The following is a 144,179-nucleotide window of genomic DNA, read 5'->3' as shown; positions in this document are numbered from 1 at the left end:
GAATGCAGTATGGACTCTCAGGGCTGAAACAGTCTACACAAATGTCTTTAGCTGCAGAGGATTTTCACAGGAGAATAACAGAATGAGCTTATGCTGAAGACTAATAAAACTTGTACATTCAATCTTCATTTGTGTTTGCATGCAAATGTGCTTCAGTTTTTTGTTTGGAAAAGATTGGTGTAGTAATTTGGAAAGTGCTGGATCTACGACTATTCAGACATTATTGATAGCTCTTAAGTGCTGCTGCTTTTCAAACCATCATGACTCACAGATGCTGGGTGAATAGCACATGCAAGCCAGGCATGTGATTTTTCTCTGTATATGAGAGAGAGAAAGATGTGTTATACACAAGGTGCAGACGTTATTTCTCATTATATGGTTTAAGTGGATTAATTTATTAGGGAACAAATCCTGTGTCGTCCCCCACCATACTCAGCCAGATCAGCCCTATAGGCTGGCTATGCTTGGCTGCCTTGGGCAGCTACGACTAAATTGGAGCAGCCCTGAGGGTGTTTTCTGTTGCGCCAGTGGCTAAAGCAGCACCAGGATCAGGGCACCGCAAAGTTGGCATAAAGACACCTTTACCCCATTGCCCACATCCCCGGGTCCTACACCAAGTACAGTTTAGCTGAACTAAACCCAAAATATTTCTTCTTTGTCTCTGCTATAGCCTTTGGTACACCTGCACTCTAACTCAGTGGAAACATGTGGCCATTCTGGAGCTCCGTTGCTCTGTTCCTGTGCCCAACTCTTCTTGTCATTTCCCAGAGTTAAGCCAAAAACTGCTTTGAGCATAAGAAGCAGTGAAGGCAGATAAGTCTTTTAGGGTCAAGCACTGTGTGTAAGGCCAAGAACCACCAGCTGTATCTCATCCCACCCCGCTGAATGGTAGGGTGGGTTGTTCTCTGAAATTCCTAAAATCAGTTTGGATCCAGGAATCACTGATGGGGGGGGGGGGGGGAAATCACTGCAGATTGTAATGCTTGGTTGATTATATTTTGGTTGCCCTGACTTCAAAGAGGCTCTAATCTAACTGTCCCAATTACAGTCTGAAGGGCTCAAAAAGTAAGAGAACTGTTTAAATATCTTTAGTTTTATTAGCCACCTAGCTGCTCTGTCCCTGAAGTCCTCCATCCCACTCCATCTTCCATCTGCCAATGGCAGTCTCTCTGTTGAGTTCAGTGGGAGCTGGGTTGGGCCCTTGGTGACGATTGTGATTCCAGTTGCTTATTCAAGGAAGAGAGAACTTGAATGACTGAAGGAGATCCCTAATGAGACTGAAATTAGTAGTTGTATATTTTAACAGTTTGAATAGTGCTCCTAAGATCGAGTGATACGATGAAAAGCCTGGAGAGTGTTGGAATCAAGAACTCTCAAACTAGAAACTGTTTTGCAATCTTTAGGAGTCACTAGGGAATTTGGGTGGGTCCTACACATCTTTATCTTTTTCAGCATTTTGATGAGCCACAAAAACTCAAATATTCTTTCCTCTCTGACTGCACAACCCTATTTGTCAACTAACACCCTATCCTGGAACACATACAGATATCATTAAACAATTACAAACCACACTCGATGGGGACCACATCCGGAAAGAATTACTTCCTGAACCCCCTCTTCTGGCCTTCAAACAACCCCCCCAACCTCACCAAGTTCAGAATCAGAAGCAAGTTTCCCACAGACCAGGACCAACCAACTCAAAGCGACACCAGACCCAACCATAACAACAGATGCAAAACCTGCAGACATATCTCTACTGCTACAATGATCAATACCCCCCACCACAACACACCTTTCAAGTTCCATGGGTCCTACCATGCCTATCACAACATGTGGTGTACCTCCCCCAGTGCACCAAATGCCCCCATAACAACTATGTGGGTGAAACCAGACAACCATCACACTCTTGAGTGAACTCACACAAAAAATGATAAAAGACAAAAACACACTATCACCCATGGGTGAACACTTTTCACAAAATGATCACTTCATATCTGCAACTTCTCTGCGATCTTGCACCTTCAAAAGACAAGTCTGGAAGCATAAATTCAGAACTTTGCTAGGCACTAAAAATCATGATCTTAATAAAGACACTACTAGATATATTACAATCTGTAACTTACTAACCCCCACATTTTTGTCCTATGACTACAGAGGTGTTAACAGGCCATTTCACCTTGAATGGTCCCTTAGATGTGTGTTAACTACTTATGCTAAACAATCTGTTTCACCTTGTATTTAGCTGTGATACTCTGAGTACCTTTCCCAGACCTGAAAAAGAGCTCTGTGTAGCTCAAAAACTTGTCTCTTTCACCAACAGCCAAAGTCTGGCAAAGGGCCTTTTGGAATTCATGTGAATGAAGACTATTAGTGATTTAAAACATCAGTGTTTAAAAAGAAAAAAGTCTGTCAATAATGTCTACGTTCAGTAGCAATTAACTGGATCCTTTCAGCCTCTGTGGCCCAATTATTCTGCTGCACAGGAGTAGGGTTCTGATTCAGATTCAAAGTATTATTATTAATGATAGTTTGAGGTAAATCTCATCAAATTTTATACTGCAAATGGGGACACACAGCCAGTTAAAATAACAGAGCTTGTGTCAGCAAAATTCTCAGTAACAACAGGAAAATTTCCTCTCCCAGAAGCAGAATACTCTGAGCCTTTTTGAACACCCCTTACACTCTTTTAATTAATATAAGTGAGGTTTCTGTCTGCCAATGCCAATCCCAGTTTTTATGGCTAGCTTTGTATGCGTTAGAAAGACTAAGTTCATTTTTCAAAAGCCTCCTTTCTGGCACCTGCAAAATTTGCATCTTCATTCTTGCACTTGCAAAATGGATTGTAAGTGCAAACTTGGTTATGTGCTGTTCTGACCTGTTAAACTGCAGGTGCAAAAATTCAGATGCATATTTTGAAGGGGCAAATTGCACCAACAAAAGGAAGGTCACCCTTTTGAAAGTCCTGCCCTAAATGTATCTGCTTTTTTCATCCTCTCCTTATATAGAGCCCAGTTTCTGTTTCAACAGTGCCTGGCTCCCAGGTCAGGTTGAGTAGATGAGCAGTTCAGAAGCGCTCAGAGAAGAGGATTTTTATTGGTGACACCCCAATTCAGACACACCAGGGGTTCTCAAACTGGGGGTCGGGACCCCTCAGGGGGTTGTGAGGTTATTGCATGGGGTGTCGTGAGGTTATTGCATGGGAGGTCGTGAGCTGCCAGCCTCCACCCCAAACCCCGCTTTGCATCCAGCATTTATAATGTTGTTAAATTTATAAAAAAGTGTTTTTAATTTATAAGGGGGGGTTGCACTCAGAGGCTTGCTGTGTGAAAGGGGTCACCAGTACAAAAGTTTGAAAACCACTGAGACACACAGTACAGGAATATTCAGGAAAACAGGAGGCACTTCTACTCGCTGCCATCAAGTGTATGGGCTTTCAGCTACAGAGAAAATTTGTGAGTTGTTGTCACATGGGAGCATGAAGCAGTAGATAATGTATGTAGCAACTTCTGTCATGCACCCTCATGACAGACTTCAAGTCAAAACAGAGAGAAGCTTGCTTTACATTACCAATTTATGTTGGTATAACTACGTCACACAGTGTGTGGAAAATCCACACACCCCTGAGCAAACATAGTTATACAGACCTAACCCCCCCCCCGGGGTCAACAGCATTATGTCGATGGGAGGGCTTCTCCCGTTGACATAGCTACCGCCTCTCGGGGAGGTGGAGTACCTACGCAGACAAGAGAAGCTCTTCCGTCAGCATAGGTAACATCTTCACTAACCACTACAGTGGCGCCACTGCAGCGCTGTACATCTAGACAAACCCTAAGACAAGGTGCAGCTTTTCCTCAAAGAAACAACCATGACTCCTTACTCAGTCTGCCCTCCTCCTAGAATGATCCTGCAGAATTTATCCTGTAGCTCTGATAATCTAATCTCCTGACCGCTGACTGTATATGAATTCAGTACTTTTCAGTGATTAAACCGGAGGCAAAGTTTTCTGACTGGATAGGGCCCTGCTTAATGTTACAAATTGCTTTCCCTCTCAGTTTTGGTTCTCAGGTATCATTCAGAACACCAGCTAAGAAGAATGTAAATAATCTGATCAAAACCTGATAACAAAAGTGGAGCTAAATTAGTATATAAGGCACCAAGCAAGGTTTGGGACTCAGGATGGCAAACTGACAAAAAGACAACCAGTACAAACCTGTGTAACAGATATTTGAGATTAGAGGTGATATTTACTGTCAGGCCTGCTCTGTGCTAAGGAAAAATATAATGATATACACAGCTCTTAAAAAATGAAAATCTGAAGAGGGCAGCTTTCCCCATACGCTGAATGTGCTGGCATGAAAAATGAAAGGGCAAGTGAATGTGGGTGAAACCCAAATGTTTAAGGTGTGTTTAAGGGACTAGAAAGGCTTAAGAAATAAATATCTGCTTTACTTTGAACCACTGACCTTCAGGGTAAAAGCTAATCAACCAAAGTCTTAACAAACAAACAGCTTCAAACTAAAGTCCTGCTAATGTAGGCAGCCAGTGGGAGGATTTGAATGGCAGGATGATAATAGCAGACTGCTAATAGCAGACTGCTGAGGAGAGTCAGCTCAAAGGACAGCCTAGGGAAGGTGGCAAAAATTAAAAGGTGGAATGAGAGAAAAAAAGAAAGGGCCTGATTCTTATTTACACTAAGGCCCCTTTGTACTGTTCTGACAGTGTAAACAGGTCTTAAACTGACAGTAAATACATTCTTGCTCAATTTAAGGCTGCATTACACTGCCTCCAGCAGTAGAAAGAGGCCTTAGTGTAAATGGGAAGTGGACCCAAAATGTACACAAGCAAATAACATTTAAAATTTAAAAAAATGTAGCTGAATCTTTCGAATACCCTACAGTGGGAGATGATGACAGACAGCAAGAAATCTTCTGGTATTGGGCTGAAATCCCTTGATGAAAGCACAGAGGAAAATGAGACAAAGAGCCTGTTTCTGAACTCAGATTGACATCAGTCAGGGATAGTGCCATGGGAGAGAGTTCATAATCCAGCCTAAAGATTTACTAAAGGGCTACACTACATAAAATTAAATGTGTAAATAATTTGGTGAAGAATTGTGTCCTTTTTAACCTGCTGAGCAGTTGGGGTTTTTTTGTTTGTTTTTGGTCCAGGGGAGGTTTCCCCTTGTATAGATGGCATGTGCGTGTTTAAGAGGCATCTACAATTTCATGACCAGAACTTTCAGCCCATAATTTCTGCGTATGAGAACAGCTGGGATGTGAGCCATGGCACCATCAGCTCTACTCAACATGTCTGAACTCAACACAAAGCCCAGACCCAAACACCTGAAAATCTTTGGGAAGTTTGGATCTGGATTCAGATCCAGGTTGTGTGCCTTGGCCCAGCTCTAATTTCCACAGGTACCAATGGTTTGCAGAACCAGTGCAGTTTCTCTCTGCCAACATAATTCATTGATAGTTATGAGTGTTCCTCTGAAAGGTTTGATAGGTTGTGAAGGAGGCAGCCACTGATGTGCTGACCCAGTAACTTGTAAAACTATATTATGCTGCATAACAAAGGAGTTAATCCCTGCTTTAAATGCAAAACTCAACTCACCCTCAACTCTTGGAAATGTTGATCAACTCCAAATATACAACAATATCTTAATATTTTACATTATGCAATCAGCTATTGTGTCTTGTTCTCACAGGAGGGTAGTGAAGCACTGGAATGGGTTACCTAGGGAGGTGGCAGAATCTCCATCCTTAGAGGTTTTTAAGGCCCGGCTTGACAAAGTCCTGGCTGGGATGAGTTAGTTGGGGTTGGGTCCTGCTTTGAGCAGGGGGTTGGACTAGATGACCTCCAGAGGTCTCTTCCAACCCTAATCTTCTATGATTCTATAATTCTATGAATAACAACATCATATTTATATCCAATTCATGAACATGAGCTATGCACCTTCCAATACTTTCTATTGAACTAGTATGAATTGCAACCCTTCTCATGTAAACAATGGCACATATAGGCCTATTTCGTCATATGTACATTTGCAAAGTACTTACAACCAAGAAGGCCAATTGACTGATTGACTGATGGATTAAAATGTAATATACAGATTTCAAAAGACTGAAGCCAGATCTATTTTTTGAAAAAGGTATGTTCACAATTTCAGCAATTTCAGAAACAAATAAAATGAGCTCTTAATGATTGTGGTCTATTATAAATAACCTGCGTGAAAGTAGCTTTTAATATCCATTCAACTTTTTTTTTCAAATCAGCTTTAGACCTTCAAGAGGTTTCAAAAGAAGCCTAAAACAATAAAACAGTTTGATTAAATTTTGCTGGATGTTTGATATAAAACATCAGACATTAAAGGATACAAAACCAGCAACAAGTGCAAATAATTTAAATCAAATTACAGAGCCCCTTGAAAATAATGAAATTAAAACCTTTTCTTCATATTGGTATTCATCTGCTCTTCATTGCTGTTTGCAGCAGCAATTTGTTTTTATCTTCTTCACTTTGAAGAACAAACTTTCTCCAAGATAAAAGCTTTTGATTTTAATCAGTAACTGAAATGTCATTCTATCGGGATGCAGATTCTTAAGGCCAATCAGAAAGGAAAACGCCATTGGTCTAAACCAGCATGACAATCATGTAAATATATGGCCTTTGATTATAAAGTTCTGTGATACAACATCAGATATCAGACTACTTTATGCCCCATTATAATGATCCTCACTAACACTCCCTCATGCCTTATAATGCTCAAAGCAAAGAGATGTTCTATAGTTATTGTATACAAGCTCTTATGGCTTCACCTCTACAGATCTGATCTTTAGAATCTTTGTGGATGAACAAACTAAATGGATACTTGGTTTCTAATCCAGTGAGCTGTTCAAGAACAGGTTTCCCCCCTAATCAGCCAATTTTGGCTGTGATTCATGAAAGCCTCCTTAATAGGATGTAAGCAAGTGTATAAGTGCCGTCTTGAATAGAAATGGACTTCATTTAAGATCATGCTTAGCTGTTTTTCTTTCCTGAATCAGGGCCAGAATCAGGGGTAACTCCAATACAGTTAACCTGGTGTGAAATCAGAATGTACCTACCCTATGCAAATATTTAGTATTATTTGTGTATTATTCTATATTATTGATGTAGTGCAATTGGTGTGCATGTTGCTAGACCCTGACAAGAAGAATGGTCTCTGTGCAAAAAAGTTCCCACCCACTCTGTTACTTATCTTTTCCCTCCCACTCTGCTATTCTCCCTCTCTCTCTCTTGCTTCATCGCTATTCTCCTGCTCGCTTTACATCACCTCTGTGCTTTTATTTTACTTGTACAGTGTCACAGGACCAACACCCCACATCTGCGGTGCCTCCTTTGAAATGACTGAGCATTTTGGGAAGCACTACTTTATAGTGGGTGGAGTTCCATGAGCTTTAGATGGGAGGGGACTGCTTGGCAACTACTCAAATGCACCTTTAAACAATGGGCCTGCCAAAGCCAGAAAATTGCAGAGCACTGAGAAAATTGTTGAGTAGAATGCAAACTGTGGAATCCACCATTTCATTGCACCTGCAATTTTCTGATGGCAATGCTTATTACTGACAGCCTTTGAGTGAGGGAATGCTTTCAAAAGTGAGAGCTAAACCTGAGACCACCAGTTCTGTTAAACAGCATGATTCACAAAGAAAAGGTGTATCCAAATCCTTTACCATTAGTGTTCAAAAAGTTAACTCCCATTCTAAAAGAAAACTTTCAGTCACAACACCTAAACTAGGATGAGAAAAAGTCAGCAGCTCTGCTCCGATCGGGATGAGCAGCACAGCAGTTAGGTGGAAAGAAATATCCCTATTTGGGACAATATGAGAATGAATTGTTGTGAAAGTTATTCTGATTTTCTTCACACTACACATAAGCAAACCAACACTGCACCCCTTATTGCAGGCAATTCTTCATTTCAAACAATGCAGCAGAGTTAAAAAAATATCAGGATGATTTGACTGCCTATTTTAATAAAAATCTTTAAAAGATTTTTTTCTGTGCGCTGCTGTTGCTGCTTCTTCATTAAAGGAAGAGGAAAGCCGCTTGAGATTGTCCAATGCCTAGCGTTCATGAGGAACCTGCATAAACAAATCATTTGCTGGACAAAAAACCAAACTGTCACTACTCACCATTCCTTAAGTTTGGTGAAATATCCAATCAGTCTCAGTGGGGGGTTTTCAGGAAGAAGAATTAAAAAAAACAAAACAAAACAAAACGCACCATACACATTCCCATAATGAAGGGTCTAAAAAATGCCCTACTCATTGATGCAAAATTACAGTTATTGTTTATCCTCCTTCTACTTGATACAGCTTTATACAAAACGCACCACGAAAAATACAACCAAACAACCGACACATTAGTTAAGAGACCTTCCATTTTACTTTGACAGTTCCCGATAATGGAATTTAATTGTGAAAAAAGCTGAATAATTTTAGCTGAATGTCATTTGGTTCATTCAAACTGGGAATCAGGGACATTTTTAACAAAGGTTTTCAAACTTCTTTTGAAATCAGGAAGCTGCTGTGCACAGATAAGGGGAGAGGTTTGAGGATTCTCTATCAGAAATTTCAAGGTTTTTTCCATCTGCTTTTTCACATTAACTGGTAATTATCCAGAAAGGCACATAATAGTGCAGAAATGACAGAAGCTGACAAAGGTTTTCCTAAGATATGTAAATTGTCAGTGATAGGCAAGGTGCAACAGAAAGGCTTTCTACAGCACAATTATTTATGCCAGTTTCATTTGCTTTTAGGTAGCAATGATGGCATGCTACACGGCAGCTTCTTATCATGTGCGCTGCACATTAGCTTCAGTACCAGGCACTAAGAAAATATGGCAAAAAATGTAGCTTTAAGGTTGGTGGCCTCCTCTGACTTGGGTTTTTTTATTTCTGAGATCTCTCATTTTTTTTTAAGAATTCGCAACTTAATTTCTCATACTGCAATAATAAATAAATAACGTTATATTGAAAACTCTGTCACACATTTATTACATTTTGCATATGAATATACATTCCTGATAGATGGATTATTTTAGGTCTGATGGCTTTAAAGAAGCACTCGGCTGTTTGTGCATGATCTTCATTAGCCATTTTCACTGACTGCATATTTTCTGCAAATAGGAGGGTCCATGAGAGATGCTAGGATGACAAACTATCTACTCTAGTTGAAGAGCAAAGCCACCATTGTAAAATTCTCAGCTACTCTTCTAGTATTCTGTTTGTTAAACACATGATGAAACACTTGGGATGAGCTGCTATTCTATCTCCTCTTAAAAATGTAACACACTTAAGGCCAGATTCTGATACCCTTTCCTCATGTTTAGAAGCACCTTTCTCCACAAATATTCTCATTGGTACTATTCAGTGCAATATAATCAGAATCTAACCCTCAGTAAGTATGCTAACAATATAAGGCGATGTATAGCTCTTGAGCGGTACTTTGTACATGGGTTACGTAATGCCTCATCTGCCTGTATCAAGCTGAGTAGAGGGGGAGAGCATGAAGGCTGGACAAATACCGCCCTCCCCTGCCCCCACTTTTAAAATGAGGTTTTGAGTTTGTTGGGTTCTCTTGGAATTTATTTATTTATATGAATAACACACAGCAGACAGGCAGCATCCTTTCCCTGGTGCCCTACAACTAAGGCCTTGCTTTAGGTGGAAAACATATAAATCACATACCCATTGTGCAATGGTGTGCATGGAGAAAAATTCCTTCCTGATCCCTGCAGCAACCAGCTCATACCCAGAAGCATGAGATTTAATTGCCTTTTACTGAGCATTCACTTACAAATATTATTAGAGTTTATAATGTGTGTAACAGATGAGGAGCTATTATGTATTTATCTATGAATACCAGTGTATAATCATAGAACCATAGAATCATCGAATCATAGGACTGGAAGGGACCTTGAGAGATCATCTAGTCCAATCCCCTGCACGCATGGCCAGGACTAAGTATTTTCTAGACCAGGGATCGGCAACCTTTGGCACGTGGCCCGCCAGGGTAAGCACCGTGGTGGGCCAGGGCCGGCCAGTTTGTTTACCTGCCGTGTCTGCAGGTTCGGCCGATCGCAGCTCCCACTGGCCACGGTTCACCATTCCAGGAAAATGGGGGCTGCGGGAAGCGGCGGCCAGCACATCCCTCGGCCCGCGCCGCTTCCTGCAGCCCCCATTGGCCTGAAGCAGTGAACCTCGGCCAGTGGGAGCCGCGATCAGCCGAACCTGCAGACGCGGCAGGTAAACAAACCGGCCCGGCCCACCAGGGTGCTTACCCAGGCAGGCCGCATGCCAAAGATTGCCGATCCCTGATCTAGGCTGTCCCTGACAGGTGTTTGTCAAACCTGCTCTTAAAAATGGTATGAATATTGTAAGGGTCCAGGTCAGCGAGGTAAATTTACCATAAAATTATGGTGGGTTATTAATATTTCCTGTATGACTGTATTGATCTAACTTAGCGGGGGCTGTGGGAAGAGTTAACAGGAAAGCAACACAACAGGATCCCCAGCACACAGCTGAAAGACACTAGGGCTAGCTGTTAGCTTAAAGGATCCTGCCTCCTTTCACCAAAATGAGGAGGCTGGGGATCAAAAGAACACTAAAGAGTTAAAAAGCCTTCTAAGGAGAAGAAGAGGGGCACTTGCCGGAGAAGATGTCTAGGGAGACAGGCTGACAGACTCAGAGAGAGGCTCTGAGTAAGAGCCTATAGGGAGCTACTACTATCAGCATCCCCATGGCAAAAATGGCTAAACACCCAGTAAGCTAGACATGTACGCGGTCTGTTTTATTGTTTTAGGATCTGTTTTCCTATTAAATGCTTTTGTTCTAAATAAATAATACATTGCTTTGAAGGAGGCTGTCGGGTCACTGATTATCACTGTCAGTGCCTCAGAGAGAATAGAACTGAAGGGATATAAGTCAGACTTGTTGAGATAAATTGGTACGCAGGGCACTGTAACCTAAGGCCTGGTCTAACTGTAAGAGAATCATGTGATTCCACCCTGAGAAACAACTAACAGTTAGAGGAGAGATTAAAGGTGCAGTTCACCTGGCAACTGTGTCATACAGTCCAGCCCTGTCTAAAAAAGCAGGAGGTCCCTATGCTTGTGTGACAGTGTACCCCATAAGGCTTTATGTGGGGGGGTGCTTATAAATGTATGTATGACATAACTGGAATATGTTTTGTGCTGCCTGTGCCATGTAACATATCTCCATAAAGGTTATGGTCTACTATATCTATTCATCCTATTTGTACATATATATAATTTTCTACTTGAGGTTAAGAATATGGGCTGTATACTTGCTTGGTTTCTAAGTAAGCTTTGTGAGGCATTTGGTCAGTTTCTTTAGGAAGGAATTTGCAAGGTTAAGTACCTAATCAGGAAGCACTTGGGGAACAATGCATCTTGGAATGCTCCAATCCACATAAGAAGTCTTCCTGGAGACATACAAGATACCATGTGGGCAATGGCTTCGGCCTGTAAAGACTGAGTCATGCAGGGACATGTGACTTGCCCAGGTGACTCCAGAACTCCATCTTGGAGCTGGACTTTGCATAGGAGTGAGGAGGGGGGGTCTCCATCCACAAGAGAAAGTCTATTTAAACCTGTGGGAGACCCCTCCATTTTGTCTTCAGCTGGCTAAAGAAGGAGCCTCTCCACCCCCCAGAATACTGGAAGGAAACTGGAACAAAGGACAGTAACTACAGGGGGTGTGAGTGATTGCTGGACCCAGGCTAAAAGGAGATTAGCCTGTAAAAGGGAGCATTCTGGTGAGGATCTTATCTGTATTCAGTGTTTGATTAGACATAGATTTGCGCATTTTATTTTATTTTGCTTGGTGACTTACTTTGTTCTGTCTGTTACTACTTGGAACCACTTAAATCCTACTTTCTGTATTTAATAAAATCACTTTTTTCCTTATTAATTAAATCAGAGTATGTATTAATACCTGGGGGAGTAAACAACTGTGCATATCTCTCTATCAGTGTTATAGAGGGTGAACAATTTATGAGTTTACCCTGTATTAACTTTATACAGGGTAAAATGGATTTATTTGGGTTTAGACCCCATTGGGAGTTGGGCATCTGAGTGCTAAAGACAAGCACACTTCTGTGAGCTTTTTTCAGGTAAACTTGCAGCTTTGGGGCAAGTAATTCAGACCCTGGGTCTGTGTTGGAGCAGACGGGAGTGTCTGGCTCAGCAAGACAGGGTGCTGGAGTCCTGAGCTTGCAGGGAAAACAGGAATAGAGGTAGTCTTGGTACATTAGGTGGCAGCTCCCAAGGGGGTTTCTGTGATCCAACCCGTCACAGCTTGTATCACCTTTTGATTATTAAGTTTCACCTTCCTCTTCTCAAGTTTTACCTTCCTTTTCTCTTCCGCTTGCTGCTGACCTGAGCGTCATAGCCCATTAGTAAGGTCCTGAGCCATTTATCTTCCTTCTGGTGCTACCTGTGCCACTTCCAATACTTCCTCTGAATTCTCACCCTCGCCCCTTGCACTCCTGGCACAGACTGTGAACACTCTAGTTTTAGTGACTATGGTTCTTGTGCGGCTAAAACCTTAGGCGACCAGGATGAGGTTAAAGTAAGTGATTGTCTGTCAAAGTAAGTGATATCCCTGCAGACATATCATATCCTGAGCTACAGAGAGTCCCCCTCATTCCCGTTGCCTGTTAAACTAATGACGCTATGCAGCCACATCAAAACCACACACATACTTGTCTATTTTTCTAGCAAAGAGCAATTTCTATCATAAAATAAGTGTCTAACCAATTAATAGAGTGAAGTGTAGGCGCTCACCTACGAAGCAGCAAGACCCAGACATAAGCACAAACTTTCTGCAAAATTCCCTGCAAGCGTTCACAGTTGAATATATCAATCTTACAGTAGCAGGCCCCCTTCTCAGCACATACTCCTGAGATCTAATTGCTTCAACAGTGACCTGAAGAGACCAACTTTAGGGCTCAAAGAATACATCGTTTTCCATGTCCATTCAGCTTAACCTCTAATCAAAAGGTTAGCCAGGTCTTCAGTTAGAGGCAGATACAATAGTGTTTTCTGTGATATGCACAACTATACAGTAAAAAAAGGGTGAGACCATGAATATGTGTCCAAAAAGCCCCCAAATAGCCATGAGATGGTGGCAACTTTTGGTCACTATTGGCATAGGCTGGCTTCAAAAATGCTAAAGTTCTGGAAATACTAAACAAATCAAATTGACCACATATCAACGGAAGCAATCTGAGGAGCAAATGGCAGCACAGAACTTGAATGAACCTCTGAATTGCTCGCAACAAATCCTTACAACAAATACTGGGTTTTTGCGGGAAGAATTGATGTTAAACCTCGGACTAATTTTCTTTTAGTAACCATGTGGTATTTACTTAACTTCTTATATCCTTCTGCATTCAGAGAGATGTGTAGCTTGGCATATTATGAACTAACAGCTAAAATGTTACCTAATATCCTCACACTGGTCAACAAGGGCAACTAGACACATGTGCCTTGTTTTGCAAACTGACTGGACCTGTCGGTCAGGGTCTTTCTCGGTAAAATCTGCCAACCAGAAGATTTCACTGGAACTGTCAAGAAATCCATCATCACTTGCCTCCCTAGCAAAGGCACAAAAGAGTCTAATAGCTCTGCAGTCCCTGGAAAGTCTCTAAAATAACACAGTGCCGTTCCTAGCCATCGCAAGGTAGAATTTCAAGGCCAGATTCTCAGCTGGTATAAAGTGGCAGAGCTCCTTTGAAGTCAATGGAAATATGCTGGTTTACACCAACTGAGGATCTGGGTCCACACACATTATTCTTTAACTAGGTTCCAGGAGCAACAACTAGAGCTGCATAATTAACCTCCCAGCCACAAAATTCAAGGACTGCACATTATGTTTTCAGTAAAAAAAGGACTAGCTGATTAAAAATCTTGTTATCATTCTGGAGCCTTTTGAGGCAGTTACTTGGCAGGTCAGTTCAGGAAGGGTGCTCTGGAGCCAGATTCTAACCCATATGCAGTATTTATTCTCTCCCTTTGACTTAGCTGCCACCACCTCTTGGCTGGATCTCACTGGCTATCTTTAAACACTGTTTGTGATTAACCCTTCCACTGCTGGCAGTGGCAGGCTATTGTAGTACAATGGCTAAAGAAAAAAGGCCAGAGTCATCTTTTCTCAAAGGCCTGTTAAAATTCAGGCAATTGCTTAAAATGAAAAAATTCTCGCCTTCCTGTGTGAGGGAAATGCGAGATTATCGATATAACTTGCCAGAAAATAAATAAATAGGTAAATCGGAGAAGGAAAATCAAAGAGATAAAGCAATAATAAAATACTTTGTACTTCTCAAGTGCTGTCCACCACTGGAGCTCAAGGCATTTTACAACCAATGAAATAGACCTCACCACATCACTGTGATGTAGGTAAGTTTGACTGGCCACATTTTACAAGTGGGGAATTGGCACACAGAGAAGTTATATGACTTGCCCAATGTCAAGCAGCAACTGAGATAGGAATCAAACCCATGTCTCTCAATTCCCACTCTGATCTATAGGCTTTGCATTCTCTGTGATAGTTCAGTAAGCAGGAAAACAAAAAAAGATGCAGCTGACTCTCAAAGCCCTCTATATTTGCCTTTCACCTACATTCTCTGACTGTTCTGCTGAAAATATCCAAGTGGCACCTTATCTTCAGGATTAAGACAGTAGTAAAAGCACTCAGAGAAAATTATTTCAGCCCATAATAAAGTGAAAGTACAGAAGAGCCAACTTTGTCCATAACTCTGCCCAAAATGTCAGCAAGCTACCACTTTTAAGACTGCTATTTTTGCACAAAGAGCAGCACTTTTGGGGGGCAAGTCTGTTGGCATAATGAAATTCCTCAGCGTTATTTCAATGGACACATGAGTTCAGTTGGACTTAAAGCATCCCCCTTCTGAAATTGGTGCTCTGAGGCTGAGGTTTGCTCAATATGGAAGTCATTGAGAGTCTTTCCACTGACTTCAATGGCTTTGGGACTTGGGTCAGGCTCTCACACTGTATAGCACTTCATGTTGTTTTAGGCCCTATCCTGTGTTCGGTCCAAAGAACTTGATGTCCAAAAAGGGGATTTTAAATTTCTTTTGAATGTCTCTTCTTTAAAATAAAACATCAATCACAACAACAACAAAATATTAATTGTTAAATGGTGTTACAATATTATCACCTGGCACTGAAGACAAGCAGCTAACACATTATACACAAAGGGGAACAATTTAAATTTGCAATGAAATGCAAACATACGCAGATATTTAATTTTGTTGCAAATATCCCACCCACCCACCCCCAGCTGAAATTGTGCAACTGCAAAAAATACATGGAACATTTTTCTGTTTCTGTTGTAAACAGGAGGTTGCTGGAACAGAACTATCCCCAGTTCTTCAAACTATTCTATTCCAACCAAATCCGAACATCAAAAATCAACCTAAAAAAGGCTGAGGCATCAAAGAATACAGTAGCATTATAGTGAAGATCTGTTTTCTAAATCCTGACCTTGCAATATCCTACAGCAAGTCATCATTTCTTTGTGCACATTCTGACTTTTGTTGCTGCTGCTGTTCTGTGGCTCTAAACGTTTCATTCAGTCCTAGTGAAACATTGCAGCTGACATTTTGTCATGTAATGGACCCTACTATTTTACAGGGATAAAAACCAGTGAATCAGCGCTGAGGCATCTTCAGCATAATTGGAGGAGGCATTGATTTGACAACTTTTTTTAATTTTAGAAAGAAATTATACAGAAGTGGTAAATCAATCTTTTATGACTTAGTAGGCAGAACTGTAAGAAGTTTAAAACATCAAATTCCTAAAAAAGGTTTTGTCCTGTAAACCCAGACTATCAAAGTGACTGGGAAATATAAGTGTTACAGCTTTTGCTGGGAACTCAGTAGGTAAAAACATTTTTAGAGAGATTATATTTTCTCTCTCTATATGGAGAGAAATGAAGTCACAAGAGCTAATATTGCACTTGTGTTCCATCTGCTGTAAATCCTGGGCTATAGTTGAACACACACACACACACACACACACACGCAGAACATCAAACGACTGTTCACATAAAAGTGAAATTCCTTTGCAGAATAGTGTATGCGTAGTTTAGCATCTAATCAGCATTAGATTTGCTTCTTACCTGCAGCGTGGCAAATGACGTCAAAGACATGTCTGTTTCTCTTCTGTTCTATGCAGTCAAACAAGGTGTCAGCAAGGGAAAAGGAAAAAGAATTTTCAATTACACGGCCCCTTTAGATCTGGCACAATAATATATCAAGCATTTTCCTTGAGTGCTTAGGAAATAAATGTGCAGAATTTTTGTTGACAAAATTGGCAGCTCTGTACTTAAACACTCATAGCTACCAAAATGTCTGTTTTGTCTCCTAACGGGCTGGATTTTGTTTGAATTTGCTTAATGCTCTCAGTTGCTATTTATGTGAAATGTGCTCGTTCTCTTTCCCCCCCCTCCCCTGCCCAGCTGATATTTAACATTTTAAATTTATTTTGCAGTCACCTCCTTTTTTAGCTTACATGCTTTTTGTAGTCAGACGTTTGTGTAAGATCATAGACTCTGAAATCTATGCTTGTTTTAATAATGCTACATATATCACATATGGAAAAACATTGAAACAGTAAAGCCCTAAACAGACTAACCTCTAAAATTAATAGAGGAAGTAGTGAGATTACAAATGCACTAATATGAAATTACAATAAATCGGGTAGCAGCCTAGTCCTGCTTGAACTAAAGTGAATGAGCACTTTGCCTTCAGTGGCAACAGGATAAAACAGCAATAATAATATTTAACACATACATACATTCATAGATTTCAACATGCTTTACAAATGTGAGTAAGTATCATTATCCCCATTTTATAGATGGGGAAAGTGATGCACAGAGGGGTTAAGTGACTTTAATCAGGTCACATGGTGAGTCAGTGACAGAGTCAGGAATGGAATCCAGCCTTGTGCTCTTTCCACTGAATCAGGCCACAGGGATTTCCCACTCTGTTTACAGAAGCCTGCTCACACCTGTATCCAGCCCTCAGCTGAATCATTGACCGGAAATCTCAGTGAGCACATGCTGCACCACTCACTGGCAACAAGAAATCAAGATTTAATGCACTCTCCACTGCTGTGAATCACCAGCCAGCTGTTTCGCCCTGCAGTGCTGAAGAGGCAGCCTCAACTGATTATAATTTGTTTGTGTTTTGTACTGGGGTTTCCTGCCATTGCAAACCTTCTGCATTGGACTGAGGGTGACATATTCTTCCCAGCCTGTTCGGATGTATAATTTAAGTGTAGGTCCCACTGGCACCAAATAAACATATTTACATCCTGACAATGCAGCCACATGCAAGAAGGGAGCGTCCACCGATGCAAAGGAAGGAAAAGTAGCACTGCTAACATGTACTTTAACTATGGAAGACATAAGGATATCTTTTGTGATACTGTGAGAAGCTTTACTGTAAAATATTACCTAGCTAGATGTCAGCACAGAGGCAGTAAAACTAGACAGCCATTTATTTATTATTATTTACATTAGAGTAGCAACTAAAGACTCCAACAAAGATTGGGCTCTGAGCGTGCTAGTCACTATGCAAAGATATACGTAGTAAGAGCCCATACCGAAGAGAACTTGCAATATAAATAGACAAGATGGACAGAGAGTTGGAGGGGAAACTATTATACCCTTTATCAAAGTGTTGCCAGCTTCCATTTCAAACCAAGGGAAATCATTTGTAATATGTTCTGCACATGATAAAATAACCCATGTTGGCAGCACTTTAATGAATAAAATAAGTTTTTTAGAAGCACAGACTTGCTGGCTCTTGCCAGCACTCAGGTTTTAAATCTGTTTGGCAGGACTTTGCTTATTAAGGCTCCCCACAGGTAGGTGGCAGTGGGCAGAGGTTCAGGTAATCTAGCCCAGTGATTCTCAACCAGGGGTATGTGTATCCCTTGCGGTACATCAACTCATCTAGATATTTGCCTAGTTTTACAACAGGCTACCTAAAAAGCACTAGCGAAGTCAGTACACACTAACATTTCATTGAGTCAATGACTTGTTTATACTGTTCTATATACCGTAACAGCGGTTCTCAAACTGTGGGTGAGTTCATTTTAACAGGGTTGCCAGGGCCAGTGTTGGTGCCCAGAGCAGAAAACTGAAGCCCGAGCCGTGTGGGGCTAAAGCGAAGCCCAAGTTTTTAAGTGAGGTGAAACTTGGGCTACACATGACAAATCAGACTCCTGAAAGGAGTACAGTAGTCTGGAAAAGTTGAGAGCCACTGATCTAGCCTGCCTCCGTTAGAGTTTGGAGCTAGGCCTCTTGGGGCTAGTCAGGGTTAATAAGTGATTTTGAATCTACAAGAGGAGAGATGTGCTGGTTGACAATTAAGGGGATCATCCAGAAAGTCTCACGAAACCTGGAGGCAATGCTGACTATTTGTATAGCCTGCAAGTTGTCTGTAATAAAGTATTTCTCCTTGTTGAAACCTCACGTGACTCTGTGGAGTCCTTACTCCTGCCAGCACCACAACACAACACAACACAACACCAGACAGCCTCAGAGGCCTTTCTCCTTTCTGTCGATACCTGGCCATTTCCCTGCACCTTCCTGGTCGCTCCCACTATATTTGTCATGCAGAAGGTCCTGACTAGAGTGGGGTTGTCAGCCACCTCTAGAGAACCATTCCTCTTCTCAGGACCCTGCAAGGAGACCTCCATGGGGCTAGTGATCCAAGACTAGGAAAGGAGATGGGATAGGGCCTCCAGGACTGTGTTCAGGAATTCATATTTTCTCACCCTAAGCAGGGCAAACAAGATTTTTGCATGCCCCCTCCCAAGTGAAAAACCTTTTAAAAGGGAGATTCTAGGAGCATGGCTGGCCAAAAAAGGCTTTGCAGCATACTTCATAGGGTAGCATCAGGCTCTCAAAAGAAATGAGGCAAGATCACATTATCAAAACATTCAACTCACTTTAATGCAGCCAGAGCCCTCACCTAGCTACACCTGCCTTCCCTAGAGCTGGCAATAGGCAGCACCTCCCACCAAAACAACACTTACTTTCAATCCTCCCTCAAACTACACCCACCTGCAACCCCACTAATGGGGGAAAGGAAGCCTATGACAGTGTGTATAAAGGATGGCTTCAATCAGAAATGAGGAAGGCCTAACCTTATGAACTGGAGAGACACTGTATGAGATTAATAGCAGCAAGAATAAACCAAACTAAAAAAAAAAAGTATGAAAATTAGAACTGAGGTAAGAAATTAGATGCTGGGCATGTCAGCAAAGCTGTTTTTGGAAGCTGCTGAGTTCTTAATCAGACATCCAGACTGTCTCTACACCATATTTCTACAGTTACTTTTACAATGTATCCGTCATATAGCTGCTTTGTCCAATTTAGGATGAAATATTTCCAGAAACCTTCTGTTTTCTTGAGTTTATTTAGTAAAGTTGTGTTTAACTTGCTGCGAAAAACTATGTCTTTCCGGCCTGGAGAGAATTTTTTAGGCAATCCACTCCTGATTGGTTTAAAGACATTGCCTTCTCCTCATACGGTCATACTTTATAGCAGCAAGGCCAGCAAGATTTTTCCTAACATGGAAAATTAGTTATAGGTGACAAAAAATTTTTGAAATACACTGAATATATGTAATGAAATGAATGTTTTTTTCTTTGGTAACAGTTAGAGCTGAGCAACTCCCTGAAAAATGTTCAGAGACTGTCCCCTGGAATAAAACCTTGAATTCACTTTAGCTGGGTTTGTATTCACTTCCCAGGGACATTCTGACCCAGGTGTTTACTGACAGGAACATTCCTGGGCAGAACTGGATTAAGGCATAGGCACTATTTAGGTCCTTGCCCTGGGCCCTGGCTTTTGGAGTCATGTGGTTACATCAGTGATTTAAGATATCATATTTTTTAAAAGTTTCTAGCTCTCAATTGTGAAGAAAAGCTTGAAAATGTGACCTGAGTGTAACTGATGGAGGAATATCTGCCTGAATCTGCAGACAGCCTGAAACAGTAGCTCTAAGAGGTGTGAACTGCCTCAGTAAATCTCAATGAAGTGTTAATGCCTAGACCCACTGCTCTGGGGAACCTCACCAACCTCTTCCCCGCAGCAGCGGACTGTGTATATGGCAGGAGGAGAAAAGTCCAGTAATCTTGATCCACCCATTCACTCCAGCGAGCAGATATACCCTGGCTGCTGAGGTCAGTACTGGGGACACTCTGCTACCAGATAAGGAGCAGAGGGGACCTCTTCCTAATGCCCCAGCTGCTGTCTCTGTTTCTGTGGGAGGTTTTCTGCCACTCCACATATGGGACGGGGCGATGGGGCGGGGCAGGTCAGGTACCGTGTAATGATGTGCCTAGAAGACTGAATGTTAAGTGACTATTAGAGAATGTTCCCCGGCAGTAAAATTTACCCATCACTGGGGTTAACCACACCAGAAACCAGATTCTAGAAGTGATACTCATTCCCTTAAGGAACAGAAAAAAATACCTCATGATCCATGTACCCAGTCATAACTAAACAACACATCTTGAATTTGAATTTAAATAATTGTAACAAACTGCTTGAGAACCATCTACAGATGGAGAATTATTCACCAAAATCATTCAGCAAATAATTGTGAATAATGAATGCATCCAAGAAAATTGTAAGCTGAAAAGGAGGTGAGGTAAAATTCATTGGATAAATTATTCACTTCAAATTATTCATTCAGCTCTAGTAATAATGAACTAAAATATAGGCTTCAAGAAGAATATAACTGGGCGTGAGAGATTTTAGGTGACAGAAGGAGAGAAGGGTAAGAAAAACCATAGCAGAGGTAAAAGTGCCACAGAGGCACTGGAGAATTTGTCTCTGTTTATAACATGTGTCCAGAAGCTGGACAAACTTCCTCTCTTTAGTTAAATAAGTATTCAGAGATTCATAGACTTTAAGGTTAGAAGGGACCATTATGATCGTCTAGTCCAGAGGTGGGCAAACTATGGCCCGTGGGCCACATCCAGCCCACGGGACTGTCATGCCTGGCCCTTGAGCTCCTGGCAGGGGAGGCTAGCCCCCGGCCCCTCCCCCTCTGTTCTCCTCCCCCGCAGCCACGCCGCCGTGCAGGCAGCGCTCTGGGCGGCGGGGTTGTGTGCTCCTGCCGAGCAGCGGGGCAGCGTGTCTGGCTCCGGTTGGGAGGCGCAGCTGCCAGACATGCTGCTCCGAGTGGTATGGGTTGGATAAGTGTGGGAGTCCCGGGGGGGCTTGTCAGGGGGTGGGGGCGTGGATAGGGTTCAGGGGACGGGGAATGGGGGGGGTTGGATAGGGGTGGGGTCCCGGGGGGCCTGTCGAGGGGTGGGTGTGTGCAGGGCCGGCGCAACCCATTAGGTGACCTAGGCAGCCGCCTAGGGCGCTAACATTTGGGGGGCGGCGACCACGGCGGCAGGATCTTCGGCCGCCCCAGTCGTTGGCAGTATTTCAGGGGCGGGACCTTCCGCCGCCTCTGTTGGGGGCGGCATTTCAGGGATGGGACCTTCCGCCGCCTAGGGCGGCAAAAAAGCTGGCGGCACTCCCGGGTGTGTGGCTAGGGGTCAGAGCAGTCAGGGGACTGGGAGCAGGGGGGATAGGGGGTAGGGTCCCGAGGGCGGTTAGGGGTGGGGAGTCCCAGGAGGGGGGGGTTAGGGGACAAGGAGCAGGGGGGGTTGGATGGGTGGGAGGTTCTGAAGGGGGCAGTCAAGGGGTGGGAAGTGGGAGGGGTTGGATGGGGGCGAGGGATAGGCTGTTTGGGGAGGCACAGCCTTCCCTGCCTGGCCCTCCATACAATTTTGCAATGCCAATGTGGCCCTCGGGCCAAAAAGTTTGCCCACCCCTGGTCTAGTCTGACCTCCTGCACAACGCAGGCCACAGAATCTCACCCACCCACTCCTGTATCAAACCCCTAACCTATGTCTGAGCTACTGAAGTCCTCAAATCGGGGTTTAAAGACTTCAAGGTGCAGAGAATCCACCAGCAAGTGACCCGCGTGCCCCACGCTGCAGAGGAAGGCGAAAAACCCCAAGGGCCTCTGCCAATCTGCCCTGGAGGAAAATTCCTTCCCGACCCCAAATATGGCAATCAGCTAAACCCTGAGCATGTGGGTAAGACTCACCAGTCAGACACCCAGGAAAGAATTCTCTGTAGTAACTCAGATCCCACCCCATCTAACATCCCATCACAGGCCATTGGGCATATTTACCGCTAATAGTCAAAGACCAATTAATTTCCAAAACTAGGCTATCCCATCATACCATCCCTTCCATAAACTTATCAAGCTTAGTCTTGAAGCCAGATATGTCTTTTGCCTCCACTCAGGGCCGGCTCTAGGCACCAGCAAAACAAGCTGGTGCTTGGGGCGGCACATTTTTAGGGGCGGCATGGCCGGCGCCAGAATGCCGCCCCTAAAAATGTGCCCCGGCCGCCCTAGCTCACCTCCGCTGCTGCTGCCGCTCGCGCGCCGCTACTCGCCCTCCCTCCCAGGCTCTCAAGCCTGGGAGGGAGGGGGAGATCCCGAGCGGCCGCAGCTGTTTCGTGCGCCGCTGCTCCCCCTCCCTCCCAGGCTTGAGAGCCTGGGAGGGAGGGGGAGACTCCGAGTGGCCGCGGCGCGGGCGCCGCTTCTCCCCCTCCCTCCCTCCTAGGCTTGAGAGCCTGGGGGGAGGAGGCAGGGCTGGGGATTTGGGGAAGGGGCGGAGTTGAGGCGGGGCCGGGGGTGGGGTAATTAAAAAACGGGGCGGGGGGGCGGCCAAAATTGTTTTTGCTTTGGGCGGCAAAAATCCTAGAGCCGGCCCTGCCTCCACTGCTCCCCTTGGAAGGTTGTTCCAGAACTTCACTCCTCTAATGGTTAGAAACCTTCATCTAATTTCAAGTCTAAACTTCCTGATGGCCAGTTTATATCCATTTGTTCTTGTGTCCACATTGGTACTGAGCTTAAATAATTCCTCTCCCTCCCTGTATGTATTCCTCTGATATACTTATAGAGAGCAATCATATCTCCCCGCAGCCTTCTTTTGGTTAGTCTAAACAAGCCAAGCTCTTTGAGTCTCCTTTCATAAGACAGGTTTTCCATTCCTCGGATCATCCTAGTAGCCCTTCTGTGTACCTGTTCCAGTTTGAATTCATCCTTCTTAAACATGGGAGACCAGAACTGCACACAGTATTCCAGATGAGGTCTCACCAGTGCCTTGTATAATGGTACTAACACCTCCTTATCTCTACTGGAAATACCTCTGTTAGACACTGCAGCATTTTTCTCTAGCAGTTGGCTGCCACCCTAATCTCTATTGCATCAATGAAAATTACCTAAAAAGTCGAATAGACGTCCTTTAGTTCATGAGTCCTCCTTCAACATGGGAGCGCTTTTATTAACTCTTTATGTCCCACATTCTGCAACTATTCAGAGGCCATGCAGCTTATAGTACTCAGATAAAGTTGCCTTTGTAGCTCCATAACTAAAGTTGTGTTTTGTTTGCCATATAGTGCAGTGAATAAACTAGCACAGGCAGATGGCTCTATTAAAGTTCAGCAGAGCAGGACATGAAGTCTACATCCCTAAATTCATGCAGTTGCTGCTGTCATGGATGGATCTCACACAGCAATAGAGTCCTAACTAGTTGGATTTGAATGGCAGAAAATCCTGTAAGATGTTCTTTTTAAAATTTTCTTATCCTGAGAGATTTTAACATTCTAGTTTAATGTTCCTTTAAAATCTCCAAGCCAGATCTCAGTTCTGTATAAACTGGTGCAATTCCATTGACTGCAATGGAGCTACACTGAAGATTCAGTCCTTTTTATTATTATTAATTGATAACATTCCCAGCCTTTTGAGATGTCATTAAAATCTTAACAAACAGGATTGCAGGGAATCTTATGATCTAGCAGGTTATGTATTTTATTATATGCCTGAGTACTGCACTAAAAAGCTTAGGGGGATCCCTACCCCACCTCCTACAGGAAAAATCACTCACTGGGAAACTGAAAATCTTAAAGGTGGTGGACGCTTGGGGGAAAAGTTCCAAATCTGTCAGGTTAAAGAGCTTTGGTAAGCAAGAGAGGAGAAGAGAGCTAAGTAGGTAAAATGTTCTCAAATGTCACCGTTTCAGTGAGGTAATCGAAACCTTTCAGATTCTGTGTTAACTGACCTCTACAAATTGCTCCCCACAAACTTGAAGGTCTGAATATACAGAAATGGATTGTATGTTTCATCCAGATTATTTTGGTTTTTCCTGCAGCCTCTTGCTACACTTTCAGATTGCAGTCATATTAACTTATACTAAACTTGTCTTTAATTAAATGAACTTTCCTTGTTTGTAGCTGGAAGGTACTTATGCATGATCAAAACTCCATTCTAATAATGTTCAGACTCACCACTACTTAATTAACATCACCGTTCAAAATGAAGAATCAAACAGGAGAGTGCAAAGAAATTTAGAGACGAAAGCTCCCCCTGGTGGCAGAACACCTGTGTGCCATAAACAGCCTTTGTAGTGTATATTATCAGCCATGAATTTATAGGTGTAGCCCAAACGACACATATAATTTATACCCTATGAGTTTTTACATGTTATATGAGACACACTCCGAACAGAAATGATATCAAGTATTTTGCACAATTTATGGCAAAAGCAATTATAATTAACATTATATTAAATATTAAGTGAAGATCATAAAATGTTGATTGGTACTGATTAGTTGTATTATCCATAATTAGAAATCACTGCATCCTTCACCAGGTACTGTAGTGCTTTGCTTATGATTTCTGTTCTAAATTAAATGAATGATTCAGGTTTTGCTTCCGCATTTAATTTAAGCCACAACCAGAAAAGCAGGGCACAAGTCACACAGCTGCTGTAAATGTTTATAGGCCGACAATCCTAAACTAGCTTCTCCATGGGCTAAATTGTGACTTGGACTGTGCTCCCATGTGAGAGAATAAGAGGGAGTAAGAACTCCTCTTATATAGCTACACAAGCTACCAAAACCTTGGGTCTAGGACATAGGAATAAGTGGGGCTACTTGCCTATTTACTCTATCTCCAGAGCAAGTGGCTGGCAAGGAATGAGGAGTGGGCAGGGAATGGGTGGAGAGCCTTGGCTACAGCTCTCTCTGGTCACAGTAACTGAGCCAGTGTGTGGTAGGTACTGAGTACCAATTTACTGTTGGTATAAACTCAAAGTAAATGCCTACCCACGAGGGCTTTCGATTAATTGCAGTTAACTCACGTGATTAACTCAAAAAAAATTAATAGCACTGTTAAACAATAATAGAACACCATTTATTTAAATATTTTGGATGTTTTCTACATTTTCATATATACTGACTTCAATTACAACACAGAATACAAAGTGTATATTAATTTCTGATTACAAATATTTGCACTGTAAAAATGATAAACAAAAGAAATAATAGTTTTCAATTCACCTCATACAAGTACTGTAGTACAATCTCTTTGTCGTGAAAGTGCAACTTACAAATATAGGGGTTTTTTTGTTACGTAACTGTGCACAAAAACAAAACAATGTAAAACTTTAGAGCCTACAAGTCCACTCAGTCCAACTTCTTGTTCAGCCAATCGCTAAGACAAATAAGTTTCTTTAAATTTACAGGAGATAATGCTGGTCGCTTCTTATTTACAATGTCACCAGAAAGTGAGAACAGGCATTCTCAAGGCACTTTTCTAGCCGGCATTGCAAGGTATTTATGTGCCAGATATGCTAAACATTCGTATGCCCATTCATACTTCGGCCACCATTCCAGAGGACATGCTTCCATGCTGATGACTCTTGTTAAAAAAGTAATGCGTTAATTAAATTTGTGACTGAACTTCTTGGGGGAGAATTGTATATCCCCTGCTCTGTTTTACCCACATGCTGCCATATATTTCATGTTATAGCAGTCTCGGATGATGACCCAGCACATATTCATTTTAAGAACATTTTCACTGCAGATTTGACAAAACGCAAAGAAGGTACCAATGTGAGATTTCCAAAGATAGCTACAGCACTCAACCCAGGGTTTAAGAATCTGAAGTGCCTTCCAAAATCTGAGAGGGATGAGGTGTGGAGCATGCTTTCAGAAGTCTTTAAAGAGCAACACTCCAATGCAGAAACTACAGAACTCAACCCATCAAAAAAGAAAATCAACCTTCTGCTGGTGGCATCTGACTCAGATGATGAAAATGAACATGCGTCGGTCCGCACTGCTTTGAATCGTTATCGAGCAGAACCCATCAGCAGCATGGATGCATATATTCTGGAATGGTGGTTGACGCATGAAGGGACATATGAATCTTTAGCGCATCTGGCACGTAAATATCTTGTAACGCCGGCTACAACATTGTCATGAGAACACCTGTTCTCACTTTCAGGTGACATTGTGAACAAGAAGCGGGCAGCATTCTCTCCTGCAAATGTAAACAAACTTGTTTGTCTGAGCGATTGGCTGAACAAGAAGTAGGACTGAGTGGACTTGTAGGCTCTACATTTTACATTGTTTTATTTTTGAATATAGTTTTTTTGTACATAATTCTACATTTGTAAGTTCAACTTTCATGATAAAGAGATTGCACTACAATGCTTGTATTAGGTTAATTGAAAAATACTATTTATTTTCTTTATTACAGTGCAAATACTTATAATCAAAAATAAATATAAGCACTGTACACTGTAGTCTGTGTTGTAAGTGAAATCAATATATTTGAAACTGTAGAAAACATCCAACATATTTAAATAAATGGTGTTCTATTATTGTTTAACAGTGCGATTAATTGCAATTAATTTTTTTAATCTCTTGACAGCCGTACTACCCACCCATCACACACACACACACACACACACACACACACACACACACACACACACACACACACACACACTCCAGTTCCAGGGCAGGGAGGAAGCAGGGGAAGAATTGTGACTCAGGTATATCTTCAACTGTGTCCCACTGCTTCTCTTGGGGTGGTGCAGTTTATGCACCATGCTTTGCTAAGGGCTGTCTCTAAAGTCACAATATAACCCCATAATGATAATTTGCTAATAACTGGCCCTGATATTTAATGTTGTCCTTTGCAGCAATAACTCTTCCTTAAGCAGGTATTTGATTTCCAATAGGATGGAAGGTAGAAAACCTGACAGGAATGTCATAATTAAAAAAGGGGAGGGAATGTTTTATATTCAAAAAGTCACTACAGTGCAGTTTGTGCCTTTACTGTTTTTCTGTGAATGTCCCTGGATGTGGTCCTTGTGATTTGCATGGGATGTAGACCCTGGATTTTTCATAGTACGCAGACTCCTGAGCTCTGTGTTAGGCAGTTGAGAGTTTGCACTGTGTTCTAATTGACAAGCCCATGAGAGGAGATTGTGGGGAGCCAGGGAAGGTTAAGGGATATGTCTAAGTGGAAGCTAAAGATCAAATGGCACTGTTTGAAAACTGCAGGGATAACCCCAGAGGCCTGGCCAACATTTCCCCTGGTAATGAAAAAGGTTCTAATGTCCAAGTCTGTGTGTAAGCTATTGTTCAACATATAATGGCTGCGCCATTTGCTTCCACAGTCACTGAACTACCAGTATTGTGTTCTTTTCTTTGTACAGTACTTTGAGATACCTGGAAAATGAAAGTTGCTATATAAAACCCAAATCTATTCTGTTCTGACAATCAGGAGCAAGCCAGCTGTGCCCAGTTGAACTCTGCCACTTTCCTTGATAGTTCTCTAAGCTCAGGAATCCCAGAGGGAACTTTGCAAGATCTGTTTAGAGCCTGCTGCCAACAGTCATAGAAAGGAAAAATACACAGTAACAATTTTTCTTTTCTGAGGGCATACTTAGGAGTCGTCATATAGAAGAAAGTCCTGTCAGTCTTTCTGCAATTAGAATTCACTGTTGTCTTTTGTACCTATCAGTAGGTCGTACCTAACAGCGCAGAAGAGTTGTTGCAGGTGCTAGGCCAGATGCTTAGTTGGTATTAATCGGTGTAAGCATGGAAATCTGCTCGCTGAGGATCTGGCCTCAAATGCACAGTATGCAGTGTTACATATAACACTATATCTAGTGGTCAAACTGGGGGAAAGTACTAATGGCATGCTCCAGTTTTAACTTCCCCCTGCAATTGTCAGAGTGAGACAGAACCAGGTTGCTGGTAATAACTCATCAGCTTTCTCTCTCTCTCTCTCTCTCTCTCTCTCTCTCTCTTTCTTTTACAGTTTTTACATTTTTGTATTCAAGTGAGCTCATCTTGATGTCTACATTTTGGGCAAGGTTGTGGCTTTCAAGCCCTGCAGACAGTGTACAATCTTTTTGGGGCTGCTTACTGACCAGATTGCTCTCCTCCCCCACCCCCAGTGCGTGGTCTTTGCAGGATTGCAAGAGGGGTCTAGGTTTCAGAGTGGTAGCCGTGTTAGTCTGTATCAGCAAAAAGAACGAGGAGTAGTTGTGGCACCTTAGAGACTAACAAATTTATTTGGGCATAAGCTTTCGTGGGCTAGAACCCACTTCATCAGATGCATGGAGTGGAAAATACAGGAGCAGGTATAAATACATGAAAGGATGGGGGTTGCCTTACCAAGGTGTGAGGTCAGTCTAATGAGACAAATCAATTAACAGTAGGGTACCAAGGGAGGAAAAGGAACTTTATGTTTAGTTTATGGTCTCTGTCCTCTCCTTAGCCCTCCCACTCCCTTTATGTGGCTTATACCATGGGTGGGTAGCAGAGGCAAGTGGTATCTGTTCTCCCCAGCACAGAGACTGCTATCAATGAGGTCCTTGTGCAGCCATGCAAAGTGGTGAGCTTCTTGCTTGTCCCTGTGCAGCTGAGCAAGGGTGTCTTATGATTTCGTTCTGAAGTAACACACAGTTCCAATGGCTGTCCAAGAGACTGAAATGAGAGACATACATTTACCTCATTGAAATGTTTAAGCAATTATTCCATTATAAGCACAGGAAATAGCACAAATACTGTAAATACTTCCAATAACGGTAAAAACACACCCAGGCAGATTTTTAAAGACATACACACACTGTAAATATTGAGGAAAGGCTACCATTAAGAGCAAGGCATTCTGAGCATCACCCTTGTTTGTCATTTCCAGCTCCAATGCTTCCATGGGAAATCAGGTTGCCTGAATATGGGCTGCCTATCTAGAAAACTAAAGTACATCCCCCCCTAGAAGCGCATGCCTTCGGCAGCCAACACTCCCAGTGCGTCACTACAGGATTGCATTGTGAGGGGCATTGTGACTCAGATACAACTGGCCACCCTCAGTCAATCCAGCCCTGCCGCATCCGGAGGAGGGAACAGAGTACCAGTTAGAGGACTGCTCAAAAAGAAACAGAGCAAGGAATACTCTACTGTCAGCAAGCAGCACTTGTCAGCCCACTCTAGCTCTGAGTTGGAAGCTAGGAAGAAGAGAAACACATTGGCAGAGAGGCCCCAAACGGAGTGGCAGGGGGAGAGAAAGGCAAGAAAGCAACCCCATTATTCCGCAAGGGTGGGCTGTTAAGTATGTACTTAACTTTAATCACATGCTTAAGTCCTGAGACTTAATTTGTTACATTTACACCCACTTTCTGTCCCCTTTCCATTGCCAGAGCAGTGTGAAGGGCCTTAGTGTAAAGAATCAAGCCCTCTGGCTTTATGCAGTCCAAGAACATTTCTTTATTTGCCTGGGGAATACATTATACTGTCAAACTAAGAGGCCTGGGGCCACAGTTAGAACCTGATAGAAATGGCTACAACTCCATTCACTGAGCTGCAGTGGCACACATTAAAGTTGTCAAATGAGGATAGTCCATCATCTGCTGTGAAACTGGAGAACGTCCTGATAACCATATTATTGTTATCAAAGAGAGAGAAGCATCCACACTCCAAAATGGCTGCTGTGAATGGGTTTCTACAGCCACTTTTAAACACTGAATATTTATAAATAGCCTATTTAAAGGGTTGTTTAATCTTAAATTGGCACTTTTAAGTAAAAGAGACTCAGAAAATGAATCTTAAGCTATTTCTCCATCTATCTTTTCCATTTTAAGTCACTAAAGGTGAATAAAAAGTGTTTCATGCCCTAAGATCCTGAAACCTCTAGTGTCAACTGAAGCCAGCACTTCTAGTCTTGTCTTCAACCCTAGCTGTGGGCATTTCCTGCCTTTGAAGTGTTTGTGGCACGGACTGAGGGCCCCTACAGAGCAAAACCAGTGGCTTTAAATATACCTGTGTTCTTGAATCTTACTTACAAAAAAAGCCACTGGCTTCCGTGCTCTGAGAATGGCTACAGCCTGAGTCATGGATACTTCACAAGTGGGGGACCAGAGACTTAGACTGAATCTGAAATTGAAAATGTCCATTGGCTGTGTGCCTTGTGCAGCTGCGGTGATGGATTGGGGTGAGCTGAGGTAAGGCCTATAGACTGGAAAAACTGCTTTTATGGGGAATGAATTAAATCCCCCACTGTAACTCTGAGGAGAGGGTGAGAATTTTGTTCCTCTGTTGCCATGTATTTCACCAGCATAAAGTCTGGTAACTCTGGCTTTGGGCCGGTGAAGGGAATTACACCCTGACAAACTCCTGGACAGTGGCGGAGATGGACAATATCTGTACTGTTCTTAGCCTTTCTGAGATAGCTATCTGAGGGGCTATACCATATATCTTCTTTGACACAGACAGAGCTAGGCTTCCTGTCCATTTATTTATCTCATCAGACTACCCAACTGCCAGATGATCCTGCTGAGAAATTAGTAGGAAAAGAAAAAAGAATGGAAATAGTTACATAATGCCTCCCTGGGAAAAGTAAGTTCCCATCGCATGAAGTATTAAGAGGCAGCTGCAATCTACATATTACATAACTGCTCTAGGATCTGTGCTTCAAAACTCCATAATCCCACTGCACCTAAAAGTACCAAAAGCTAATGAATGGATTTTTGTTAGAAGGATTTTTAAACTCCACTGGCCTGCGGTGTTGCCTCTCTATTTTCTCATGCTTTCTTCTCTCTCAAACCTAGCTATTTTTTGATCTCAGAATCATCTGAGCTAAGGCTTTCCCCTCTCGTTCAAATTAAACCTCTGAAAAAGCTTCTTACAAATTCTTAGTGTGTCACTTATTGAACATAAAACCCAGGCTCTGGTTTTCACATAAGAGTTAGACAATAATACTTTAAGACCATTATCTACATGAGTGACTGATACAGGTGCTGGTGATCCTAACTCCCAACTGGACAGGATATTCAAAGATGTAATTTGAGCTCTCCAATGTGTTTGTCCACCCAGATCACCTGTACTGCGGATGATACTGTACTGAATACTGCAAAGCCCATGGCTGGGTTGCCAGAATATGTGTCGTGACTGTTAGAGATGAGTGGGAAGTTAAGTTACTGTAGCTTGCAGTACTCTTCCGATATAAAATAGGGAGATGGTTTGAGGAGGATGTTCAGTATCTTACATCACAATGCGGAAGGTGAGATGAATGCTGGCGGGCTCAAATCACCCTCACGAGTAAAGGGAAATGCTGCTTGCCCTGCCTTCCCCGGGGAGGCCCAGAAGGCATTCAGTGGGGAGAGCAGTGTTAATCTGTTTGGGGCCGTAAGAGTGAAGGACTCAGCCTGGATGCACTGAATCACTGCCACTCCTTAGTGTCCTGGCCATATCCCTTCCAATCAGCATTGGCACAGTAGCCACTGGAGTTAGCGGATAGTGACCCACATCAAGTGACAGGGTTATTAACCTTTGTAACCCTGACCAATGCCAGGGGACTTTGGCCAGCAAAAAGCCAATGAAGTCTCTTTCTAGTAACCCTGTTACACAGGTGCCATATTGTGTCCTTGTTACAAGCACTACCTATTTTTTAAGCACTCTGAGTACCTGGAGCCTGCACAGACCCCAAGAGAGGGGACAATGGGAAGTTATGGCTGATTTCTGCCACCTCAAAATCCCCCCAGTATATTTTCCACCACTGGGGACCCTACCAGAAGCTGGGATAAACCAGTGAATCAAGCCCAATGTTTGCCTGAGGTGAGATGTAGCTTTTAAACTGAGAGAGGACAGCATGACGACTGCAGGATTGTCTCCTGGTATTAATTTTATAGATTAATGTATTGCTCATGAAAGTGAGAGATTAGAACTGTTCATTTACTTTTGTCTCTAGGTTTCCTTAACACTTTCCTTTGTCATCATCATTTTTTTCTGTAAAAGCATTAAGCAAATCATGTTGGTGTGAAAGCAGGAGAGCCACGTTAGGGAAATTGCTACGAAGCGGAAGCATTTACATCAATGCTCTTCAGCAGGTATCTTCTGTCAGGTCATATGACACAAGAAAAAAGCTCTGAAGCTGAACAAGACTTAAGCCTCCTCCTAGAGAAAACTTTTAAAAAGCAAACAAAGTCTACTGTGAGCTGTATCCGTTTTAATAGCCAATATATTTATACTTATGTATTTATTTCAGGACATGTTGCAAGAATTGTGCAATATATTTGATTCATTATTGATAGGATTTTAGACATAATTATTTGATTCACTAGGTATTGACCTTGATTCTGAAAATGATGTACTTGATTTGATAGCTTGTCGAGATTAATAAGAAATTATCTGATATATTTTAGTCAGTGCATGTATCCACCTTTATAAGTAATGGGTCTAATTCTGTGGTTGATTTGTCTGATTCGTTAAGTTTTCCTACCTTTTTTTTGGTGGGAATAAATTCAATTGATGTCTTTATTTCAGTATGAACTGAATCTTATTCACTGTGCATTGCAGTCACTTTAGCGTGTAACAGATGAGATTTCACCAGTAATAAATGTTTTAGAACTTAGAGCATTAATTTCATTGTGTAACATTTCTACAGCATTTCTGATCAATTAATTCGATTAATGGTTTCTCATACAGAATAATTTTTACACAGAAGAAATGTATGGAAGATTTTTTTTTTAAATCAGAAATGGAAAAAACAATTGCACTCTGTGCCTTTAAAAAATATATTTCTGAGGACAGGTAATACATTTTGTCTGGGGAATATCCCCATCCTATGGAAGGTTCATTCTGTCAACGTTTGTTGCATTTTTAATTAAAGCCATGCAGAGAAATATTGGAAGATGAAAAGAAAAAATATCATTAACCCTCTGTTTCTCACACAATTGGCTTTTATTTTACTTTATTTTCATGGTTTTCCCCCCCCCTATCTTTTATGCAGCCATCATTAATCTAATCAAGGTCAGATAAGATTTTTTTTTCTTCTTGCCAGTCCCTAAAGCTCAGACAGCTTCAATCTGCTCTCTCATAATCAAATGTGTAGTGCCTACCATTTGGGTTCATTAGGATGCATTCTTTGCTGCTCTGATAATAATTGCTACTACATCATCAGTGCATCGGCAGTAAAAGCATTTTTTTCATATTGTTTTTCCTTTAAAACAACAAACGTACATATTCACATAATTCAAACCACCGTTTTCCTTTGGTTTCACTCTATTGTTCATGTTACAATAATGTCAATATTTCAAGCCCCATAAGATAAGAGCATCATGTATATTCATTACAACTCCCAAACTAAACACTTTACAGTATCTTGAATATATCTCAAAGGGAAGTAATTCTTTGGACAGGAGCAGAGAATATTTTTGGGGAAAGAGATTGGGAGAAGAAGAGAAGATCCACAGATCATCAACTGCTGATTTAGGAATGTGCATAGACAGGCAGTGAGAATTCAGGAATGAGCTCCATGCTATTGATAGTAGGGCTATGTGGCTCAGGAGAAAAAGTGAGGAATGAACTATGGAACAAATAATTTCTCTAAGCACTGTTTTTCATCAACTCAGATTTTTTTTAATAGAAGGAAAAAAATCTGCTTCTCAAATGTCAAGCACTTGAAAGACTAAAAATAGATCACTGGAATAAATAAATTAACCCAGAAGACAGGATTGATGCTCCACAGGCACCAGGGATTAAATAAATTCAGTAAGTTCAAAGTAATATTCTAGATAAGAGTTCTTTGTGCTGCAGCAGGTACTGCTTATTGATTATAGGATTGAGGTGCTGTGCACTCTTGTAAAATGTACTCTAGACAATGTGTCTTAATCTGGGAATAATATACTGCCTGGTGCGGGATGCATGGTGCTAGTTTATATTTACTTTTTTATTTTAGTTTTGTTTGTGCCTTAATTTTCTGAACTGTGTCTGTCCCCTTGTCCACCTGCTACATGGCTGCTTCCCGTTGCCTCATCAGCACTTCATGAGGCAGCGTTTCCTCTCTGTGACTGACAAGATGTACTTCAAAATATGTTGATTCAGCAGGACAAGGGGCAGGCTGCCAAATGGGAACAAGTGGGATGCGAGCCATGTAAATCTTAACTAGTTGACTTAGCCTCAATAGACAGATAATGCCTGACAGATAATACCTCTATTTTCCTTTGAGTTTGATAATGGGAGGGAGGAAGGATTGGCATCTTTCTATCAAAACGATACATATGCATTCCTGCTGATGTAATAATTAAAGAGATACTGGTTTCTTACTAAATTCTATTCTATGTGGGTTCTTATATTCCCCTTATCACTGTAGTATGTGAACACCAGCATATTAAGCCCTGTGATGACACTTCTGTCACATGTGGTTTGTTCTTTCTCCCATTCTGTCCCCAGGGTACAATTGTGTCAGAGCATCAGAGCGTTTAAAGCCAAAAGGCACCACTAGATCAACACGTTTGACCTCCTTTATATCACAGGCCACCGATGCCACCCAGCACCCTCACACTAAACTCAACAACCAAAAGGAGACCGAAGTATTCCAGGCCACAGGAGATTAGACTATGCCGTGCCACAAGCAGAGATTGGGAGGGACCGAGGTGCACCCATGCCCTAGGCCCCCACCATGGCAGGGAAATGATTGAATGAGGTACACCCAGATAATCCTGGCAACTGACCTGCACCCACATGCTGCAGAGGAAGGGGAAAAATCCCCAAGGGTTGCACAGTGTAGGGTATTGTTTTGGTAGGAGTTCTCTCTTTTTAAATGTGAATACAGCTCTGTGCTTGTATTAGAGAAGGCTACAATGAAGAAGTGTGCCTTGCACGTAGAGGAGAAGGTGGTGAGATTTGTGACGGTTTTTCGTTCCTTTGGGAGATGGCTCCACAGTCTTGGGCCGGCCCTAGGGGGCTCTGGCGTCTGCACAGACAAGCTTTGCCCTTGTGGTAATAAGTTCCAACGTGCCTGGTGTGGAGTTGTTGACTATGGGCCTCATTCCCCAGCTTTGGGTGCTCTTTTAGATATCCTGGTCTCAGGCTTTGTAGTGCCTTGAAGACAAGGACCAAGATCTTGCACTTGACAGTGTTCTATGGGAAACCAATGGTGAACAGGTCTGATGTACTTGTGGTAGCTGTGTTGCTGAGAAGATGTACTGCAGTGTTCTGTGTTAGTTGGAGTTTCCTATGGGTTGATGACTTCGTGCCCAGATGTATTGTATCGCGGTAGTCCAGCCGAAAGGTGATGAAGGCACAAATGCCAGGCCAAGTCATTGTCCTCCAGGATGGGGGGAAGTCTCCTAGCCAACCAGAGATGGTAGCAAGAGCATGGTAGCCAGGAGCACTCCTAAATAGACTGGACTATGCTTCCTTAATTTCCATTATTATTCCATTCTTATTACAGGGCATAAGACTGTGACGGGTTGGATCACAGAAACCCCCTGAGAGCTGCCACCCGATGTGCCCAGACTACTTCTACCCCTGCTTTCCTTGCCAACTCAGGACTCCAGCACCCTGTCTTGCTGAGCCAGACACTCCCATCTTCTCCAACAAAGTCCCAGGGTCTGAATTACTTGCCCCAAAGCTGCAGGCTTCACTGAAAGCAGGTAACAGAAGTGTTCCTGTCTTTAACATTCAGATGCTCAACTCCCAATGGGGTCTAAACCCAAATAAATCCGTTTTACCCTGTATAAAGCTTATGCAAGGTAAACTCATAAATTGTTCGCCCTCTATAACACTGATAGAGAGATATGCACAGTTGTTTGCTCCCCCAGGTATTAATACATACTCTGAGTTAATTAATAAGTAAAAAGTGATTTTATTAAATACAGAAAGTAGGATTTAAGTGGTTCCAAGTAGTAACAGACAGAACAAAGTATCAGAGGGGTAGCCGTGTTAGTCTGAATCTGTAAAAAGCAACAGAGGGTCCGGTGGCACCTTTAAGACTAACAGAAGTATTGGGAGCATAAGCTTTCGTGGGTAATACCCATGAAAGCTTATGCTCCCAATACTTCTGTTAGACAGAACAAAGTAAGTCACCAAGCAAAATAAAATAAAATGCGCAAATCTATGTCTAATCAAACTGAATACAGATAATCTCACCCTCAGAGATGCTTCAGTAAGTTTTTTTTCTCAGATTGGACACCTTCCAGGCCTGGGCACAATTCTTTCCCCTGGTACAGCTCTTGTTCCAGCTCAGGTGGTAGCTAGGGGATTCTTCATGATGGCTCCTCTCCTCCCTTTGTTCTGTTCCACCCCTTTATATATCTTTTGCATAAGGCGGGAATCCTTTGTCCCTCTCTGGGTTCCCACCCCCTCCTTCTCAATGGAAAGACACCAGGTTAAAGATGGATTCCAGTTCAGGTGACATGATCACATGTCACTGCAAGACTTCATTGCCCACTTGCCAGCACACACGTATACAGGAAGACTTACAGGTAAAACACACCCATCTGCAGACAATTGTCCTGGTTAATGGGAGTCATCAAGATTCCAAACCACCATTAATAGCCCACACTTTGCATAATTACAATAGGCCCTCAGAGTTATATTTCATATTTCTAGTTTCAGATACAAGAGTGATACATTTATATAAATAGGATGATCACACTCAGTAGATTATAAGCTTTGTAATGATACCTTACAAGAGACCTTTTGCATGAAGCATATTCCAGTTACATTATATTCACTCATTAGCATATTTTTATAAAACCATATAGACTGCAACGTCACAAAGACAACTTCCGATATGCGATTACTAAGAATTGCAATACCAACAAATATTCATCTATATCTTGAACATCCATCCGCAACCTCTTGCAGTCGCCTTTTAATTGCAAACTAGACACACAAGGCACACCTGACTTGGTGCTCATGCTCACTACAAGTCTGCTGTCACAAGTCATGACATCAGGTGCTGCAGCCTGCATGTCCGGCAGTGCATAATTTGTACAAGTCTTGCAGCCTACTCACGCCACAGTTTATTGAACACTTTTCTTCCTTGCTTGGATAGGTTTTATGCAGACTACAACAGGCAGATACCGATGGAGCCACATTGCTGATGACACTGTCATGTATGGTCACAGTTATGGGGGTAGCGACACCTCTGTCCCCTTTCTGGTTTCACGGAGTGCACGTCCCCTCAGATTGTAAGCCTCTTGCCCTTATCTGTCTTAGGACAGAATCTCTCCAGTCTTCCAGCCTTAGGCCAGGACCTGAGCATGCTGCTTATTGCCCTGCAGGTCTGAGTGGGGTTTAGGCACCTGTGTTTCCTCCCTTCAGGAACTTGTGACCAGTGAGCTTGAGCAAGATCCTCTTTAAAACAAATGACTTTTATTTAACAGTTTTATTTAGCAGATTTTAAAACGGCAACCAGCCTGCCTGCATATTTAGTCTCATCTAATCCTACGCTTCACCACCAGCTAAGCAAGACAGGCTTTCCATGTAAATTATAGGAATAGACCTGAACCGACTCAAATTGTCTTTAACAACAAAATCCTTCTATGTATCTTTGGGTCTCTTGGGCTGGTTTTCCCAATTCAAACTGCCTAGAGGAATGGGCTAAGGCTAGTAAGCAGCTGGCTCTGGGATTATCTCTCAGTGATTCTTAAGTGTCAGCTGTTATACAGCCTCCCCTTGATTTTGACCTTGGATCTGCTATCCAGGCAGACCCCTAGACTAGAGGGAAGTGCACATCCCCTATACATGGTACAGAAACAGTATTAGTAGTTATTAAACAGAACCCCCACATTTGTCACATGTATCAATAGACATTTCCACTTCACTTTATGCCGGCTGAAAGCATGCTCAACCACCAGCCTGCAACAATGAAGCATGTAGCTAGATCACTATCTTGACTGGTTTCATGTAACTGAGATATGGCTCTATGTGCCAAGCAGCAACAAGTGTGGTGGATCACAGCAAATCATGATAGGGATGGAGACACCATTAATGTCAACGTTGTGGTGTGGGGAAAATCCAGAGTTTTTAAGAAGTCTGGCATTGTGGATTTTGCTTGCACATGCAGGCACTTGCCATGATGGCCACTAAGGCTTCCATCATCTGGGTGGGGGGGAGAAGGGACGAGGGTCTTTTCTGTTAATGTATTCCTGGGTTAGATTGGAGAGCCCAGAATGGGCACATGAGTTTCCTCTGTAGCCCCTGCACAGTTAGAGAAGCCCAGTTATTCAGCAATCTCTGGCACATTTGCTACCTACTTCACATGCCACTGTAACATAGCAAATATTGCTATGCAAATGTAACCCACACACCTTCGGGGTGTGGTGTTCTGTCCCATCTAGTGGCACCGAGACCACTTAGAGAGAGAGAGAGAAAGAGATACATGAGTCTGCTCTACAGCCTTAGCTAACAGCCCGCTGGCTTTTAGCTCATGCGGTAGAGGCTCATGCACTAAACTCCAGAGGTCCCAGGTTCGATCTTGCCAACCAGGGTCTGTTGGCGATACACAAACACTCACCACAGAAGCATGCACCATGGGCTTCCCAACCCAAACTGGTGGCTCTCCAATGGGTAACTATCTAAGGTTAGTGCCAGTTAGCATCACTCTCCCACATTCAACAGTATTTTCATCCTTGTGGTTTGGTGCTGTAGTGTTGGGCTCAACGCTCTAGAGAAGTCTCCTTCCTCATTCTGAAGCTCTAGCCACTGTTGCTCACTCCAAGTCAGAAGAACAACTTGGTCCCATTAGTCTTTAGTCCTGATTTAATGTGATGCTTTATTCTGTGGCTTCATCCAGAAGCTATACACAGAGCCAGTTACTACAGAGGTTCTGAGGAGGGTGATCGAGCCTTGCAACACATATTATATTAGCTGCTGGTCTTCTAATCTAGCTCCCTGCAGGCACTGCTGGCACACACTCAATCAGCTCTCCTGGGCTACCTGAGGAACTTGGAGACTACTTTTAGAGACACCAACAGCCATTTATCGGCACAATTTTACCATTCATCCATGCCTGCATTTTAAGAAACTGATATGGAGGAAATGGATGAGATGAGCAGTTATGGGCCTTTGACTCCTGGATAGCCTCCAAAATCTCCCACAAGCTAAGCATCAAGGAGTTGGGGCAGCACTATGAGATAGGTACCCAGAGCACAGTGCAAATGTAATGGTGCATTACAGTGTTGCACGTGAACACGGGAGGGACCTGCACCTAAAACAGAATGGCTAGTGTAGATGCAATGCACCTTTGGCACTTGCAATGGGGCAATCCTTTTCTCTAGAAGGGTGGTGAAGCACTGGAATGGGTTACCTAGGGAGGTGGTGGACTCTCCTTCCTTAGAGGTTTTTAAGGTCAGGCTTGACGAAGCCCTGGCTGGGATGATTTAGTTGGGGATTGGTCCTGCTTTGAGCAGGGGGTCGGACTAGATGACATCCTGAGGTCCCTTCCAACCCTGATATTCTATGATTCTATGAATCCTGCCACTTCAGACATCAATGGTTCAGTTCTCTAGTGTGGACGTAGGCCAATGTAGGAAGGAGTTCTGTCTAGTGGTGTGCGCGGCAATAACCCTGCCTTGGCTATCACAGAGCAGGGCCAGAAATATATTTGAAGTATATCACATGCATTCAGCTCTAATACTCAGTATGCATGAAAGATGCCACAGACTTCAAGATAGAAGTCCAGTGGTGGCCTGTTCAGGAGTGTTCTAGTGATTTTGGGGCACCTCACTGACCATTTCAGTACACTAATACTAATCCTTTCCTTACACTGACTGACCTTTCATTTCCCCCAAAACAAGCCTCTTAATCGGAACGCTTACAACCTCTCAGATGTAACCTTGCCTCCTGACTATGATCAATAGGGCTTGTATTTGAACACCTAGGACTCATTAATATTTCCTGCAGACTGTTGAGTGACTAGCAAATAAAGCAGGAAGTATCCCAGATGTTAGAAAGAAAAAATGGAATTATTCATTGCTTACTAATGTCAAATGCTAATGTGAGAAAAGCATCCTTGAAGAGAACCTTGAGTAAAATTCATTAGCGTGATATGAAATCACGAGTTTAATTATGCATTTTTGAAAATGTATTTATTAGGCCTGATTCTGATCCAATTATACCAATTTTATACAGTCCACTGATTTCACTGGAATTGCACTGGTGCATGTCAGATCAGAATCAAACCCATAACCTTGTCACCATACCACTTAAGCTTTTCATCAACCGCCTTCAAATCCAACAGATAAAAGAGATTGAGGCACCTATAATTTCCAAACTATGTCACTGAACCCATGAGATTCTCTCTGAAAATTCCTCTTCAGAAGAAACAATTCCTCAGAAGGACAATTTTGTCCAGACAAGTTATCCTGTGCTTAGGCAACACAAGAGCTGAGAAATAAACTAATCTTTTCTGTAGCCCAAAAGAATGACATGTTTGGTCAACATATAAGCCAGCCATAAATGATGCATTTTAACATAGGATTTAATGCATTATTTTACTCTGTTACTCTAGTGTATATAGCATCTATTGCCGTGGCTTCATGATTCACGATGCCTGGAATACAAAAAGTTTTAAAACCCAAGTTATTGTGACATGAGTCTAAGTCATGTGTTTTCTAAAAGAGTGGTTGAGTTTTAAACTACTGCTTGTTCTAGACTGATCCAGAATGAGTAGGTCTCCAAGGGACGGTTACTCCCCAAGGCATGAATGCGTGATTAAACTAAATGTATTCCATAAATGCCTTGATGACATTAAACTAAATTTTTTAAAGAACAGATGGAGAAAGTTAATAAATATTTCATTCTATATTATAAAATTCACTTCTCTATTCACAACTTCAGGGATCCTTCGTTTCGTAGATATCAATAAGTCTGATGGATTTCTTGCTGCATTCTCGTACTTCTGCCCTGGTGTCTCGTATGGGCTCATCATTTCTGCATGCTTGGATTGTTTTATGGGATCAGCAAAAGGCAAGTGACTGTAAATCTTGACCTCTTCTGCTCCCAGATTACATACTTTTATTCTTTGGGGCCATAAGTGTTCAGCTTCCCACTGACTAGATAATTAAATGACAAAAATTATCCAAAGAGAGACAATTTATAGTGAGAAATTATCACCTGAAGAACCGATAGGGCACAAGCATAACTCTAATGGATATAATTAAAAAAACCTTTAAATCTGACAAATAAAACATTTAAATATCTGTGTATTTCTAAATGTCATGAAATATCTATTTGCTGGAGTAGGATAAGAGATATTGTTTATCTCCATCCTTATTCAAACAAAGCTTCCATTAATGGGGATCAATGAGAGTTTTACTTAAGTGAGAACTACAGACCAAGTCTGTTATTCATTATTTTTTACATTGGAATTACAAATTATCATTCTATACATACCATGGATTTTGTAAATGAGTGATTAGAACTTGCTCCTGCGACTTTCATAATATTTTAGGAAGAGTAATACTAAATAATGTATACCTCCAACAATTTTCACTGCATTCTACAATAGATTTACATCACATTATTAATTAACTACATATAGTCAATAGCATGGCATATAGCTTAAAGATATATGTTTAGTACAAATAATGGCATTCATGAATTCAGCACATAATTTTGTAAGTTTGATTCAAACATTATGCAAATTGTTAAAACAAGCAAGGGCCTAGCAAAAATTACTTCAAAGCATTGAGATCAAACCCAAAACACACAGTGACAGCACCAAATCTTGTCATTACTCCAATATTTTTACAAATCCTCATGTATAGTACAAATATAAACTAGTTTGCCTTTTGGATCTCAATTGTCTTGTATAGAGTGCATTCAATTTAGCATGTTTTACTGTAACTAACCTGCAAACCTTATGCACTTGAGTAAATCCAGACACTTAAAATCTTTTATCTGCTTATTTGGTACCGTTTCTTATTCTGTGTTTGTACAGTGCCTAGCACAATGGGAGCCTGTTCTCAGTTGGCCTAAAGTCACTACTGAAACAAACAAACACTAATAATAATATTGTTGTGCCCATTCCCATTTCTTTAAATTCCGTCTACTTCTCTGTCCTAGGACTGTGAACTCTTCACAGCGACAATATTTCTTGAGTGTTTGGAAAACACCTAGCACACAGTGGGTAATACCATAAATAACTGATAAATGATAGTAATCATATGTTTTATTATGCATGTAACAGGTGGAGGGCTGTTCACATATTTAAAGTTAGGTATGTGCATTTGTATTTGCAGGTTTGGGACCTTAAAGGAGCCAAAAAATTCTTGTACCTCCTGACAAATCATTTTCCTGTTGTATTTAAAAGCCATGTAATAGTTCTCCTTTAATGTCAATGAGAGCTTGCTCGCTCAAAAAATCATCCTAATTGGTTTTCACAAATAGACATCATAGCCAGATTTAATTACATTTAACAAGAAATGAGGGTGCTAGAAATGTCAAAATACTATCCCTATTCCGCTGAATATTTATAAATATTGAAGCCCACAGCCAGGTTTTAGATATGCCCAGTCTATTACAAAATGAAGAGTATTACATTGACTTTGAAGTGAGAATTGAACCAGAGCTGAAAAATTTGGGTCTGAATCTGAACATTTATGTTTTTACAGGTCTACATGTTTGTATCTGGACCTTTGGTCTTTCCCATGATAAGGATGGGAAAGCTACTTGGATATTTTGGCACTGGGGTTTTGGTTCACAATCAGCTCTATTTGAAATGACTGGGTTTATATTTCTAGTGTTCCTTAGCATCATTTAACAATGACCCTTGATCAAGCACCTAAGCTACAAAAATTGTCTAGTCCCCCAAACAGTTATGTCCTCATTTTCAGGTGGTTTCAAAGATCTTCTCAGAGGATTTTTCAGCCGCACAGCTTGTTTACTCCACTGCCGGCAGAATGCTTCGGCCAACAAGATAAAAGAGAAGTCCAGAAAGTAAAACCAAGGGAACCCCAGCTGCAGCAAACATAAATGACCATCCATAATACACATTTACAGGGACATCGTCCATGCATTTTTCACTTCTTTCCAGAAGTATGTATTTCTGGAGATCAGCTGCAAACTCCTTCCACATCACAAAGAGAAATATGAGCAGGAAAAATAAACCTCCTGAAAAGAGACAAAGATCGATTATTTTCCAAGTGTGATCAGCATATGAAATCATTAATAAAATTAACAAAATACTGTCTATGAATTTTTACTGGCGATATGTCAGTGTTCGTTTTTAAAGCTGCTTGTCATTCACTAAATAGACTGAATATGAAAAACGGGCATTTGAGCTTTTCAAACTATGCAGCAAGCTTTGTAAAGAGTTTCTTTTCTTTAAAACAGTGCAAAATGTTATATCAGATTATTTATATTTATAACATCTGATTACATTTTTTAATAAATAAAAATTCCCAAGTATGTTTTTACATTGAATCAACGGAACATTTACATAAAACCACACTCACCACTCAGTTTTGGTCATTCAGGCCACACTTTTTGGCTCCCGTATATGAGAGTCTAGTGCTGGATATTATTTAGAAAATTGCCCCTAGGATAGCACTGTATGGGGTCTGAGCCTACTCTCACTGGGTGAAATTTGGCTCTGTGCAGTGCGTCTTTACAAGTGACGCTTAATATGGTCTTCCCATTTTGGCTCACTCATTGCCATTGCAAGGCTCCCATTGATTTCAGTGGGAACAGGATCTAGAGCCATGTTAATTTTGAAAAATGGATAAATTTTGCAATATTTGATCCAAATTTGGAAAAATGTGTATCATTTCCATTTTCATCAGAGGCTTTTTTGCCTGGCAAGAGTGGAATGAAACATGGGCCAAGATGAAAACAAAAAAACTTCTTTTTATCTTCTCGAAAAGAACAAATCAGACATTCCAGCCAGAACTGGCTTTGCTTTCCACAAGAAATGCAAAAATTTGGGGATATGAATTTGCTGATGGTGAGAATCATTTTGCATAACATTGCTCTGTAGTTACTTCCGTGGCCGGACAGAGAAAACAGAATCCATGATGGATAGACCAAGTGCAGTAGCTGCTACAAGCTCTGGTGAACTGCCTTTTTTCATCTTGTATGATGTTTTCTTAAGCATTGGAACAAAGTATCGAAAAAAACACATGACACTGGGCCTAGAAGATAGTATTTCACTAGGAAATACAATATAAGAACATAGAAAAGTCAAGTAAAGCCACTCTACATAATCTCAGGTAGATTGTTTAATAATAATAATAATAATAATAATAAAAAATAAATAATTTACACCACAGCTAGAAATGTCTATGAAGGTAGGAATTCTTGGGGGATGGTACAGTTTTGGGGGAGTATTACCCATATCCTCAAGCAATACCTTGATAAACCTCCTCTACAGCCACTTGCCAGAAATGGACTAAGATCACAGTCAGATCTGGATATTGGGTTAAGGTAGTATTCAGCTTCAGTGCCACATCAGGAGAAGGTTTTGAAATTGTGCTCCTATTTGTTGCCACAAAAATCTTGCAAGGTGTTTTTAAAATACTTTGGCTCAAAATGTCAGATGAGACCTAGTGATCTCATTAGATTTCCACATTCATAAATGGGGAAAACACCACGAGGTCAGCTGCATCTGAAACAGAACTGGAAAATAGTTGCCTACCAGATCTGATCCAACCCAGAACGGGTTCACATCCAGGTATCCTAATCAGAAACTTCCTTCCCCAAATTCAAAAGATGGAGACTTAAGATTCCAAAGTATGACCCATCTTTATCATGTAGGTGGATTATTTGAAAAAGAGGAGACCCCTTCCCCTGTCACAAAACTCTAGTTTAGCCCACGGCCATGTCATGCTCCAAAATATCATAGAAACTTATTATTTATTATGTTACAATTAGTGCAGTGGTCCCCATTAGACAGTCAACATTATCACACAGAGTTTTGTAAAATACCACAGATCTGAAATAACCTACATCACCTCAAATACTGCTGTATGCTAACTGTAGGTAAGAGGTGCCTTTTCAATGGTAAAGCCAATGATAGTTAGCATTAAATAAAGAAATGTAATGAGTCAGATTATGCTTCAGTGCTTTCCTGCATCAAAGCCTAACAGAAGGTCTATATGAAGATATATAGGATCCAAAATAATCTTCAGCTAAGTCACACTGTGTTATATAAAAAATGTGTGTGAATGTATGAATGAACGCTAAGTCATTAGATTTGTCTTACTTTTTTTAAAATTGCAGAGCATCTCTCCAGTACCTTAGAATTAGAACCTATGAACATACTGGGGGAGTGCTATATTTTTCTAATGTTTTAGACTTATAAGGAAAAGGCCCTGTGCCTACTGGGACTGGCTGTCAAGGAGTTAAATGCTATCTGTTCTAATACCCATATGTTCATTATAATTTTTGGTAGCACTTTAAATTAAGCATCGCAAATAAGTAATTTACATGGAATATGACAGTTATATGCTTAAAATACCAATTATCTTGCTATAAGGAAATTGCTGTATGTATAAATTAATAGTCACACATTCTTCACAAAATACAATATATTGATAAGAATGTAATTAAGTCTTTATTGTTAATGTAATTTAAAATTAAATTAATTGGATAATAACTGAACCTCAGTAAGCATCCTTCTTAAGATCAATTCATATCTTATTAAAATACAATATCTACCTTAATAGACCTAAATAAAAAAATATATTCCTGAGGGGCATTGGACGGTGATATGCTAACATACATATTTAGAGCTAGCTTTTATCTACTCTCTTTTAATATATATATTCAGAAGAAAATTTCATACCTTCACTATAAAGATGAAAGAAAATAACTATCATTGGATGATGACTGGATAAACAACATAGGAAAGCATGAGAGGCCAATGAAGAGGAATGACATCCAACATTCAGGTTCCCAGAGTGCTGAATAGGAAAATGTCTCCTTAGTCCTCACTAGAAAAAGCACCAGCTCTTCACACTTCAGGATTTGTTATTAAACAAAGTATTGGAGATGATGGCACCAGAGTAACAATGGAATCTAAATTAAGAACAATTTCATACTCTTTGAACGTGACAAAAAAAGAGAGTAAAATAAGCAATTTCTCCATCAGAATAATTACAAATGAGGTGGAGAAGAGTCCCTGGAATTTACACAGTCACAGTAATGAGAAGACAAAATGAAGAGGACAAATGGAATAGGAAAATAGAAGAGGAAGTGCAGAGAACTGAAACTGGAGTTAACACCCCTGCCTCAGGATGCCATCAGAAGGAACAAAAAGGTCACTGGGACATTGAAGTCCTAAGATTTTAACTGCAGAAATCAAACAGGGATGAATAAAAATTGATCAGACCCTTAGACCCTTGACATTTACGCAAGTGCCTGTAAAACGCTATATGCCACTTGCATAATAAAAATGAAATGAGGAGCCTGGCTATGTACTGTAGCGAGTAAAAGAGCCACTTTGGGGGTCAAGTTAAGGATTGGGGATTGTTTTGCTGCAGTTAGGCTTTTTGTTAATACAGTATTTAGGAGTGTGGGGACAAGATGGCAGAGCGCAGTGGTAGGAGATTACTAAACCAGACAATCTTCCTGCTTACACATGCAGCAGTGTTGTCTCTGCTGTTGTGTGTTGGGTTCTGGTAAGTATAAGTGACAGGCATGTCAAATGAGACAGTCCATATACTCCTCTTAATAGCTCTGTGGTTTCTGCTGGCTAGAAAATTAGCAGAGTGATCTCTTTCTTTTTCTCCCTCTGCCTCTATTCATTAGGCTGGTATGGAAAAAATTAACTGTGAAACTCAGTCGCAGTGCTGATGAGGTCAATGGCATCTTCTGGGGAGTGGCTAATTGCAAGAAAATTGAACTTGTGGCATTAAATCTTTCTCCTTCATACCCTGATGACACCAGCTAGGGGCTAACTGCAAGACAACTAACCCCTGACTCTGTGTCTTCCCACTCTAAAGGACAGTAGCACTTTGTGAGTAAATTGAAGTCTAACTCTGTGTCTTTCTTTTTCTTGTTTTATATGCTTGTGACACCTTTATAGCAGCTAATTGTAGGGACAGATGAAAGAACTCAATCTCTAACTCTTATTCCTTGGAAGCTAAAGCGTTTTCATTCAATCTGCTAGTTATAGGAAAACTGAACTTTAACTATCCGTGTCTCATTCACCTTCTAGACTACTAGTTTCTTAAAGAACCTTATGGTAAGAAAATGGACTGCTGACTTTCACCTGTCTTACAAAATACATGCATTATATACAAAATACCTGGTGATTGCTGAATGTGGAGCTCTCATTTTGGAAAAACGGAATTAGAGTATAAAATACAAAGGATTCCAGCCATAAGATTGGCATAGAGTTCGTCGTTAATTTTGCAATAAGCTAGTATTACAGAACAGATTAACACACACAAAACCTCAGACATCCTGCTCACAGTAGAATTACCTTATAACATTGGAATGGTTCCTCTTAATTGAAGAGTGGTTATTAGAAATGTTCCACTGTTAAAATATTCAGGTCGTTTGTGTAAAAATGTAACAGGCTGGAATCACACAACAATATTTGGAATCCTGTATAATAACATTCTGATCTGAATGGCTGAGAGAAAAATATAGACATATTGAATTATTGTGTATTTGTTTGTTCTGTTATGGGGGAGCTGGTACCAACCCCTATATTTAGTTGCCAAACACTTTCCATTATCAAGTATTCTTGACCTTTTCTTTGAGAAGGTCTCACAGCTCTACTGTTTGCAGCAGGTCTTTGCTATTCCCCCAACAATCCCTTCCCTGCCTCTCCTCAACTCAGCATGTGGGCAACAGGTCACGTGTTCTCTTAACCCTACCATTTTAGAGCCTGATTCAAAGCCCACTAGAGTCAATGGAAAGCCTACCATTGACTTCAGTGGCTTTGGATCAGACCCATACGTTCTTATCATTAAACTTGCTTGCTAAATTATCCATGGGAACTGAAACAGAAAGGGGCACAAATACAGTCAAAGTGAATTTATTTCAAAATACAAACAATGTTTTCGCAAAATATTTTGCAGTATTCACCCAGCCCTAGTGGTGACACAGTAATTATAATTAATTACATCGTTGTCTGACTACTGAAACAAGTGAAAACTAGCCATCGGTTAGTGTCTTTCTTCCCATAGGATGCCTTTAAACTATTGACAGCATGTCAAATTCTAGAAAGAAAGATGATATCCTGGTTAGCTGCTTGTGTGGTTGAGTCATTTTTGGAAGCAGGTTGGCAAGGACAACTGTTAAACTGGGGGGGAAAGATCTACAAATGAAACTAGCAATAAACGTCAAGCAGTTTCCGGTTCTATCTACTGAGTTATCCTTCAGAATAAATCAAGCAAAATGAGCTGGTTCTTCTGAAAGCGCTCTCAAGACTACCACCCACAGAGCACAAGATTTGTTATGGTAGCTGGCAGGCTATCAGACTCATCCTCTGAAAGTACAGTAAATAATGAGAGCCGTTTCTTGGAAAGCAAACCCAAGGAATCCAATGGGATGATAAAAACTTCACTGTGAAACACTGAATTTCCCCTGCAGTGTAGGGACACACAGTCTGCTGGTGCCAATGGAATAATTTAGAGATGGGGCTTCATCTTCAGTGCCAGTACTGCCCTCAAGGAAAACAGCCAAGCCATCCTTTAGGTTCTGTTTCCTACAGTGTGTGTTTTAAAGTATAGCTTTCAGTTCTATAGATGATACTGATGGCATAGATTGCATTTTTAATTACCGGTAGTTGTTAGGGGTATCTAGAGTGTGAGACAGTCACCCCTTACGGTCCTGTCAATCTAAATAAATAATAAATGCACATGGTAAAATCTCTGCTTTCCAAGAGAAATTTAGGAATATCTGATTTACAAACAAAAAAAGTGCTTTGCAGCATATTTACATCTATGTTAGATTAGGAGTCTTCCAGGAAAGAATCTCACATTGCTTTACAAGCATTAACTAAGCCTCCTAACATACCTCTGAGGTAGGAAAGTCTTATCAGAGTAAACTGAAACACACAGAGGTTAAGGATGAAATAATGACTTTCCTTAGGACACAGGGAATCGGTGGCAGAGGCAGGAGTAGAACTGAGGAGTCCTGATTTCTAATCTCAAAATCTAATCACTAGACTACACTCCTCTCTATCAATTACAAATGTTTTCACACTTCTGAGAAGATAGAGCATTTTGTGAAGAAGGTTAATTAAAATTGAGCTTCAGGCCACGAGTAGAAGACAATGCCAGCTTCCTCTTGTACCATCAGACCAAATCCTGCCATCCAAACGATAGAGAGTCAAAAACCGAGATATTTTCAGAACGGATTATATTTTATGGAAACAAAGAAAATAACTACTGAGCAATGCATTCCAAATATTTTAGAGACTTAGTTTCAATACGAATCCAGACATTTTGGATGTTTATCAAAAATCATCTGATGAACCACTGAGTAAATCTTGCTGGAAATGTCACAAGAATGATCACTTTTACAAGGTTGTCCCTTCTTTCGGTTCTCATTTGCATAAAAAATAGCCAAGAGGTTATGTGGTGCACAATCAGGTTTTTTAAGAACTGTGAAATTCTATGTCCTGGTTTTTAATGAAAAAGTTGTCAACTAAAGACTAAAATAAAACACCAACAGTGAAATGTAGTGAGTTAGTTTTATTCTTCTTTTTTAAGTACAGAATTTTACTTCCTTTAAAATCTATTCAACTTTTTTTGAAATAGTGGCCTATTTCACAGAGTATTTCCCAATGACTTCAAATGGCTACTTGCATGCTGCAAGTTATGCATGTGCTTAAGTGTTTTAATGAATTAGGGCCTGAAAAAAATTAAGACAATTCCATTGGTTTTCCCTGATCCCATAAAGAGTGCCATATATATAAAGAGAAGTTAACCAAACTTTTGTCTGCTTACAAGGTTTATGATTTTTGGTCAAAGGTTTAAAACAATGATTTACTTTAGTTAAACAAATTCACCAATCCCAACAAATCCCCCCAAAATAATCCCACCAATCCCAAAAAGAGAAAGAGAAAAAATGTCTTGTTATTCTAGGTTCTAATAACACTACAGTGGAGTGATTAATAAGGTTACCATGAAGGGTGAATAAATGAATGTTTCTAGTTCATTTTCCTGACTTGATGCTGCTTTATATAATTTTCAGATTTTATTTGAATGTGTCCCTCTAGTTTTATTTCACAGTGGATTTTTATTAATAGTGTATAAATGTTTATTTCTGTCCACTGTTGAGGGCAATATACAACAGTGGTCCAAATTAGAAGATTGCATTGCAGGACTGGGGCCTAGCTAATTACTGTCCAATAATACAATGGCCATAGACTCCATCTAGGCTCAGAGGTCTTTCCCAGCGGATTGCATAACAAAATCGGAGCCTTACACAAGAAGAAAAAAAATGCATTTCTGAAAAGTAAAGTCTTTTATGGCAAAGCAATATCTTTCTAAAACTTCATTGAACAAAATTCATTTTTTAGAGTGGAGGGGAAATACAGTTTCTCCAAAGTCAGTGCTGAAATTTTCTTACATAATTTACCAGAGCTCATATCTTTCTACTGTCGTTCCTCATGATTAGAGTTCCTACCCTTTTCATACACACACACACACACAAAGAGAAACTTGGTTTCAGCATTCCAGACGCTAGTATATCCAATTACCATGACTTGGCAGCTTACCAGATGTGATGAGGAATCCACCTCCTACTTTATAGAATCTAGCATTGAAAAAGGGCACACCACACACCAACAGGAATCCTCCCACCAGACTGGCAGCGACAGCTAGTATGATGAATGCAGTCCAGAAACCTCTGTACACTGTACAATGGGAAAGAATAAAGTTATAGGAAAGGAAAGGAAACCCACATAATCAGATCAGTTTTCAGAAGTCTGTGTGAAACTGACGCATATAAGTCCAGTTTCAGCAACCATAAAAATAATAACCTTGCTGTAATGAATATCAGGATTATGAACAATTTTTAAATATTTTATTGGACTTATTGAGTTGTTCTTGTTGAGAAGAGTTGTATCAGGCATGTTACTAACTCCCTAGTGTCCTCAGATATACCATATGGCCAGCACTTGTAAAGGTTTAGCTTATTTGTCATGTACTTCATACCATAAATAATGGGCCTAGGATGAACAGCAGAACTCCAATGGGTGTGTCAGGAAGGCCTGGCACAAAAGGGTTTTGATTGCCAGGGTAAAATATGGCACAAGCTTTGTGGGAGAGCAACAAGCTTGGGGTAGGAAAGAAAGAAATGGAAACTAAACTCAAAGACATAGAATCATCTCCTCTTTTCTCCCGCCATCCCCTCCCTTTACTTAGCATTAGTTAAAGATGCCAGGTTCATGATCCTGGAGAATTGAGCCATATTTACCCAGGGTATGTCTACACTACGAAATTAGGTCGAATTAATAGAAGCCAGTTTTATAGAAATCGGTTGTATACAGCCGATTGTGTGTCCCCCCACATAAAATGCTCTAAGTGCTCTAGTCGGCGGACCGCGTCCACAGTACCAAGGCTAGCGTCGACTTCCTTGCATTGCATTGCAATGCTTCCTTCCGGAGCATTGCACTATGGGTAGCTATCCCACAGTTCCCGCAGTCTCCGCCGCCCATTGGAATTCTGGGTTGAGATCCCAATGCCTGAATGATGCAAAACAGTGTCGCGGGGGGTTCTGGGTACATGTCGTCAGGCCCCTCCCCCTCTGTCAGAGCAACGGCAGACAATAGATTCGCGCCTTTTTACCTGGGTTACCTGTGCTGACAACATACCACGGCAAGCATGGAGCCCGCTCAGCTCAGCTCACCGTCACCATATGTCATCTGGGTGCCGGCAGACGTGGGACTGCATTGCTACACAGCAGCAGCAGCTAACTGCCTTTTGGCGGTAGACGATGCAGCATGATTGGTAGCCTTCATCGGCGATCTGGGTGCTGGCAGCCGTGGGGCTGCATTGCACCAGCCTTTTGCCTTTTGGCAGTAGATGGTGTATTACGACTAGTAACCGTAGTCTTTTCCTATTACAAGTTGGATCATCGCACGTTAGCAGAGTCTTCCCTGAGCAGCAGATCGTGCAATAGGCCTGAAGGCCATCGTCATCATACAGGAAAAATGTGGCTATCAGTCGTAGTACACTAACTGCCAAGCGCCCAGTATTTGCTGCCAAGCACCCAGAAGATGCCGAGGGCTATCAGTCATGCTGCACCGTCGTCTTAAGATGTAAAAATTAGATTTGTTCTGTATTCATTTTATTCCCCCTCCCTCCGTCAAATCAACGGCCTGCTAAACCCCGGCTTTTGAGTTCAATCTTTGTGGGGGGCCATTCTGTGTGACAGTTGTTTGTGTTTCTCCCTGATGCACAGCCACATTTGTTGATTTTAATTCCCTGTACCTGTACGCCATGTCGTCACTCACCCCTCCCTCCCTCCCTCCCCTGGTCCATCAGATACTAGTTTCGCACCTTTTTTCAGACCAGACACCATAGCTAGCACTGGGATCATGGAGCCCGCTCAGATCACCGCGGCAATTATGAGCACTATGAACAGCACGCGCATTGTCCTGGAGTATATGCAGAGCCAGAACATGCCAAAGCAAAACCAGGACCAGCCGAGGAGGCGATTGCAGCGCGGCGACGAGAGTGATGAGGAAATTGACATGGGCATAGACCTCTCACAAGGCACAGGCCCCAGCAATGTGGAAATCATGGTGTTACTGGGGCAGGTTCATGCCGTGGAACGCCAATTCTGGGCCCGGGAAACAAGCACAGACTGGTGGGACTGCATCGTGCTGCAGGTGTGGGACGATTCCCAGTGGCTGCGAAACTTTCGCATGCGTAAGGGCACTTTCATGGAACTTTGACTTGCTTTCCCCTGCCCTGAAGCGCCAGAATACCAGGATGAGAGCAGCCCTCACAGTTGAGAAGCGAGTGGCGATAGCCCTGTGGAAGCTTGCAACGCCAGACAGCTACCGGTCAGTCGGGAATCAATTTGGAGTGGGCAAATCTACTGTGGGGGCTGCTGTGATCCAAGTTGCCAGGGCAATGAAAGACCTGGTGATATCAAGGGTAGTGACTCTGGGAAACGTGCAGGCCATAGTGGATGGCTTTGCTGCAATGGGATTCCCAAACTGTGGTGGGGCGATAGACGGAACCCATATCCCTATCTTGTCTCCGGAGCACCAAGCCACCGAGTACATAAACCGCAAGGGGTACTTTTCAATGCTGCTGAAAGCCCTGGTGGATCACAAGGGACGTTTCACCAACATCAACGTGGGATGGCCGGGAAAGGTACATGATGCTCGCGTCTTCAGGCACTCTGGTCTGTTTCGAAAGCTGGAGGAAGGGACTTTCTTCCCGGACCAGAAAATAACCATTGGGGATGTTGAAATGCCTATCGTGATCCTTGGGGACCCAGCCTACCCCTTAATGCCATGGCTCATGAAGCCGTACACAGGCAGCCTGGACAGGAGTCAGGACCTGTTCAACTACAGGCTGAGCAAGTGCCGAATGGTGGTGGAATGTGCATTTGGACGTTTAAAAGCGCGCTGGCGCAGCTTACTGACTCGCTCAGACCTTAGCGAAAAGAATATCCCCATTGTTATTGCTGCTTGCTGTGCGCTCCACAATATCTGTGAAAGTAAGGGGGAGACATTTATGGTGGGGTGGGAGGTTGAGGCAAATCGCCTGGCCGCTGATTACGCGCAGCCAGACACCAGGGCGGTTAGAGGAGCACAGCATGGCGCGGTGCGCATCAGAGAAGCTTTGAAAACTAGTTTTGTGACTGGCCAGGCTACGGTGTGAAACTTCTGTTTGTTTCTCCTTGATGAACCCTCCGCCCCGCCCCCCACCCGGTTCACTCTACTTCCCTGTAAGCCAACCACCCCACCCTCCCCTTCCCCCTTCGAGCACCGCTTGCAGAGGCAATAAAGTCATTGTTACTTCACATTCATGCATTCTTTATTATTTCATCACACAACTAGGGGGATAATTGCAAAGGTAGCCCGGGATGGGTGGGGGAGGAGGGAAGGAAAAGGACACACTGCAGTTTAAAACTTTAACTCTTATTGAAGGCCAGCCTTCTGATGCTAGGGCAATCATCTAGGGTGGAGTGACTGGGTGGCCGGAGGCCCCCCCACCATGTTCTTGGGCGTCTGGGTGAGGAGGCTATGGAACTTGGGGAGGAGGGCTGTTGGTTACACAGGGGCTGTAGCGGCGGTCTCTGCTCCTGCTGCCTTTCCTGCAGCTCAACCATACGCTGGAGCATATCAGTTTGATGCTCCAGCAGCCGGAGCATCGACTCTTGCCTTCTGTCTGCAAGCTGACGCCACCTATCATTTTCAGCCCGCGATTCAGCACGCCACCTCTCCTCTCGTTCACATTGTGCTTTTCTGTAATCAGTCATTGACTGCCTCCACGCATTCTGCTGTGCTCTGTCAGCGTGGAAGGACATCTGGAGCTCTGTAAACATGTCATCACGCGTCCTACGTTTTCTCTTTCTAATCTTCACTAGCCTCTGTGAAGGAGAAACATTTGCAGCTGGTGGAGGAGAAGGGAGAGGTGGTTAAAAAAGACACATTTTAGAGAACAATGGGTACACTCTTTCACGTTAAATTTTGCTGTTCACATTACACAGCACATGTGCTTTCGTTACAAGGTCGCATTTTTCCTCTTATATTGATGGCCTGCCGGTTTGGTGTGAGAGATCACTCACGCAGTGCCAGGCCACAGATTTCAGCTTGCAGGCAGCCATGGTAAGCCACAGTCTTTTGGCTTTTTTAACCTTCTTAACATGTGGGAATGGTTTCAAACAGTAGTGCTCTAATTTCCCATACCAAGCACCCATTGGGTTGGCCATTTAAAATGGGTTTGCAATGTAAAAGGAGGGGCTGCGGTTTCAGGGTTAACATGCAGCACAAACCCAACTAAGTCCCCTCCCCCACACACCCAATTCTCTGGGATGATCACTTCACCCCTCCCCCCCACCGCGTGGCTAACAGCGGGGAATATTTCTGTTCAGCAGAGCAGGAACAGGCACCTCTGAATGTCCCCATAATAAAATCACCCCATCTCAACCAGGTGACCGTGAATGATATCACTCTCCTGAGGATAACAAAGAGCGATAAGGAATGGATGTTGTCTGCATGCCAGCAAACACCGGGACCATACGCTGCCATGCTTTGTTATGCAATGATTCCAGACTACGTGCTACTGGCCTGGCGTGGTAAAGTGTCCTACCATGGCGGACGGGATAAGGCAGCCCTCCCCAGAAACCTTTTGCAAAGGCTTTGGGAGTACATCCAGGAGAGTTTTCTGGAGATGTCCCTGGAGGATTTCCGCTCCATCCCCATACACGTTAACAGACTTTTCCAGTAGCTGTACTGGCCGCGATTGCCAGGGCAAATTAATCATTAATCATTAAACACGCTTGCTTTTAAACCATGTGTAATATTTACAAAGGTACACTCACCAGAGGTCCCCTGTGTGCCCTCAGGGTCTGGGAGCACGCCTGGGTGAGTTCGGGGGTTACTGGTTCCAGGTCCAGGGTGATAAACATATCCTGGCTGTTGGGGAAACCAGTTTCTTCGCTTCCTTGCGGCTGTGAGCTATCTATATTTTCTCCATCCTCATCTTCCTCGTACCCCGAACCCGCTTCCCTGTGTGTTTCTCCAGTGAAGGAGTCATAGCACATGGTTGGGGTAGTGGTGGCTGCACCCCCTAGAATGGCATGCAGCTCCGCGTAGAAGCGGCATGTTTGCGGCTCTGCCCCGGACCTTCCGTTTGCTTCTCTGGCTTTGTGGTAGGCTTGCCTTAGCTCCTTAATTTTCACGCGGCACTGCTGTGCGTCCCTGTTATGGCCTCTGTCCTTCATGGCCTTGGAGACCTTTTCTAATATTTTGCCATTTCGTTTACTGCTTCGGAGTTCAGCCAGCAGTGATTCGTCTCCCCATATGGCGAGCAGATCCCGTACCTCCCGTTCTGTCCATGCTGGAGCTCTTTTGCGATCCTGGGACTCCATCACGGTTACCTGTGCTGATGAGCTCTGCATGGTCACCTGTGCTCTCCACGCTGAGCAAACAGGAAATGAAATTCAAACGTTCGCGGGGCTTTTCCTGTCTACCTGGTCAGTGCATCTGAGTTGAGAGTGCTGTCCAGAGCGGTCACAATGAAGCACTGTGGGATAGCTCCCGGAGGCCAATAACGTCGAATTCCGTCCACACTACCCCAATTCCGACCCCCTAAGGCCGATTTTATCGCTAATCCCCTTGTCGGAGGTGGAGTAAAGAAACCGGTTTAAAGGGCCCTTTAAGTCGAAAGAAAGGGCTTCGTCGTGTGAACGTGTCCAGGCTTAATTCGATTTAACGCGGCTAAAGTCGACCTAAACTCGTAGTGTAGACCAGGCCCCACAGAGCAGGTGAAACACAGAAAGCAGCAGTGCAAGCTTTTCAGTGCTCTAATTTGCCTTCCCTCCTGAACCAGAAGGATCACAACTAGTGGAGGGGATTCAGATTCTTTGACCCATTGAGTCTTGAATTTTCTGCTATGACTTCAAGCAACAGTGCTAGTTAGTGCCAACCGTGGTGTTTTTGTGTAGTGGGCACTTTCCCACTAAGAACAGGCCTGATCACCAACTTATTTCACTGAACACCATCTGATGGGAATAACTTTCAGTGAATACCACAATCCCAGGATAGATTCAAACAGGTGAAAAGGCTCCATAGCCCACCGCGAATCTCTTCAGCCATCCACCCCCCTCATACTATCATCTTCCACTTTGTGCACTGTGTCTGTGGAGCAGCAGTTATGACCATTTGACTTAAGCGGGAGAAAATGGGCAATTCTGTCATCATTCACACATGAAATAAAAATGATATACAGCAGACACATTTTACTCATTTTAAACCAGTCTGACAAGGAATCCATTTAGTAAAAGAATCTTGAACCTTTAAAGAAATCCCATGATTCATGTATATATCTTAACAACACATCACCCCAAATTCTGCCCTGAGTTACATCCTATTCACTATGATATGGCCATAGTCAGTCATTCTTTCCTTGGGCATCCTCCCGCTCTATGGTATTTTACATATAAACACTTTCTTACTTGAAAGAAAACAATACTGTACTCTTAACTAGCACTTTCTGTCTGCAGATCTCAAATACTTTAGAGTGAATTAAGTTAGCTTCTCAACACCCTTTGCGTACATAAGCATTATTACATCCTGATGTTAGAGGTGAGGAATAGCGTTGTAAACCTGGATGTGAGTGGTTATATAATTAAGACTAACTCTATAGACAGGGACACAGTAAGGACTGAATGCTAAACATGGGGCAAGAACTACACAATTCTGGCTAACAATCTATGCAGAGAACATCCCCATACCACCACTCTAGTGTTATCGCTGTGTCTCCTATAGAACAACATGATCTTACAGGTCCTGGGGTGAGTAACACGTTCCTTTCAGATAGACTAAGGGACAGGGTTATAGGAGAAGATATTTCTTTGTATAAATTTTTGCTCACACATGGCACTTGAAGTAATCTAACAGCCTTTCAGAAGTCAGTCTCAGAAAAGATTCGTAAGAGGCAGCTGAGGGGTTTGTTTCAGAGCAAGGACTGACAGACAGGAACAGATGGCTTGAGGGCCCTTTATTTAGCTCAGAAAAGTTAGTCTGTTTATTAGTAAAATCATTCAGAAACTGGTAACCCTGACTGTCTCTTGTAAGAAAAAAAGAAAAAGAAAAAAAACACTACTACTTAACTAACTCTCAATGGTGTTTTTATACAGAGTCTACAATGGAGCCTGAAATGTGCTACTCACTTTACTGTCAACAAACACATCATATCCATTTTATACTGCAGTGTCCTCCCTGGGGCAGAAATCATACACAGCACAGAAAAAAAAACCAGACAAATTTTTTTAATGAATTCCCCATAAAAAACGATATTGCTAAAGGCTAAGGAAAAGGTCAAGATGTTTGTTTGTACAGTACACCTGCCCCAGGTCCCAGGAGGTAAAGCAGAGGGATGTGTACTATTTAAAGAAATCAATTAATTTTAAAAAAGACTAGTGGATTAATTCTGTCCTCTGCCACCAATTAAATTCAAATTCCAAACAGCAGCTAATTCATTGCCGAAATCCAAAAATATATGGGGATGGAAATCCAAGGAAAACACTGGGGGGAAATCAATTTGAATGTGTTGGTTTAACTGATTTTCTCTATTTTAGTAAAGGCTCATTTTGTTTTGCCAATGTAGGTCTTTTAAGAATAGTTTTTAGTGCTTTTTCTTTTAACAAAACCCACCCAACAACACTACAGTTCATTCAGTGTTAAGTCAGACAGTGTGGGAATCACTCAGTGCTAGACTGGCACACACCAGTACTCAGCCAGGCAGGGGAATAAGGGTAAATATAACGCTCATTACTCCTTGCCCAGATCATAAATCCAGTTGCACTGGGGAGAGCAGGAGCTACTTGCCCAATGCTCCTCCCTGGGAGGAAGAGGGCAGGGAGGGTTGGAGAGCAGTGAGAAGCAGGAACGCTTTGGTTCCACCACACTTACTTGCTGGCTGGAGTAAGCTGCTGAACAAAGCAGGGGAAGGGGGCGTCACAGTTCAGGGCAACGGCACCTATATCCCACTCCACAGTCCAGCAAGGGTACCCACTGTTAGGCTTCCAGCTCCCCCCAGCTGTCAGCTCTCTTGGGCAGAGCCCCATGTCTCTCTCTCTTCTGACTGGGGTTTTTCCAGGCTGCACAGTTCCCTGCCTACACTGTGATACTCCCAACAAGTCAGACTGCCTAACCAATCCAGCTTCTGTGCTTTGCTCTCTCTCTTCATTTCCTAATTTCCCACACAGCCCTTTCTAAGCAAACGTGTGTGGTTACCACACAGCTCTTTCTAAGCAAACACATTTATTCTCACATTTATTCTCAAGGTAAAAGCATTACAGAGAAAACATGTTAAAAACAATAAGAACGAACCTTACACTCCTGCCAATCAGCTTAACAAGAGATCACCCCCCATCTCCACAAGGGCTCTGGTAGGAGTCAGTCCTTCAAACCCCACAAAGGGGTTTTCTGTGGTTACAAATTCATAACAGCCTTAGCTCAGAACAAGCACACTTATACATAGATTAATCTTGCCTTTATATAGCTTGGGCCTTGGATCTTCATGAACAGGTAAGATGGAGCTTCCAAGAGCTGCTTTTTTGCATAACTGGAGGTGGGGAATTTGCATTCACCTCCCACTTGAGATTCCCCAGGCAAACCACTTAACCTTTGTCCAACAGTCCTTTCTTGACTGGCCCATTGTTCAGTATAGTCCTTTGAAGTTTATAACACTTCCCAGGGCTCACACCCTATATGTCTCTCCTAGACAGTCAGATACAATCCTGGCCTCACAATAACAAATAACCTTTGTATTTAATATGATGAATTCTAGATATACCTAAACTTAATTCAACATGATTTTTCAAGAATATTGCAGGAAATTGCCCCATCTGCCATAAAGGGGGAGAAAACTGCTCTGCATAAAGGGATGAAATAATTTTCCCTGGGGATGGGCAGCAAGTGGGGAACAGGTTCTGTCACAATTCAGTTCCCAGGTCTGCTCCTGGAACAGTGCAGCTGCAGCTGCCCCTCACTCAGAGTGGATCATAAAGTCATGATCTATCTAGCCTTAAGTCTATATTCAGAGCCTTCATCCTAAGGAGACCAGTGTGACCCAGGTCTATAACAGATTCCTGCTGGTGGGCAGTTTGCTTCTGGGGTCTCAACAAAACAACAAGCTGCTCTTTTGTTGCTGGCATTCAGTTGCACCTCTTTCATCATGAGTTTCTAATAAAGCATAACAGAGAGTTTCCAGTGACCTATCCAAGTGTGAGTTCCTAGTGTGCTTTCTACCATGGTGTGTTAGTTTATCCCTGGTAGAGTTGAGGGATTAATAGCAAGGGAGGTAAGATCCTATGGAAAACACCCTTCACAAAGGAGCGCTAGATCATGATTTTATCATGTAGTCCAAGTAAGGCTGTTGCATTAGTGGGTGTGTATCCAGGACGCCACAGTTGTACTGGTTTCAGAGTCGCAGCCGTGTTAGTCTCTATCCGCAAAAAGAACAGGAGTACTTGTGGCACCTTAGGCCTGGTCTACACTACGGTGGGGGGATCGATCTAAGATACGCAACTTCAGCTACGAGAATAACGTAGCTGAAGTCGACGTATCTTAGATCGACTTAGAATCACTTACTTCGCATCCTTGCGGTGCAGGATCGACGGCCACGGCTCCCCCGTCGACTTTGCTTCCGCCTCTCGCCGAGCTGGAGTTCAGCAGTCGACGGGAGAGCAATCGGGGATCGATTTATCGCGTCTACACTACACCCAATAAATCGATCCCTGATAGATCGAACGCTACCTGCCGATCCGGTGGGTAGTGTAGACGTACCCTCAGAGATTAACAAATTTATTTGAGCATAAGCTTTCGTGGGCTACAGCCCACTTCATTGGATGCATAGAATGGAACATATCGTGAGGAGATATATATACATACAGAGAACATGAAAAGGTGGGAGTTCCCCTACCAACTCTAAGAGGATAATTAATTAAGATGAGCTATTGTCAGCAGGAGAAAAAAAACTTTTGTAGTGATAATCAAGATGGCCCATTTAAGACAGTTTGACAAGAAGGTGTGAGGATACTTAACATGGGGAAATAGATTCAATGTGTGTAATGGCTCAGCCATTCCCAGTCTCTATTTAAGCCTAAATTGATAGTATCTAGTTTGCATATTAATTCAAGTTCAGCAGTTTCTTGTTGGAGTCTGTTTTTGAAGCTTTTCTGTTGCAAAATTGCCACCTTTAAATCTGTTACTGAGTGGTCAGAGAGGTTGAAGTGCTCTCCTACTGGTTTTTGAATGTTATGATTCCTGATGTCAGATTTGTGTCCGTTTATTCTTTTGCGAAGAGACTGTCCAGTTTGGCCAATGTACATGGCAGAGGGGCATTGCTGGCACATGATGGCATATATCACATTGGTAGATGTGCAGGTGAACGAGTTGTACTGGAGAGAAGTAATTTACTAGATTCATTAGAAGGGTGTAGGATAGCTGTGCTGGCTGGCATGCATTGAGGGGCTGGAGTCCTGGCTCCATTTACTCCCTACATACCCTCCATATGGTTGGTCTCAGAGGGAAGCATCTGGAGCACAGCCCCCTTTGCTTCCTTAAATTATGGGGCTGCAGCTGCGGCCAGAACTTATATAGCCTCTGAAAAGGGGAGTGTGCCCCCACTTTCTCTTATGCCCCCATGCAAATTTGTAATGGTAGGAAATAAGGTCAAGGCCACCAAGGTAATTACAGTACAGATCCACACATCTGAGCACTCTATTGGATCCCTGTGAAAAGAAGAGGTGAACACAGCTGGTTAAGTACTAACCTGCGGTTGCATCATAGGAAGGATGTGGGAAAGGTCCAAGAGCAATGGGCATAGGAAACAGGTAGCCATGCATGCAATACTTGGGATGTGCTTGGCTAGCTGAAAAAGAAATGAAGAATAAATAGCATTTCACTTTTATTATATGCAAAATGATAACCTTTATACTCAGATAAAATGTCCAATCCTGCAAAACCTGCCAAACACTCATTGGCATAAAAGGGATACGAGTAAAGTATAAGTTAAACATGTTCTAAATGCAAAATGAGATAGATAGGATGTAACAGGAGTTGAGAACATTACACAGCCAGTTTTAATTCCCTCAAAAATTAACTTGAGCCAGACAAAATCATAGGAATATGGATTTGTTCAAATTAGAATAATTCTCCCCATGCCTAGGTTTTTTTCCATTCTGTCTAGAAGTGATTAAAAAATTTGGATACTAGAGCTACCTACCATATAGCATCTCCAGTTTGTGGGAAAGGAAAGCACAATTACAATGGAAGTGTCCCATCAATATTAATACCACTGAGGCTTATCGTGATTAATGGTAATAGAATTAATGTTAAATGAATTAATTAATGATTGGCCACTTATTTTTAAATGTTCCCCAGCTCATAGGAACAGTTATAATAGGTGGACATTAGTTCATACTAAATTAATTATGGAATACTTATTGAATTAATTATTACATCCACAATAGCAGCAAACTAATTTGCCATGATCAATCCTATTACAATAAATACCTAAAGAAATAATACAGATTTTCCAGTTATCTAATAATAGTGTTATTAACAGGATTCCAACTGGTGATTTATTTCATCATTTTACTTCACGTAACATTATATTATATCATGGATTCCCATGTAATGCAATTGGATAGTAAATCTTCTCAGGACACTTTTTTATCAGAAACACTTTCTGTATGAAAAATTTCAACCAACTCTAGCAAATATTAATTTTATAATGGAGACAACCATATCCTAAAATATACAGTAGTTTACAAAGAGTAGGAATCACCTGAAATGTTGATCATCGTGTAGTAAATTAACTGTCGGTTCCTGACAGAGCTGCACTGTTAACTTCATGATCATATGGTAAATTTGCTATGATTTGATCGCATTTTGTGGTGACCCCACTACGTGTAGTTTAGAGAGGGACTTAACCACTTTAGGAAACGTCAGGCACAGATGAACATTGAATAACTCAACTATCTGAGAGTTGGTTGTCTGTTTTGTTGACTCTTCTCAGCCTTTGAATGCCCATCAGTTTCATTTTCTCTGATGTTATTCCATAAAGTGCCATACCCCACCCTAATGCAGTACTCCTGAAAGTGATACTGCTGACTCAGAAACAGTGATAGGCAGATCTTGGTGACATTCGGTGCTTAATTTGTAAAGAAAGAGGTTCCAGGACTGAAAATGGCATCCAGCGCACAGCATGACCTCTCACACACTGTACATGCCAGGTCGCACCTTGCACAACTGACAGAAGAGGTGCTAGGGCTGTGCCCGGGAAGAAAAGAGGCCATCAAGGAGTCAAACCCTCATAACTGCTCATCTCAGCCATTTCCTGGGGCTGAGCTCCAGCAAGCCCCAGCACAAATTAAGGTCTGGTGGCATCACTGCCTGAGGGCTTGCCCTCCCAGGAGAGATGTCACAGAAAATGGTGGCTGTGTGAATGACAGTTAACTGTATGATTGGGAGACCTTTAGAAGCCTAGGTTTATATAGTACTTTAAAGCTTTACAGAAACTGTTTGAGTAAATTCTTTTTAGTGTTTATCTAAGGTTTTGGTAGCCTGGGACACTGAGGCCCTCTAATTATCTACAGAGCAGATATAACTGGGGCATCAGCAGTACAAGTACTGCCACACCAGTGAACCCAACCACCTCTAGGAAAGAAAAGACAGCTCAGTCTTCATGTTCCATTCAGTCCTTAGCTTCTCTACTGTCAACAAAGGGTGCTAGTTAGTGTCAACTGTGATGGCAGTTATTTTATACGTGAACACCTGTCTTACTGAGACCACCAAATTCACTTCACATGGACCACCTAACAGCTATCAGATGAGCTGGAATCCAGCTGGCAAATCTGAGGTTTGCAAGATTAGACTTCTCCATTCTGCTTAAAGTTGTTTTCCAACTAATTAGCGTACTTTCAAAAAGATGGATTTTGCTATCATCTGTGTTTACTATTAGTTTGTGCGCTGATTCTCATAATTTCCATGAAAAAAGGGAAATAGACAATGCTGTAAAATAAGTGTCCTGATTGCATTTACGCACAGATTTATATGGGTCTGATCCTACCTGGTGCTTAGCATCTCCTGCATTGGCCAGAGTGCCCCACAAATTGTAGTCAATGAGAACTGAGGGCACTGGACACCTCATAGGATGAAGACATTAATAGGACAGTAAAGATAAAAGGGCAGAGAGCCACAGGGTTCTAGTCTAGCAAGCCCCTCTGGTTACTACATGAATAGGGGTATGAGCAATAGGGGTATGAGTGGGAGCTCTGTCCCTGTTGGAGACGATTTTATTTAAAAAGGGAGAAAATGGGTGAGTTGCTGTGCTCCTAGAAGACTGTAAAAGACCATCTGAGACCAAAAATTTCAGCGTTAAATGGAGCACAGAGTGTCCTGATCAGGGGGAATTTGGGGATAGCTTTGGGTTTTCTCCTATTTTAAAATGGCCATGCAGATTCCGTGGAAAATAAAATAAATGTAAAGACAGCTTGCTTCTCAGTTGGGAGAGACCTCCCTCACTGACTTGCAGTCCAGATTGTATTTTTATAGCTCAATTATAATCTGGTAGAATTAGAGCTTTATAATAGAAGTGCTGACACAACCATAATCACAGCAACATGGACACTATAATAAACTACCATTGATGTCAGGTCCAGCCCCTTAAAACATTGCTAAACAAAGCTATAAAATGTATCAGTAACACTCACTGAACCAGAAGTTCCATATGGTCTCCTCGTAATCCTCGCCATAGAACCAGCATCTCCAAAAGAAACCTTCATGGTGAAAAGTGAGGATCTCTTTTCTGACCTCTCTCAAAACCACATCCTGCAAGAGAATAAAGCACAAGCCTATGAAACTGTATTAACTACAAATAACATGGAATTCATCTTTACTATTGGCTTAGTTACTAAGCTGGCAAGTCAGTTTTTGAGGGAGGGAGTTAGGGTGACCAGACAGCAAATGTGAAAAATAGGACGGAGGGTGGGGGGTAATGGGAACCTATATAAGAAAAAGACCCAAAAATCGGGACTGTCCCTATAAAATCGGGACATCTGGTCACCCTAGAGGGAGTGTTTTGGGATGGAGGGGGTTGCATTGTCAAAATTACAAACAAGAGTAACATTTTAGCATGTTGAATTGGACTCCATTAATACAGACCTCCTTGGCTATACAGAATGCCATTGACTTCAGGCCTTTATCTGCGGCTTTCCTAACTTTCTGGTAAGTGAAACATTTCTTCAGATCACTGAGAAAGAAGGATATTTTTTATCCTGTGCAGATCCCATCTTGCAGTCTTTATGCATCAAAATTACTATCATCTCTAAACCTCTCATTAACTCCTTCTATTGGATGACCCAAAAAGGTCTCCCCCTCTCTCTGGTCAAATCAGTGGGAGCTGTGCTTAGTTTATCTCAGACAGAAGTTACTCTTTGTCTATATCAGTCTCCTCATGAGTTCAACTATGACTGCTGACACACACTTATCTTGATTAATTTGCACCAGTTTCTCATTTATTGTAACTTGTATGAAAGTTCTACAAAAATGACACACAAGTCATGTCAGGAGGACTGTACTGTCTATGCTGTGAGTTAACTTGTTAGGAAAATAATTCAAGCTGTAATTAAAAACACTTATCTTTAGCCAATACAGTTTGATGGAGCATCAACATTACTGCTATAGAGCTTGATCCTATGATTGGCAGAACACCTCCTGGAAAGTATTGTGTTAAATGGGATTTGAGGCACTCAGCATCTCTCAAGGTTAGCCCACCTTATTTCAAAGGGGAGAAAGGTAGTTGGGGCCCAGCAGAGAGACATCACAAAAGCTTTCCAAGCCCTAGAGTCCTTACATACCAAATATCAATACACGGGTCCTATTGGGTTGACCAGAGACACACTCCCTTCTTTCAGGATCAGCTATGAGCCTTGACTGCAATGATGTGCAAGAGGCACACGCCATCAACAGGGTGACTCTGCTGACTTGTTAAATCTACGCTAGTTTTGATGACTGTTGATAGCTAAGATACAATCAAGACATTCAATGGACATAAGTAGAGCCTGCCAGTTTAAAAAGGGGTAGAGAGTGTGTCTATGGGGGCGAAGAGCATGGAGCATAGAGCAGGGAGCAATAATCCAAGTATAAAACCATTGATTAAAATAAAAACGATAACCTCAGAAACAATAGTGAATGCTGCTCTGACAGGCACTTTCGGGATCCCTCGGCCAGTTTCCTATGTCAAGCAGACAGTGGGCCTAATCACATATCTTGAATATTTGAGATGTTTATTTTATTTAAGACAGTGCAACACTTGTAGCCCGGAACCTTTTTCACACTAGTGATAACAGAGTAATTTTAAAATAGTCTAAAACCTCTCATGTTGATGTTTCATTTCTAAGTGAAACAAAATGGAGCTGGACTTTTATGCCTGCGAAACTTTTGCTCTCTGCCCTCTTCAGCTTTATTATACTGTTTTATACAACGATGACTTCTGCTGGGATGTCTGCTTTCTATATGAAGAGTCATTTGGAAATATGGCTGATGCAGCCAAAAACCTACACTTTATTATGAAACCCTGGAACTGAAGACACTTATTGTTGACACCATAAAGTTTTCCAAAAGTGAATCATTAAACAGAAAAAGCAAACGTAATTGGTTTGGACATTAAAGAAAATTCTGCATAACAGAGGGATATTTCTGGAAAATGTTAATAATACTACACACATTGACCAGCATGAAAATTTTTAAGAAGAATTTAAAAAATCAGAGAGCTGATCCAGCTGTTATTGCATAGCATTTATTGAACAGTTTCACCATAAGCAAATTCAGCTAAAATCAGGGTTTCTAAAGAGCCATATTAGAAGTTAGCAATAAAATATCATTTTATTATATGAAGCTCAGTATAATACAGTTTCTCTTTAGTGGCTAATGCTAGTATCAGCAAATAAATGTATTACATTTTCACATTTCAACTTTCTGCTCCATAGCTATCAGAATACAGAAGTGTTTCCTGTAATGGCTTCCTATGCATATTTTGCTTCAAGTCTTTATCAATGATACACTTTATTGAGATGCAGGTTGTGACTTTATAGGTAAGGCTGAGTTGAGTTTTTATACATCGAATGTATATACAATAAGCACATATTACCATTGGCTTAAAACAACCAGCACCAACACTTAGAGCATTTGTGTTGGTTTTAAAAATTTCTATAGCAAGTTCTTTTAAAACTGTATTTTTTTAACTTGCAGAATATCACAAGATTTCTAGTTTTTACCTCTGTGGTGTGTAGAGTTTTATTTTCAGGTTCAAAGATTCCACAGGTCTCTGTTGCTAGGAGCCAATAATCTGTCCCAAAAGCTATGAGAAACAGTAGAACACCAATGCCACCAAGAATTCCTGCTATAAAGGCTGGTATTCCAGCCTTCATGGTGGAACAACAATAGGTAGTAAGCTTGAAACTCAGAAAAGAATAAAAGTACTGATGTCCAACGTTTGAAAGGGAGACTGAGAGGAGGGGTATGCAGAGAGGCTGCTATTTTTGGACATAGATTAGCATCGTTTCATGACTGGTTTGAGTTTCATGACTGGTTTGAGTTGCAGTGGCAAAAGGACTAATAAAAGCAAATGAGCTGGCACAACCAAACAGCTGTTGTATTAAAGAAACATTATAACTATCTATAGAGCTAAGGTATGAAGATTCCCAAATAAACGTATGGGCATTCATTTTACAAAAGCAATGCGGAGAGCTTATCATGAAAAACAGTTATTGGACTGATGTCAAGCAGCTTCTATGGATTGATTACGTAAAATTGTCCAAGTAACGCCTACTGCGTGAACAGGTTATTTTTATATTTGCTCTGTGTTTGTGTGGCAGAGAGGCTGTGAACTGCATGGTCAAAGCTGAAAGTTTCATAGCCACTTCTAGAGCACATCTTTAGCTGCACTGCCACAACTGTAGTATGAAGGTGGCACATCCACCATCCCCAAACTATTCCTTTATTCCTTCTGCTCTCACCTTCCCATTAAAATAAAACACAAGTCTTGATTTCGGATGAAAAAAGCAGAGATTCAAGAAGCAATATTTAAAATTTGTCCAATATCTCTTTTAAAGTCTCTGTGTTTCAGAGGCGATGCTGCTCATACAGTACCACCTCTTGTTGCAAGTATAATCATGCCATATGACTGTGTTAAGTCAAATCATAAATAGACATTTAAATCAGGTGCAAATGGACAGCTAGCAACACTGGGCCATCCCTTTAGGTGGTCTTGAAAATACATTCTCTTCTCTACTTTCCTCACATAAAGTTGTACAACTATGGTGTTAATTTGTCCCACCAACATCTAACTGGACCAGGAGGGAAATGTCCCCTCAGAAATGGGGAAATCCTTAATGAGTAGAGAGTTCATTCTCATTTGGATGCTAATGTTTTTTGTCTTCTTCTGAAGCATCTGTTATAGATTACTGCCAGGGACAGGATGCCAGACTAGGAGAATAATAATTTCAGGATGGCAATTTCCATATTCCTGTGACATGCCAACAGTGCTGGCACAGGGACAGAAATTCATGTTACTGAGAAAATGCAAGCTATCATATCTTTTGAGTATATCAAAACTAGTTCACAATCTTCTGCCTGATGCTCAGTAGTAGAACAGACTCCCATCTTCATACGGAAGAAAGCAATTTCTTTATACTTAAAGTAATTTGTGTTGCCAGATTAATTTGTGAATCTGTTTATATAGTCATTAAAATTAGGTGCTAAAGGAGAACCTGAACTCACAATAAGAATCTGGGGATTTTTTAGTAAGTAAGTTCTTTTTGACTAGATTTAGCCATCCAATGAGGTATATGGGCAGGTGAGGCCATCTATTCTGTCTTGTTTTAGGAACATGGTAACTTTTAAATGATAATGATAGGTTGTGTCATCTGCATGGTTATTCCTTAAATATTTCATTCAGGAGTAGCTCTTAAATCACATATTGGATATCTGGTTCCTGGATGTAAAATGTCAAGAGCGGTGTCTCATTATAATTATTTATGTCCACATGTGCACTAGGCCCATTATAGAAACCAGAAGCAAGATAGAACCTTGCTCAGAAGAGTCCACGTTCTAGCTAAAGACATGGCAGGCTACAAACATAATAGGAAAGTAGGGCAGGTTTACAGGAATGAGATAATACAATCATTAGAATAGCCATGTACTCCATATCCCCATCATTAATTCTCCCCAGGCTAGTCTGTGGAAGCAATGCTACAGAAATAAGTTTTTAGGAAGGGTATGAAAGAGACAAACAGGTATTGGAAGAATGTTTCACAGCTGGCGGGGCTGGAACGGGCATGGAGATGTGCAAGAAGGCCATGGGAGTGGTGTTGAGGCTGGCATTGTTGGCGGAACAGAATGGGCAGGTTAGCAATGTGGCCTGAGCTATAGCCTGGAGCTGACTGATGGTTGTGAACATTAGTTTTATATCTGGTCAAGTCTCTAAAATGGTTGAATATCTTTTGATAGTGGTACGATGATGTGAGAGTCGCTAACAAAAGAGGCAGCAAGATGTGATCAGCAAGTGCACAGAAGCAGCATTGGATGTCCCCAAATGCATGATAATATTTTGCAACTAGATAAGGCCTTAAGTCATCCCTTCTAGCACACAGCTCGGGAGGTCGGGGGTGAAGGGAAGATGAGCCTATGTTACATACAGAAAGGCTGGGAAAGTTGCTTCAGGAGAAGTGAGACATGTCTCAGACCATTGCACTGGGTAGCTGTCCCCTGCTCTTTCACAGCACCACCCTCCCAACACGCCAGTCAAAGGGGAAAAGAGTCAGGGACCCACCACCCTACATGACATGATCCCTCCTAAACCCACAGAATTTACATTGCAGTTTGCTGCAGAAGTTAAAATCAGCTATGTGCCTTGCATGCCCTATGAGGTCACATGAACCACTGCCATTAGGGGAATCAGTAGTAGCATGGCAGAGAGTTAGCTGTCCTGACAGTGCTGGAGAGGAGGATTCTGGAACTGCACAAAAGATATTCCCACATAGTCTGTTTTTTTTACTCACTGTTTTGCTCACTGATTCTCTGTTTGCACATTTGGTGGCCCTGTTTTCAAAAGTCATATCTGTTCAGTGTAATTTCTCTCCCTCAGTACATTCATCCATGGATAGCAATGCTTGTGGGCCACTTACATCATATTCACTAAAGATTATTAGTCTCATATAGTCCTAGGATCAGTCAGGCGAGGCACCAACAGGATTGGGACCCACACACCAGGCACTCTCAATCCCAGCAACATGCATAATATCAGAGCTTTTTGGAGCCAACCTAAATAGCTTCCCCACAGAGTTTAAACTAAGGTGTTTGTTCTGCCTTGAGATGTATATAGGACATTCCCATTCATTTCAACAAGAATTACGTGCATGTATCTGAACACAGGGCTGAATTCAGTTTATGAGAAAAAGCTCTCTTCAGCCCAGTTTTAGATCTCTGATCAAACCAAGCAAAATTCCTACAGCTAATTTCTCAACTGAGAGCGCAGTAAGGCTCTGGACAGCCAAAGCATGAGTCTGCTTTGAAGAAAGAATGTAGAGAAATGACTGGAGCTTGTATCTTCCTTTCTTTCCAGGCCCAAATTGAACCTGTCCCAACTACCAGCAAACCACCTCCCCTCTCCTCACCAGCCCCTTATAAAGGGCTGGGAAGGATCATCTAATTCATAACAGCTGGCAGCCCTGCTACTCTTGCAATTCTGCACCTAAGCAACACAACTGTAGCCTTTCCTTTACTATTAACCCTGTTCCTGCCAATTCCTAGTCATCCATCACACACATGCACACTTTTACATAGTTGTGAATCTCAGCAATATATACTCATCTTAGAATCACCTGATTAGTTTGTAGGCAACAATTATTGCAACTAGATTACCTCTTTAGATTGAATAGAAAATGGTTAATTAAATACAAAATGGCAAGTATCCATCAATTAATCCTCAATAAATGTAATTTAAATCAGTTTCCATTTAACTAACATGTAATACTCGTTAAACCTGTCTTAAATAACAAGGAAAATCAGCTCCCTTCTGTACTGGTGACCTATATCTTAAAGTTGAACATAACTGGAGTTGGAAACCTTGGGGATGTTTTAAAATGCTCAGTTAAGACATGGGTTTGCATTGCAGATGTGAGATCCTTTTTACAGATTGCATTAAATAATTATCTAAGATCCTTAAGTTAAAGCACAATATGGGCACTTGTTCCTTTTTTTAAAAAAGTGCTAATGCATTTCCATTTGGAAAGTTTCCTGATTGAAACTCAATCTCTTTGGCAGAAAAACTGTGTGTTTTGAGGTTAAGTATTGTAAGCACCCAGTCCTTGCTCTAGCTAGACTGTTATGCATACAGCAAAATATTTTCCAAATTCTTAATGGGCAGAATATGAATTATGTTTAGAATGTCAGAATGTCTCTCCGTTTAATTAGCTTCCCTTTCTCCTCAGCATGCCCCATACATGCATTCTTCAGCATTAGGATCTGGAAAAAATCCTGAACCTGATAGACAACAAAACTATGTGCTAGGCCTCAGACCCTCATTTACACCTAGCATTCATCTTAATAGAAACGATAGTCTTGTGTTTTCAAAATATGCCCCATCATTCATGCTTAGGACTTTAATTGTTTTCATTTATCCATGGGATAATTAGAAATACTGTATCAGAACAGGGGCACATCAAGCATTCATATAGATATAGAGTAGGATTTTCAAATGTGCCAAAGTGAGTTAAGAGAACAAATCTCATTGACTGTCAGTGGGACTTGTGATTAACTTCTGTTCCTAACTCACTTAGGCATATCTGAAACCCCCATCTATATATATATAAATTTACTCATAATTAGCTACGATAATTTTGGTGTTTGAATTCATTTTCCTCCCTTATATTAAAGCAGGGATCGGCAACCTTTGGCATGCGGCCCATCAGGGAAATCCGCTGATGGGCTGGGACAGTTTGCTTACCTGCAGCATTCACAGGTTTGGCCGATCGCAGCTCCCACTGGCTGCGGGGTTTGCCGTTCCAGACAATGGGGGCTGCGTGAAGCCGCCTGCCAAAGGTTGCCGATCCCAGTATTAAAGGGATCGTCTCGTTATTGGTAAGTGCTCTGCGGAGCTGATAGAAGAAGTTAAACTTGTAATTAGGGTTGTCAAGCAATTTAAATAATGAACCACGATTACCCGCGCTGTTAAACAATAATAGAACACCACTTATTTAAATATTTTGGATGTTTTCTACATTTTCAAATATATTGATTTCACTTACAACACAGAATACAAAGTGTATAGCGCTCACTTTATATTTATTTTTGATTACAAATATTTGCAATGTAATAAACAAAAGAAATAGTATTTTTCAATTCACCTAATACAAACATTGTAGTGCAATCTCTTTATCGTGAAAGTTGAACTTACAAATGTAGAATTATGTACAAAAAAACTACATTCAAAAATAAAACAATGTAAAACATAGAGCCTACAAGTCCACTCAGTCCTAATTCTTGTTCAGCCAATCGCTCAGACAAACAAGTTTGTTTACATTTGCAGGAGATAATGCTGCCCACTTCTTGTTCACAATGTCACAATGAAAGTGAGAACAGGTGTTCTCATGACACTGTTGTAGCCGGCGTCGCAAGATATTTACATGCCAGATGCGCTAAAGCTTCATATGTCCCTTCATGCTTCAACCACCATTCCAGAAGACATGAGTCCATGCTGATGACGGGTTCTGCTTGATAACACTCTAAAGCAGTGCGGACCAACGCATGTTCATTTTCATCATCTGAGTCAGATGCCACCAGCAGAAGGTTGATTTTCTTTTTTGGTGGTTTGGATTCTGTAGTTTCCACATCAGAGTGTTGCTCTTTTAAGACTTCTGAAAGCATGCTCCACACCTCATCCCTCTCAGATTTTGGAAGGCACTTCAGATTCTTAAATCTTGGGTTGAGTGCTGTAGCTAGCTTTAGAAATCTCACATTGGTACCTTCTTTGCGTTTTGTCAAATCTGCAGTGAAAGTGTTCTTAAAACGAACAACAGGTGGTGGGTCATCATACGAGACTGCTATAACATGAAATGCAGACAGAATGCGGGTAAAACAGCCGTAGACATATAATTCTTCCCCAAGGAGTTCAATCACAAATTTAATTAACACATTATTTTTTTAACGAGCAGCAGCAGCATGGAAACATGTCCTCTGGAATGGTGGCCAAGGTATGAAGGGACATAAGAATGTTTAACATATCTGGCATGTAAATACCTTGCAATGCTGGCTACAAAAGTCCCATGCGAACGCCTGTTCTCACTTTCTGGTGACATTGTAAATAAGAAGTGTGCAGCATTATCTCCCATAAATGTAAACAAACTTGTTTGTCTTAGCGACTGGCTGAACAAGAAATAGGACTGAGTGGACTTGTAGGCTCTAAAGTTTTACATTGTTTTGTTTTTGAATGCAGTTATGTAACAAAAAAAATCTACATTTGTAAGTTGAACTTTCACGATAAAGAGATTGCACTACCGTATTTGTATGAGGTGAATTGAAAAATATTATTTCTTTTGTTTATCATTTTTACAGTGCAAATATTTGTAATCAAATATAATACTATAAAGTGAGCAGTGTACACTTTGTATTCTGGTTTGTAATTGAAATCAATATATTTGAAAATGTAGAAAAACATCAAAAATATTTAATAAATTTCAATTGGTATTCTATTGTTTAACAATGCGATTAAAACTGCGATTAATCTCCATTAATTTTTTTAGTTATTCGCGTGAGTTAACTGCGATTAATTGACAGCCCTAGTTGTAATATTATGCATCCTTGTAATAATCATGCTGTCTCCAAAGAACAAGAGGCCAATAAAAAAAAGAAGCCACCTTTCAGAGACATCTTTATGAATTATGAAATTTGTGCCCAATTCCTAGAGGAATTAGTGTGAAAAAGATGTATAGCCATACTTTTAAAAGCGACCACTGCCATTGTGTGCTTCAGTGTTTTGGGTGTCACGTAAGGTGTCTTGTGCACCCAAGAAGGGTGGCACCCAATATCAGTGGCCACTTTTGAATATTTTGACCTTAACGTTTAGAAGACTGCTCTACACTTTCTGTGTAAGCCAAAGAGAAATAACTCTATGAACTGCTTAGGGAATCAAACTGTTACAATTTATTTCCACAAAACCGTGCAATATTCAATGATACAGTGAATCAATGTTTTAAACACTTTTTAAAGGACTAAAACTCTGCAAAGAATGAATTAGCCATGCACTGAAGCCCAAGCATTTAACAGTTTTCCACTCAATTGTAGGATTTCAAGACCACCAACACTGGATACGGGCAAAGATTATCAAGTGTATTCTAGGCTGGAATTTATATTGGTCATAAGGCTAGGGCCACTGAGCAACTGGAAAATACTTCATGAAAGCTTTGGCTGAGCTATTATACTTAAGCTTAAAAAATATTCCATACTTTCTGGAAGGTTAAATTTGGGGCAGAGTGAATCACTGGGAAAATATGCACTGTATAAAATATTGTCTTTTCTGCAGATCACGCGAAATGTTAATACAACAGAGATCTATTTTACAACCCCAATCCTGCAAAAGTTTCTAGCCCTCGTGGCTGTGGAAAAAGCTTCAAAATGTGACCCCAGTGCACTCTATAGGCTCAAAAGTAGAAGGCAAATAGAACATCAAATCTATTATTTTTACATAATCTAATGATTTTAAAGCCAGTCTCATTATTTTTGGTGCGTCTGACTCATAATTTTTCAACATTTGGGGTTGGCAAATACTGGAGAAATAATAAGGTTCGTTTGCTCCTTTAAAGAGACAATACCAGCAGCTGGCCACATTAACAGGCGTTAACAATTACTTCAATTCAAAACACAGCATTGAGTTGGTTTAGATTAAAATAAAACAAGTTTATTAACAGAAGGACATAAGATAAGTGATGCCAAGTAAAGGAAATAAAGGCAGAGATCATCAAAAGCAAATAAAAGTGAAAACACACATCTAAAATTCTAAAACTTAATCTTGCAAGGTGCAGTCTTAGTAAGATGGTTTTTCTCACCAATTATTCTTTGTCCAGCATGCCTGACCGTCTCTTGGTCATTACCTTCCACAGAACTACAAGGTACTGGTTTTCCTTGTCTTCTTAGGCAAAAGTCAAAGATGGAGTCTCTCTCTGGACCTTATATTCCCAAAGAATTGTCTTTGTTCTCAAAGTCAGGAAGACCTCTGGGGGATTCCATCGCCTGTCTCTCTCTCTGGGGTGCAGGAGCCATATTAATTCTCTGTCTCTCGAGTTCAGGCGCAAGACACCCCCACTGTTTTTTTTGATAGCTTTGTTTACAGCTAATATGTAAATTAAGGTACATCCACATCCCTCTGTCTGTTTATCACCTTTACCTAGGGTAGTCTGTATTCTTAAATAGGTTCTAGTAACATTATACAGAGATAATTCATTACTTCCCATATAAGGTTAACACATGCATTTTATATTATATTACAAGGCATATTTTCTACAGACATCAATACAGAAGTGTGTAGGTGTGAATACAGGAGCGCTTACATTCATACCCTCTGAAACATCTGGTACTGGCTACTGTTGGAAGACAAGCTATTGGGCTAGACAGACCATTGGTCTCAATCAGTGAGGCCATTCTGATGTTCTTAACCAACCCAAAACAAAATATTTTATTTAGATATTCCTGATGGCAAATGAAATTTTGGGGGCAAAATTGATTGTCTTCCATAGAAAATTTCAATTTTGCAAAAATTGAATTTTCTGTCAGAAAATCATTCCGACAGAACATTCCCGATTAGTTCTATTAACCATATATTGCAGCTTTGCAAAGAAATCCAAAACTGGTGAAAAATCGCCCAATTGAATAGGCTTCTTGTCCAATAATACTACCATATAATTACCAATACTACCAGATAATTTATTTGACAAGACATGGAAATCATAATTTAAAAGAAAAAATCATTCTTTATTTTTTTATCCAGTACCCAAAAATGTGCTAGGTACCTCACAAGACATAAAGATGATACGGTCACCACTACAGATACTAATCAATCAGCCAAGGGGTTCCAAAAGTTTCCATTCTTTGGTTCCAACATTTTTTGGCTCAAACACCGAATTCTTTGCATTTCTGCTCTCCAGATAAAGAACCTGAAAATGTCCACCTTGGTAAATCTTTATATAATTATACATACCATGTAAAATGTAAACAGTAATTTAAACAATGTAAAAATTAAACTATAGGTAAATAATAAGGCAGAACTCACTATTTATTAAAATTCAATCACTAATGAATCAAAACAGAGATATCAGCTGCAAATGAATATGCCTCCTTCAAAATGTTAGCTTTCTGATTCTTCTCATCTCACATGCACATGTATATGATTACTAGTGTCAATAAACAAAGCAGTGTGGTTGTAGCCATGTCAGTCCCAGGATATTAGAGAGACAAGGGGGGGGTGAGGTAATATCTTTTATTGGACCAACTTCTGTTGGTGAGAGAGACAAGCTTTCGAGCCACACAGAGATCTTCTTCAGGGCATCACAACAGAATGCAAGGTGGAACAGTTTGTTTAGCATAAGTAGTTAGCACATATTATAAGGGACCATTCAAGGTAGAGTGGCCCGTTAAAACTGCATACAACAATCTGTAACCTACTAACCCCCTCTTTTTCTCCTATAACTGCATACTCCAGCTATATATACACACACACCATATATATAAAATAAAATATAAAGCAGATCCTGATTAAATTAAAGCTAAAGTATCAGATTCTTATTTGCATTAAGGCCATTTTATACAAATCAGGCAGTGTAAAAAAAAGGGCCTTAAAAAGGAAGTAAATTAAGTCTATTTATGTCTGCTTTCAAGCCTTTTTCACTGCCAGATCACTGTGAAAGGGCCTTAGTGTAATGAGAAACAGGCCCCAAATCTTTGAAAAATAATTATAATCAGTAAGGTGTGATTAACTAAAAAATGAATTATGCATCTGGTTTAGTGGTACAGTGTTTCCCAGTGGAATATTACTGTATGTGGAGGATAAAGACTGTGAAAGTCCAATTATGCCATGTAGAAGAGGACTGAGGTCTTTGGTACATTCTTTATATTTTTTTCATAAAGGATCTATTTATTTACTTGTGTTCTGTTAAACTCCCCATACCTTCTATTATGCAGATTAATAGGCAGAGAAGGAAAAGGATTGATGTTAGTGATGGGTGAACCTAACATATTTGGAGATTTGGTTTGATTTGGCAAAGCAAAACGCCAAGGTTTGGATGCATATCTGGAGTTTCTAAGCATTACCCAAAATATCGAGGTTTCCCACTTCCTCTATCTTCACACCCTGCCCCTTAAACTCTCCCTTTAACCTCTGCCTGTGCTATGAGGAGGATATCCCCCTTCCTTCCCTGACAGAAGCACTTTTTAGCAGAGCCTCTAAGGACTTCTCTCTTCCAAAAATCTTTTGAGAAGAGCCTCCTCACTCAGGCTTTCTTTGCCCCTAGGCCCCAATAGCAGCAGCAGGAGCGGAAATCTTCTGAGGGAGGCTTTGCCACCTTTCCTCCAGCAGAAACAGTGCTAGCCTAGCTCTGTCTATGTAAGTGATTGTGTGCTGGTATTCTCCTGTTACTGATGCAGGATTTGGAGCTTCCCAGGTGCTATGAATCATTGCTGGGAACCCCGAGACTGTTACCATGCAGTTACCATGACCAAAAAGGAAGAGGAGGGAGACTTCTCTCAGGGGAATACTCTAGGTTTGCTTCATGGCATGGACAAACACTTGGATTAGTTCTCATTTCTCCTTGAGCAGGTTTTTGAGCCTGTTCTCAGCAGACGTGCAGTGGCTGTGGGCAAGAGAACCTCAGTCCAGCAAACTTCTTTCGCTCTCTATCTCTCCTTTGTGTATATTTCTCTGCAACAAATTTTGTATTAAAAAAAATATCAGAAGTAAATATAACCAGGGTTTCCTGCAGGAAATATTACATTTGATACAGTAAAGTCCCCTCCCTCCCTGCCCCAAATACATTAGAAAAACAGTAAGAATAACTTTGTTCAATTTCAACCCTGTTGTGTTAGTTTTCCCTTAATAGTTTTGTGTTTGTGAAACATGCCAGTCCAGTAAGACATAGCACGTGACCTTCAGGACACAGCTAGTGTTCAAATGTTCCAGGACTGATTTCCTTATTCCTGAACCACTCATTACCGATGAGTGAGAAGTGCAATCCCACATCTCACCACTAATAGCGATTCCACTGCCTCCCTTGCCAGCTTGTTCCACTGCCTAATGAAACTCTCCCTATAGTTATAAAGTTTTTCTTAACATTTAATCTAAATCTTCCCTGCTGCTCATTGTGTCCCCACTGACTCCAGAGAATAATTGATCCCTATTCTTTTTTTAAATATCCATTTTTGTACTTGCAGTTACAGCATTTTTCCCTCTGCCTTTTTCAGACTAAACATGCTAATTTATCTTAAGCTTCCCTCTGACTTTTATCGTTTGTTGCTGCTGCTCTCCTCTGAATTCTCTGCAGTTTCTTTATGTCCCTTTAAAAATGTGGTGTCCAGCAATGAAATCAGTGTTCTAACAGAGATCCAACTAACACAGAGCAGGTTGCTTCCTCTATATGTAATATACTGATTATTACAGCCCACTATACACATAGTCTTATTTACAACAGCATCACATTGCTGACTCCTTTCTAAACTAAGGTGAACAGATTTTCTTCTACACTGCCAGGGAACAGAGTCAGACCCGGGCCAGAAGCATGTACTCTTACATTTCTGCATGTGACCCTTTTCCTGTTTCTTCTTCATTAACCAATTCAGTGCTGCCAGGCTGTAGAGATGAGCTGAAGGTCATAGACTTTGATCGGTTGCATTTCGTACCTGGTACTTTTTCTGCATCCCCTACTGTGAGAGGAGGAAAACACAGACTCTGCTGAGAATTTTTTCCATTTGTCAGTCAATGGTAATGAGGAAATATTTAAAGCTAGTTTAAATTATTACCTGTACGCTGGGCTGAACTATCCAGTTACAATGATTATCTTTTAGTTACAAAAACAATTAGCAGGCAAGCAGCACTGTTTTGATAGAAGGAAAAATACAACCTTAAAGCTGCTTTGAATTTTGAAATATGTTATTTAACCGGAATCAAATACTGTAATTCTTTTGTCAGTCCCCACTGGTAACCACTGAATACTTAGTCAGAGTGTTGTAAGACCCGTCATTCATGCCAATGAGCAATTTTTAATAACATTTTAAAGAAACAGATGTTCTCTACAAATCTTATGGCAGAAGAACACTTTATTTTGGGTACCTCCAAAACAAGCCATGTTAATATGGGCACTTAGATGCACAACTAATGGACTGGATGGATTACATTCTCTTCCAGGTCTGTCAGCAATTGCATGACAGCATTTCTCAAATACAGTCACCGTGGCTGCATGCAGCTTTTCTTGCAGCCACAGTCTCCTGGGCTGTGATGGGAGGGGGGAGGGTCAAAGTAGTGGCCCCTCTCTGCTGCTCCTGGATGCACCACCTTGGTGTTGGTTGCTGGGTCCACCAGCAGGGGTCGGACCCTGCCCCCTTCTGGAGACACCTGGGGTACAGCACCAGAGAAGCAGGCAGCCAGTGAGTTCTCCAACATCCCAGGGGCAGTGGAGCTCAGACTTTGGGCTCCAGCCCTGGGGTGGCGGCGTGACAGGCTCCAGCTGCATAACTTCAGGCTCTATCCCCAGGCTCCATCCCCCGACCGGAGGGCTTCGGGCTCTGACCATGAGACTTCAGGCTCCAGTTCCCCACTGCCTCCCCTTAATCCCCATCCAGGGCTTAATTTGTCTGTAGGCTTGCCAGGGCTGAGTAAGTCTGCTGTGAAAAGTGATACTTGTATGTTTGTTAATAACACTTTTCACAGCAGACTTACTAGCTAGCAATAAATAAATTACAATGATTTGAATGTGTATATGTGCATATTTATTTCTTTTTTCCTAAAGCTAATTAAGTATTTTAGGAAAAAGTGTGAAAGTGGCCACCAGCAAGAGTTGGTGGCTGCATTCTGAGGCCACCAAAAAATTTTTCCTTAGAACCTGACCTAGATCTACTGTGCATATACTTGACTCAATGACAGAGATGGGAACAGAACCTAGGAATTCTAGCTCCTACCTCTCTGCTCTGATCACTAGACCACAGCCACGTTTTTTTCTGGGGAACAACAATGCTGCTTGGATAACTAAAATAAACTACAAGTTAAAATGCCTACAGGATATAATGAGTGCACATTTTGATGAATACATTATGGACTCACAAATGTCACACAACTGACTGCATTCCTTTCAGCCCCTCTTGCAACATTCCAGAACACAGTGCTAATACATCTGGTTACAAGGTGGATGACTACCATACCATCAGCTTGTTTTAGTAAACTAAGTTGCTTCAAAATTTTAAATTAAGGGGGAGAAAAACAGTAGGATAAGGAAAGAAGCAAAGAGTATAAGGAAATATCCATATTTTGCTTATATTCTTACAGTAGATATTTTGTACAAGAAATACTCTGTATACTAAAACTAGACCCATCCCCTCCCCACAGCACACACTCATTGCGCTGGAAGAAGTGGTCAATAAACACAAAATTTTCCACAGAATTATACAGAAACATTCGTGCTAAATACTTTTGTGCTAAGCACTGTGAAAACTCATAGTGTTCAATATCTCACACACAGTATCTGTAGTAGGCCTAGGAACTGAACATTACATTGTGGTTCAAACCATGAAAGGATACTGCTTCTCTGCATCCTTAAGGATTTATTTTATATTTCCTCCAGATAGAATGAACCTGAGCTTCTTTATATAGCAATGTAGATTTCTTTGATTCTTCATTAACATTAAAACATTCAAAAAGTGAGAAAAATAAGGTTTCAGCTCCCTGAGGGCTACAGGTGTGATTGTGAGAACACACAAAGCCAGGTGCCTCTGGTCTTTCTATGTTTGCATTCTAAACTAGCCCATCAGGACACGGACTGTCTTGGTATTGGTAACTTGTAAAGAGCACATTGTTGGCACTTAGCAAAATTAAACAACAATACACGAAAGCACTTAAGTAGCTGCTTAACTTTAAGCATATATTTAAGTCCCACTGATTTCAATAGGACTTAAGCATGTGATTAAAATCAAACACAAGTATGAGTGCTTTGCTGAATAGGGATGGTTTCCTGATTCAAGACTATAACTAATAAGGATTTTTTTTTTTAATTCTTGTGAAGGGAGAACGCTGCAGTAATGACACAGTTAGCTGTGCCATTGCCAGGAAGTGTTATCTCCAGTTTTTGTGTTAGTAAAAGTGTTCCCAATGGAGCTGTAATTTAGTTATCATATTGAGGGTTTTTTTCAGGGTAACAGATCAATTAACTTGGGTGACACTGATAAGGCTATCTTTGAGACTGGGCATTTCCAGTACTCATTATAAATGCATTATTAACATTGTACAGATGGCAGATTAGGTCATAGAGGTGACACAATAAGTCACAGAGGTAGGGGAATAGGACTGTTTTTAAAATATTTCATAGAACCCAATTTCATAGTATTCCTGGTGGAGAGGACCACACAGACAACATGCTGCAAGTGAATCTACATGCAGACAAGTCCGAGTTCATAAGAATGACAGGTTTCTTACCTGAATATTTTCTTTCTTTCTGTTAGCAGTGTCTCTGAGTTCATTACTAATGGGTTAATGCCCCCACCTATGGAATTTGGAGGTGATCTAATGTTGCTGGAGAGTCCAAGACTAAGCTCTGGCCACTAGAAGAGTCTTTCCACAGCTGTAGGAACACTGCATTAACCAATTATTAGCACTAAGACAAATCGATATAAGGTATGAAACTAACCTTAAGACAATATAAGTCTAAGTCTCCCTTTAGAGAAAAATGTCAATGTCTGTACTGGTCTGTATAAGCTACCAGTGTGGGTTGAATTTGGAGAGAAGCTGCTAACAAAGAAAATTATCAGATAAGAAATTTCTCATTCTGTTGCACAGCTTCTCTCCTCATTCATCACTAATGGGGAGTAGCGAGCACTGAGTCACAGTGGGGTGGCGGGGAAAGGATAAGCAGAGATAAATTATTATAGCAAAATAATAGGCAGGAATAAAAGTTTTCCCCCATATAAAGCAAGAGTTTTATAAACTAAGGAATTATGTGGGAACCAACCCAGTAGCACCTTCTTACCAAAGGATGCCCCTGCAGAGAAACAAAAACTTACTTTGCAAATCTTCCTTAGATGAGGCTCATACACGTTCCCCGCAGTGACTCTACGGACTGCTGTGAATAATTTCCCAGGTGCCTAACATGCCAACCGATGTAGGATTTTTACATCGTGCCTGCAGCAACTTTGAGGCTCTAAGGCTCTGGCATTTTGGATTGAATGAAATGAACAGAGTACAACTGGGGTATGTATGATATGATATATCTTCAGAGCTCTAGGAATTCCCATTTATGGCACAACCTTCCAAGGGTTAGAACCATATTATAGGAGAGCTTACCTTGAACAACAGAAAAGTTTTTGAAGCTATAAGAATAACTTTTTTCCTCATGACAAAGGCAGAGTGCTTCTTGTAATGACACAGGAACTAATTCCAAAACTTGCCTTTTGGAGGTAATGGCGATGAGAAAGGCCAGCCACAGGCTTGTCTAATCTGTCACTCTGATTAAACCTGGCATTTGATACTCACATAGAGAATCCAATGTGCCTGTCTTCAAAATGTCACTGTGGCTAGTACTCACATTTATAAGGTGCATAGATGTAGGACTCCAACCAAGCCTCCTGGAGAAACTCTAATGTGAACGAGATCACCAGAACTTTGGGATTATTACTACATTTGTATTACAATAGCACCTAGAGGTCAGGGCCCCACTGGGCTGGGTACTGCATAAACAAAATGCAATCCGTGCCCCCAAAGAGCTTTCTGTTTCCCCTCACACCAGAAATGTAAATTTGACCAGATCAATGAATGAAATATCCTGATTGAGTTTTGTTTGGGTACCTCACTATATCAGAGGTTAATGGAGAATCCATGCTGAACTACACTTCTCTTCCGATGTCCAGGTTGTTAAGTGTAGGTGTTCACAGTTTGAGTGAAGGAGTTCCTGCTTCAGGAAGTGTTGTATTTTCTGCAGGTACAAAATGCCTTCTAGGCTAGTGGAGGACAAGAAGGAGAACTTAAACTCTCCCCTTTCCATTTTTCTGCATCCTTTATGAGAACTGTCCTGAAAGGCAGGAGATTCTTCTCTACCCGGGACATTATTTCTATTGCCATGGAGAAGCTTTGACCTCTGGTTACTCCCTGGTTTTAGAAGGGATATAAACTTTCATGCCTGAATCATAAGACAACCGCTACTGGGAGGTAGGAGGAGACTTCCTCTGCAAGTATCTTAATTGCCTACTTCATAGTTCTTGCACATTCTACTGATGCAGCTGGCACTGGTTACTGTCATCGAAAAGATATCGAACTTGAAGGACCACTTCTCCAATCCCATATGGCCATGTTTGTGGAGTTTGCTTTTTTTTCCCTTTAAGACACACTCTGGTAGAGGTATCAAAATCAATTAAAACGATGTGTACCATGAGATTTTGAACATTTGTCTTCCAAGTATGCTAGTTTCCAAAGTGAATACACAAAGATCTAGAGTGAACATTGGGCTCACTTTCAGCATGTTGTTTGTACTTACCTGACCATAAAGTGGAATTCAGAGGCAACCTGAGAATGGCACCTAAATTTTGATTGCATCAAGTGCATATTTCTGTGTCCTCAGAAGGAATTTCTGCAGGTGTATTTTGAGAAACCTCCTTGAGATGCACCAGCAATCCTAGCCATTGGAGATAATTGGCTATTGATGACCCCTCAGGAAATTACTTATGCAACGATGGATCTCTGCAAATCTTTACCATTATAGTCAAATTATGGCCAGAACCATGTCTGTTTTGACCTCTGGGTGAGCTATTCTCTGCATTGATATCAAAAGTTTTTCTTGATTTTGACGAACTGGTGGCTATGAATCCTTTCCAGCAACTGTCCAGTTATGAATAGGTTTGTTTCTCTGGGCAGGGTACTTATCCACATGTTGTCTTTGCATGGTGTAGGTGTGTAACGTGTGACCTGTGCCTTGCTGTGACTGCTAGCAGCCACTGATATTGCAGAGGTCAGATCAGAGGGAAGAGTCTTGTACAGGAATTGTGAGCTCTCTTACACAAATACTCCATTTGTCTTTGAAATGCTGAGGATTGGAGGAAATTTCATCTAGGTTTCCTTGGAAGCTTCTGCTCCAGATTTTTCCTCTCTACCAGGTGATAGTACCTTCTTGAATACCCAGGGTGTTGGCAGCTACCAATGGATTGCTATGCTAGCTTTGATAATGAGGGTTGAGGCCTCTCTGCAATCTCAGCTACTAAACTCTCTAATGTTTCCTCCTATAGCTCCACACCTGTAAGTTTGGAGGCACAAGATACCTGTTTAGAATGATCAATGGCTATTCATGCGTGTAACATGGCTTCCTTGTAGCCACCAGCTTAGAATCCATTGCTCATCACAAATCACGTCATTGGTTTGACCAAGGCAGCACCTGAGACATCTCACGCCAAGTAAGGATCATACCCCGAGATGAGGAGCAGTTTGTTTACCATGAAGGAGGCTTTCCTTACTATATATATATATATATATATATATATATATATATATATATATATATATATATATATATATATATATATATATATATATATATATGAAAAACTTTGTCCTGAATAGCTTCTAGAGCTGAGGCTTTGAAATTGCTGTGCAGTGTGTCATCATTCTTATGGTGTATGGCAGGGACATGCTGGCCGCCACTTCCTGCAGCTCCCATTGGCCGGGAACACAGAACTGTGGCCACTGGGAGCTGCGGGGGGCAGTGCCTGTGGACCATCAACATCAGCAAAATGTTTCGTGGCCTGCAATCAGATTATCCTGATGGGCCGCATGAGGCCCGCAGGCCGCAGGTTGCCCACCACTGGTCTATGGGGTATTTTGAAAGGAAATCGCCTTCTGAAGGTCTGACTGTGTCTTTCATTGGGGGAGAGGGGACCATGGCTGCACCAACCTTAGGCTCCCCACATTTATAGAATTTCTTTGTTTTTATATAAACATTTCAGTTTAATATTTGGTTAAATCAGACATCCTCATCTGGATCTTATGAGGCTCTGAAAGGAGGCATCATTGGGAAACCATGTAGACTTAAGCCAGCTGTTTGCAGGACAACTCTTCCATGCCTGAGTTGGGGCAGAGAATTCAGACAGGAAGGTGCTGCAGCCGTAAATCCAAGAAGCCACCATGCTGCTCTTTACCTGATCCATGAGGGGAGGAAGAGGAGGAGGAAGAAGATTATAAGTCATAACTGCACAAAAACAATTACAAATAGAGGTTTTAAAACAAAATGTTTGGGAGAAACTGAGCCAGCAATTGGTTCTACCACCAGAGGCAGAAAACCTGGTGGCCTGGGCTTGAGGGCAGAGCTTAATCCTGGAGCCTCCAACGATAGCCCTGGACTGTCTCCGACATCCATAGATGAGGGTATTGACCCATCAGTAATGAATGAGGGGGAAAGCTGTGTAACAGAATACAAGCATACTAGCGAGGTGATATCCTACCATCCTCTGGTTATGAAAAGGACATTGAGTACACAATGCTGAGGAAGATAAAAAGGCAAGAAAATTGAATAAAATGATAATAATGGGTGACTTCAGCGTCCCTCATATCACTGGTTAAATGTCACAGAAGGACACATCTTCTGTCTTACTTAGCATGTTCATTCATTGACATTTAAGTGCCTAGGTACTGATCTGAGAATCCCTGCACAAGGACTGGGAGTCTCATTTTGATGCCCACATTCAAAACTTGGGTTCCCAATAACTTTCCAAATCCAAGTCTTCATGTTATTCTCCTACAGATTCGCAGAAGAGGCTTTTGTTCACCTACTGTTCTTCACTCGGGCCAGGTCACATTCTCACTCCTTGCCTGTAGACTTTTGCCCCACAATGGAGGGGACAATACAAACAGCAGTAGGTACTACCTGAACACTTAGCTGTGAGTGAATACGTGATGTCCCACCCTTTCATATCCGCCCTAGCTGTGGACATCAGAAGCAGTGTTGCCCCATCTTTATCCTCAAACCCCTCTCCTATAATTCAGAGACAGTGGAAAGCTAGATATCTGGTGTCAGTGTATTTTAGCTGGTAGTGCACATTCTAAGGCTGCATATTTTATTTTCCAATCTCTACACAGTAGGACTATTTTACTATACATATTTACTATACTTACTATATATACAGCCCTCATTTCTGTTTGTGTATGCTTCAGACTGTGACCAAAAAAGTGGGCATGTTCCTAATTTACCTGTGAAAAACCCAGATTGGCACATACAAATTGGGTAGGCGATTGACTGACAGCCTCATTTCAATGCATTAATAACTGACTATGTTTGTGTAAAATAGCTGCCCACCCACTTTATTAAGTGCAATCAGTTCCTCAGGGAAAAGAGAGGGTGCAAAAATGAAAATGTTGCCCCCAATGCTCCCAACAACCCAACTAACGAATCGTTGATATAACACAATTTATTCTTCTTGAATATACCATAGGGGAAAACATCAGCATGGTCACTCATATGATTTCCCACTTACCAGTTAAGGACCGGTGCAGTTTAGGCTTTGTGTCAGATCCATGATGTGCAGAATAGGAGTCATCCTTCTGTGATTATGAAACAAAGTAGGTTAGGACTTTTATGGAGATAGCCTGTAAGTCTATAAATGACACTCATATTTCATACACAAGCCATTCACGATCCCCATGCACTCTGTTTCCATTTGTTTTAATTTTGCCAAGAGAATACAAGAAAAACAAAAAGAAATGCTTCTAAAAATAGATTAAATACCCAGCATAGATTTCTGGGAGGAAATGTTTACCGACACTTATTTGTTTCATGTTGATGAAAGTGGTCTGAACTCTCAGGGAGCGATTTAGCAGATACGATCTGAAAGCAGCAGATCTGGAGCGATGAGGACCCAGCCAAGTGACTGAACAGAAACTTGGCAAGGCCACATACATTTATTCCCTGGCTTTATGCCAAGTAGCCAGTGGAAAGCTTGCTAGGTAGCGAGCTCATGCTAATGAGTGCTCTCCCCTTTTGCTTCAGCACTAATCTGCACTCCTCAGGAATTTCTATTAGCACAATGTAGCTAGAATTCTTTGGTATTGTTTTAACAGGAAATACGTCCTTTATGCAGCCATGATTTGGCTTGTAGGTCCAGAAACCCATTCTGCCAAATCACTTCTGGCCACCTCCCAGACCAGTTTTCTGTTTTGTTTCCTTTCTTTTTTCCCTTTAACCAGGGGACCTGATGCCCTCAATCCATTGTTTGCAGTTTTGTTGACTATTTTAGTAACAATGCCTTCCAGGGTTGAACAGCAGTGGCCTAGCTCCCTGGAAAGCCATCCCCAAGAGCATCCAAGGACTCTCAGAGCATGCTCCATGCAGTCCCTCTGACACAATTACTAAAGGCAATATGTAATTTATGGCCATGCCTTACAGGCAGCTCCAAATAAGCCATTTAAAGGGGAGAGGGGACTATATGTGTGTTGGCAAAAGAACAGAGGGAAGAGCGAGTGCAAATTTCCAGGGCTACAGGTGCAAGTGTTTTCTGGGTGCTGAATAATAATTAGGTGTTGTACTAAGGCTCTGAAACCACAACACCTATGAGATTTTGGGTTGGATCATATCCCAGATGTGTAGTACAAAGAAACCCAAAACATGCACAGTAATATAGAGCGTGCATTGTGATAAATATCTACAGCAAACGGTAATAGGAAACCTTATCCCTGAATGGTCAGCCCTCTTCAATGATTCTGTCCCCTGAGAGAGGGGGAAACTAAGACCTGAAATTGAACTTTTTTGAGAAGAAGGATGGTCTTGGGGTTAAGCCTCTGAACTAGCCCTCAAGAAATCTGGGTTAAATTCTTAGCTCTGCCACAGATGTCCTATGTAACCTCGGGTAAATCAGTTAATCTCTCTGTGCCTCCGTTCCTCACCTGTGAAAATGGGGTAGTTACATTTCCTTTCTTCATCTGACTGGCCTATTTAGACTGTAAGCTCTCCAGGGCAGGGACTCTTATATATATGTGTATAGTATAAGTAGAGTGACCAGCACAATGGGGCCTGGCTCATTAGCTGTTACTGTAGAACTACTCGAATTAAAAAACAAAGCTGGTAAAAACTTTTTGCATGAAAAGTGTTTTGCAAGGGGAAAAATGGCCTTTACAAAAAACATGTCAACATTACTGACATTTTACATGAAAATTTCCATGATATTTTAACCAAAATGTTTCCAAAATTTTTTAATGAAATCTATACAGACATTTTTGTTTACTGAAATCCACATTTTGTTATTGAAAACTGGGCTTTTGGTAAATGAAAATGTTTGAAAATGATTTTAAATACTATTGTCATAAAAATATTTTTTATTTTAAATCAGAAAAAAAAACAGAAAATGGGTCAATTTCGAACCCTGTGAAATAGACACCTTTGAAAATTTTCATTAAATCATTCACCTGTTTTTTATCCAGCTCTAATGAGTAATAACTTTTAAATGCATCTGCCTTTTATTTTTTCCTGAAAAAAGGTGCTAAGTGGTTGAAGAATCAGGCCCCTAAGTTGTTAAAAGAGTTGAGATATGATTCAAAGTAAATTTTCCCTAGTTGGATTCCTCTGCTACATCAGGCAACATTTTTCTACTAGACTGTAAATGTAAGACGACATGCAAATTCCACCAGCACTGGATGTGTTAGCGTGATCCCTTGTACCTTGCTCCTACTTCCCTCTTAATTCTTCAGATTCTTGCTATCAGTCAGAGGGTATATACAAAGCAAGTTCGTTTCAGGTTTCTTTTATTTCAGGTTTGGTCGGTGAGTATAATTGTAATAGTTCCATCTTGTGGTAAAATGCAGAATAGAATACTGCATGGAACAAGAGCACATACTTTTCTCTGGTATAATGGTCTATATCTGTCTCAAATAAAATCCTGAGGGTCAAATTCTTCCCTGGAATCCACATAAAGCAGAGTATGTGACCCTTAATTACACTTTAGTGCTCAAAAGTTCCTAGTTAGAGTTCTACAGGGTTTTCAATAATGAATCCTTTCTTCAGGAATATGGACTGTGTGTATCAACTTGGGTAAAAAAGCCTAAATGACATAATATGAAAATATTTGGCTTTTTAAATCTATTTTTATCAATGCATTTTTAATTTAATCCAACAAAAAAATATGCATTTGTATGCAATCAAATGCTATAATTTGTCACTCCATATCCTTCTGAGTTACTACACTGAGACTCTTTTAGAACACATACGAGACATCTTCCTAGAATTTTCAGACATTAATCACATTTCTTTCATTTCTGTTTGCTGTAAAAATGACATCAGAAAATTACCAAGAAAAGGTCCTGATTGTGCAAACACCTAGATGAGTAGTCCCACTGACTGCAAAGGATTTCTCTAGTGTGTAAAGTTACTCACATGTGTGTTTCTAGGATCAGGGCCTAAGTATTTATATTTGTAGCACCAAAACATGGTGACATGACAGTCACTTCAAGCATAAAATTAACATTTTGTTAACTTTAACTTTGTTAAATACCAGTTAACTTTCAGACAGTTTCATATTACAATTAACATAATGTAAAGATACGTGTTGCGGTGCTACAGGCTACACTGAAGTGTGCTAACTATGTCCTCTGTCCAGTAATGAACTCTATCTGCACAAATCCCATTGCAGGATCAGTGTCTTGACTGTATCGTGGGGTACCTACTTCCTTCACAAGTTTGCAAAGTGAGCATGAATACAGTACAAGTCATTTTGCTGACTCTACCCATCACTTACTCACCAGATACAACACAAATGTTCTGGCTTTTGCTCCCTTTACTAAAGGACATAACAGAGTTCAGTCACCTTAAAGGCCCAATAGAATTATTTAGGGAAAGAATCTTCCCAAGTTTAATATCATGTGCACTGCACTATCTAACGGGCACAACAAAGGATGTCTATGATGGTGTGAAAGGGTTAATCCCTGAATGTCCTTACTTAAAATATGTAATCTTGCTCACAACATTAGCATTAGTTTAACGTAGCTCTTTTTAAATTTAATTATACCAAATGTTCTACAAGAACATGCCATGTTGTCGTCTATTTTGAATTATAAGTATCAATCAGCATGTAAATGATCAAATTAAATCTTTTCAGTTGTTTGCTTCTACAGCTGAAACACCTTTCTGTGAATGAAGGACTGGAAGTAGAGGCATTTGTTAGATTACTTGATATCTTGATTAGCTCTTCAGTGACTGGATTTTCAACAAAGAAATCTGAGGGGAATAAAGCTCATGGTGGTTTAGAGCTTCCTATGTTGTAAGGGAAATCACTAGCTAAATAAACATTAATCATTTAAATACCATACTTTTCTCCTCTGTTCATACACATTAGGAGCCACAGTTTGCCCTTGGACATTTGACAGCAATTCTGCAAAGCATTTAAGCATGTGCTTAAATCCCACTGAGCACATGCTAAAGTGCTTTGTTCAGTAGATATGGACCACTGAATTGGGGATTTGGAAGCTAAATATTTTGGGCTTGATCTTGCTCGCTTGCTTGAAGTCAATATAAGTAATGGATGCCATCAAGTAGTCACAGGTGTTTGAATCATGCACAGTAACTAATAGTCAAAGTGAAATAGTTTGTCAGTTTCTTTTTTAATTCAGAATATGATGGGTCATTAAGTTATGCCAATAGTAAATCTGGCTCTAAAGTGGGCCTCTTAGGAATTAGGTATACTATAGTCCTTTTGATTTGCTTTTATTTCTTGAAGGCGTCTCAAAACTGTAACTAGTTTAAAAAATAATGTCAACGTTGTGATATAAAAGCCTTACAAAAATGGCTCTGTCTTTCTGAAAAAGTTGTAAAAAAAAAAATATTTACAATACATCTGGTTTGATGACAACTTGTGTCCCCAAGTTTCCGCCTGTTATGAAACCCTACCAGAACTCCTCCCCGCATGAAAAACAGGCCCTTATAACAGAAAAGCCAAGTGTCAATTCATTAAAACTGCTAAGTAAATAACTGCCCCAACACTGATAGAATATCTGATAACTGTGAGCTGAACTGTGCGGTATGAAGGACTACTGCTCATTTATTTGCCAGGGATCGGAATTTTTCAGGTAACCCTAACAGTTTCGTACTCACTAATATTCAGATGAAGGTTAATAGACACTTTTATTAAAAGGTACCAGAATCTCTTTTCTTTAAAATAACAACTTTCTGGAGTTTGGTGATAACATGTGTTAGTATGAGACTCCTCACCACTGAATAGACAAGAGTGTGAAAAGGAATCATGCATCATGCTTCTTTACAATTAAAAGATTTCCCAACCCTCCATACCTCCTTTCTAGAGTGATCAGAGTCACTTCTGTTCATATGGATTCGAAGGCTCCTGTGTCTGAGAATCAGGATCTCCTTTGCCTCCTCTTCTGTCCCACTCTCTCCAGGAAGCGTATGCCTGTTATATGCTGGCACCTGCTCACATAAATCATAAATCATACAGATTCAGCTCCCACTGAAGTCAATGGGAGTTTTTCCATTTAATGGGCTTTGGATCAGCCCCATATGTAGCATCACAAAAATAAATTTCCCGGGTGTCAACTTTTCTGGGCAAATTCTGCTCTCACTTCCCCTGGTGTAGACCTGGAGTATCTCCATTGGCTACACTGGACATACTCCAGCTTCAGACTGATAGCAATAACCAGACCTTGATTCTTTTGCGCCCACTTTTTAAAGAGTTTCCCCAAAAGTCTTATCTTGTTGCCTCTCTCAGCACAGCAGCAAGACAAAAGGTGGTAGCTCTGTGCCAAGATGCCCATATTAGCCACATTCCTAATGATTTGGCATTTCATGCCTAAGCCAAGAAAGCAAAGGCTTTAGTTGCATTTAAGAGATAAGGCTCCACATACCACCATATAAACAGTGCTTAGTATAGTATAGTATAGTATAGTATAGTATAGTATAGTATAGTATAGTATAGTATAGTATAGTATAGTGCAATTGTTCTGCAAACAGCAGGATTTCCTATGCTCCCAATGGTAAATGTTTCATGGCAAAACTGTTGAATGGCTTTAAAACATCTTTCCTTTAATTATTACTATAAGGTCACACATCTGCTGCTGCTATTGGCCAAGCTCTTTGCACACACCAGGGGCTCCCTGCATCACTGCAATTCCCTCTCCCCCAACAATGTGTATCACCCTCCCATCCCCTTCTCTTTCAGGGACTCCCCAACTCGCCACCTTCTCCCTCCATTGCCCCCTCCCCAACCAGGGGTTCTGTGTGGCCCCCTATTTTCCCCTCCCCCTATGCCAGGAGCTCTGTGTGCTCCTCCATTGCCCCCTTTGCCATATGCCAAGGGCTATGTGTCCCCCATGCCCTCCTTCCCCCATACCACAGTCTCCTACCCCCTGCCAGGGGCTCTGCATGCACACACAATCCCTCTTCCCCCCAACCATTCTCTCTCTCTCTTTCAGGGTGTCAACATTTTAAAATTGTATGGGGAGGATGGATAGAGCTAAAGTTACCACGTTACAGACAGACAAACAGAGGAATGCCAACAAGTTGAGTGTTAGTCTTCACTTTACTTAGCCAACTATTTGCTCTCCATCGAGGGAGACCTTTAGTAGCACATCTAAATAATCCCAGTATCTGTGCATGCTGCTGAGAATCAGACTAATAATATTTTACAATTCATGTAACTACTGTACTGTAGCTTGAGTGGAAAAACCTTACTGTTCTCCTTATTTTGTATAGGTTCCTTGCCAATATTTTCTGTATATTTTCCAGCACATCTGGATTCAGAGAGTCCGATTCTTTGACCATTACGGCAGACCTGTGGCTGTCGCTGCAAAGAAAACACCTGGGTTCTTCATCAATGCATAGTGCATGAGATCAATTGCAAAGGCACTTAATGAAGCTGAAGTTACAATAAGCAGCTTGTTTGCTGAGTAGATAGACTAATACAAGGAGATTGGATTGTGAACAGCAAGAACCACAGAAGAGCAGAAATGTCAGGGGGAGATGGGATCAGAGTCTAGTTACTTTAATTTCTGACATAATTGCCCAAACTTGCCATTATTTTCTCCATAATTTTTGAATGATTTTAAAGTTTGCCACCAAATGCGTGTAAGCGTTGACTGTTCAGGTACAACCGCAACATGACTCACTGGGAGTTACACACATACCGCTGCCAGGAGCAGAGACTGAGAGCTTAGCTCCTCTGGCACTGCAATGGGGTTGTTCACCAAAAGCATTTTCTTTACATCTGTCTGGGCTACACCAGCTCTTCTCACGGAGCAACCAGCAAGGAGGGGCGAAGGGGTCAGGGAACTCTGCCAGGTTTCCAAGTAACTGTTCCCTCCAGGGGGGTGGGCTGTGTGAGTGCAGATTCCCAACCCCACAGATCCTGAGTATCCACTGGGAAGGGAAGGTTAGTCCTTGTCTAATGGATGCAGAGGCATCTGCATGGAAATATGGTCAACCTGGCCCCCTTATCATCTGCTCACAAGCTGTGCTACTTAGTCACTGTGCAGCTGCTGCAGCTGCAAAAGGTTGAGCTGCAGGCAATGCTGCTTTAAGATTTGATATATGTGAGGGTTCCTTGCCCACGTCCCATTCCCTGCCTCCAGGTTATGGCCAACCTCTTTCCTCCTCCACACCCGTAAGCGAGATTAACTGTCTGTGTTAACACCCCAAGCAGACAACAAATCAGACCTGGTGACCCAGCTACTCCAAATCATACGACAATTTCCATTTCAATTAGGATTTTAAAGGGGTCTGATATAAAGTTATTGTACAACCATTACGTGCCAGGGGATTGGCTAGCACTCTAATCTTTCAAGGGCCCAGTCACACAGTATGGATAAACCAAATATGGATTGACTGAACCTGGTTCAAATGGTTAAACAAGAAAACGTCAACAAAATTTAACAATTTTAAAAAATATTTCTTTTAGTCATTTATATTTTACCTAATGCCACAAACATGCTAATGTCTGTGTTACAAGCAGGGTCACAGTGCGCCTGCAGTCAGGATTCCCAAGCAGAGAATCAACCTCCCATCAGCCTTTCTGAAGTACTTTGTGTCATTACACCAGGCTAGGAAAACACTTACAGCAAAGATGTATGGGACGGCTCATGAATTAACTGCCCTGCTTCTACTAACTCAATGGCATGTTTCCTCTCTAGCTTTTCGTAGAGCAGCACAATACTTGATTTTGGCTGGTCATACTCTCGGAGTAAGAACTTCTGAAGATACTTGCTGTTGAAATATTCCAGTCTGTTCAGGAACAAAAAACAAACAAACACTGCTGTACTGATACCGTAATGCTCATGACTTGAAGAAAACAAACATAAATCACTGCTGTGCTGAACCTGTAATGCTCTTTGTTTGAACAAAATTGCACTGTCTCATTCTTTCCTCCCCAGGACCCAGAACTGGTTCTGGCAGATTGGCTGTTGTTCCTTTAGACATCTGCTTTCCAGCAACTAGTGGGTCAAGAGCCCGGTCCTGCCCACCTTGCTTTGTGGGTGTGCAAAGAACACAGGGTTATGTTCTATATTAATTCCATAATGTGGCATATGAAGCAAGTTAGAGCTTCTCAGAATGCAATTTGTAATGCAATAAAATGCCTCCAAAGGGCCAAAATGATCATGAACTACATTACCTTTGCTTATTACATTAGATCAAACAGAAGTGCCTGGGATCAAACCAGCAGCTTCCAGAATCCCGTCTCAAAGCAGCTCCCAGCTCAGTGGTTGAAGGAGATCTAGTTCACTTCACATACCAGTACAGATACTCAAGTTTGGCCATTGTTTGGCCCCATATGTCTCTCTCTCTAGCCAGCAATTTAGCCTAGGTGCTACACTCTTAAGGAGCCAGTCCTGAGTTGCTTAGTAGACAGTGTTTTCAACACCATCTAGTGGTCATTCCAAAAACAGTCATTCTTAACAAAAGAAGTATCTGTCAGATTACACATACAAGAATCCTTACCATGAAATCAGGTGTGCATGTTTGTAGAGCAAATAGTAAAAGATGGTAGATTATTACCAGTGCACTTTAAAGGTCTTTTTCTTTACAAAAACAAAATTCACATGTAAATAAAATTTACCTCATATTTAATGAAAATTTGGCATTTTGTTATGAAAATCTCAGTGGATGGTCCATTATTTTTCAATACCTCAATGTAACACAACAGTTCCTTCAATCACTGTTCCAACCAGCATTGATCTTATGTTATTGACAAGAAAAACAAGGAAAAGCTACATTTTCATATTCACAACCCTTCACTGATCTAAACACAAGGATGACTTACAGCAGAAACTGGCAGGAAAGAGGAGAGTTGGACAAGCGAAAGGAAGGAGGAGTAAATATAATTAAACCTTAAATGTAAAGAACAGCTGTAGGTTCAACAAATGCAACTGTACAGATTCCTAATATGAAGTGATAAAAGATAAGTGATAACAAATAACAAACAATGCTAATAATTAGGGCTGTCGATTAATGGCAGTTAACTCATGTGATTAACTCAAAAAAATTAATCGCGATTAATCGCACTGTTAAACAACAGAATACCAATTGAAATTTATTCAATATTTTTGGATGTTTTTCTATATTTTCAAATATATTGATTTCTATTACAACACAGAATACAGAGTTAACAGTGCTCACTTTATATTATTATTTTTGATTGCAAATATTTGCACTGTAAAAATGATAAACAAAAAATAGTATTTTTCAATTCAACTAATACAAGTACTGTAGTGCAATCTCTTTATAGTGAAAGTGCAACTTACAAATGTAGAATATGTTTTGTTACATAACTGCACTCAAAACCAAAACAATGTAAAACTTTACAGCCTACTAGTCCACTCAGTCCTACTTCTTGTTCAGCCAATCACTAAGACAAACAAGTTTGTTTACATTTACGGGAGATAATGCTGCCCACTTCTTACAATGTCACCTGAAAGTGAGACTAGGTATTTGCATGGCACTTTTGTAGCCAGTGTTGCAAGGTATTTATGTGCCAGATATACTAAACATTTGTATGCCCCTTCATGCTTCGGCCATCATTCCAGAGGACATGCTTCCATGCTGATGATGTTTGTTAAAAAAATAATGCATTAATTAAATTTGTGACTGAACTCCCTGGGGGGAGAATTGTATTTCTCCAGTTCTGTTTTACCTGCAATCTGCCATATATTTCATGTTAAAGCAGTCTCGGATGATGACCCAGCACATGTTCGTTTTAAGAACGCTTTCACAGCAGATTTGATAAAACGCAAAGAAATGTGAGATTTCTAAAGCTAGCTACAGCATTCAACCCAAGGTTTAAGAATCTGAAGTGCCTTCCAAAATCTGAGAGGGATGAGGTGTGGAGCATGCTTTCACAAATCTTAAAAGAGCAACACTCCGATGCGGAAACTACAGAATCTGAATCACCAAAAAAGAAAATCAACTTTCTTCTGGTGGCATCTCACTCAGATGATGAAAATGAACATGTGTCGGTCCACTCTGCTTTGGATCCTTATCTTGCAGAACCCATCATCAGCATGGACGCACATCCTCTGGAATGGTGGTTGAAGTATGAAGGGTTTGTCTGAATCTTTAGCGCATCTTGCACTTAAATACCTTGAGACGCCAGTTACAACAGTGCCATGCACACGCCTGTTCTCACTTTCAGGTGACACTATAAACAAGAAGCGGGCAGCATTATCTCCTGCAAATTGTAACCAAACTCGTTTGTCTGAGCAATTGGCTGAAGTAGGACTGAGTGGACCTGTAGGCGCTAAAGTTTTTTGGTTTTTTATTTTTGAATGCAGTTTTTTTTTTACATAATTCTACATTTGTAAGTTCAACTTTCATGATAAAGAGATTACATTACAGTACTTGTATTAGGTGAATTGAAAAATACTATTTCTTTTGTTTTTTACAGTGCAAATATTTGTAATCAAAAATAAATATAAAGTGAGTGCTGTACACTTTGTATTCTGTGTTGTAACTGAAATCAATATATTTGAAAATGTAGAAAACATCCAAAAATATTTAAATAAATTGTATTCTATTATTAACAGCGCAATTAATCATGCAATGAATCGTGATTGATTTTTTTAAATGCACGATTAATCAAGATTAATTTTTTTTAATTGCTTGACAGCCCTACTAATAATACCACTGTATTTGTGCCTCCTCATTAAAATACATATATTTACATTTTATCACATCACTAGCGGTGATAAAATAGTATAGTAGTGACTCTGCTATGGTTAATTCTTTCATATTGCATTTGAGTATGTCAAATACTGGATCACCAAATGTGGATAGGGCATCCTATCTTTTCTGTCTTTACCTTTAGTTTTTATTTTTAAAGGAAATGCATGTTCCATTAAAACCAAAACTAAAACTCTTAAAAGGATGAAAAATAAACTACAGTCTGTGTCCCCACATTCCCAGTAATCCATAAAATTGCAAAAAAGTGGCCATGAAACACTCATATATAAATAAATATATATGAAATAAAGCAGAAAGAAAAATAATACAAATAGCCAAACCAAGAGATACTGAACACGCTGGAAAGACATTAATATTCTAAGGTTTAGCTATTTCCAGTGAGGTAAACCCTTTAGTCTTTACTTTTGGTGCACACTAGTCCCTCTTTGTTATTTGGACCATTTAATACCAAAGTAAATGAGCAATATGACTTTTTGTAGCTTGTCCCAACTTTGTCCCACCAGGATATGAACTAGCCCAAATGGTGACAGCCCTTTGGTAGTGTCCGTGCTATATCAAACCAGTGCACCCTATCAGGAAGGCCTGGATCCCTGAAAAGGAAAGGCTATAGCTCCTGCCATGCAAACTGTTATACATGTGCTTAATGTTACACATGTGAGTAACCCCTTCAATGCCAATGGGGTTACTCAAATGTGGCGAGGTAAGTATGTGTGTGTTTGCAGGATCAGGGCTCTAATCAGCACAACACAGGAACGTGCCAACAGACCAATCCTTGAAGCAACAAGTGTTATGTAGGGTGTTGACATGACACCTGGGACCTTCATTTACAACATCTCCATGTTTTTGTTTTGACTGAGGGGAAAGGTTTTGGGAAGAGAAGAAAGGAGTCCTCTGTCAGTGAAGTGCCACCATGTATGACATCCAAATGGGGGGAGGACAGAAAGAGGAACATGGACAGTCTGTTCTGATTTGGTGCCCAGACAACCTGGTCCACCTTTTGAGCTTAAGGAAAGAAAAGAAAAGCTGTCCCTCTTTGTTTGTGGCTGTCATCTGCTTTATGACACACAGATGAATGAAGCTCAGCTATCCCCAGTGGAACCATATGGAAACAGAAACCAGACTCTTTTTTTTCAAACATGTACACAGTTGTATTTTTGGCAAATCCTTACTTGTCTTTCCAGTAATACTGTCCCCAGTGTCCAGATATATCTTCTATGCCAGCCAGCAAATGATCCAAGAACTAAACAGAAGAGAGGATTTTGCTATACACCGGTGTATCATTGCATATATGATGAACTATGTTGGATAACATCAAAAGCCAGCAGACAAAATGAAGGACATTTTCAGCGAGGTGCAGTAATCAGTAAACAAGAACAGGAGCTGTCTGCATAATTCCCCATTCAATCATCCTTGGTTCTAAAATGCAATGAGGCTTCTTTCTTTCAGGTGTGCACAAGCAGAGAATAATCACTGAGGGACATGGATCTGTTTTTTATTAAACATGCAGGTTGGCCAATGCCTTGCATTCCCTGCATAGTGCGACTTGACAAACACTGGAAGCTCATACTGAATGTTTGGAGAGCAATGTGTTTCATGAGAAAGACATATTTGGTGCATAGGTGCTGACTACATACGGCTGGAGCTTCTCCTGGAATAATAAATATCCCCTGCTACTAAATAAAATCAATGACTACACTGCATCTTAAACACAAGCAGCTTATTTCTATGTTAAAAATTCTGAACAGGGAAATTTTCAACCTTAAAAAGTCTCCTGAATTTCCCAAATTGCCTCCCCAGCTGTTGTCACCAGTACAACCTGCAGCAGACTCTGCTATGCCACTGTTCATTACCCCCATCATACAAGTGTTCCTGTGCAGCTTCAACCAGCTCTAATTAGAGAAATCTCCTTTTGCACACAGAGATATACTAAGCTTTCAGCAAGTAGGTGTTAATCATGTGACAGTGCTCGCTTAACCAGCCTCCTCCACTCTTTGACTTCCCCTGAGGTTACACACAGCAACCTAACATGGCTTCAGATGTGTTAGACTGCACTTTACTGGGGCTTCTCAGGGCAGGTCTACACTACGGGGCTAAGTTGACCTAAGTTACACAATTCCAGCTACGTGACTAACGTAGCTCAATGGTGGGTAACCTGCAGCCTGTGGGCCGCATGCGGCCCATCGGGGTAATCTGATTGGGGACCACAAGACATTTTGCTGACGTTGACCATCCGCAGGCACCACCCCCCACAGCTCCCAGTAGCTGCGGTTCTCTGTTCCCAGCCAATGAGAGCTGCGGGAAGCGGCGGCCAGCACGTCCCTGCAGACCGCCGCTTACCGCTGCTCCCATTGACCAGGAATGGCGAATCACAGACACGGGGAGCTGTAGGGGGCCATGCCTGCGGATGGTCGTTAGCAAAATGTCTCGCGGCCCGCAATCAGATTACCCTGATGGGCCGCATGCGGCCCGCAGGTTGCCCACCACTGACGTAGCTGGAGAAACTCTCCCGTCGACTTACCTTATATCGTCTCGTTCAGGTGGAGTACCAGAGTCGACGGGAGAGCGATCTGCGGTCAATTTAGCGGGTCTTCACTAGACCTGCTAAATCGACCGCCCGTGGATCAATCGCCATGCTTCAATCCCCTGGTAATTCTAGACAAACCCTGTCACATTAAACTAACTTGACTGAGCTAACACAACTGAAAAGCACACTTTTTTTGCCCATCAAACCAGGACCTTTAAAAGGTGGTTTGGGAGGGGGAGTCCATGACATTTGATGCCACAGAAGTTTTCCTTCTCATTTCTCTCCTATTACATTTATAGGGCTTCATTTTTCCCTTTTGCTAGTAAATGCTAATGAGACAATACTTGGTCTCCCAGGCTGAGTTTAGTTTGAGTAATGAATACACTCAATGTTTTGGGGTCACTAGTACAAAAGCTTAAGAATTGGAGGGATAGCTCAGTGGTTTGAGCATTGGCCTGCTAAACCCAGGGTTGTAAGTTCAATCCTTGAGGGGGCCAGTTAGGGATCTGGGGCAAAAATCAGTACTTGGTCCTGCTAGTGAAGGCAGGGGGCTGGACTCAATGACCTTTCAAGGTCCCTTCCAGTTCTATGAGACAGGTATATTGCCCACCCCCAGCTTTTTGGATAATTAGGTGAATCATATACCCATTAAATCTTAAGGGATGTCTACAAATACTACATCTCTGTCCCATCTTTACATTTTCTGCCTTCAAATCAACAAGGATCAGAAGCCAGAATCACTGACAGGAAGGTATTAATTATTAATTATTTTTATTTGTACAGCACCAGCATTGTGGTGCTGACAGGCAACTGATCCCCAGTGTAGGGTGGCTACAAGACATTCTGTCCATTGGCTGGAAAGGTGTTGGGAGAGGAGGAGCGGGCAGACTGTCAAGAGGGAGAGGCAGTTCTTTCTCAAAGGATGCTGGCCTGTGGGGAGTTAGAACTAGGGGGAGCTGGCAGCTAGGAAACAGCAAGAAATAGGGATTGGTGGGGCAGGAAAAGTGGAGGTAGGGGAGAGCATGCTGCCGCATGAAGGGTGAACAACCCGCAGAGGAAGCTTTAAGTGAAAAAGGTGAACAATGGGAAGATGCTGGGGCAGCCAGGCCAAGCCAGCAAGGCAGGAGTAGGGAGCTCTCCGTTTGTGACTGTGCATCACCATTGCTGATGGGGTGAAGCTCACTCTAAGCCACTGTCACAGAGAGGTCACTGATTCACCAAGGCAGCAGATCAGCACATCTACTCATTTATGGGCATCCATTTCCATTCTTGCATAGGCAAAAGTTTAGGCTGTCTAAGGACTGCAGAATTAGGCCCGCTCGTTGTAACACTAACACCGCAAATATTTAGTTTAAAAAATCCTAAATTGTGTCTTTCAGTCAAAATGGTAAAAAGGATCCCAGACGGAGCATTACAATAATCCCCTCTGAAGAAATAAATTAAAGGAAGAAAGCTTCCTCTGGGTTCCTGAGTGCCTCTGGGTTTCTAGCTACCTGTATTGTAACCATGTCTACTTAATTAGTACATAGCTGTTTTAGCTCACATTACCCAATAAACACATCTTTAGAGATGATTTACCATTCATGCTCTAACAAAAGAAGGAAGTGGTTCCTGTTTGCTATAGGAAAAGCCTCTTCAGCCTATTGAACTGTTCCATTAACCTTAGACAAAGCCCCATAATACATACTAATTGGGAGAATGCCAAGCCTGTTTCCTACAAGTGCTTTCAGAGCAAACACCTGTGTTTTCATTTTATTTGTTGTTGTTGTCAAAAAGAGAAAAGAAATATTCCTTAGGAATTAGTACTCAGGTAAAAATGATTTGCCATAAAAAAATTCTATTCATAACTAATACTTTACCTTTGACAAAATGCTTCAAGGACACTGCCTAGTAAAAAATCCCACTGCCACAATACCAACACTTCGGATGACCAGAGAAAAAACAAAGCCTCTCCACTTTGTTTCATGGGTGAGTTTGGCAGTATTTTGTGTAATTTCACTAGCTGTTTTCCTTGTATACCAGTTCCCCTATTTGTTTGATTTGTGTTTGTAATACCATCAGTATTGGCAGTGAGACTCAGAAACAGGGGTATTACCTGGACTCAGGTTTTTAAACTGACTAGATTCCAAATGATGTTTAAACATCCTATTTGCTGTGATATGTAAGACACAGTGCGCTAGATTCTGGCCCACACTGCAGTCCCTCTGGCTGCTGCAGTGGTACAAAGGTACTCTACTATGCTAAATGGGCAGCTGAGCAGTCCCCTGGCAAGCTGGAATCCTCTGTCCGCGTAGCTGGTGTAGCCAACTCTACATCACCCCTAACTGGCCCCTGAAAATGAGGGCATATCAGAGGTGGAAGGGAGCTTGTCCAAAGCACGCTGCATTCCAGCAATCCCCAGCTGGCATAACAACCCCATGGGAACTTAGACCAGCCCTGAGATTGGGCCAAGTGTAAAGCCACCATAGTCTCCCCGCATTCCCTACAGCTGCTCTGAGCTGCAATTTGTCATAGCTGAGGATGTAGCCCATTTTGTCCTAGAGGCAGTAGATAAAGGAACTGGCCTGGGAGTGTAAACATATGGGATCTACTGAGGACTCTGCCACTGATCTGCTGCATGACTATGGGCTAGTCACTTAGCCTCTCTGTGCCTGTTTCTCTCCTGTTTCTCTCCTGTGTAGCTGTTTAAAAGTGACCGCAGGTAGGGTATGTTTGTAATTGTAGTGCTTTCACCTCTCACATTCTAGAAACTGTTAATATTACACCAAATCATCTCTACCAATGCTGAAACACACTAAATAAAGTTTTCCAATTACATGAAGGCCCATAGAAATGGCTGATATTTAACCTCAAATAGGAAGTGAGCCAAATCCACCAAATTAAATTAGTTTAGAACTCTGTACCACTGCATTAGGGAAACAATGTATGTTTGGTTTTTCGAGTGTGATGATCCCTTGCAATTTGAAGCTACAAATTAACATCCAATTAAATTTACCACTTCTTCGGGGCCCAGTCTTGCTCTGGGGCTCACATGACAACTCTTTGCAGGCTATTTGTGCAGCACTTGTGCACACAAGCAAGGTAGCAAATAGCGTGGTAGCTGTTCTGCATAAACCAGGTGAAGGGATTTCTCAGCCCCTGCCCACCCTATGTTTGCAAAGCCTGTAACGTGGGCATTTCCAATGCATATGTTTGTGTGGGTGGCTGGGTGGCTGGGTATCTGTGCTTATGTGGGCTAAAGCCAACTTACATGGACATGGAAAACTACTACACAGCAGCCCTTCTTTGTGTCAGGAGTATCTTCATCCCAAGTATAGGATTAATTGCTCTTACTTCTATAGCATGAATCAAATGAGAGTCTTTTCAATGACTTCAGCGGGCTTTGGAGCAGGCTGCTGCTGAGGGACCGAAGCTGAGAGATGTAATTGCCATGTATATGAATATATCCAAATACATTGCCACTAGACTTGCTATCATGTCCCAGCCAGCCCCCGCAACTCAGAGCTCTGCCCACATTTGGGGCTATGTTTTCCTTTGGTGTCAGCTCTTTTCTTTTGGAGGGTGTCCTTCTAGCATTTGGTGATTATTAGTGGCCAGCCAGAACCCCCACAGAAACACAAAAAACAGAACTACAGCTAAGCCTATATGCTAACTTCTTACCACTAGGTCCAGAGCTGGGGCTAGTGCCTGGTGCACAGGGCACCAATGCCGGGTCATTCCCCCAACTAGGAAAGCCCACACACACCCTCCCCCGTTGCCTCCTTGATCCCTTCCAGACAGGCAGAAAGGACCAGGTTAGACTGGGTTAGGTTAGACTGTAAACTCTTTGGGGCAGGTACAGCACCTAGCACAATGGCACCCTGATCAGGTCCCTGTGTGCTACTGCAATAAGAATAGCAGAGCTTACTACCTTCGTATGACCCAGAGCCTGAAAAGGAATCTGCATTCAGAAAGCCCCGCTGAACTAAATAGGACTCTGCAAGGGCTCAAGGGTCTTCACAGGCAAATTGCTTGGCAGGATCAGGCCTATTAGCAAAGCAAATTGAAATGCTGTAATCATACCCACCCTTTGGCTAGGCATAAAGAGCTGACCCACTTACCCGGATGTGAATCTGTTCCCCTACCGTGGGCGCACTTTCTCTTTTCCTCTTCACATCTAATAAGTCAACGAGAGGACGGATGGTCATTCCCTGCAGCATAATGACACGCACACAAATCAGGCTCTCTTCATAACACAGCAACTTTTCAAAGGACCAGCATGTTTTCTAGTTACATATCTTTTAGCCTGTGCTGAAAATTTGCTGTTGAACAGCATCACCAATGTCAACACAAAATTAGCATAGCAACCCAGTTCCTGCTGCACTGAATCCTGACTTGTTTCCAGGGAGAAGAGTTCTTTGGGCCAGTCTCTCTCCTCAGCTTTTTTGCTCTTTTCAATATGTGAAGCCACTGTCTGTGAAAAACTCTGTACCTGTTTGCAACCCAAAAACTTTATTTACCAACAGACAAGCTATGTTAACGATCCCAGTCCTCTCACACATTCATAGATTTTAAGGCTAAAGGGACTTGCATTACCTCTTGCATTATACAGGTCACAGAACCTCACCCAGTAATTTCTGCCTCAAGTCTATGAAAACTGCACAATTAATTGATTTTTTCAGTTTGGTGGCCAAACTGAAAAAATCTGGGGGGAAAAAACAAACATTTGGAGTCTAATTGAAACTGATTTTTTTATTTTTTTCTCACCTAAGGATTTTTTTTTTAAACCATTTCAGGACAAAAAATATTTTGTTCAATCCAAAAATATTTTTTTTTCATTCTACTGTGTTACATTTTCAGGTGGGTTTTTTTTACCCTTTGCAACCCTTTGCAAAAAAATCAAACAAATCTAGCTAAATTTAGAACGAAAATGTCATTTCCAAATGAAAAGTCAAAGCCTGATATTTCAAAAATGTCAAAAAAGCTCATTGTGATTTTTAAAAAAACCCACATGTTTTTTCATTTTTCATTCAGTCAAAACTATTTGCCAATTTAACCTGAATCCATTAAACAGTTTTGGTCACCCTGAAACTTCCTGTTTTGGTGAATAAAGTATTCCAATGACAAATTTCACCCAGCTGTAAAGCCTATAACTTCTGCTTGAGCGCTAGCATGTCTTGTAGAAAGAGGTCTAGTTGAAATGTAAAATTGTTAACTGATGACAGTTCTGAGCACCTTGCAGGAGTCTTACTGTCAGCATCTGTGATTTATCTATGACTCTAACTGGTGAGGGAGGGGGGGAAACATTTAAAAAAATCTTTCCATGGAACTCATGAATGAGAAATTCTGAAGTTCTGCTGTGATTACAATCCATTACATCTCTTAAGTTTGCCACTTTAAGAAATTACTTTCCTATGCTATGCCTGCAGCAGAAATGATACAGTAGCTGATGCTCATGACTCTCTTGAATGTCACAAGAGTTGGCATGGAGGACAGCTTTAATTGCAAGAACAATTAATGTGTCATTTTAATCACTAATGTCAATACAGAATTCATCAACATTCAGTGTAAATAATATAAATCTTACAAATTTAGAAATAACACATATTGCTAATTAAGCAGCGCCTATGTAATTTGGCCTCTTGTCTTTTTCTGGATAATCAGCTGGGTTTGTTTTCATTTTAAACTGACAGTACTGAGTTCTGTGACCATGACTCCCAACTTCTCACATACACAGAAAGAGATTTCTATGGCTCTGATCCTGAGTGTTGTTTAATATGAGCAGGCCCCTGTGCTTGTGCAGAGCCCCATTGACTTCAACAGAGTTCTGGTGGGGAGATGGGGTGGGGGTAGACTCCTGCAGCCACATGGATAAACTTGCTGGATCATGGCCTTAGTACTGATTGATGGCTGTATATAACCTGTGTGAAATTTATTACTGGTGTCAATCCAGTTGCTAGTGGATAAGTGTCCACATCACACAAAAAACCCAAAACAAAAACCTTCACAATTTAACAGTTCCTTCTTAGCAATTTCACCAGGGAGGTCACGGTCTGAATAGGCAGAGAGAGTGAACTATAAATGGAGAACATGGCATTTAGTTTTTAAAGGACATTGAGAGAAAAAACAATGACGCTCCTTTGTGGCATTCAAGACAAACCAAAGGCTCTTTTGAGGACTTTATGGTGCAAGTGGCATCCATCAGGCCAGTCTGGGAGCACTGAGCATCTGTCAATTGCCAAACAAATTTCACAAAACTATTGATCACTCCTGCTGTGTAAATTCAGGAATGATGAAGATACTCTTGCCACAGGTTCAGATAGACCAAAATAGACATTGTGACTGGGTTATATACTGCATGGCCACACCTAACTGCTTACATATCATGTTTTAGGTCTAGTAAAGGCATTGCCAGATAATCAGCTGGGGCTTTCCAAGAGAAAGAAGCTCCCTCAAGATTCCTTACACATCCCTTTACCCCCCTGCACCAGCATCAAGGCCAACTACACTATGCCCTGAAGTTTTTACTCAGTCTTTACTCACACAAAAGCGCTCCCTGAGGTCAGGATTTGCACCATTGTTAATACAAGCTGCTGATGTACATCAATAAAGAAAAAGCTTTAAAAACAACAGCGCCATGAATGTTATTTTTTAACAAATCATTTATTTCTTCCCCCTTCCATCCAAGGTGAAATGCATTATGAAGAATGCTGGGACACTGAAGTAATCTCCAGGCCCAGCTCTTCATCCACAGATGTAACTGGAAACACTCCCCTTCACTTCATAGGGTGTGGGATCAATTTACACTCCGTGGTTTTTAAAAGGTTGTCTTTAATATCTGATCTATCATTTTTATATTTTTTTCTACATTTGGGCATGTCAAGGTTGTTGTTTCTTTAAGAAAGTTTAAATGTTTCTGATTCTTTTGGCTGTCTCTGCTACATGATGCCACAGGTACCCAGAATTTGAATCAAGCTAGTCTTCATGAATACTAAGTGTCTGCTGAATGACTCAAGGTCAAAGGGTCATTCTATTGACACATACCCACAGGGGAGTCCCACCCTTTCGCATGGAGATGACATCACCATTTGAGCTCTGAGGTTACACAAAAGCCCTTCCACCATCCTGAGAATTATTTTACGAAGCTTCTGTGGAATGGAACCGCTGCCTTAGAGCAACCTTTGTCAGGGACTCCGAGTCTCTCTGCAGGAGCGGTCCTGCCAAGTGACCGGATCTTTTCAATTTCTGACCCACATTTGCATCTTAAAACCTGTCAACCTGAACCCAACTCCCCTTTTCCCACCCCCTGGCCTCCGCTCACTCCATTCAGTCTGCCGGATAGGATTGGAAATTATGCTCCACAATAGAGATCCAGCTGCCTGTCTGACTGAACTCCAGGCCCAGTCACATTGGCATATCAAGATCATTACTGGTTTTGCCCAATTGATCGTATCAAATATGAGGAGGCACGGAAGCTTTGCTGTGTGGGGTCAATTGTAAAACATACCAGTGTGAATCTTCACCTCGTATGCAGCCTGAGCATGAATGTGCTGGAGAGTTCAGCGGGGTCCATGTGGAAGAAATTCTCTCCCACCCGGTGTGGATCAGCAGTGAAGCCACTCTGCACCTCTAAATGTGGCTTCAGAAGCCTCAACAGCTGCTTCAAACCTTCTACAGGGTGGGAAGTGGGTGGGGGGAGGAGGGCAGGCATTGGATTGGTGAATCTGTATGGAGCTTGTGCACACAGGTGCAAGAAGCCCCCATGGAGCTGTACTAAATGGTGCCACCCCTTTCACTGACCTTCTGAATCTTGCCCCCATATAGATTCATGCAGCAGAACTGCCCTGGGATCTACTGTGCTGCTTTGCTCATCCAACTCTTCCAATAGAATGGGGGAAGGTGGGAAGATAAGGCTATGTTCATTCCAGGAAGCAAGAGTATCAGCATCATGTGCTTCCCACAAGCAGTTACCCAGAAATAAAGGTCCTGAGCCTAACCCTGGACTTCTAAAAATAGGACAGTTTTGGGAGTTCCTTGACCAGATAATCCCAAATTTCCACCACAAACTCACCTTGGGCCCTGACCTGACATACCAGTTTTCAAGATGAACTAACTGTGCAAGTGCATTTTAGGGAGGTATGAAATCTGGGCTTTAATCAGGAACCTTGCTGCAATCATGGAGTCACTGCTGCTGCAGCTTTGATGATAACACAGGGTGCAGGGCAGCAGAGAATCGGGGCCAAAATCTTTAGCAAACTAAAAGTGTCTAGGAATATTTTAACCACTAGATGGCACTTGAATGCCAAGAGATGTTCTCGATGTGCATTTTTCCTTAAAGGGAAGCACACAAGTTATAAACGGATCCCACAATCAAAGTAGGTCTTAATAACCTTCAGTATTAGCATAGACTAAAATGATGGGAAATCTTTGACCTTCATTTACATATAAGAAAGGGGAATTAGGAATCATTTTAACTAAAAGTTGGACATTGTAAACCAGAGAGAACAACATATAGTGAAACAGAAACATATAAGCAAGAAATTTCATATAGATAGAATTCAGAGTGGTAGCCGTGTTAGTCTGTATCAGCAAAAACAACAAGGAGACTAATAAATTTGTTAGTCTCTAAGGTGCCACAAGGACTCATCGTTGTTTTTGCATATAGATAGAAGTATTTTGAAACTAACGTTTTAAAAAAGATTGCCATTAGAATCCCAATGTAAAATTAGATCATTTAACAGAATAGGTGCTGGAACTTGGGATGTGGGGAGTGCTGCCACACCCCCGGTCTTGAAGTGATTTTCATTATATACAGGCTTTACAGTTTGGTTCAATGGCTCTCAGCACTCCCACTATACAAATTGTTCCAGCACCCCTGTTTAACAGAAGGGCCATTTAATTACTCTTAAAATTCAAGGGACCTGATCCCCATTCTCTTGCAGTCTATAACGAAACCTCCATTGATTTAAATAGGTAGAGCACTGCCTGGATACAAAATTTGTATCCACATCCAATCCGCAATCCGCAAACATGGTCTGCGGATATCCACATCCACATCATAAAGGGGATATCCACAGATTTGCAGAGCTCTAAATATAAAATTTGGATCTGCAACCCTCCGTGATCCACAAACATGGTCCACGAATGCGGGATATTCACAGATATAAAGTAGATATCCGCAGATTTGCAGGAACAGGAGCAGGACTAACTTCAGTGCATGGCAACTAGTGGCAGATTCTCTAATTTACCTCACTTTAAATACACATGGAAACAAATTTTGAACCTTAATCAGAAGCATCTATGAAAAATTACATCATTTGTGAGACAGCAGAGATTGTGCAGTTAGCTCACTGGATTCTTTTTCATAATTCCATTTCTTATCATTACAAAACATCTAGATAAAGTTAGAATGCTTCCAAACTCTGTTTGGTTGGTGAAGTTTCTATCTTTTTATCTTACTAGCAAGCTAATATATTTGAGCCACCTTGGGCTGTAAGACAAGAGCATTTGGCTAACATGAGTGGTATCATCTTATTTGTCATATTATTCTTGAGGAATAATAAACTCCTTAAAAATCCACTCTTTCCATGAAGTGCACTGTAATGAACCATTATTTTGATTGTTTATGATTTATGTTACTTATGTAACTAGTCACACACCCCGATCCTTTTTTCAATGCTAGACAATATGGCAATTTAAAGCTATCACAAGGGCAGGGCCTTCTTTCAATGAAACATCATAAAGTGCTAACACCTGCCTTTTGTATGTATGTGAAGCTATCTCTGACATATATACTAACGCCAAGATTTTCCAGTGACTACTGATTCTGATTACCCCAGTTGTTGTGTGCATCATAAAGAGACCTGATTTTCAGAAGATATTGAGCCTCTCAAAATCGGTACCACACACTCAAAATCAGGCCCCTTTAAGTTGTCTCATGCCAAAAACTGAGATGTTCAAAATCACTAGTTACTTTTAAAAATCTTGCTCTTAGTGTTAAGTGGGTTTAGAATGCTTCCATTTCTTTGCTCTCTCCCCTGGTGTAGTGAGAATTGACCTCGTCTGGAGGACCGTTTAACTAAAGTTCCATATTACTACAAAATCCAAGTATGCCTGTCACTGGACAGCATTGGCCTTTTAAGAGGGAAGAGGCTGGTGCACTTGTGACGGTCAGCTGATGCTCAGAGGGCTTAGGAGAGGGCACCTGGGCCCTAGGGTAGGGGAATCTGGGTGAGTCAGGGCAGAGAGAGCAGATGTGGGGCTTTCACTGCCTCAGAGAATGAATGCAGAGAGCAGAAAGCTCTGCAGGCACTCCATGAGAATAGGGAGACAGGCCACTAGCTGGGTGGCCTGGGGAATTGGAGAAGGAGCCGCTGGAGCAAGAGGGAGCACTGGGGAGTGCCCCCGTGGCCCCTGTCCTGTACAACAAGCAGGGAACTGGGAAAAGCCCAGGAGGAACGTGAGGCTTTTATTAAGCTCAGGTTGGATGGGCGGTGTTTGTGTTACTGCTTCATTTGAGCTTTTGAACTCTAGTGGGGGACTCCGGGGGGCAAGCATGAGAGCCCTCCAGCCTAAAGCACAACTGAGACTGACAAAGAGCCTCAGGTCACCAAAGACAATGAAGCCAGAACCTTTTGAGTTATGGCATTGATGTTTATTTTGTGATTTGATATTAATAAATTAACCCATCTCATAGTCCAGAGTGTGTTGGAGAAGTATTCTTGAGGAGCCCTGAGAAGGGGAAATTGAGATAAAAGGTCCTGCAGGGTCATCCCATGCCAGGAGAGGGTGCTCTGAGATGGCAGCCCTGTGACAATACCCAACATAACACCTGTTTTTCTCCTTAATCGGGTATCAAATCCTAGAGTGTATTTTACTTTGGTGCTCATTCTGCTCTTGGTAAAATACCTAAGGGCCTTGCTTTAAAGGGATATCTACATTAGCTTTTTCCTACTAACCTTTTCACCATTATTATCCCTGGTAGAGCTACACCAGTGCAAAGATGGGGTTTGTCAACATGGAAAAGACTCACGTAGACAAGGCCTAACAGTGTTACTCAGCGACTGTTGTCAACCACACAAATATAAGACACATTCTCCCAACTCCTGCCTCGTTCAATAAGAATTCTAACCTCTGCACGCCTGATACAAGGAAAGGTCTGATAGCTTTATGTTCAATTCTTTTGTCCAATTAGAGTCCACACTAAATCTAAAGAGTGTCAGCATCAGCCATGTATCTGAAACAAAAACACTGTCATGCACTATGTAATAATTGGACTGATGTAGGCGTTCTACCATATGGATAGTATCCTTACCTGTACAAACACAGTGAAGAGAATAAGTACAGTTGTGGCTGCAATGAAGAGCTTCTTTCTAGGGAAGTCAGGGAGCAAGAAAACCAGAGAGAAACAGATGGCGCCTCTAAGACCCCCATATGCTATAATAAACTGATCCTTGCTGGTAACAGTGTTCACATGTAATCTGTTCACGAAGAAAGTCAATACAAGAACCCCTATTAAAGTAGGAAAGAAGATGGGAAATTAGCAAGCAAGAAGAGAACTTACTCAGCATTAAAATAAGTGGCTATTACACTGTGAACAAATTACACATCAGTAGGAACAGGGCAGGGAAGACTTTGGTAATATACTACACTCCTCCACTGGCCAGATCCACTGGGTTTCTATCTGTCTGGTACTAGCCCCAGAATAGCTAAGAATCCAGACCCAGTTATGTCTAACTTGGAGGAGACAGGAAATAGTGTTGAATGGCCACAGTTTGGTAGGTCTCGTAAGACCTATAAGACGTTAGACTGATCTTTTGGTAATATCCCATGTTGGATACTATCAACCTTGTGTGTCGTCAAGATCTATTCTTGAAACTGGGGTTCCTTTTAGAACAAGAATGAGGTTTGACCCAGAGTTTTAGTTTATGTACATAGCCATCACTGAGATGTTCCTAAAATATACAAATTAGGTTAGTGAATAAGTGCTAAGTATTAACTGAGTATTTAATAAATAAAGCTATTATAATACAATACAGTGTATTAATGTATTTGTTTTGACGGCAGTTTAAAAAAATATTTTAAAAGTCACTCTTTGTTTCATATTAACAGTAATGCACAGGTCCAAGAATTCATATTCATTAGTATAATAATATGGGAACCGACCCTGGGAATTGACTTAAACAGTAGTTGATTCATTCTAATTGGTAATTAATTATTGGATTTTCTGGGTGATAAATACTCTCTCAAGGGCAAACTGGCAATTTGGTTTATTTTAATAATTTAGTTACAGGTTACCTTTTGAACTGCATTTGGTTTTAAGCAACAGCCAGGGCACACAAAATATTTTATGTTTTGTAATTGCATTAAGCTTGTGTATTTGGAAGTCTCTAATTCATAGAGATTAATACTGTGTGAACTTTAAGTTTATGAAAGGTGCCACAGCAATTGATGCAATTGATAATCATTTGCAATTAAACAGAAGCAAAAAGTTGCAGTAGGTCACACTGTGGGTCTATTAATCTGACAATATCCCTGTTACAGAAACTGAGAAAGAAACATGTACGTGGCTCTAAACTTCTAGGGCCTGATTCTGACCTCATTAACACCTGTGTAAATCAGGCCTTACTCCATTTACACCAATGGAACCTGTACAGATGAGATTAGAATCAGGCCCTCAAACTCTGAAACAGTGACTATAATTAAGCAATAATAACGGAGACCCTGGACATTTCATTTCTTGAAGATTAATCTTTAAGATTAATGGCTAGTTTGAGAATTGATGACATAAGAGGGTCATGAATTCTCTCCCTTGCCCCCTCACATCACTACAGCTTTTTTTAAAAAATGTTTTAAAGACATTATCCACCTCATTTGTTGGGAAATAAACTTTAAAAACAACACTATACAAACACCTCCCCACACACTTCTAATAACTAGGAATAACCAATTTCTATCATACAGTGGAACAATTTGGAGAAGGCAAGAAATCTTGGAATATTCAGTAATAGCGAACATGATTAACGGGAACTGTGGCAATGATGTATTCCCAGCTCCAGGAGCGCCCGGGAATTAAGGCCAAGAGGAGCAGATGATGACAAGAACTCCAGTTTTCATTTTCAACGTTCTATCTAACTGACAATAACACTTTTAGTTTGAAAAAATGCTACGTAGAAACATATTTCACAACTAGACCAGAGCCAAACACAGCCAGTAATTCACACTCAAATTAATTTCAAGTGCCATCTTTAAGTAGGAGTGGTTAGTAATAAATACATTTTCCATCCATATAGTCAATTATCATTTATGTCCCTTAAATTAACTCAGGATCTGTTCGGTTGAAGATGTAGCATATGATTAACTATTTGGGCCAAAATATTTCTCCTTTTGGAGAAGCACCATAACAAACAGATAGCAGAAAATTCTAACTTGTTTAAAGAATGGCAAAATATTGGTGTCCTGGGGCCTGCTGTCACCCACTCAATTGCTTCATTTTTCTGCACTTTTCAGACCTCCTCCAACTTATGCCAGTGTGACTCCACTCAGCTGGCTTCAATAGAGTTATTCCTGATTTAGTGCAGCATAAGCGAAAGAATCAGAGTGGCTCCACTAGTGGGATGAGGTCCTGGAACCTGGTGGAAAGGACCCAGCTGCTCCAATAACATCAAAAACTTCTCGCCACAAAGACCTTTTCACAAGAGCTTTATTCTCAGGTTTAGGGTCCTCAGGTTGCAAGAAAAAACAGCAACAAAGGTTCTTACAGAAAATAAAGGACGCATGAGTAGTGGTAAGTAGCAGGAGGGGCTCACCATCCTGAGTACAAACCCACCAGGCCCCCATGAGTATGCACTCGGGGGTGCTAGCCCGAGCCCCTGCCCGAGTTACCATGACTACACTACTATTTTTAGCATGCTAGCTTGATGAGAGCTAGTGTGAGTATGTCTCCTTGAGCTCCAAGTGCAGACATACCCTAAATATTGTAAATAGGTGAGCCAGAGACCAAAATGTTGAATGAAATTCAGCCCTGGATGAATGTGGCCTAGCACCCTTTGAAGTCAATGGGAATTGCCCCTAATTATTCCAGGGCTGATTTTGATGTCATCTCTTCTTTGCTCTTTCTGTTTACAATATTAAACCCTTTCCGGTAATGTGATAAGTAAATAGAGAATTTGAGGTTTACTGCCTATTCTTGGAACACCAGGGCAGTTTGTTAGGTGCTTTAATGATTGTTACTGACATTGTTTGTTACCCTCCTGCCATGAGCTATTTTCAAACAAGGGGAGTCCAAATAATTCAGAATGCTTTTTTCATTTCATTGAAAACGAACATTTTAAACAAAGGAAACAATTTTCTCATAGTAAAACACTCAAGGGTGTGCATAATTGACCAATAAATGTGCTTCCAGGTACATTTATGGCACTCAGTTATTAACAGCAAATCTAGTCATGTGTTAATAGCCAATAAAGCACATCCTGCCATGTCTTGTTGTTAATCACTGAGAATCCAATTTAAGTAATTTGTTTAATGAGCCTATTAAACTTCAGGACAAGTTTTAACCACAAAGGTCTTTCTGGTTGCTTTAGTGGTTTGTAAACAGACACCCCATGAAGCAGCTTTCACAAATTCTAGGTGCCACCTTTCTTCTCAAAAATGTACTATGCTTGTGACAACTTTGGACATTAATTTAAGATTAAGTTATAAAAGGCATCCCTAGAAAAGAAAAGAGACTGCACGTAGCTACGGGCTCCAGGATTAAATCCCAGTATCGAGAGGCCTGATTCTCCACTCCATTGTGGGGTCCTTTCCACCTGTGCAAAGTGGTTGTCAAACACCCCTCCTCGACTTTGCACAGATGTCAGTGACTCCATGTGGTGCAGGGCAGTGGAGAAGCATGCTCCCTGAATGTCAAATCAGTGCAAGTTACACTTCTTTACTACTTTCACCCATTTTCCTGACCATTTACAAACACTGGAAAATGTCTTTGGGGGTTGCACCTGCTTACATGTGGTCTGTTTTTTGTCTGGTTACTGTAAAAGTCAGCAGATATCTAGGGCACAGCCTTTTTTCAGGATTTAAGAAGATAATTTTCAACTCCAAGTGTGTTGGGAAAGGATTTGGGGCCTATCCCTACCCTCCCATTTAGAACTTGGTCTTGGTCTCCCCACCCATGAGTGACTCTGTATTCTCAGGTGGGGGTTTATAAGCTAGTGACGGGGAGAGCAAGTTAGCCCTGGGTCTTGTTTAACTTGCCCATTTAAATGGCAAACCTTTCCCTAGCGTGCCTGAGTTCTAGCTGTTGTGCCTCTATATGAAAAAAAAGGTGTGTTGTTTCTCTAACAAACTGTCTGTATGAATTGAAGTGGTTGTGAAAGGTGCCTGACTGACAAACCCACAAATGGAAGTCCTCTTATTAGCTACAGCTTAGGAAATGCCTGGGCAGCAGCAGTGTAAACTTCCTCACTTTAAGGCTTTAAGCCACATTTACGTCATTAGAATTCTGGGCTGGTGAGTACCTAGCATTATTTAGGTGTCTGAAGGAGCTGCTCTAAGTTACAGACAGCCAGAGCTGCTCGGAATTGCTGGAGCATGGTGCACCCCAACATACTGGGACTGGCAAGGGACCCTGTGTTTCCCATAACTGCACGGGGGGAATTCTCCTGTTGCTGGCCAAGGGGCTTTTACGGAGCAAAGAGTGGCCAGAGTGAGAGGGAAAATCCCTCCTATATTCCTATACATTGTGCCCAGGTAGGTAAACAAGAACAAAGACATAGAACAATAGGGCACAATACTAGGCTATATATTAAGTTTCTCTATTTGCATATTATTTGTTTATATATTGTCTCCAAACTCTGGGCTAGGAGCATGTGTTGTGTGTCTTTATGGCAAGGAAGAATCCCAAAAAAGTAATGTTGGGAGTATCCCAGGGTTGCTGAGTAAAAGAGAGGTCTAGCCCTCTGCTTTAAAAATATAAGATGAGAGAAAAAGTAATCATGGGGCCTCTACATCATCATCAAGGGAAGCGTTCATCCACTATTTGTTATTCACTGAATCTTATTCTGAACATCGCAGTGCCCAGCTCTGAAGCCTAGATTAATCTCCAGTTTTGCTCTGTTTCCAGGATACCATTTGCCCATTAACATTTTCCAGCTGTTCCTACAGGAGAATTTACAGCTGCTGAGGTCTTGGTTCATATCATTTCCCTCCCATGCTGCAGAGAGTGTGGATTATCCTCTACAAAAAATATCTTGATGTAACTGCAGAGCCCCTCATTTGCTTATGTTCTTAGACATGCTAACTCAAAACTTTACCAAACCCCGGGCTTCTCACATTTTTGCTGGCCGCCTCCATTTCAAGGCCCCAGTGCTCTTCTATACCAGCTCAGTGGAAGACATTCTTCCACAGGGAAGCAGAATGGCCCAGGAGTTCCAGGACAGAGAGATCCTGTGTGCCAGCTGTGATGTCCCTTTATGGGATACAGTTTGCTCCTCCTGCATAGGTAGCCAGCTCTGCTGGACAGTGCACAGATGAATGGAGTCATGGATCTCCATCCTCCCTACCCTCTTTGGGGCACAGAGCAAGTCCCAAGGCAGTAGGAGGGTGCAGTCCCTGTGCTACTGTGAGTGCAGGAACTGAAATTCTTGTTACCAAACAAGCAAGTGATGAGCTTCTCACATGCTGTCTGCCCACTGTACCCACATAATGGCCAGGCGGAATCTGTCCTGGGTTTAAGTACAGTTACTGTTGTCATTTTAAAATACTTCCATCCCACATCTACTGTAAGAGATGACTACACATTGTGTATAAGGACTCTGCATTGATCGCCCAGCTGCATAGATGCGCATGGGGATTCACATTTCACTACAAAACACAGGCCTCTGCTTCTCCAGCTAATAATACAGCTCATTAGCTCAGCTAGCAGAGAGAACTGATTATACATAACACCCAGTCCATCACCTTCCCAGCTAAGGGAAATGATTCACATGCAACCAAGCCAATACAGGACTTATTTCTTCCAGTTAAGACAGCATTTGCCCTTGAATACACTCTAGAGGAGTTGAGTACTCAGGAGTCCAAGCCAATCCTGAGGCACTCATCTGAATCAATCTGTGCCCAGATACCTGCAACCACGTTAAGAAGAGACAATAAGATTCATGCTTAAGATGATCAGCTCCAAAAACAAGATCCCCCTATTAGCTGAAGAACCAGTTTATCTTATCCAATACAGGAACAAAGGGAGTCAATCACATTTTCCATTGAAGGATGTGATAAAGTGAACTGGAAACATGGTAGAAATACAAATGGAAGTACTAAATGAACCAGCAGTTAGAATTAAAGGTTATGTTCTGAATGTTAGGCAACCAGTACTTTTCAAAGATTCACTCCACTCCTACACTTAAATGAGATACATAATAAACTCTGAGATTGTACATGTCATTGCCACAAAGAAAAATCAGTTTTTTCACCATACCTAGTGCTCTCCAAATAAGACAGAAAATGACAGTAAAGCAAATATAAGACCAACTCCACTCATGGTTGTCTCCAATGGTAGAGACCCCAAGAAAGATGAAGATAAGGGTATCACTAACACTGCTCCACATCTTCATAAAGTATTTGATTGTAGTGTGAGACTTTAGAGAGATATTCGCCTCCACATAACGTTTCATGCCCATGGCACAAGCAATAATACTGAGGAAAGAAAATAAATCAATTACATATGGTACATAGGTTGGTTGGAGGAACATGCTAGATAGGCAAAAATTATATCATAGCCTTTCCAAGACAATGTAAGTTTTGGGTCAGATTCTGGTACGCTGAGACTCACTAAGTAGTACCTTACTCCCCAAGTAATTCTATTAGAAATCAGTGAGACTACTTGTGCAGAAAGAGACTACTCTGTGTGAGTAAGGGTATTTGGATCTGGCCCTTAATAAATAAATGCTAAGTTATTACATTGATTGTAGGGAGGTAGCGACACCTATAGTTAATGTTGCCCAACGCTTTCCATTATAAGACCCTGTTTTCAGTTCCTTATAAGTTTGCCAAATTTTAACCATTTGGGCTGAAATTTTCAATCCTGGGTGTTTGCCTCAGGCTGATGTTTTCTGCAAAATTTCAGCAAAAAAGGTTCAGCTGTTTCTCAGAATGAGGTTAGGGGAAAAAATACATTGGCTTGCTTATGTTAAAATATTCTTATAAACATTTCATTGAGGAGATCTAGCACCTCCTCCATGGGCCACCTTATTTCTAGCATTTCCTAGCTTTTGAGTGTTTTACTTTGCAACTTTGTAACATTCTTTTAATGTAGCTTTACATATCATTATTAATATATTGCATATATCCACTTCCTGTCATCTGTTTGCCATCAGCAGTGCAACAGTGACAGATTCTAATCAAGACTTAATCTCAATTTTTGGAATCAAAGACTCATAAATATTAGAAATGCAAAAGGCCGGTTAGATAATAACCAAGTTCATCTCCCAGCCATAGCAGGAGTGTTCCCTGTACACAATACAAATTGCTCCCTGCAGTACACATTGTTATTTGTATTACCATGGTGCCCCAGGGTCCCAGTTATGGATCATGCCCCACTGTTCTAGGCTCTGTAGAAGCACATAACAAAGAGACAGTCCATGCCCTGAAGAGCTTGCAGTCCAAGTGCAAGACCAGAGACAATGGGTGGATGCAGCAAACTGGCAGTAGGGAGCATAAGGAAATGATGAGACAATACTGAAGAGACAAGAATTACAGAAAAGGAATAGGAGCAAATTCCAACATAAGTTACACCAGTGTAAATCTGAAGTAATTCAGCTCATTCAATGGAGTTTACACCACTATGAGGCCAGAATCTGGCCCATAACATTTTGATCTCTCAAAAGCATAATAGTGAACTCCTTTAAAAAAAATCTTGAGAGCTTTTCCAGTGTTTTTCTGTATATCGTGTCTTTTTATAACTCCACTCCCGTGCTACCCCATGTGCCCACAGAAACCAGCTCTAACTCACAGATCAGTATGGCACACAGAATAATGCTGATGAGCTGAGCATTTATTGCCCTTTCACAGCTTCCACACATTGGGGGTTGCGCTGAGAAGTAGCCTGTGATGAGGAGGAGAATGTCACGCACAAAGATGTTTGCCCAGATTCTGCACTGCTCTCTGATGCTTTGGGAAGCCTATCTGGTGAATTTTGGCCCTAAAACCATCATAATCAGCCACAGGAAGATCATCCCAGTATGGAGGGACCTTCAGAATACAGAGACCTGAGGTAGCAGCTCCTGTGCTGCTGGTATGAGGGGTGTGAAAAGGGCTTCTTCAAATCTGGCTGATCCGTGGCTGCTGTATCAGACTCTTGGGGCCAGGGGCAGCCAGCATAGCATACGAGTAGCCTGCAAGCTGCTCTAACTAACACCAGGGACTGGCCCAGGATGGGGGAAGCACATTTTACATTCTCATCCGCATCCTGAGCTGCTATGTTCTTTGGCCACAGCTGAGGAGCTGGCCCCTTAAATCAGCTGAAGGACTACAGAGAGCTCAACTAATATCAAAGAAATCTTACTGAACATTCACTAGGCTGTGTGATGAACACAGAGCGGGCCTTCAACGGGACCACTGTGCTTCTGAGAAAATTAGAGAGTGTCACTACAGCAGTAACACTTTACCTCTTCATATATTGTACATACAAGGTCATTTTAGAAGTGTGAGGCACCAATTAAAACTTTTACTCTTTAATTGTTCATGGATAATTGGTTATTTAAACTACAGGATACATGTGGTTAGCCTAATTCATCATCTTTTCAAATCAGCATAATTTTAGCCTAGCAATCTCAGAAGGTCAAAGCAATTGAAATCAAAGAGTCAAAGAACTGGGGGGAGAGGGGTATGTTACTTTGACTGAAACACATTGTACTAAAGGACCAGTTGAACTCCTGAAGGCAAGACAAATATCAGTTTCTGAATTCTGATCACCATTGCTATTTTGACAACAACTCTCTGAAGCAAAGGGCCTGGTTTTCTTCTAATCTATATCCGTGTACATCAGGAGTAACTCCCCTGAAGCTGCTAGCATTACACTGAGATAAATTGGTGTGATGTACATAGGATCTAGCCTATTGACTTTAAATTTTACTTTACTGGTGACTGCCACTCCATAGTTTTCCAAACAGCCATTGGCTACTGGTCCATTCTATTCATAGTTCATGCTCTCAGCTGGTGGTCATGTGGCATATAATACAGGGGCCACAGAATGACAAACTTATGCATGGAAAGAGGTATACACTGCCGAGGAGATTAGTATTGGACACTGATTGCAAAAAACACATTCTGACTGGGTGTTTGGGCCTTATTGGCAAAGTCACAACTGTGTGCCAGCACCCAGTGAATATACAGTGCAGCTATGGGCATGAAAAAGAGAGAAAATGAGAACATTTCTGTCCAACTTTCCCCTCCCTCCCTCCCTCTCTTTGATTTTAATCTCATCATTTTTAAGTCTTATTTTACCTGTAATTTCCATCCTTTCTTATTTCATACGCGAGTCCCAGGAAATCGACAAAAGAAACCCACTACTTTTTTGCCTCCACTTCTAAACTGCAACTCCCTGCAGTGAAATGAGGCAGAGAGAGGAGCTCATCCGTCCTTTCTGTGTTCACTGCCAAAACGTTGGGCAAAGTACATCCTAGTGCACAGTGGGACTAGAGTGGGCCTCAGGAATAAATGTGATCATTTTCTGTTGGAAACTGTCAATTTTTCTAAGTAGGGGAAATATGTGGCCACTGGGAAGCCTGGATGTGCAGATCTGTACTGAGCATTAATAACATGGGTAGGGAGCACTATCTGTAAGGGCAGCAAATAGTGTGTTTCAACAACTGAACAGAAGGATGACAACAGCAGCAATGGCCAAGGTTTCCATGAGATGAGATCTCACCTGACTATTTTTCTGCAACCCATGGAAAACCAATGAGCCTGATTCTCCTCTCACCAGCCTCCTCTGTCCTCTTCTACTAGTAAAACACCATTAATTTCAACATAGTTATTCCTGGTTTGTACTGCTGTTAGCAAGAGCAAAATGAGGCTCATCTTCTTGTGATCATTCCCCCTCTGCTGGCTCAGTAGCAGGTAATTAACAAACTCTTATTGACCCAGCTGTGCAGATATTTACAGAGCAAAACAATGAAGTTAAACTACAACAGTTCATTTCAAAGCACAAAATAAAAATACTGTTAGTATGGGGAAAATATTTTCAGGATACTAAGCTGGTATCAAAAACAAGAGAACAATACAAACATTTTTAAAAGGTTTAGAAAACACAAATGAGCCATAAGCATCTTTGTACTTATATTTAAATCTTAAAATATACCACTATCTGTAATCGCAATTTCTTATGACAAGGAATTAGCTGTCCAAGCAATCATTTTGATCCAGAACCAATGCATTATTAAAAAGAAAAGAAAATAGGTTCCATAATGGGTACAGTACATTGTGACAGAAGGAAACACCATTAAATCTGAATGCCTTCTCCTTTCATGCTGATTATGCAGCATATTTCTTTCACTGTTCAGTCACATGATACTATAACAGATCCTTAGTTTACGTTTTCCCATGAACTATAATTGTTTTCAACAATAGTGAAATATTGCTTTGTATTGGCCATTCTAGGAAACAAAAGTCTGCAAAGTATAAAAGATTCCTATTTATATACAACATAGTACCATTGGTTTCAAAATAGATCATCCAGATACTGCTGTATTTAACTGGATGTTTAATTTTTCATTTTCTTCTCATCATCAGTATTATCAATACTGGAGTTGTCTATAAGGCAAATATCACTGGAGTCTAGGTGCACTTTACAGTCATTAGGGAAATACTAAATATCTTTACTTTTGCAATTGTCAGCACTATATGAGTCCGTTTCCTGAGTCAGGGTCAGAGCTAGCAGATTGCAACCAGTGCCAGGGAGACGGACTGGATGACCTCATGCAGTCTTTTCCATCTATTCTGTCTTTGATTCTAAGGTAAGATCTCTTTGTCCATTAGAAATACTAGATCCAGTTTTGCAGGGCTAAATCATTTCTTCCTCAGGCACAATTCTCATTGATGTTAGTGGGAGTTTTGGTGTCTGATTCAAGTTTGAAGGATTTAGCCCACAGTTAATCGTGTTCTTAAAGGCTAAAGTCAATTTCTTCAAATTAAAAACTAGTATCTCTCAATTACTATATAAGGCTGTACTTAAAGAACCTTGATAGCTCCAGTTAGCTTCCCCGGAGACTTGTAGGGGAGTTTTGTAAAGGAAAGGTGTCTCCATTCCTGAGATGAGTCAGTCTCTTGAATTCTTTGTTAGACTGATGCTGAAACGAATGTACAGAAATGATTTTGCAACATTTAAACAAAAATAGTTTCTGATTTTTAAAAATCTTTATTAAAGGAGCCACATATTTTAACTGTAGATCAGACATCAATATTTTGCATTTATCTTCTTGGCTATCAACCTCCAATATTTTCAGAAACAAAATGTAGATATAGATAGTTCAACAAATACCATGTTCCTCTTGAATAGCCTTGTGACCTTTCAGTGCTGCCACTTCCCCATGCACTTTCAGTTATGGAAAAGATAATTTATTTCTGTATGGTCAAATGCCTTCTCTACTTCTAACGAAGGCATCCTCAGCGCTCCCTGCATTGGGCTGATCAACTGCAAGTTGAACAACATGCATTTATTTATCCCTCGGTTTTCTACTGACAGTCAGTAATCCTATGACTCCAGGTGCTGGAACTTTACAAAAACCACTGAATACCAAGAGACTTGTGATGAAATCACAAGAGTTGGGAATCTCCAAACATCCTGCATGGGTTGACCCCTGAGACTGCATGGAGTCCCAGTGGCTGCAGGGCTTCACATTGGCACAGTGGTCTGGTCATATGGAGCTCACTGAGGGATCAGGGCCAAAATCAGGAATGCAACATAGGATGACAGTCAAGGGAAGCAGCAGAAGCACCAGTGAAGGAGGTACATCCACTCAGCTAGATACAGTATTTGCCTAGTTTTACAACAGGCTACATAAAAAGCACTAGCAAAGTCAGTGCAAACTAAAATTTCATAGACAATGATTTGTTTATATTGCTCTGTATACTATACACTGAAATGTAAGTACGGTATTTATATTCCAATTGAGTTATTTTATAACTATATGGTATAAATTAGAAAGTAAGCAATTTTTCAGTAATAGTGTGCTGTGACACTTTGGTATTTTTATGTCTGATTTTTAAGTTTTTAAGTGAGGTGAAACTTGGGGGTACACAAGACAAATCAGACTCTTGAAGGGAGTACAGTAGTCTGGAAAGGTTGAGAGCCACTGGTCTACACGAACCACTTAATGTGCAGTATGACATTGCATTTGGTTTGAGCATTGGCCTGCTAAACCCAGGGTTGTGAGTTCAATCCTTGAGGGGGCCACTTAGGGATCTGGGGCAAAATCAGTACTTGGTCCTGCTAGTGAAGGCAGGGGGCTGGACTCGATGACCTTTCAGGGTCCCTTCCAGTTCTATGAGATAGGTATATCTCCATATATATTTAACAAATCACACCCCCGTAAAGCACATCACCCCACCATCTAAACAAGCCCATAGTTACACACTCATCCTACTTCATACACACTACGCTACAAGCCAGATTTTGCTCTGTTATGCCACTGAAATCAGGTATAATTCCACTGAGGTTAGTGGAATTATTCTGAATTTACATCAGTTTAACTGAAAGAAAAATCCAGCCCCTGATCATGCATGATAACATCAAGGTCACTGGGTGTGCGCCTGTCTATCTGTCTACCTACAATCAAAGAGTCATTACGCACATTGCCACTTCATAATCTAAGTGTAGGGGGAAACTGGTGATCGCGGATACCATTGTCTGCTAACTATTGGCGATGCTGTTTTGTGACACTCACGGTATGTGAAAGTATACCTGTGAATTGAGTTGATCTAGAAAAACTAAGCTAAAACACAAGGAGCCAGTTCTTGCCCTGGGCTGAGCAGGGGCATGCTGGGGGGAGAAGATGGTGGTGGGACCTGAGCTGATCACCTTAGCAACAGTATGGCAGGATACCAAACACTCAATGGAGTGCTACAGGACTGGCTACTGTGCATTGAAGTGCTACAGCCCCAAGGGCTGCTGGTCAGGGATGCAGCTAGGTCTTGGCCAGATACCACGTATGCTGGAGGAAGGTGTGCAATCTTCTCCTTTTTTTAAAGGAGAAGCAGTGTGCAACCTACCACATAGTCATCCCAGTCACCATGAGCAATCCTGCCTGCCCAATCATGCCATCAGAAAGTAAAGGCAGGATATAGACCTAAATAAGCTAATCAGTAAGGCTGGGCAAATCACTGGAGATAAAATTAGAATGGATTCAAGTCTTGCCCAAAACCCAGATCAAACCCAAATTTTTCTGATGTTCAAAGAATCCAATCAACTACTTTGTGCACCTCTTCACATCCTGGTATTGATTGGAACTCAAAAGACAGCTAGAAAGCCTGTTCTGGCCCAGCCAAAACCACAAAGCACTGGAAGTCTCACACATACTGACCATGCAAATTTTCCAGACCAAAGACACTAAACCAAGCTTGAATAAGTATTCAAACATTTGGATGTCTGACTGAACTGATGAACCATATGAAGTTTGTCCAGCTCTAATAATCAGGACTATTTATGATTTCCAGTTTTAAAATACACAAGCTGGCTCCGATCTCTACATCATGAAATGTATTTCTTGCATCTGAAGAAGTGAGGTTCTTACCCACGAAAGCTTATGCTCCCAATGCTTCTGTTAGTCTTAAAGGTGCCACAGGACCCTCTGTTGCTTTTTACAGATTCAGACTAACACGGCTACCCCTCTGATACATTAAATGTATTGTTTCAACTTAAGTCCTTTAGCATTTCAAATCATTTAAAGTCAGATGTCATCTGTTCTGTGAAACACTGCTAAGGCCATTTCTTTGTCTCTTAAATCCTCAGAAAATGTGAGCGCATTTGAAGAATGCATATCACCATTTATGTGGAATTGTATAATGCATGCAATGTGGTTATGTCCCAGTACTATTTCAAAGGCTTTTATATTGTTTTGTTTCACTTAGTACATAGATGTTTATCATACATCTCAGACTAAGCAACGCTGATGTAATCATGACTGATTCTTTTCTGAATATAGCCAAAAGCATTAATTGCATGAATAAGAAAACCCGTGCATATACTTACGCCACAATACCAGAGAGGTGAAACATTTCTGCAGTGAGATAGGATAGGTAACTGTACAGGAAGACAAAGAGGGGTTCAATTACACGGATATTCTTGGTAAATCGTGTGGTAAAGGCAGCAATCATCCCGAATAAAAGGCCTACCAAGACCCCTCCTATTCCAACCACAAAAAATTTCCCAATTCCTGCTAACACATTCACAGTTTTGATCGTTGACATTTCGTAAAAGGATCTAAACAGCTTGTACAGCACCTAGAAGAAAAATAAAAGGAAAAAGAGAGAGAAACAAACATTAGCTAGAGATGACCACAGGCAACAGACACACCATTAAATGTTTGTGACACTTCTGCCGATGTGGTGAAATGCTTCCCTAGTGTTGTGACAAAGACACTGTGTTCTTGTTACCAATGGGTTTTGCCTCATAAGTACATCATCTACCCTATGGCCCTGCAAGGATTTCCAAGAAAAGATAAAGCAGCCTAAGCCTTGGCTCTTGGGGCTTCAATGGATGTGGGAGGCCCTACCAGGAGCTTGGTCAGGTGTAAAGGCATACAGTTTCCTCACGGGCTGCCCTAGACCCCCTGCGGATCCCTGGGAATAACAGGGTTTCTCCACGGCCTATCACATGGGAGACAAACCCCATCCTCCCCGTAGAATGATACAGAAGGGGTGCTCTGCAAGGAGATCTTCATGGAGATTTTCTCCCTCTAAGTCTCCACTGGAGATTTGTTATATGAAAGAAACTAGCAATAAGAATTTGCCTGTGGGATAAAACGTCTGAATTTAATGGTTCCAATTAGACTATGAAGCTCACCCCTCGCTCATATGAATGAACGGGGGGAGAGATGAACTCCTACCTTTGCTGCTGCTCCATGAAGGATTATAAATACAGACACATTGATATTGTATATCTATAATCAAAGCATTTAAATACATACTATTTCTCACTATCTTCCTTTTACTCACATGCCAGTGCAGTTAAAATCCTAAACATTAACAGTAACTCCATCAAGTCAAATTTTGGTTGTACATCAGGCTGTTAATGCAGCCAATGATAACAGCAGTCTTATACCAATCACTGAAAGCAATGAGGGCACTATCATGAGTGGTGAATCTGGTGTACCAACTTTCTGGCATGCAGATAGGGCTGGACCCAATGCCCGCTGAAGTCAAAGCAAATTATTCCATCGACATCAATGGGCTTTGCAACAGACCCTGAATATTCCTGAAGTGGGGAGCTTTGCAGAGATGTCGGACCTAAATATCTTCCTGCAAGTACTGGCTGTTTATTAAAATGGACAATTTCAAGCTAAACTATTTCTATAACCCAAATTTGATGTAGAAGTACTGGGGGTAACAGGTCCTGATTTTTTATTCTCCCTTTTATTTACAGGGAAATTAAATTGTTGAGAAATAGACCTTAAATTAGTGTTTTCCTGTCTAGAATTCTTCAGTGTAAAAGAGTACCATATGCAGCATAAAAAACACTGCGTAATATAAAGTGATAGGCAGTGCCTGACTCCAGCTGCAGAATCTTATTTTGAACCCACCTGAAGAAATTGGCATTACTGAGTCTGCATATTAGATCCAATCCTGTATTCCTCAATGCCCAAACCTCACAAGAAACAAAGGAGTGGGCACATTAGATAACAATAGAAACACTTCATCTGATAAGCTTTATTTATTACTATAATGTATTGAGTGCTGATAGTCTGCTCAGCATTGTACAAATGTGAGGATGTTTCCCGCCTCAGGGATCTCACTATTCAAAGGCTAAATTGTGCAGTCTTTACCCACCCTGGTGAACACTGAAGTCAGTGGGACTGCTCTTGTGTAAAAGCTCACCACTGTATACATGTTCACTGTTATGTGGACCCTACGACCTTGATCCACAGCCTTCTGGCATCAATGGAAAGTCCTCCATTGAAGTCAGTGGGCTTTGGATCAGGCCCTAAATGAGTTCAGAATGGGATTCTGCGCTAGAGTGGAGAAATTTTTATATTAATTTTTATATTAAATAAGTCATTTTTTAAATCAGGGAACAGGCTTGGATTTTGCTCCTCAGAAGATGGGACACAAAGGAAAGTCACTCTTGTTATTTTAAATAAAGTAACTATTAAGAGGATTGGGGTTTAGTTCATAGTAGAAAGACGAAGAAGGTACAATATTAACAGATTGTCCTCTCAAAACATGTCTGCTCCTATTATGACAATGCAGCAAGTGTCAATAAAAACATTTTAAATAAGTAACAATTTTAGGGCCTGATCCTGCAAGGTGCTGAGCTGGCTCCAAAGAACACTTTATAGATTCACAGGTTTGAAGGCCAGAGGGACCATTATGATAATTTAGTCTGACCTGCTGCATAACTCATCCCTGAGAGCGGCTGATTTCAATGGGAGCTGAGGCAGTTCAGCCCCAGAATCATGCTTTCTTGTAGCCAATAATAGTAGCAACAAGAGACTTTTGATTTACTTTTTAATTATAGTTTGTTCACTGGAAAGGTCTCCCTCCCCCTGCCCCTTGTGCCAATCTAATTCCAATATTGATGATGTTTCTGAAACAAAACCTGTTAGGCTGCTCCGCAAATTTACTTTTTCTCTTCATATCTTAGTGTCTTCATGTGCACATACGGGCTCTAGGGGAATGTTACTGAGAAAAGACTGTAGATGCTACACAATTATATGTGTGCAATTCTACACTAAAAAAAAAACTTACACTACTGTAATCACCACTGCTTGCAGCTCCACAACATCCCTGTAAGGTAGGGAAGTGCTATTGTCCCCATTATACAGCAGGGGAACGAAGGAACAGAGAGACACCAAGGGACTTGCCCAAGGTCATACAGGAAGTCTTTGGCAGGACAGGGAATTGAATGTGAGTTTCCTGAGCGCCAGGCTAGCACTAGCCACAGGACCATCCTTCCTCTGTACACTAAATACCAACATAAGGGATAGTACTTACCACTGTAACAGCATCATTTAGGAGCGATTCTCCAAAAACCAAAATGTGAAGCTTTTCATTGACATGTATCTCTTCAAACACAGATAACACTGCTACAGGATCCACTGCAGCAATCAGACTGCTAAACCAGAGATTATGGAGCAACGATATATCCTGCAGGTGGAAGGATTTCACTTGGCATATCCCATACAGTGAGAAGCCAATCCCAAACACATTCCATATAGTTCCCACTACAGCATACAGAAGAATAGTCCCAATGTTCTCAAAAAAGGGACGGCTGGGCATGAAGTACCCTGCGTCAAGGACTATAGGTGGCAGTAAATAGAGGAAAAAGATATCACTGTCCATGACTGGTGGGGACTTGTCATTTAAGCCATAGATGATTCCTCCCATGATGAGCCCCACAAATATCAATAAGCAGCTTTCAGGCACAACTGATGGCAGCTTGTTAAACAGATGAAATGCTGGTGAACAGTAAAGAGATGACATCATTATCCAGAATCCGTATAATATGTTGACATCATCATTTCATCACACTTTTTTATAATACAAAAGAGGAATCGCTCCACATTGTCACTTTTAGCAGAGAGTGGGGTGTGAACTGATGCTGTTTATCATAAATAATAATTTTCCAACTTAATACCAGTAGGATTCTTTAGGTGAGCATGAAGTGAATTTAAAAAAAGCTGTAAATGTTGGTAAAATGAAAAGCTAATAAATAAATAGCATCCTATAGCACCTTTCATCCAGGAAGATCCCGAAGTGCTTTACAGTTTTATATATACTCTGTTGAAACACAGCCACATCTGGGGTGAAACACAGCCATCTTGCTACACCACATCAGTAGACAACATTTTTTTAAAGAGAAGCTGAAGAATAGCATATAGGATTCAAAATATGAGGGAAAATTTAGGTAGGTGAAGTATATTTACCTAAGTTGGAATTTGGCTAGCACGCCTCTAATTTTGCCAAAAGTGCCAGGAGATTTTTAATAACCACATTTGGCATATTCCTCAATTCATCACAACAAAAGGTTAAAAGCTAAATATTTTAGACAACAGTACCGTAGGCACTGAAAATAATCTACCTAAGATAAGTATACGTGAAGGAATTCAGGATAACAGATGGCGTAGGGTCTAAATAGCATACTCTCTTCAGCACTACAAAAGTGGAGAGCAACAGTTCTTTTTTAAAAAAAATTGTGTTCCATGTTTCCAACTAATGTTCTTTGTCAGAGATAACCTTCTTATTAATTATAAAGGAGGCCATTTTAATATTCACTAATCATTAGCTCTTTAAACAGTTAGAATACAACATTGTGAAAAGTGAGCTCAGCACCTCCGGACAAGCTGTGCATCCAGCTACTTTGCACAGATCTAGACTTTAAAGAGAAATTCATACAATACAAGTCATGAAAAGAAATAAACTGAAATAAACCAAACTGAAATGGAAAAATTAGAAAAAAATCTTATTAATCATTATTTGTATTGTTTGTTTGTTTGTATTACCAGAACTGGGCCCCTAGAGTACTAGGTGCTATACAGACTTAAAACAAAAGACTATCTCTGCTCCAAAGACCTTACAATGTAAATAAGCATCAGATATTTCATATTTCTGAATAATTAAATTAAGGTTAAGGGGCTTCTGCAGTACTAATGGATTTCATAGCCTGTATTTATCATTTCCCTTCTTATACCATATTACTCTTAGGCCCAAATTATTCATTGTGATGGGCCTGATCCAACCCGCTCCTCATTCTTAACTCCCATTGACATCAATGGAGACCTGAGTGCAGAAAAGTTGCGAAAGCAGGCACATAGTTCAGTATTATTATTCACTTTTGTAATTTGTCACTCCAGTTATATAATTACTCAATTATTCCCATTATCCTTTCTGGACTTTCCTCTCCCCTGGATACGTGTGTGCAGTTCTTAAGTTTTGCATGTATAAACTTACACATGGCTTTGGAAATGTCACTGTCATTTGCAGCTGCAGTATTACAAGCTGACAAGCAATTGTGTGGGGGTTTTTTCCATTTGCAAATATGGCAATTTAATTTACAGTACTCTATTGAAACCCAGCCCCGGAGAGCCGGGGAGCAGGGCCAGGTTCACACACAGGGAAAGTCTCGCACTCAGCTGCAAGATGCTTAGCGTTTGCTTACAAGAAAGCCTCACAAACCCCGTGTGTCTGTGTGTGTGTAGGGGGGGAAAGGGGAGATAAAGAAATAATCAGCCCAGAGGGCTATCTAGTTTGGTATCCTGTCTACAAGCAGCCCTAACTGATGCTGCAGAGGTGAAATGCAGTCAGTTTGAGCAGCACAGTACCATAAAGGGAAGAAGTTGTTCTCTTCTATCTAGCCCAAGATTTAAAAATATTATTGATAACTCACTTCCCACCTGAGCTTTCCCAGGATATGAGAAGCTGGCTGGGAGTGGGAAGTGCATGTGTTGACTGTCTTTCCCAGCCTAGGGCAATTCAGTCAGGCACTGGGCAGGATGGGGCACTCAGAGACTTTGGAAACTTCACAGACCAATTTAGGGGTGGGGAAGGTTTTAGGCAAGGACTTTCCACCCTAGCTGGGGTTTGGCGAACAGATGCCCAATGCAAGGAAGTTCTCAGAGTATCCCTCCCCTGTCTGAGCTCTGCCCCGCTGCTCTTCCTCCTGCTGCAGCCCAGAAGAAACATGGCTCCTTACCTATTTTGGCCAGAGAAGCTAGCATGATCCAGAGCGTTATTTCAAAGGGGACCTGCACATGATGATAATCCAGGGAGAAGAAGGCTGTGTGCACAGAGGATTCATTATCCTGGGCTTCCTGGGACCCCCAGCTGGCATTCTCTGGGCCACTGTCCTCGAGGGGCAGCAGCAGCGATGGTCCCTGGAGTGCACTGACCACGGGAGCACCCAGCAGCAAGGAAAAGCAGGGCCCCAGCATCCATCCTGCTGCAGCCTCCCATCCCAGCCTCTGCCTCTCCATGTGCCCTGGGAGCCGTCCGCCCTGGAAAGTTGGTGGCTGGCTGCTTCCCAGCTCCTGGCTGCTGCTGCGGCTGCTGCTGCTGCTGCTCTGATCCTGAGTGGCTGGGCAGGGCTCCTGCCTACCAGGCCCTGCAGAATGCAGCCTGCCCTACTTGCGTGGGTGGGTGTGAAGGCAGGAGCCACTGAGCAGCCCAGCGAATCCCAACCCCCAGAGAGCCGGGGAGCAGGACCAGGTTCGCACACAAGAAACGTCTGCACTCAGCCGCAAGGTGCTTAGCATTTGCTTACAGGAAAGCCTCACAAACCCTTAGTGTGTGTGTGTGATTCTGTGAGTGTACGGAGGAAGGGGGGAGATAAAAGCAGGATCCTTACCGTTTTGGGCCTCAGCCACCCAAATTCCACTGCCTAAATGGAGAACAAGTGTAACTGCTCCTTCTGCACCCCCAAGCCCCAGACCTGGAGGCAACAGCAAAACCTGGATCCTCCAGCACTGCTGGAGGTGCCTGGTTTCAGGCCCCAGCCCCCCAGTTCTAGTGCTTACACATAATACTGGTATAGATGATACCTTTGCCCAATGCATCTTCCCCTTGGTAAACCAAATGCAAATCAGAGTATCCACCAAAAAGAACTACAACCAGCTAATACAATCACTTCACAAAGCATGCAACTGGAGGGTCTAGGATGGAGGGCATCTCAATAATAAATTCCAGCAATAGCTTGTCGTCTTCTGCTGCGGTCAGGAGCAGAAGAGAGAGCTATTTCTGTGTTTACTTTTCATGCTAGGCACTCAGCTACCACAGGGATGGGGGTGGGGAGGGGAATATAAAATGGAGAGAGAGAGAGAGAGTGAGATGTCATTAACTACCATCTCTGAACTTCAGGGGCTTTTGATTACTTGGCCATTTCTTCTCAGAACAGTTCCTTGCACTGCAGTGGCCGGTGTGGCCGTTGGGAAGGTTCAGGGATAGGTATCCACTGACCTTAGGGGCTACTCTCGCACTCATTTTGGGAAGCAGGGTATTTGTTTGACACATTATCAGACACATTAATAAAATGGAGGGCAAAACGCAGAAGGCCAAATTCCTCCATGATTTAGTTTCACTAGAAGCAGTGATGTTTCACGAGGGATGAATTTAGCCCATACAGCACAAACAAACAATTAAAATATGGGGGCCCCAGGCTGCTGCTGGACTAATCGATGACCCATTTTGGTGCCCAAAGGACACCAAACCTGAGCTGCTAATGACATATTGGTGATCCATTTTTTCTGTAATGGAGAGCTAAATGGGAGACCAAAATCACATATGTATGTACTCTTGTTTGTCAATAGCACACCATGTCCCAATTTCTGATATTATTTTGTAGGTCAGAATAATAAACAGGAATCTTGGGAAGCAGTGATACATTCTGAAAATCACACTCCACCCATCCCCATTTAACATTGTTTATCAGCTTTTATACTGTGCCTTTAACAGAAATTTCTACCTTGACTAGAGAAAATGCTGTCTTGACATCTGGGCAAACTGAGATTTCAAGAGTTTTGGCAAAAAATTCTCCCTTTGTGTGGAAAAAAATGACAGAAGGGAATCCTGGGGAAGGAAATCCTACAGGGTTCCCTTTATGCATTTCTCCATAATCATTCCTTGGGGTGGGGAACAAGGCCCCTCACAGTTTGGAACAAATGGGGGTTAAGCATATGTGCACTGTTCCTTTAAATATTAAACAGGAAGTTTGGTGGCAGGGGGCTGAAGCGATCTAGGCAGAAGCTTTACAGTGAAACTAAAGAGGCAGAAGAGTCTTGAGAACATGCTAATAAATGTCCTTATTCAGTGTCAGAAGAAAGTGACTCTGTGATCATTTACCAGGGTGTTCTGCCTCCAGAACCCACAGATTCTGGGATAACTCTAGGACTAGGGTGACCATATTTCCCAAAGTAAAAACGGGGCACCGTGCGGGGTGGCTCGAGCCACCTGCAGTTGCCACTCGCCTGAGCCCCGTGCTTCCCAGGGCTGGGGCTAGGCTGACCAAATAGCAAGTGTGAAAAATCAGGACGGGGGTGGGGGGCAATAGGAGCCTATGTAAGAAAAAGCCCCAAATATCGGGACTGTCCCTATAAAATCAGGACATCTGGTCACCCTAGCTGGGGCTGAGCACCCGAGCCCTGCGCTGTCTGAGGCTGGGGCTGACTGCCCAGGTCCCATGCTGCCCAGGGCTGACAGTCCGAGCCCTCCCACCCAGTGCCTCGTGAGCCACCCAGTGCCTCGTGTGCCACTCGCTCTCCCCCCCAAAAAAAATGTTCCTCCGCACCCCCTGGGGGTGTACACTCCATTTTGGGGGGGAAACTGGGCATTTGTTCCGTTTGCTCTTGCCAGCTCATCATCAGTTGTCAAGAGCAAATTGGACAAATGCCCATTTTTGCCAACAAAATGTCAGGACATCCAGGACAGGGCTTAAAAAGGGGACTGTCCCAGCCAAAACTGGACGTATGGTTGCCCTACCTAGGAGGCCAGGACCACCTGCACCAGCTATGAGTCCTCTCTCTGGTTCCTAGACGTCTTCCACTGGACCCCTTCTCACAAAGTTAGGTTCTTCCACAGGGAAGAGGCTATGGAGAAGTTAAAATGCCCCAGAATGCATGAAGTTTTGAGTAGATTCCCTGCAGATTTGGGAAGGATGAGGTCCATCTCTCTGACACTCTGCCCACCTTCTCCCCGTGTGCAGGAACCATCCCCTCTGTAAGGTCTGAGAAAAAGGAAATGGTGCTGCAGAGATCAGGGCCGGCTCCAGGCACCAGCCCACCAAGCATGTGCTTGGGGCGGCGCCTGGAGGGGGGCGGCGCGGCGGGGCGCTCCGGCCGGTCGGGGAGAGCGGGGCCCCGGCCGGGCTCGTCGCCCTCCCCCTGGTGCTCCGGCCGGTCAGGGAGAGCGGAGAGCCGCGGCGGGCTCGCCGCCCTCCCCACGGCGCTCCGGCCGGTCGGGGAGAGCGGGGCCCCGGCCGGGCTCGCCGCCCTCCCCCCGGCGCTCCGGCCGGTCGGGGAGAGCGGGGCCCTGGCCGGGCTCTCCGCCCTCCCACCGGCGCTCTGGCCTCTGGGGGCTCTCCGCCCTCCCCCCGGCGCTCTGGCCGCCGGGGAGAGCGGAGCCGCGGCGGGCTTGCCGCCTTCCCCCCGGCACTCCGGCCGGTCGGGGATTGCGGGCCCGCGGCCGGGCTCGGCGCCCTCCCCAGCCGCAATGGGTGGGGGCGGCTGGTGGCTTTTTTGCCTAGGGCGGCAAAAAAGCCAGAGCCGGCCCTGGCAGAGATGGATGATTGCCCCTCCTGGTCACTCCGCTTTGGACAGGGATGGGTCCCTGTCTGCATGGGAATCCCAGGGGATGATTGAGATCTTCATTGTTTTCAACAAAGAATAATTAAAAAAAAAAATCAAAACCAGAACTTCTCCAGAAATTTGCATCTCTTGATTTCTGTGCTAGGGAAATAACAGAGGCACTCACAGTTCCCCCTTAATTACCACATTAACTCAGCTCAGGGTGTCTGCAGTCTCTTTTGATTGGGGTTCCCTCTCAAATACAGCACGTGCCATTACAAACTCAAAGTTTGGTGCCCAAGTGCCCACAGTAACCAAAAGGGTCTTGAGCCCCTGAGACCCTACTGGAGCTTGATATCGCTATGGTAGTGCAAAACTTCCCTAAGCTGGCCTGTGGAGGTTTCCCTCTGCATAGGGAATCCCCGGGTGGCTCAAAGACACCATACTCGCTATTACCTCGACCCCCATCCTGGCTGTGAGTGCCGGTGGCATGGCTGGGAGTAAGGGGATAGAGCTGGTAAGGGGACTGCTGCAGGCCATTTGACACTCAGTGCAACTTAGTCTTCAGGCTGCTTTAAGTTGTACTTGGGGACTGGACTAGCACTCACCAGCCTTAGGATCATGGAAGCACAAAGGTTGTCAAAAGCCCCCTTTGCATCCCTTCCCCTTCCTCCTGAGCTGTGCTGAGTGCTCCTGTAGCACAGCCCAGGATCCTGGGAGCATCTTCTTAGAGTCAGGAGATCCTGCAGTACAGCAATAACTGCAGAGACAGCCAAGGGCCCAAGGGAGCTAAGAGTCAGGGCAGACACAGAGCTCCGCATGTAGAGCCATGACTTTGGCACATCCCCCAAGGAAGCACACGATAGATCTTGGCTGATCCGTGGCTGTGGGGGGCCAAAATTCTGCCGTTTGTGACAGGGCAACACCTTCTCCCTCTGACAGATCAATATGGGGAAAAGCCCTTGACAGGGCCGGCTCCAGGCACCAGCATAGGAAGCAGGTGCTTGGGGCGGCCAATTCAAAGGGGCAGCACCTTCGGGTCTTCAGCGGCAATTCGGCGGCGGGGTCCCTCATTCCCTCTCTTCCTCTTTGAGCTGCCGCCAAATTGCCACCGAAAAGGAAGAGAGGGAGGACCCTCCGCCGAACTGCCGCCAAAGAAGCGGCGTGATTTAGCTTCCGCTGCTCGTCTTCTTTTTTTTTTTTTTTTTGCCGCTTGGGGCGGCAGAAAAGCTGGAGCCGGCCCTGGCCCTTGAGGGAAATGCCAGAGTTTTCGTCTCCCTTGGGCCCCTCTTGACTTGAGGGTTTTTCTATGACAACCATAACAGTGGCAAAGCGTAATCAACACAGTTCCATTTTTCACCAAAGAGCTGTATGTTTACAAAGATTAATTCTCACAACAGACCTGCATAATTATTAATTCTACTCCTTTTACAGAAGAGTAAACTGAGGCACTGACAATAAGATGAGACACCCAAAGCTACCAGTAAGTCAGTGGCAGAGCTAGGAACAGAACAAGCAGACTTGACCCCAAGTCACGCTTCTCCTTATGAGGTAATCTCCACCCAGCAGAAGATTCTGGTCATGAAATTTGGGTTTGGAAGACTTGCTCTGTTTTTGGTGAGCCAGGTAATTAAAGCTTTGTGAAACAAAAGAATCAGTTTTGATTTTTGCTACTTCTAGGAAAATGCAAGAGTCGTTTTTTCCAGTTCACTTTCACCCATGTTCATCCTAAGCAAAAACAGAAAGGTTTGCATCACAGCAGAGGGCAGAGCTACAGAGCAGAGCTCAATACTGCTTGCTGCAAAATGTTTTACCAGACAAATCAATGCCCATTTAATTAATTGCAACAAACAAAAATAGCAGTTAGAAAAGGCAAGGTGTGGAGGGAATATCAGAGGGAAATAATGTTAAAATTTGCTTCATGTGGCTACTTAAAAATAAAAAAATATTTTAGGCCAAATGCTTAAAACCAGAAGCTTGAGATGTATGCAAAAATTGCAAGTACGATTTCATGACAACTTATACATGCAACATTACCTAAATTGCACAAAAAAATTGCCTGTCTGAATAACACAAAGTGTACTGTGGGAAATAATCATATCTGAGAAAAGAATGTGAAACATTTTTTACCGATATCTATTGGAGTTTTGAATGAATTTGCTTCACTTGTACTCTCAGACTTCTGTGATCATGGCCCTGATCCTACAACGAACTCCAAGCAGGTGGTCTCCCAACTCCAATAACTGCAGCCTTGGGGCTTCTGTGTGCAATTACGCCCTGATCCTGCAAAGACTGACACATGTGCTCAACTTTTTCCACTGATATCCTCAGCCTAATCACTGATTTACTTTGTCAATATATCTAGAGACATAATGAAAGGGTCTTCATAACGTCTAATTTTGGGTGCGATCTTAGTGGTCCTTTGTGAGTCTTAGAACTTGTTTTAGCATTTCATTAAGATGATGTATTTTTATTTTTTGAATGGTTCTATTTTGAAGTTTGACACAAATCAGTCTACTAATTCCCTCAAGAATTTAACTATTCAGTCATCACCTTTTATTGTGGATTCATTTCTCTGTAAAGTCAAAGTCTGATTTTTTTCTAAAGCCTGCAGTATGTAGATATTTATTCCTCTTGTTTTAATGGGTATTGAACCATATTGAACCATGTTTTAATGGGAGTACCATTTGGTCATATGTTTATTGATGTGCTTTTACTTTTTCTGATGTCATATTCTTTCCCCATATTCACAGGGTTCTAGGGCCAGATTCGATCCCCTTACTCATGGTGACTAGTACCTTGCTCCACAGGCAGCCCCACTGAAATTAAATGACATTACTAGAAGAGTAAAGTACTATTTAATATGAAAAAGGTTATCAGAATCTGGGCTCATGCGATTAACTTATTGAATTAAGTTAATCATTTTAACAGGTACTATATGATACTCCTTAATTTCATTAGTGCCAACTTCTTCTTGTTCCTTACTTTTACAGTAAAGAAAAGAATGGGGGTGGGAGGACTTAGGATTTTATCCCTTCTGGCTCTTAGTTCTGCTGTTCTGGCATTGATACATACAGTATTAGGCACAGCTGGGCGTATAACTCATAACTTTTATTCTTCGCTATGTATATGACACATCATGTAGTGAAACCCAAATAGCTTATGCGACACCATATAATTTACATCAGCTACTGAAATTCATGCATCATATCATTTTGAGTAGACCAGATACATTATACATGGAAATCACTCATCAATAATGTGCTTTTTACCTATGCTCCCAGAAGGTCTTTCCAGGGCATTCAGACCCTGATCCAGCAAAGCACTTAAGCATGTGCTTAATTTTAAGCACATGAGCAGTGCCACTGAAATCAATGGAATTACTCACATGCTTATAGTTCAGCACATGCTTGTGTGCTTTTTTGGATCCGGGCCTTATTGCTCAAATGGAGAAATGCTAACCTCCATTTAGATAGTTATGTTTACAGTAGCTGACAGAAGTAAAATATATGGCTTCTGTTTTCACTTAAATTGGTTCGTTCTGTTATGTTGGGCCCAGAATGCATTTTTAACTGGGAAATGCTCCATCTGTCTCTCAAGCCAGAAGTACTAAAGTAAAGCAGCAAAACAAAAGCTCCTTATGCTTTGCCTGTGTTTCTTACCAAACAGGTGCGTTTTGCAAAAATAAAGTCACTGTAACATATTAACCTCCATAGTGTTGATTTTTAAACATGATTTTTACTTACTAACAACAGCATAAAAACATAGGAGACAACATAAGCCCATGCAATCCCCAACTATAGAGCTCTGAACAAAAGATTTTGTTTTAACACCATGGTGTTGATGCTTTATAAAATATTATTTTTTAAAAATCCTTTCCCAAGTGAAAGATGTTATCTTGTGTGTGCCTTGCTGGCTTTTGAAACCAGGCACCATTGTGTCCAAACTTGTATTGAATGCACACATGCTGCATCCATCTCCAAAGTGAATCCCATTCAGGCCATCCTAAGACTTATACCATCCCTGCTGGCTGGTGATCTCTGATGAGAACACTACAGTCGCAGCCCCAGCCATCCCCAGCCTCCAAGAATGAAATGACCTGTTGCCTCCCAGCCTATAGGAGCCCTCAATGCTGTCCTTCTGGTCACTGCCCTGTGAATGCAGAGAAGCCATTTCCACATTGCAGCTGAGCTACATTAATTTGTCTGCTGCTGATCTCATATGCTCCCTGTGGATCTCATGGGAGGATAAACCTGTACATGTTCATTAAGCTATAGTGACTTCTCTTGAAAACCCACACGTACAAAGAATTTGAACTAATGCAAAATTACGCTGAGCAAACTACAGACATGTTAACAAGAAATGAGCAAAGAAAAAAATAAATCAAGAGGAGACGTACATTATCTGTATCCCAAGATTCTCTGACAATCTGAAAGGTGTGCAGATTTTATACTGTGCTCTGCGCAGACTTTAGGGACCATTTCTGCATATATTAACAACATGAGAATTATACCTGTTGACAACAGCTGATTTTACTTTTCAGGAATTTGGAGAGCCAAGTATTACAGAAAGATCTGAAATGTAAAGAATTACTTGCTTCTAAACCTTCTCCCTGCCTAGTATCCCATTCTTTTCCTATGCCTTTCAAATCTCCCATAACAATCGAATACACCTGTCTGGTTATGTTCCTCTCTAAGCAGCTGTTCTGACAGTATAGTCATTCAGGCTGGCTGTGTCACAACTTTGCATTTAACGCCACCCAATTAGTACTGTCTTAAAAAATTCCTATAGAACAAATACAGGCTGAGTACATTTTAATAATTTTGGTCCTGACCTCTGTGGTGTTGTATTTTTCTCAGCAACCAACTCGTACACTCTGAGCAGTCATTTAAATGATTTGCAAATGGCCTCTAATATTTGTTCTTCATCATTATCTCTAGAGAAGACCATAAGTGCAGCTTCAGTAAAATGACAAATAGGCAAACTCTCTGGTCATATATCTATGTATGATTCTCAAAAATATTTGTATGTCACTTAAATCCCATAGTTTGAGTTCTTTGAGACACCTCTGACAATTTGCAGCAATTGCAAATGGAATATTTTGAAACTCATGGTGTTCTGGTAAGAATAATGTCTATCCCCTAAAAATATGATGACACTTCTTCCCCTCCTCCCCCATCTCTTTTTTTAAATGATCACATTACCCAAAGGCCCCTAAATTAATTCAAATAATGCTTCAGTTGACATCCCTTGGAAATACAGCTAGGTTTAATACAAATGTCCTTTCCTCTTAAGTCAGTCCAAAAGCTTCTTGTGACTTCAGCAAACCACTGACTCTTTTTCTTTCTACATATTACAGATAGAGGCCCAAAATAGCAGAGAAGGGACTGCTCTTAACTACCATTTTAGTCCCTTTTGTTTCATCACTTTAGCTGATGCCTACCTATGCGCCCATATCAGGTCTCTTTATACAACACTGTCAATGCTACACACAGGACCAGGCAAAGATACCTATGAAGCTGCAAGCTCAACCTCAAACTGAGTGTGAACTGTGTTTGAGCTAGTTTGCTGTGTCTACTGCCCTCTACAGTTTCAAAGCACTAATTATTTATCTCAGGCAACATGCATTGCAACTGGTAGTAAAATTAACACTATTCATTTACCAGTGTATTCTGTTCCACTGTTCATTATAACTTTAAGGGACTTGGATGCATGGACGCATGAACAATTATGTTATGTATTCAACAAGGTAAACCATCCCCTCTAACTTTGAACCCAATTATGTGCCATAATCATTTTAACAAGAGCCAACAAACATGGAAAGTAATGCACTTGGGGGATATTATCATGCTTTAGAATAGCATTGTCAGTGTGGAAGTCAATAAGCACTGCTAGCAGTCATGTCTGGGTGTATTGTGGGGGAGATAGGGCTCAAACCAGTGAGAAGTACAAGTACATTCATACAGTTTGATGCATTATTGCTTTTATAAAATAACTTCACCTGCATGTAACTTGGCTAACACATGCTGACTCGCAATGGCGACCCATGGGGGGGGCAAGGGTCACATGACCCGCCCCAAAATGCTGTGGGGGGGGACAAGGCCGGCAGCCGGGGAGATGAAGGAGCAGGGCCAGGGCCAGAGCCAGAAGGGAAGAGGCGGGGCCAGAGCCTCTCCTCTTCCAGCCTCCTCTTCTGGCCACACTGCCTGGTGCAGCACGCAGCGGCTGCACTCTCACAGGCAGCCTCTGGCCACACTGCTTGCCTGGGACACTCCAGGCAGGCAGTGTGGCCGGAGGCTGCTCAGGAGAGAGCAGCCGCTGAGTGCCTGTGATAAATGAAGGGGGGGAGGGGTTGACGGTGCACTCCATATGATGTTATGAAAATATGCTAATGAGTGTGAATATAATGTAACTGGAATATGCTTCATGCAAAAGTAAGGTATCATTACAAAGCTTATAATCTACTGAGTGTGTTTATCCTATTTGTATAAATGTATTGTTCTTGTATCTGAAACTAGAAATATGAAATATAACTCTGAGGTCCTATTGTAATTATGCAAAGTGTGGGCCATTAATGGTGGCTTGGAATCCTGATGGTTCCCATTAACCAGGACAATTGGTTGTAAATGGCTCTGTTTACTTGTAAGTCTTCCTGTATATGTGGGTGCTGGCAAGTGGGTAATGAAGTCTTACAGTGACATGTGATCATGTCACCTGAACTGGAATCCATCTTTAACCTGGTGCTTTTCCAGTGAGGGGAGGGGGTGGAAACCCAGAGGGACAAAGGGTTCCCGCCTTATGCAAAAGATATATAAAGGGGTGGAAGAGAACAGAGAGGGAGAGGAGCCATCATGGAGAATCCCCTAGATAACACCTAAGCTGGAACAAGAGCTGTACCAGGGGAAAGAATTGTGCCCAGGCCTGGAAGGTGTCCAGTCTGAGAAAAGCTTACTGAAGCATCTCTGAGGGTGAGATTATCTGTATTTAGTTTGATTAGGCATAGATTTGCGCATTTTATTTTATTTTGCTTGTGACTTACTTTGTTCTGTCTGTTACTACTTTGAACCACTTAAATCCTACTGTCTGTATTTAATAAAATCACTTTTTATTTAGTAATTTACTCAGTGTGTGTATTAATACCTGAGGGAGCAAACAACTGTGCATATCTCTCTATCAGTGTTATAGAGGGCGAACAATTTATGAGTTTGCCCTGCATAAGCTTTATGCAGGGTAAAACGGATTTATCTGGGTTTAGACCCCATTGGGAGTTGGGCATCTGAGTGCTATAGACAAGCACACTCCTGTGAGCTGTTTTTGGGTAAACTTGCAGCTTTGGGACAAGTGATTCAGACCCTGAGTCTTTGTTAGAGCAGACTGGAGTGTCTGGCTCAGCAAGACAGGGTGCTGGAATCCTGAGCTGGCAGGGAAAACAGAAGCAGGGGTAGTCTTTGCACATCAGGTGGCAGCTCCCAAGGGGGTTTCTGTGATCCAACCCGTCACAGTAGACATACCCTTTGTCTGTCTGTGGTTGTTCTCCAGGAGTGAGGGGATAGGGCAGAACTATGCCTTAAGAAGCTTGGGGCCAGGTATGAAAAAATCATCAGGATCATACCTAGAAGCTACTCATTTAAAACCCCAGATATGTAAGTAGATCAGGAAATGTCTAGGAAGATGCAATTAGATTTATTTTATTTCTTTATGGCTTGTGGACTTCTTTGTGCTAACCCCAGGTGTTTTTGTTTTGCTTGTAACCTTTAATCTGGACCTCAAGAAACTATCCTTGATGCTTAATCTTTGTAGTTGCTCTTTTTAAATCTAGCAATAGCCTAAGTTCCCAGATATATTTTCTTCCTTTTGTTTTTTTAATAAAATTTACCTTTTTTAAGAACAAAATTGGATTTTTGTGTCCTAAGAGGTTTGTGCACATGTTGTTTAATTAGCTGATGGCAACAGCTGATTTCCTTTGTTTTCTTTCGCAGCTCTTCCCCGGAGGGGGGGTGAAAGAGCGTGAGGGTGCCCCACCAGAAGGAATTCCCATGTGCGCCTTCCTGGGTTACCAAAGGGGCTTTGCACTTGGGTGGTGGCAGCATCTACCACTCCAAGGTCAGAGAAAAGCTGTAACCTTGGGAGTTTAATACAAGCCTGGAGTGGCAAGTATTAATTTTTAGAGTCCTTGCGGGCCCCCACCTTCTGCACTCGAAGTGCCAGAGTGGGGAATCAGCCTTGACAGTACTGCACCGGACAGTGTCCGAGGCAGGCAGCGTGGCCGGAGGGTGCCTGGGAGAGGGCATTAGTGCATGGTTCCACACGTGCCAGGGGGACTGGAGCAGAGCCCCCCACCCTCCCGCCAGGTAACATGGGATGGGGAGGGGGCGGGGATGAGTCACATGGGGGGGTCGTGTGGGGGGCAGGGACAAGTCACGTGGAGAGGTCATGTGCCCCCTTTAGCTGGTGCCCCCTTTGTGTCCCTGACTCATGATGATATATTGATTATCCCCACAGCTGTAAGCTTTGCCAGCTGGTGAGGACATTGGATAGCACCTATTTTAAAGTGCTCTCAGTAATGCATCTTATGGTGTCCCTTTAAGTTTTGATGTCGCTAAGGACTGTGTAAACAAGAGAATGTTGTGTTTAAGGTAAGAGGCTGTGATGTTAGGACATAGGCTGGGAGGAATTGTCACAGAAAGGGAAAGTGGCCAAAAGTAGACTGAGGCCTGCAGGCGTGAGGCAGGATATAGAAGAGGGGAGAACACAGGAGACAGAAAAGAGATCTGGAGGAGACACACAGCTTGGAAAGTAGAGAAAGACAGGACTTGACACCTGATGAAGTGAGACGCCAATGGTTGTTAAGTCAGAAAGACAGATGACTGGAGCCAAAGCTTCTGTAGTCAATGGAAAAACTCCCATTGTCATCAGTGGGTTTTGAACTATAATGTAAGTCACTGTTTCTCAAACTGGAGCCACCGCTTGTGTAGGGAAAGCCCCTGGCGGGCCGGGCCGGTTTGTTTACCTGCCCCGTCCGCAGGTCCGGCCCATCGCAGCTCCCACTGGCTGCAGTTCGCCGCTCCAGGCCAATGGGAGCTGCTGGAAGCAGCGCGGGCTGAGGGAAGTACTGGCCGCCGCTTCCAGCAGCTCCCATTGGTCTGGAGCAGCAAACCGTGGCCAGTGGGAGCCGCGATCGGCCGGACCTGCGGACGCGGCAGGTAAACAAACCAGTCCGGCCTGCCAGGGGCTTTCCCTACACAAGCGGCAGCCGCAGTTTGAGAAATACTGATGTAAGTGAACCATATAATCAGACCATAATAGTTACATCTGGTAAGTGATTCACAGGCATTTAAAAGATCATCTGAAGTTTCATACTCTTGTAGGTACTTGCAGGACAAAAATGTTTTCTACTTTTTAAAGTAATTAAAAGGTTCACATTTCTGTATTTAGTCTGTTTCACAATAATATTGGGGTTCTGTCTTATTCGCAAAACCATGCAGGACTTACTGTACTTTTCTGCAACCATATTATCTTAGAGCAAGATCCTGTGCTGCAATGGAATCTGATTTGGAACAGGTATGTACTGCAAGAGATTGATTGGTTTGCACTTAATATTATATCTGATTAATGTAGCCACTTTTTGTGGATTAACCATGAGCAGATGGCAACTCCCTAGAATTTATTCATTACATAAATGGATTCAACAAATTTGTTGGCAAACTGTGCGTGAGCTCTGTGGGTTTATGGTGAACAGTTCTCTGTATTTGATTTTCAGTCATTGAGCTGAGCTAATTAGTTGTGATTGGTTAGGTAAGCAACATGCTTTTGTCTGTGCTCCTTGACT

The 144,179-nt window shown here is 41.8% G+C and overlaps 2 protein-coding genes across 2 annotated transcripts; both read right to left on the bottom strand.

The window, feature by feature from the left end:
- Window positions 1–43,151: 43,151 nt before the first annotated feature.
- On the bottom strand, window positions 43,152–67,357 carry LOC135883978 (transmembrane protein 182-like). The gene is made up of 5 exons (XM_065411254.1): window positions 67,205–67,357; window positions 64,640–64,757; window positions 61,696–61,794; window positions 50,946–51,083; window positions 43,152–43,381 (listed from the first exon to the last, which is right to left on the bottom strand). The coding sequence occupies exons 1-5, from the start codon at window positions 67,355–67,357 to the stop codon at window positions 43,152–43,154; spliced, it is 738 nt and encodes a 245-aa protein (XP_065267326.1).
- Window positions 67,358–78,756: 11,399 nt separating this feature from the next.
- LOC135883706 (sodium/hydrogen exchanger 2-like) lies at window positions 78,757–131,050 on the bottom strand. The gene is made up of 12 exons (XM_065410942.1): window positions 130,771–131,050; window positions 128,073–128,536; window positions 125,113–125,363; window positions 117,343–117,560; window positions 111,190–111,386; window positions 103,997–104,086; window positions 98,542–98,612; window positions 94,256–94,420; window positions 92,876–92,987; window positions 91,481–91,615; window positions 86,685–86,751; window positions 78,757–78,893 (listed from the first exon to the last, which is right to left on the bottom strand). Exons 1-12 carry the CDS (start codon window positions 131,048–131,050, stop codon window positions 78,757–78,759), a joined length of 2,187 nt encoding a protein of 728 aa, XP_065267014.1.
- Window positions 131,051–144,179: the final 13,129 nt, after the last annotated feature.

The sequence above is a fragment of the Emys orbicularis genome, chromosome 9, assembly GCF_028017835.1.
Source record: "Emys orbicularis isolate rEmyOrb1 chromosome 9, rEmyOrb1.hap1, whole genome shotgun sequence".
Taxonomy (NCBI): Eukaryota; Metazoa; Chordata; order Testudines; family Emydidae; genus Emys; species Emys orbicularis.
Note: the sequence above shows the minus strand (reverse complement) of the source record. Positions and strands in the feature narration are given on the sequence as shown.

Bases quoted from the DNA above. Each gene is read 5' to 3' on its own strand.
- LOC135883978 (XM_065411254.1), bottom strand. From the start codon at position 67,357: ATGAAGGCTGGAATACCAGCCTTTATAGCAGGAATTCTTGGTGGCATT. The intron at 61,795-64,639 runs GTGAGTGTTACT...TTTCTTTTTCAG, and splicing joins CATATGGAACTTCTGGTTCA to CTAGCCAAGCACATCCCAAG. The intron at 43,382-50,945 runs GTAAGCTGCCAA...GTCTCTTTTCAG, and splicing joins TGGATTCCTCATCACATCTG to GAGGTTTATTTTTCCTGCTC.
- LOC135883706 (XM_065410942.1), bottom strand. From the start codon at position 131,050: ATGGAGAGGCAGAGGCTGGGATGGGAGGCTGCAGCAGGATGGATGCTG. The intron at 104,087-111,189 runs GTAAGGATACTA...ATTATGCTGCAG, and splicing joins TCTTCACTGTGTTTGTACAG to GGAATGACCATCCGTCCTCT. The intron at 98,613-103,996 runs GTAAGTGGGTCA...TCTTCTGTTTAG, and splicing joins GGGAACAGATTCACATCCGG to TTCTTGGATCATTTGCTGGC.